The 126,785-nt window shown below is 35.8% G+C and overlaps 16 protein-coding genes and 1 long non-coding RNA gene across 31 annotated transcripts in view; 9 read left to right on the top strand and 8 right to left on the bottom strand.

Annotated features, from left to right (window-relative positions):
• The first annotated feature begins 7,976 nt into the window (after positions 1-7,976).
• Positions 7,977-9,245, top strand: LOC110688590. The gene is made up of 2 exons (XM_021865357.1): positions 7,977-8,940; positions 9,046-9,245. Exons 1-2 carry the CDS (start codon positions 7,977-7,979, stop codon positions 9,243-9,245), a joined length of 1,164 nt encoding a protein of 387 aa, XP_021721049.1.
• Positions 9,246-18,314: 9,069 nt separating this feature from the next.
• On the top strand, positions 18,315-26,270 carry LOC110688334 (neutral ceramidase 2-like). 2 transcript variants are annotated; one of them, XM_021865074.1, is made up of 10 exons: positions 18,315-18,712; positions 19,512-19,905; positions 20,230-20,438; positions 21,154-21,507; positions 22,104-22,368; positions 22,457-22,727; positions 22,830-22,955; positions 23,669-23,732; positions 24,426-24,595; positions 25,471-26,270. In XM_021865074.1, the coding sequence occupies exons 2-10, from the start codon at positions 19,562-19,564 to the stop codon at positions 26,017-26,019; spliced, it is 2,352 nt and encodes a 783-aa protein (XP_021720766.1). In that variant the 5' UTR covers positions 18,315-18,712; positions 19,512-19,561; the 3' UTR covers positions 26,020-26,270. The 2 variants fall into 2 exon arrangements, with proteins under 2 accessions (XP_021720766.1, XP_021720765.1); XM_021865073.1 differs by having other exon boundaries at positions 18,316-18,615.
• Positions 26,271-27,332: 1,062 nt separating this feature from the next.
• On the top strand, positions 27,333-34,709 carry LOC110688333 (cytosolic enolase 3-like). The gene is made up of 13 exons (XM_021865071.1): positions 27,333-27,632; positions 27,717-27,871; positions 30,439-30,613; positions 30,772-30,843; positions 30,934-31,050; positions 31,166-31,246; positions 31,930-32,006; positions 32,186-32,289; positions 32,533-32,631; positions 32,747-32,832; positions 33,120-33,206; positions 33,874-34,071; positions 34,339-34,709. Exons 1-13 carry the CDS (start codon positions 27,528-27,530, stop codon positions 34,405-34,407), a joined length of 1,425 nt encoding a protein of 474 aa, XP_021720763.1. The 5' UTR covers positions 27,333-27,527; the 3' UTR covers positions 34,408-34,709.
• A 1,462-nt stretch (positions 34,710-36,171) lies between these two features.
• Positions 36,172-40,116, top strand: LOC110688332 (probable sugar phosphate/phosphate translocator At3g11320). The gene is made up of 4 exons (XM_021865070.1): positions 36,172-37,016; positions 37,929-38,032; positions 38,134-38,362; positions 39,628-40,116. The coding sequence occupies exons 1-4, from the start codon at positions 36,576-36,578 to the stop codon at positions 39,772-39,774; spliced, it is 921 nt and encodes a 306-aa protein (XP_021720762.1). The 5' UTR covers positions 36,172-36,575; the 3' UTR covers positions 39,775-40,116.
• Positions 40,117-41,559: 1,443 nt separating this feature from the next.
• On the bottom strand, positions 41,560-43,989 carry LOC110688331 (proliferating cell nuclear antigen). The gene is made up of 4 exons (XM_021865069.1): positions 43,549-43,989; positions 42,384-42,536; positions 42,180-42,277; positions 41,560-42,074 (listed from the first exon to the last, which is right to left on the bottom strand). Exons 1-4 carry the CDS (start codon positions 43,865-43,867, stop codon positions 41,859-41,861), a joined length of 786 nt encoding a protein of 261 aa, XP_021720761.1. The 5' UTR covers positions 43,868-43,989; the 3' UTR covers positions 41,560-41,858.
• A 2,586-nt stretch (positions 43,990-46,575) lies between these two features.
• On the top strand, positions 46,576-51,637 carry LOC110688329 (mitochondrial uncoupling protein 2-like). 2 transcript variants are annotated; one of them, XM_021865067.1, is made up of 9 exons: positions 46,576-47,258; positions 48,322-48,540; positions 48,629-48,707; positions 48,843-48,976; positions 49,051-49,149; positions 49,248-49,352; positions 49,886-49,960; positions 50,175-50,261; positions 51,211-51,637. In XM_021865067.1, exons 1-9 carry the CDS (start codon positions 47,178-47,180, stop codon positions 51,232-51,234), a joined length of 903 nt encoding a protein of 300 aa, XP_021720759.1. In that variant the 5' UTR covers positions 46,576-47,177; the 3' UTR covers positions 51,235-51,637. The 2 variants fall into 2 exon arrangements, with proteins under 2 accessions (XP_021720759.1, XP_021720760.1); XM_021865068.1 differs by having other exon boundaries at positions 47,166-47,258; positions 48,341-48,540.
• A 200-nt stretch (positions 51,638-51,837) lies between these two features.
• On the bottom strand, positions 51,838-54,566 carry LOC110688328 (protein GRAVITROPIC IN THE LIGHT 1-like). The gene is made up of 2 exons (XM_021865066.1): positions 53,648-54,566; positions 51,838-52,770 (listed from the first exon to the last, which is right to left on the bottom strand). Exons 1-2 carry the CDS (start codon positions 54,411-54,413, stop codon positions 52,001-52,003), a joined length of 1,536 nt encoding a protein of 511 aa, XP_021720758.1. The 5' UTR covers positions 54,414-54,566; the 3' UTR covers positions 51,838-52,000.
• A 3,477-nt stretch (positions 54,567-58,043) lies between these two features.
• LOC110688327 lies at positions 58,044-59,403 on the top strand. The gene is made up of 4 exons (XM_021865065.1): positions 58,044-58,411; positions 58,515-58,610; positions 58,988-59,125; positions 59,215-59,403. Exons 1-4 carry the CDS (start codon positions 58,187-58,189, stop codon positions 59,254-59,256), a joined length of 501 nt encoding a protein of 166 aa, XP_021720757.1. The 5' UTR covers positions 58,044-58,186; the 3' UTR covers positions 59,257-59,403.
• Positions 59,404-59,421: 18 nt separating this feature from the next.
• LOC110688325 (DExH-box ATP-dependent RNA helicase DExH11-like) lies at positions 59,422-76,312 on the bottom strand. The gene is made up of 23 exons (XM_021865063.1): positions 75,588-76,312; positions 74,524-74,778; positions 74,077-74,337; positions 73,812-73,880; positions 73,518-73,596; positions 71,722-71,900; positions 71,511-71,618; positions 70,679-70,780; positions 70,304-70,504; positions 69,818-69,928; positions 67,748-67,815; positions 67,213-67,597; positions 66,874-67,029; positions 66,682-66,792; positions 66,133-66,186; positions 63,957-64,214; positions 63,298-63,407; positions 62,557-62,710; positions 61,556-62,021; positions 60,874-61,088; positions 60,556-60,794; positions 60,027-60,153; positions 59,422-59,902 (listed from the first exon to the last, which is right to left on the bottom strand). The coding sequence occupies exons 1-23, from the start codon at positions 75,720-75,722 to the stop codon at positions 59,690-59,692; spliced, it is 4,056 nt and encodes a 1,351-aa protein (XP_021720755.1). The 5' UTR covers positions 75,723-76,312; the 3' UTR covers positions 59,422-59,689.
• A 360-nt stretch (positions 76,313-76,672) lies between these two features.
• LOC110688326 (serine/threonine-protein kinase rio2-like) lies at positions 76,673-83,802 on the bottom strand. The gene is made up of 14 exons (XM_021865064.1): positions 83,629-83,802; positions 83,418-83,535; positions 83,285-83,331; positions 83,095-83,165; positions 82,887-83,000; positions 82,614-82,789; positions 82,440-82,528; positions 81,705-81,822; positions 81,280-81,353; positions 81,095-81,142; positions 80,069-80,240; positions 78,942-79,076; positions 77,982-78,074; positions 76,673-77,166 (listed from the first exon to the last, which is right to left on the bottom strand). The coding sequence occupies exons 2-14, from the start codon at positions 83,499-83,501 to the stop codon at positions 76,990-76,992; spliced, it is 1,398 nt and encodes a 465-aa protein (XP_021720756.1). The 5' UTR covers positions 83,502-83,535; positions 83,629-83,802; the 3' UTR covers positions 76,673-76,989.
• A 1,348-nt stretch (positions 83,803-85,150) lies between these two features.
• Positions 85,151-86,387, top strand: LOC110688324 (probable glutathione S-transferase). The gene is made up of 2 exons (XM_021865062.1): positions 85,151-85,530; positions 85,824-86,387. Exons 1-2 carry the CDS (start codon positions 85,210-85,212, stop codon positions 86,163-86,165), a joined length of 663 nt encoding a protein of 220 aa, XP_021720754.1. The 5' UTR covers positions 85,151-85,209; the 3' UTR covers positions 86,166-86,387.
• Positions 86,388-88,230: 1,843 nt separating this feature from the next.
• Positions 88,231-92,085, top strand: LOC110688322 (serine/arginine-rich splicing factor SR45a-like). Of its 5 annotated transcripts, none has more exons than XM_021865059.1 (7): positions 88,231-88,490; positions 89,796-89,905; positions 90,020-90,128; positions 90,328-90,477; positions 90,710-90,813; positions 91,002-91,065; positions 91,153-91,221. In XM_021865059.1, the coding sequence occupies exons 2-5, from the start codon at positions 89,796-89,798 to the stop codon at positions 90,740-90,742; spliced, it is 402 nt and encodes a 133-aa protein (XP_021720751.1). In that variant the 5' UTR covers positions 88,231-88,490; the 3' UTR covers positions 90,743-90,813; positions 91,002-91,065; positions 91,153-91,221. The 5 variants fall into 5 exon arrangements, with proteins under 5 accessions (XP_021720751.1, XP_021720749.1, XP_021720750.1 ...); XM_021865061.1 differs by having other exon boundaries at positions 88,234-88,490; positions 90,728-90,813; XM_021865057.1 differs by lacking the exon at positions 90,710-90,813 and having other exon boundaries at positions 91,153-92,085.
• A 796-nt stretch (positions 92,086-92,881) lies between these two features.
• Positions 92,882-100,913, bottom strand: LOC110688321 (alpha-glucan phosphorylase 2, cytosolic). The gene is made up of 17 exons (XM_021865056.1): positions 100,511-100,913; positions 99,464-99,693; positions 99,034-99,213; positions 98,524-98,700; positions 98,326-98,411; positions 97,896-98,085; positions 97,701-97,793; positions 96,848-97,032; positions 96,648-96,765; positions 96,241-96,369; positions 95,924-96,142; positions 95,637-95,840; positions 95,376-95,534; positions 94,414-94,677; positions 93,850-94,040; positions 93,302-93,433; positions 92,882-93,214 (listed from the first exon to the last, which is right to left on the bottom strand). Exons 2-16 carry the CDS (start codon positions 99,671-99,673, stop codon positions 93,307-93,309), a joined length of 2,532 nt encoding a protein of 843 aa, XP_021720748.1. The 5' UTR covers positions 99,674-99,693; positions 100,511-100,913; the 3' UTR covers positions 92,882-93,214; positions 93,302-93,306.
• A 584-nt stretch (positions 100,914-101,497) lies between these two features.
• LOC110688320 (calmodulin-binding receptor-like cytoplasmic kinase 2) lies at positions 101,498-104,902 on the bottom strand. The gene is made up of 6 exons (XM_021865055.1): positions 104,658-104,902; positions 104,106-104,341; positions 103,849-104,017; positions 103,451-103,540; positions 102,816-103,114; positions 101,498-102,067 (listed from the first exon to the last, which is right to left on the bottom strand). The coding sequence occupies exons 1-6, from the start codon at positions 104,878-104,880 to the stop codon at positions 101,750-101,752; spliced, it is 1,335 nt and encodes a 444-aa protein (XP_021720747.1). The 5' UTR covers positions 104,881-104,902; the 3' UTR covers positions 101,498-101,749.
• Positions 104,903-104,995: 93 nt separating this feature from the next.
• LOC110688319 (probable anion transporter 4, chloroplastic) lies at positions 104,996-109,635 on the bottom strand. Of its 2 annotated transcripts, XM_021865054.1 has the most exons (10): positions 109,000-109,071; positions 108,872-108,897; positions 107,667-107,893; positions 107,142-107,511; positions 106,975-107,019; positions 106,742-106,888; positions 106,278-106,415; positions 106,138-106,171; positions 105,824-106,003; positions 104,996-105,706 (listed from the first exon to the last, which is right to left on the bottom strand). In XM_021865054.1, the coding sequence occupies exons 3-10, from the start codon at positions 107,813-107,815 to the stop codon at positions 105,699-105,701; spliced, it is 1,071 nt and encodes a 356-aa protein (XP_021720746.1). In that variant the 5' UTR covers positions 107,816-107,893; positions 108,872-108,897; positions 109,000-109,071; the 3' UTR covers positions 104,996-105,698. The 2 variants fall into 2 exon arrangements, with proteins under 2 accessions (XP_021720746.1, XP_021720744.1); XM_021865052.1 differs by lacking the exon at positions 108,872-108,897 and having other exon boundaries at positions 109,000-109,635.
• Positions 109,636-111,759: 2,124 nt separating this feature from the next.
• Positions 111,760-113,486, bottom strand: LOC110688318 (putative esterase C31F10.02). Its single transcript, XM_021865051.1, has 3 exons — positions 113,245-113,486; positions 112,382-112,522; positions 111,760-112,065 (listed from the first exon to the last, which is right to left on the bottom strand). The coding sequence occupies exons 1-3, from the start codon at positions 113,434-113,436 to the stop codon at positions 111,922-111,924; spliced, it is 477 nt and encodes a 158-aa protein (XP_021720743.1). The 5' UTR covers positions 113,437-113,486; the 3' UTR covers positions 111,760-111,921.
• Positions 113,487-119,312: 5,826 nt separating this feature from the next.
• LOC110688316 overlaps positions 119,313-126,785 on the top strand; it is an 8,147-nt gene continuing 674 nt past the window's right edge. Inside the window, exons 1-9 of one of the 8 annotated variants that reach the window (XR_002504568.1) lie at positions 119,313-119,621; positions 120,598-120,655; positions 120,757-120,912; positions 121,166-121,283; positions 121,451-121,732; positions 121,913-122,043; positions 123,085-123,251; positions 125,750-125,974; positions 126,463-126,785. The exon at positions 126,463-126,785 is cut by the window's right edge and continues 674 nt beyond it. This is a non-coding gene — a long non-coding RNA (uncharacterized LOC110688316). The remainder of the gene's footprint in view (positions 119,622-120,597; positions 120,656-120,756; positions 120,913-121,165; positions 121,284-121,450; positions 121,733-121,912; positions 122,044-123,084; positions 123,252-125,749; positions 125,975-126,462) is intronic. The other 7 variants (XR_002504567.1, XR_002504566.1, XR_002504571.1 and 4 more) reach the window with 7 other exon arrangements.

The following is a 126,785-nucleotide window of genomic DNA, read 5'->3' as shown; positions in this document are numbered from 1 at the left end:
TTGATAAAAATCCTTATTAATTTTTATTTAATGGCATGTAATATAGTAATAGCTGGCTAAGATGTTAGACCTTTAAACTTTAGGTTGTGGGTCAAATCTTGTAAATAAACCATAATTTCAAACATAGAGTGAAAATCGAATTAAATAAGGGAGTGCCACGTGACTTAAACATGTGGAGTAAAAAACTCGATTAAATGAGGAGAGTGCCATGTGGCACCTAATCTTGTTTAGAAACGCCAATATAGTACTCCTTCCGTCCCATAATACATGAGACGTTGGACTTTTCTCACTTTTCATACATTAACTTTGACCATAATTTTTTACTAACATAATAAAACATATTTTTATCATAAGTTGTGTTGTTAGATAGGTATTAATATAAAGTTCATAATTTAAAATAATTTTCATTAACAATTAATTATATAAAAATAAAGTCAAACTAGTGCATTGACATGTGTGCAATGTTGTCTGTGTCATGTATTCTGGAACAGATGGGGTATAGATTTGTCCACTATTTTACAACCCACATACGGTAGTAATAAAATAAGGTGGATAGGCCCTAGAAGGTTTTGTTTGGGTCGATTGTGAACTTTCAATTTTATATTTCTCTACCTAATATGGAAAAATAACTAATCATGTTACCTAATATGGAAAAATAATTAATCATGTTAGAAATTAATGGTTATGAAAATGAATACAATTAGGGTTGCTATAATTTGATTAACGAGTATTAATTTCATGATTTGTCTAATAGATTTGATGAAGTTTCATGTGTAGTTTCAGAACAAGTAAACTGCTTGTAGCAAGTTGGGTCCTATTATGTTAGCATTTGGAAGGCGCTGTGTTGGTTATAGTGTTGATGGTGGTCTGGAATTGAGCTCGACAATCGTCAATCCCATGGCTATTTCGTGGAGTCAATAGAGCGCCTTTGGCCACATCATAGACTCAGCGTGCCTTGATTGCAAAAACGACAAGATTAATGATTGCATCAAAATTAATATCCAAGCATAATTGATCAGTAGCCTGGATGTGATTTTTCTATTTGTTGAATTAGTATTACTGATAGACTTTGCAATTAGTCATTTTTCATTGAATATTTGTTCGGTCTCTAACAATTTACATACTGTGATAGGAAAAAAAATAAGGTGTGTAAGATCAACAAACATTGGCGTAATAAAAACCCTAGCCATCTCCTGTCTACTTTTTACTCTCTAGGGTTCTTCAAAAAAAAGAGTTTCATAGGCCAAAAATAGTCAAATTTCTTCTGAAATTTGGCTATTTTCAACCATTTCCCTTTACTTTCTTTGTGTTTTTGTTATTGCATTCAATAAATCTACACTGTTTAAAGGTAGTAAGTACCCTTATAGTGGGTTTGAGTGTAGTAAGTGCCCCTATGGTGGGTTTTGTTCTAGTTTTGTTTTTGTTTTTTGAGTTTAGTATTGTACAAGTTGTTTCATGGGTAAAGATTTGTGCGGGATCGAGAAAGAGATTAATCCTTCGATTACAATCAGATGAATCAGACGAAAATTTTCTTCACAACTACAACAAATCGATAGACCATCTTGACGGATAAGGTTGTAACCACAGCGATATGAAAGAGGGTATGAAGAATGTACGATTTGCAACAACGATTGTAACTCTGCTGAAAGGATGTTCTTATTTGATTAATTGTCATGTATTTATTAATTTAAATCTCTTTGTAGATATCGTATGACTTTTTATTTATGAATCAGTCTTTATTCATAAAATAAATAAAAAAAAAACATTATAAGCGTATATTTTGTGTAGAAGTAAAAAATTATCTTATGCAATATAGAACGATCTTCATACTTTGGATCATATTACGTATTGTCAATTGTGTTTGTATAATTAATCAAGTATGGAATGTAGTGTAGAAATGAAGACAACTGAGTTCATCTTAATTAAATGTACTAGTACAAATTGTCTCCTAGTCTTATGAATGTTTACATCCAAATTCACTCTATATACATTGTATATTGCAAATTGCAATCCTCAAATGTTAGCATCTACTCCCTCTGTCCCCAATATTTTGCCCTAATTTCCCTTTTAGTATGTCCCTTTAATTTTGCTCCGTTCTATTTTGGACATATGAGTCCACATTTCTACTCTCACAACCACCCATTAACCCCACTATTTTTCTCTCTCATCACTTTTTTCCAACCAAAACTTAATAAAGTAACATTATACTATGGGGCAAAATATAAGAGATTTTAACATTATATATGACGATCATAATATCAAAGTGAATAAATCAACAAACTTTATACATGTACAGGCCTACAATAGTAGAGATGTACTTGATAAGTTGGAATCGGCCAATTGATCAGATTGGTAAATAAGAAAGATCCCTAGCGACAATTTAGTAAAAAAAAACTAACCTCAAGAGACAACTTAGTAAAAAAACCATCTCATGTGACTGTAGACACGGAAATTTTATGAGTGTTTTCATTTAAATTAAGTAATTAATTTAGGTTAAAATCATTTTAATAATCCATTTTAATTATTTTTAGCCCACCCAAATAAATAATCCGAATTAATCAAATACAATGCGGGTTATAAAACATATCAAACGGACCAGGTTAAAAGACTTCTAAGTCATAATATGGAATGATGTGAATCAAGATGATGCAAATCATGAGGAGTCTTTTAATCCAATCAATCTTAATCATAATCAGCCCTCAAGTCCAAGTTACGATTTGTCCAATGAGTTGGTTCTTGCGAAATCTTTTGAAGACCAAGCATTGGATGCCTTTGCTGCCCATGGTCCTTTTGTGTTGCTAATCACGACTTTACTTGTTAAAATGCTCATTACACGAATTAAAAGAAGCATGGGACAGCCTTGGGCCTTTTGGAATGACGTGAGGAAAGGAAGAGTTCAAGGGAGCTGCATTAAGAGAGTAACTGAAAGAAGCATGAATCAAGGGGGGGTTACAAATGCATTCCAACGGTTCTTGCTAAGTTGGTGGCTGTTTGCTTGGTTCATTTACTTATGATTAAAGGGAAGAGGAATCCAAGTTACAAGCAATAAACATGGCAGCAAGTTGAAGCATTCAAGAGGGCGTAAATCAAGGGGGAGTTACACGTTTTTGTGGCTGCTTATTTGATGGTTGTTTAGCTTCTTCTTAATCAGTTTTTTTTAGTGTTTTAATTACGTTAATAACAAGCTTTAAGCATCCTAATATAGCTTTTCAACTTAGGCGTCCTTTGGGGTAGTTAGAAAGCCTCAATGATTGTTGTAATAAACGCATCCTAGTCTTGTTGAATGCGTGTAGTGTAGCTGTTTTCTATTGCCTACTTAAGCCTATGTAAGTGTAGTAAGAAAACAGATTATGATGAATGAAAAAAAGAAGCTTTTGCTTGAACTTATAAACTGATTATTTTGGTTGTAAAATAACCGGTTTTGTTTCCAAGTTGGACTTGAAGAGATTGAGTGGTCAAGTGAGTAATCCTTCCACGCAATTTGGCAACACCTAGTTAAGTAGAGTATTCCTTAACTAAGTAAAGCACCTAGTAGGCTTAAGTGAGAATTCCTTGCCTTCATATCCTAGTTTGTTAAGTGAGTATTCCTTACAAACCCAAGCCAATTCCATTCCTATTTCCACTAAAATAGCCACGCCATTTTCCTAGCCAAAACCCACGATAAACCTGCACCAAAAACCCACCTAAAACCTACAAAAACCGTACCTAAACACAAGCCTTTCTCTAATCTTTGCTTAAGTTTGATCCATTAAGTTGTTTAAACTAATTCCTTCTATTAGTTTTTACATCATTTGGCGCGTCAGGTAGGGGGAATATTTCTGTCCAAATGGATCAATCAAATGAAACCCCTGATCAAAGGAGAATTAGAATGATGGAGGAGAATCAACAAAGGTTGTTAAAAATCAATGAGCAATTGCATAGCAATATGATGGCTCTTATGGCTCGTTTGTTGACTCAAGAGCAAAGAGAAGGACGTCCAAACCCTTCTAATCAAAATATTGTTGAAAATGACCCTTTAGAATCTTATGATTCTAATGAAGAAGAGGAACAATGTGATGACTGTTTTCCTGGAAAAAATAGTCTAGTTTTGAGAAGAGCTTTACAAATGCAAGTGGAGGTTGAAAGAAACCCTTTGCAAAGAGAAAATGTATTTTTAACCAAATGCAAGGTTAAGGGAAATGTGTGTGATTTGATTATTGATAGTGGTAGTGAAGCTAATATTGTATCAAGTGAGCTTGTTAAGAAACTTGATTTGAAAACTACTAGACATCCTACTCCTTACAAGTTGAATTGGCTTGATAAGAGTAAGAGTACGGGAGTTAGAAAGCAATGCCTAGTAAAATTCAATGTTGGCTCTTATGTGGATGAAATTTTGTGTGATGTTGTTTCCATGGATACTTGTCACATTTTGTTGGGAAGACCATGGCAAAGTGATAGAAAATCAGTCCATGATGGTCTATCCAATACCTACACCATTACCCATCAAGGTTGCAAGAAAGTTTTGCACCCTTTACCACCACAAAAGCTTTTTTCCCAAAAACAATCCCTACCGCAACCAAAAGAACCCAAAAGGAAGGAAATTTTGTTGCTTTCCTTCAAAGAATTCGAAAAACCCTTAGAAAGGGAAGATGAGGCGTTTTTGTTGTTGCCTAAGGAGGAGCATAAAGGGTTTGTGCAACAAAACCCTTGGTTGGCCGAATTGGTCAAAACGTGTGAGGATGTTTTTCCTAATGAATTGCCTTTAGGATTACCTCCCATTCGTGGGATAGGACACCAAATAGTCTATGGGGTGAATCCTTATGTGCCCATTGATTACATTGCCCTTCCTAAGGACAAATTTGTGCATGGGACAGCCAAGGACCAAATTGAGAATTGGTTGTTTCTACTTTATTGCCTTGCTCATGGTGATGTTGTTACATTGCTTACAATTGCTAGCATTGAGGTAGTTGTTCTTTTGGCTTGTATTCATAAGATTTGGATGGTTTCATGGAATTGTTCTATTTGTTTTGATGAAGTGAATTTGAGGGCAAATTCTTTTGAAGAAGGGGAGAATGATGTGAATCAAGATGATGCAAATCATGAGGAGTCTTTTAATCCAATAAATCTTAATCATAATCAGTCCTCAAGTCCAAGTTACGGTTTGTCCAATGAGTTGGTTCTTGCGAAATCTTTTGAAGACCAAGCATTGGATGCCTTTGCTGCCCATGGTCCTTTTGTGTTGCTAATCACGACTTTACTTGTTAAAATGCTCATTACACGAATTAAAAGAAGCATGGGACAGCCTTGGGCCTTTTGGAATGACGTGAGGAAAGGAAGAGTTCAAGGGAGCTGCATTAAGAGAGTAACTGAAAGAAGCATGAATCAAGGGGGGTTACAAATGCATTCCAACGGTTCTTGATAAGTTGGTGGCTGTTTGCTTGGTTCATTTACTTATGATTAAAGGGAAGAGGAATCCAAGTTACAAGCAATAAACATGGCAGCAAGTTGAAGCATTCAAGAGGGCGTAAATCAAGGGGGAGTTACACGTTTTTGTGGCTGCTTATTTGATGGCTGTCTAGCTTCTTCTTAATCAGTTTTTTTTAGTGTTTTAATTACGTTAATAACAAGCTTTAAGCATCCTAATATAGCTGTTCAACTTAGGCGTCCTTTGGGGTAGTTAGAAAGCCTCAATGATTGTTGTAATAAACGCATCCTAGTCTTGTTGAATGCGTGTAGTGTAGCTGTTTTCTATTGCCTACTTAAGCCTATGTAAGTGTAGTAAGAAAACAGATTATGATGAATGAAAAAAAGAAGCTTTTGCTTGAACTTATAAACTGATTATTTTGGTTGTAAAATAACCGGTTTTGTTTCCAAGTTGGACTTGAAGAGATTGAGTGGTCAAGTGAGTAATCCTTCCACGCAATTTGGCAACACCTAGTTAAGTAGAGTATTCCTTAACTAAGTAAAGCACCTAGTAGGCTTAAGTGAGAATTCCTTGCCTTCATATCCTAGTTTGTTAAGTGAGTATTCCTTACAAACCCAAGCCAATTCCATTCCTATTTCCACTAAAATAGCCACGCCATTTTCCTAGCCAAAACCCACGATAAACCTGCACCAAAAACCCACCTAAAACCTACAAAAACCGTACCTAAACACAAGCCTTTCTCTAATCTTTGCTTAAGTTTGATCCATTAAGTTGTTTAAACTAATTCCTTCTATTAGTTTTTACATCAATGGGTCAGGCCCAAACCTACTAATACCACTCAAGGGGTTCTCATCTCCTATAAATATGTCATTTCTCCATCAGTTGAAGGGATCCATAAATCATTATTCGAAGAGCTCATAAACTCAAACGGAATTCTCTTTGAAATAAGTCGACAAGCACATAAAATTCGTGCCGACTTGTTCAGATACATTCAAACATATCTGAACGGGATTACGTTTCATAACACTACTAGAATTAAGGAAATTTCCGGCGGAAAAAAAGTCCGTCGGAAAATTTCCGTCGCAAAATGGTGATTTTTCCGAGGGAAAAAGTTCCGTCGGAAAAATAATGACTTTCCGACGGAATCTCGATATTTCCGAGGGATAATTCCGCCGGAAAGTTTCCGACGGAAAATTTCAGTCGGAGACCAATATTTCCGACGGAAATTTTCCGTCGGAAAATGGTTGAACATGGGATACCATTTTCCGACGGAAACATCCGTTGGAATCCGTCGGAAAATGGTTTTGCGCATAGGATACCTTTTTTCGACGGAATTACCGAAAAAGCCGTCGCAAAATCCGTCGGAAACTTTTTTTGCCTTACTTCAGCGCGCCTTGGTTTCTCAGAAACATTTTTCCCCATTTCGTCTTCCTCATTTCATCTTCCTCCTTCACGCCCAACCTCCACTACCACAACCTCCAAGCCCGAAATCACCAACACACATTAGCAATCCGGTAAGTGTTTGTAATGTTTATGTTTATGTTAATTTATTTGTTTAATTTTTAATCTCAATAACCCCATACTTAATTAAATCATTTTCCATTGCTGTTCTTCAATTTTATGCTCAAAAACCCCCAATTAACGTCCTATTTAAGTGAAATTATGTTAGGATTATGTGAAAAACGACTCAAATTATGTTAATTATGTTTATATGTTAGTATAATGGTTTAGTTTATTAGTTTAGTTTATATGTTAATTATGTTTATATGTTAGTATAATGGTTTAGTTTATTAGTTTAGTTTATATGTTAGTTTATTAGTTTAATTTATCACCAATAACATATATTATGTGAAAAACCTAACAAATTATGTTAATTATGTTTATATGTTAGTTTAATTAGTTTAGTTTATTAGTATATATAATGTATATGTTAGTTTAGTTAGTTTAGTTTAGTTTAGTTTAATTTAGTATAATGTACACTAGTTAAGTATAATGTATGTTAGTGCAAGTTATATTAGTATAATGTATGTTATTAGTTTAGTTAATATTAGTATAATGTATATTATTAGTTTAGTTTATATTAGTATAATGTATATTATTAGTTTAATTTAGTTTATAATAGTATAATGTACGTTATTAGTTTAGTTTATATTAATTAGTATAATGTATGCTACTAGTTTAGTATAATGTACGTTAGTTTAGTTTCGTTTAGACAAGTATAATGTATGTTAGTTTAGTTTAGTTTCATTTAGTTTAGTATAAGGTATGTTAATTTAGTTTGGCATAATGTATGTATGTTAGTTTAGTTTAGTTTAGTTTAGTTTGGTATAGTATATGGTAGTTTAGTTTGGTATAATGTATGTATGTTAATTTAGTTTCGTTTGGTTTAGTATAATGTATGTTAGTTTAGTATAATGTTTGTTAGTTTAGTTTAGTATAATATATTTTACTTTAGTTAAGTATAATGTATATATGTATGTTAGTTTAGTTTAGTATAATGTATATATGTTAGTTTAGTATTTCAATCTTCTAAAGATGTTTGAAATGAATAATACCCGTTGAAGTTAGAATCATGAAACGAAGAGAGCGGAGCTGGATGTATGATAGTATGGATGGGCGTTCTATTAAGCTTGAGTTCTTGAAAGGGGTAGAGGAATTCGTGCGCTTTTCCGAAGATCATCGTGAGACTGCAAAGAATGAATATAGGTGTCCTTGTGTTAAATGCAATAACAGACGTTTTCAAGATCTGGACACAGTAAGAATTCATTTGTACAGCAAGGGATTCACTCCTCGTTATTGGGAGTGGATTTGTCAAGGGGAAAGGCTACCTGAATCCTCGGTAGAAGGCCAGTCAAACGAATATCGTGATATGGTTATGGATGCTGTTGGTCATAATTATGATCGATCGGGTACTGAAGCTGCAGAGGAGGAGCCTAACGCTGAAGCAAAGCGTTTTCTTGATTTGTTGAAGGCGTCTGAACATCCATTGTATGAAGGGAGTTCGATGTCAGTTTTGGAGGTGGCGGCAAGAATTACTAGCTTAAACTGTGAGTACAATTTGCCGCACAGGTGTGTCGATGGGTTCGTTTCATTGTTGACAGAAGTGATCCCTGGTAGCAGCCGTTTGGGTGACACATTCTACGATGTTAAGAAGGTTGTTAAGGGGTTGGAGCTGCCGCATGAAAAGATTCATGCATGCCCCAAGGGTTGTATGTTGTTTTGGAAAGAGGATTCTGAACTTCCTACGTGTAGAGTGTGTGGCAGTGATCGATATAACAAAACTTTTAAAGGCAGCTTGGTTCCGAAGAATGCGCTATTTTATTTCCCGATCACACCTAGGTTGCAAAGAATGTTTGCAACGAAGAACCTTTCAGAGGAAATGAGCTGGCATGCAAATAATCCTCGTGTCAAAGGCACGATGGCACACCCTAGTGTCACTGAAGCTTGGAGACAGCTTGATACCTGCTTCCCAGAGTTTGCCTCGGATCCACGGAATGTTCGACTAGGGTTGTGTACAGATGGTTTTGCTCCTCATGGTAAGTTCGGGGGTCAGTACTCTTGTTGGCCCGTGATTTTGACCCCATACAATTTTTCTCCCTCAATGTGTATGAAAAGACAGTTCATGTTCTAGTCACTGATAGTCCCTGGCCCCAAAAACCCGAAGGGGAATTTAGATGTGTACATGCAACCACTGATACTGGAGCCGAAACAGTTGTGGGAAGTTGGCGCAAGTACTTATGATATATCAATGAAACAAAACTTCAACCTTAGAGCAGCCATCCTATGGACCATTAGTGACTTCCCTGCATATGGTATGTTGTCTATGGTCTACGGCTGTTAAGAAGGCATGCCCGTACTGCATGGAAAAGAGAAAGGCATTTTGGTTGCAGCATGGGGGAAAAGTTTCGTGGTTTGATTGTCATCGTCAATTTCTTCCTGTGGATCATCCTTTCCGAAAAAGTAAAACAGCATTTTGCGAAAACAGAGTTGAAAAAGGCTCACCGCCGCACATCATGTCAGGGGTGGAACTTTGGGAATGTGTGAAAGACCTTCCGAGGGCCACCGATGGGCCTGAATCACTACAAGTGTTGAAAAAGGAAAATAAAGGGTGGTTCAAGCAAAGTTGCTTGTGGGAGCTTCCGTATTGGAAGCATTTGCTGATTCGTAACAACTTAGATATCATGTACATTGAAAAAAACTTCTTTGATCAAATATTTCACACTGTAATGGATGTGAGAAGACAAACTTGTGACACACCTTCGGCCAGAAAAGACATCGCCAAATATTGTTGGCGACCACAACTTCATCTACAGCCTGATGATAGAGGGAATGAGGTCATGCCAAAGGCCCCATTCTCCCTCGATAAGGGTCAGAGGAAGGTTTTGTGTGAGTGGGTTCGTGACCTGCGATTCCCTGACGGTTACGCCTCCAATTTGGGCAGATGTGTGGATCTGCAGGCGTGTAGAATACATGGAATGAAAAGTCATGATTGTCACGTGTTCATGGAGAGGTTATTACATGTCGCATTGAGAGAATTGCTCCCTGTTCATGTGTGGAATGCAGTAACATAGATCAGTCAATTCTTTAGAGACTTGTGTTGCTACACAGTCACAGTCGGTGACATGGAACGACTGGAAAAGAACATTGCCGAGATCCTTTGCAAACTTGAGAAGATTTTTCCCCATGCATTCTTCAACTCCATGGAGCATTTACCCATACACTTACCGTACGAGTCAAAGTTAGCTGGACCTGTGCAGTATTGGTGGATGTATCCGTTCGAGAGGTAGTGAACCCTTGATTTAGTTGTTGAGCAGCCACAAATTCAACGTTTAGTTTCATAACATACTTTAATTTCAGGTTCCTTAACCATATAAAACGGAAAATTGGCAACAAGGCTCGCGTTAAAGGTTCGATAGGCAGCGCTTACCTTACTGAGGAGATAGCAAACTTCTGCTCAAATTATTTCCAGCCGTCAGTTGACACAAAAACACGAGATCTGGGTCGGAATGTGAATGCTGATGTTGACACCTCCATCGACACCAATGACATCCCAGAAATGTTCACGGAGGACACCGGTCGGGTGTCAACCGAGGGAAAATTGAGGTGGTTAGATGAAAAGGAATTTCAACGTGGACACTTATTTGTTTTATCAAACAGTGGCATATTAGGTGAATATGAAAGGTAATCCACAGTAACTAAATTGTTTCCATCATATGATCAGGTGTACTGAGTTTCACGGTCATTAACATGTTCTTGCTGTCGTAGCAGGAGGTTTGAGGACCATATTCTTAGCGCCCGTCCTACTCTGCGTAGAGAAGCTGTATGGGAGACATTCGAAACACAGTTCCCTAATTGGTTTAGGGACAAGGTGGGACCTCTTTCAAATATAGGGATATTTATTGACTTCTGTATGTATAATCCAACTACGACGTCCTTTAATTTTATCTAACACTAACAGGTAACTGAAGAGAAACCAAGATCTGATGTGTTGCAAGCTTTGGCTAGGGGTCCTTTCAAGAAAGTTCGCACTTGGAGCCGAATATGTGTTAGTGGTTTCAATTTCCATACGCAAGACTACGACAGACATAAGGGCACGATCAATTACGGTGTGTGTGTCCAGTCAAGATGGAGGAGAGTATTTTGGCATGTTACAAGACATTATTGAAGTTGTCTACACTGGTGCGATCCGTGAATACAAGACCATCTTGTTTAAGTGTAGTTGGATGGATTGTGGTAGGGGTATGAACATACATGAACAATACAAGCTTGTTGACGTGAATCATACTAAGAAATACCCCAAATATGACCCATTCGTGCTGTCTTATCAAGCTGGTCAGGTGTATACGCACCATATCCGAGCCTCAGACGGGATCGATCTCAATGGTGGGTTGTGTTTAAAACGCAGTCAAGGTCCGTTGTGGATGCTCCTGTTGACCCGGAGTTCTTGCAAGGAACACAAACACGAGAATGCAGTACACTCTGCCCACCGACTGATATCCCGAACTACGATGGCGATGGAGATGGTGGCGATGGTCATGCATTTGTTGTCTCCGAGGGTGAGGACGACGATATTGTGTCTGCTTCTGAAGACGAATCAAGCGTCTCTTCAAGTGACAACGAAGAGGACAGTGACGAGGATGAGGACGACATTGTTGTTTTTAATGATAGTACTGATGATAACAATAGTGATCATTGTAGCAATAGTGATAGTAACGAGTAGCTTTAATGATTTATTTGAGGAATACAACTATTTATGCAATGTATGTTATGTATGTATGTTATGCATGTATGTATGTATGTATGTATGTATGTATGTATGTATGTATGTATGTATGTATGTATGTATGTATGTATGTATGTATGTATGTATGTATGTATGTATGTATGTATGTATGTATGTTATGCCCTTGAACTGTTTTGTAGGGAACCATGGCCGGCGGAAGAAAGGGAGGCAGCTCGGGGAAGAAGTCGCGAAGATCTGATCCTTACCCCCCGTACCATGTGTCAGACAGCCAGCAGGCCCCCGAGACTGCTGAGGATAACTCTGAGACTGTTCAGGGTCTGGGTGACACTCATGTACCAGATTCGCTTACTCAGCTTAAGGATCTGTCACAGCCCCGGAGTTCAGAGCAGTCGGTGGAGCGTTGTATGCCACGCCTAGACCCGACCACGCTGTGGTAAGAATATTAGATCATATGTTATGTGCATTTCGTGATTCATATTTCTAATTATCAAAAGCTACTGACGTTGTTTTTGTTGTTCTGAAACAGGTTTGATGACCAAATAGTGAAGAAAGCCATCTCCGGCTCGATCCAAGGGCACTATACGGCGCCTTGGAGGAACTATGGAGAGGTAGACGATGCCACGAAAACCCATTGGTGGAACTTGTTCAGCGTATGTACCAATACAATTGTGTATTATTTTATTGTACAAAATATTTTGTTGTTACGTTTTACGAGTTTTGATTTTACAGCAACATTTTACATGGTCACCGGAGCTGGACAGTCGTGTACGGGCGGCATTCAAATCTCGGGCTAGTACCCGCCTTCGTGACATGTTTTACACTGTCACGAAGAAGATGAAAGGTGAAAGACCGTATTGGGTGTCGGAGGAAGTGCACAAGAAGATGATGGAGATTCCGGATGCTGATGGCACGTACCAGAAGCGGTCCACCCAGAACAGGCTGAACCAAAGAGGCGGTTTCATGGAGAATGAGGTGGAGGCAACCCACTTCCAGGGTTCCATATCAGCGGCACAACATGCAAAACGGATGGTATGTATAGGAAATGTTGTTTTAGGTTTTGCATCATGTCAGTTTACATATTAAAGTGATTTATTTGTGTTTATGTGCAAAGGCGGCGGAAAACCAAGGGAAACTGCCATCCGCTGCTGATCTGTTCCTGAAAACGCACTTCAAGGAGGTGCCAGGTAAAGGAAAGGTGCCGGCAAACAAAAAGTCCCAGGAGATTGCGGTAATAAATTCAATAATTTAATTTCTTGTATCACGTAAATCGTCCCAAAACTTAGTGAAATGCATCTAGGGTTCGTTTTCAACGCATGAACACTTGTAACTAGGCTATATTGGTATGTTAGTGCAAGTTATAGGTTAGTTTGATAGTCAATGTGAAAAATAGGCAAGGTAGAACACTTCTAAGGTTCGTTTTTCTCGTCAATTTTTCTGTTGATAAAAACCCTTTATTGTTGACCTTTTTTCTCTTCAAACGTCATTATTTCTTAATATATCTCGTCAATGTTATGCAGGAAACATATCAGAAATTGGTTGAGGAAGCGAGCAGCCAGGAGTCTTCCAAAAGCCAAGATGAGCTATACTGGGATGCAGTGGGCGGACGTAACAAGAAAGGTCGAGTAAGGGGGCTTGGTCGAGGTGCTGAGTTGTACTATCAATCCCATTCTGGAGGATCTGGGTCCTCTCAGTAGTACCAGCCGCCGGCGTCGTCTGTTATGGCTGAGATCGAGGCTCGAGTGGAGGCCCAGGTACACGCTCGGTTGGAGGCACAGTTACAGGCTCGATTTGAGGCTCAGTTACAGGCTTGATCCGAGGCTCAGATGGTCGAACTGGAGCGGAGGAACAAAGAGATGATGGACGAGATGTTGAGTCGCATGACCGGACTCAACACTCCATTCACATGTTCCAAGATGCCGCCGCAGCCGCGAGACCCTTGGGACGACAACCCCGGTTCTGGGGGCTCAGATTCTTTTCCCGTCATGTAGCTTTCTGTTTCGTTTCCCGTACTGTACACAATTTGAGATACAATTTAGCTAGGTTACTAATCCAAACTGAATGTAGTAATTATAATTATTAATTTATGTTGATCGTTTGCTTTATTTTCAAATGTTTAAACAGGTTGCTATAGCGAACAACAATTCAAAACGGAGGAAAAAAAACAAACTAAATAGCGTTTCCGACGGAATAAGTCCGCCGGAAAAGGGGGAGATTTCCGACGGAAAAATTCCGCCGGAAATCTCCGACGGAAAAATTCCGTCGGAAAGTAAAGGAGTTTCCGATGGAAAAATTCCGTCGGAAAGTAAAGGAGTTTCCGGCGGAAATTTTCCGTCGGAAATCTCCCCCTTTTCTGGCGGATTTATTCCGTCGGAAATTCCTTATTTTCCGACGGATTAGGTGTTCCGTCGGTGCTTTCCGACGGACTTTTCCAGCCCCCAATCACCATGCTCCGACGCAATTTTTCCGTCGGAAAAAGCATCGGAAAATACATTTCCGTCGGAAATCCGTCGTAAATGACCTTATTTCCGACGAGGGTGTTTCCGACAGACGTTTTCCGACGGAATTGTCTATTTCCGACGGAAATCCTCTATTTTTCGACGGATTTTTTCCGTCGGAAATCAGATGAATTCTTGTAGTGATATAAGCCCTCGTTCAGGTGTATTCAAACAAAACCCTTGAATACATGTTGACGTCATCAACGTCACCCTACATTCAAACTCAAGTTGACGTCATCAAACGTCGCCTTACAGGTGTCACACACGTGTCAACGCCAAGCTGCGGAACAGAATTAGAGGACTTAGTTTATTTTATTATAAACTATTATACAAAGATTGTACCCAAAATTCAAATATTAATATAAATTAATTTGTTACTTTATTTCTCGTTTAGACTCGAAATTTGTGTAAACAAATTTTGACACGCTCGGTGAGACAGTTTTCGCTCTTCATCTCCGCTCTCCAAATTTCAAAACTCGTAGATTTAATGGGGGCATGCCAAATTTGCTTTCAAATTCTACAGGAAAGTTTCGAGACCAAGTTGCATCCGATGTCAAATCTCCACAACAGGTCTCGAGGGGGGGTTTGTTGACACCAAAATTTTGTTAATTATAAGGTGTCAGATATATGTAAATAAGGATATAATATCAAAAAATATAGGATATTTATCATCAAGATATCGTTGAATATTTGATAGCTATCTTGTTCATTACTATATGATATTATATATAAAGAGAGTTGTTTTTAGGGTTTAATTAGGCTCAAATGAAATAAGTCAAAATGACTCCATCTCCTCCCTACTACCAAACATTGTAGGTCCATAGTATGGAATAAGCCAACAAGGCCCTATACTACAAACAAATATCAAAATCCTAGCCTTTTGGAGACAGGAATCAAGAGATGTACGAGAGTTGTAACCCACAAATTATCAATGAAATTATTGTTTCCGTATATTTTTCTACCTCTTTATTTATATATTGCAGGTTTGAATTTTTCTGGTTTACAGCGACAATTAACCCAAAATATACAAAAGTTTCCGACAAACTACCCACAAATGCTTGATTTAGTTCGTTTTTAATGGTCTCTTACCTAATTTTCCAACCCTTTTTTTTTCAGAATTAACAATTTGAAGAAAAATTATTTTTCTCTCTCTTCAAACCTAGCCACCATAGTAAAACTTAGGGGCTGCCATCGATTTTTATCGATGGTAAACCCCAAGTTCTTCTTTAATTTAATGTTTTTAGCAACTAAAGATCACCAATAGTATGGTGAATATAGTCAGTTCCTCTATGTAGGGTTTAGTCGGTCCCTCCATGTAGGGTTTAGTATTGTTTGTTTGTTTTTAGTGTGTGCAGAGATACAAATTTAGAAGATTCGTCTTGCAAATTTGTGGAAATGCGGGACTGTTGGTACAAGGGTGCAGATTTAGAAGATTCGTCTTGCAAATTTGCAGATCTTGATGACCAATCAAGTTTTATCACTTTTGCGACTATACATCAATGGAGTTCCGTCAATAACGATGTAAAGGCATCTAAAATTATCCAGAAGCGATGTCATTAGTTTAGGGGTGTTTAATTCTTGTATTGAGAATTTAGATCTCTTAAATGATGACTGTAAATGCCGAATGACTATTATTATTTAATGAAATCACCCTTCCCTATTCCATTTAAAAAATAAATAAAAATTATTGTGTAAATATTATTTTTCACTTAATTTTCCTACCCCTTAACAATTTTTTTTTAAAAAAGGGGTTGGAAATAAATTTGAAATTGGGATTTATAAGCAAAATAAAAAGAGATGACATATTAATTGTAATTTTTAAATTGGAAAAATAAATTTAAAAAACACAATAACAAATTAAATTAGGAAATTTGAAGACTTTGTTGGAAAAATTTGATATTTTGGCCTAAATGTTGCCTGAGATTAATTTTTTTACCAAATTGTCACATGGAGTTTACATTTTTTACCATACTAGATTAGTGTCTGTGAGATGCACGATAGTAATAACATTTTTTTCCATAATTAATTTGTGATATAATATAAAAATGAGGCAACTTATGTGGAATAAACAAATGCAATGCATGTAAGAAAGATGAAATAATAAGGCAAGATTTATTAAAACCACAATTAAGGAAAAAAAATTATTTTTAATTAGTTGTGTTGAAAATATTTTAAAATAGTGTACATTATATTATATTAATGATGCATGTTATTCCCAATAAAACTATACAATGTAGATGCCTTATGGCATTTTATAAATGAATTAATTTAGTCCAAAAAAAAAAGCTAAGTAGAATAATTTTTTAAAAATAAAATTTAAAGCTGACATCATATATTTTATTGGCGGGAAATTTTTCAATGATTGCTTAACATATGTCCAAAATAATCGATGTAAACATGACCTGTTTTAGTACTAGTTAAAAGATTTTTTAAAGGGAAAAAAAATGTTATAAGTTGGTAAAATTATTACAGAAATATTTAGCAAAAAACATACTCAATTATTATCATTTCATAACATTTCAAATCAACAACATGAAAACAAATGTTTTTATTTTATTTTATTTTATTGAACCCCACTATTGTTCGACTATGAAAAAAATATTAATATTGTAGTTTTTGGCCCTCGTTTTTTATACTATCCATCATATTTCAACCTTCTAATTTATAGCTCATTCTCCCTTAATTAAAAGTCTCAAAATCTTGTGTAACTATTTTAAGTAAATAGAATACGAAATAAAAAGGAATAAAATTATTATAAAGATAATGTATAAAATTAGGAATAACATATTACTGTATTATAATTGTATGACCCAAATATTCCAAAAATAAAAGATTTTTGTTAAAAAGGGAGAAGGGAGTTTTGAAGGGAAAAAATAGCACCAGGAAGTGACACGTGTCATTCCTGGTGTCTGTTTTAGTATCATGTTATTATTGATTGATTGTCGCCGGAGTTATTTTTTTTACCGAATTATCGCTATAGGTCTTTATTTACAAATATGGTCAATTGGCCAATTGGAATCAAAAGTTATCCTTCACCTTAAGAATAAGTTGGAATCAAAACTTTGTACTATTATATGAATGCCCAATGTTCCTTTAGATTTAGTTTAATGTATTCAATGGGAAATACTATTGTTCTCAATAAATCTCAAAATGTCATACATTTCATTTAAGTCTATTTCAATTGTAGGCCTTCCACATCATCTCATCCATATTCTATGATGTGAGCTACACATCATCTATTAATTAATACAAAGTACGGGCGACTTATTACTCAATTTTTTTTTTATAGACGCAACGATTAAATTAGTGAATTGCTATTCGTCGCTCGCAAATTACCAGGCATCGCTCGCAAATTGAAGTGATTTTACCATTTTGCCCTTTGCTTGTTTTTTCTATATAAGGAAGGCCCGGGTTGTTGTAATAAAATACGAGCTTCCTCAAAACATTACCGAGCATCATATTTGTTAGTTTCTTTAAAAAAACCCGAGCCGCAAAATTCCCGAGCGAATTCACCTCAAATAATCTTAAAAAGAAACAACAACTAAATTATTTTTAATAAACAAATACAACAACACCAAATTTAAAAAACAACTACAACAACAAATTAAATTACGCAATAACATAAAAAAAATAAAAAATGACAGACCAAAACAAAAAACAGAAATAAAAAATAAAAAAAATATACAAAAGGGGACTTCCGCCTTAAATTTTCGGAAGTTCCACGGAAATTCCGGAAATTTCAGGCGAAAGTGTGAACATCCGCCTTAAATTTCCGGAAGTTCCGTGGAATTTCCGGAAATTTAAGGCGGAAGTCCCCTTTTTCCGGAAAAAAAAATTTAATTTAGATGGCAAATTATATTAAGATGAAGTTTAGGATATTGTATTTACATAACCGCGAATTAGGATATTTAAGGCGGAACTTTCGTAAATATTTATAAGCAAGGGGCAAATTAGGAAATTCATGTTCAAAATACGAGCGACTTTTAACAACTCCCTTAAATTAGAACAGAGAGAGTAGTATATTTGAATAAACCACCGTATGAAACAGGTAGGTCCTCCCTTGCTCAATTAATGGCACCACAAATGCAAAATTTAAGACATAACCTAACCTCGTCAGAGTCGTTACTTCCACACCTCGGACGCGATTATATTGCTTTATACTTGACTCTGGGTTAAGTAGAGTAAAGCAACAGCATAGTATAAACTGTAACGCCAAAACTGACGAAACTTCTCTCATTTCTATGGCGTGTGAAACACTGGGTCCCACACTTCCTCCATTAAAATAACCTTCCAAGTTACTTACCCTTTTCTAAGTCTGCTTCACACTCACATTTTCTCTCACCTCTTCTCATCAAAGCTCCGAAAATCCTCCCAATTCTGCTCATCTTTTTTCGGCATAATTTCTCATAATTTGCAATTTCTCTCTTTTTCTATTCATCGGTGCAATTGGCGCGAAATTTCAATTTTATTTGGTAATCATCTCATTGAATTTTTGTATTTTTGCTGTATATCATGAGTAATTTTGGATTATGGTGGTATAATCTGCGATCAAGCATAGAATTTGACTAGGTCAGCTTATAATTAACCGTCGCTTATTTTTTTTGAATTAAGTAATTGTTTGCGTAGGATTGTAATTGTTTTTGTTGGTGAGGAATATCTGGTTCATTTAATTTGAAGTATTGTTGTTCTACTTGTATTAAGTATTGCTATTTTAATTTTGGTTTAATTGGTTGTTTAAAATAGGATTAAATGGTATTATACCTGCAATTAATTCAAATGTTGCTGTAAAGTTCAATATTATGCTTGTTTTAGTTGAATCTTGCCACAAAAACTGGAGCATTACTTGCTAACTTACTTTGTAGGCCACGATTATGTGGGAGAAGGCATTATGTTGATTGTGGATTGCTTGTTTCGCCTTGATTTGAACTTGTTCGTTGTTGTCTTTTAATTAGGATGATTCTTAAGAAGCTATTAACCGAGTAAAAGATGGAGCGGAATTCTAGAGTGAGATGCCTATCTAATTGATTGTAGTGAGTAGGATTAAAAACAATCAAACTCCAATTAATGATAGTAATTTGCTTTATGATGTAGAAATAAGTCATTCTTCATAAGGAATTTTTGCTATGGAGGAGGTGTTTTTAAAGTGTGGAAGATAAGAAAGAAAGAAACTACTTTGCCTACATCATGTTAACAAATTACTGATTCACATTTATACTCTCGAAATCTATGTGTTAAACTAGTTGAATTTTATGTCAATAGTTACAAAGGATTGGCCGTGATGTCCAATTGTTCTGCTCATTGTGATCTATGATACTTGTGAATATTGTTGATGCTAACGCCACTTTGTCCTTTTTCTTTTGTTATGAAGGCATATGAAGAGGTTTGAATAGGTTCTATTATCCTATTTTTGGATCTGCAATGAAGCTGCTTTGTTCCTCATGTTTCCTAATACGGGGAAAATTTGGAGTCATGCGGCTTTCTCTTTTACTTATACTGCTATTATTGGCCGGAAAAGGAGCATTCTCAACTTCCAATTATCTAATTGGGCTTGGGAGCTATGACATCACAGGACCGGCAGCTGATGTTAATATGATGGGATATGCGGATACGGCACAAATTGCATCTGGGGTCCATTTTAGGTTGCGTGCTCGCACATTTATTGTGGCAGAACCTCCAGGAAATCGTGTAGCTTTTGTGAATCTCGATGCTTGTATGGCCTCACAACTTGTGACTATCAAAGTTCTTGAGAGGTTGAAAGCAAGGTAACATCTCTCTTTCTACTTGGATCATAATTATGTTGAATATACATATACTCTGACCCTATAAAGTGCATGTGTTCACGAAATGTGAAAAACTCGAACTGGGTTTATTTTAAGTATAGTGAGTTTTAGGAGGTAGGAGGCAGGAGCTGAGAGTTAATTGAACTTACAAATTACTGAACACCTCAGAAATGAGTGATATACCATATACCTTCAGTATACTTATTTAGGGTGATTTATTTTCCTTAGGTTTGCTACTGTGTATTGTCATGTATCATGTTTGGAGAATAATTTTTTATTATTATCATTAAAGAGCTTTGTTTGCAGGTATGGGAATCTGTACACTGAAAAGAATGTTGCTATCAGTGGAATTCATACACATGCTGGTCCCGGGGGTTATCTGCAGTATGTTGTATACATTGTCACTTCTCTTGGATTTGTGCGCCAGTCCTTTGATGCTCTTGTTGATGGCATTGAGCAAAGTTTTATACTAGCTCACGGAAATCTGAGACCTGGTTCGATCTTTGTGAACAAAGGTGCATTAAACTTTTCCTTTGCATTACTCTCCAACCCTTATTGTCATATAGGAACCAGATCTAGATATAGCATAATGCTTGGTGATCGAGTTTAGTCTATGCTCATCTTCGATATACATGATATCATTTTGCATCTATCTTTAACCAAAATTCTGTGTCTTTTGATTATTTATTATTTAGTTGAAGAAAGCTTTTTTCAGTGGGGAAAAAAAATTAAATATAGTTTGCATAAGCTATATGTTGCTCACTTGCTCCTTTTTGCCTTTCTTACTCATTGTTTACTTGACCTGGATGACGAGTGTTTTTTACTTGGTGAAAAGGCATAAGTTACTTTACTTCTTGACTATATAGGTTTCTGCGCTTTTCATCTATTTTGCATATTTCCTCCACTTCCATTGAACAGTCTAAAGCTACTTGATGAATCTGCAACTTGGATCAGGGATTGGCTAATTATTGAGCTTCAAACCTGGTGAAAGAACAACTTGTGTATATGTTGCTGAATATGCTGATTATGGTGTAGCAATTATGATATAATTCAAACCTCTTGATATAATGATGTTCCTGCCTGATCTTTTTATAATATACTCTTATGCCTAATAATCCTAATATATTACTTTTGTTTGCATTATTTTTTTGGTGAGAGGGGGGGGGGGGATTGAATGGTTATTTTGACTCTTTTTATGTTTATGTCTTCTCACCTCTGTCCCTTGCACAGGAGAGATTCTTGATGCTGGTGTCAATCGCAGTCCTAGTGCTTATTTAAATAATCCTTCTGAAGAGCGAAGCAAGTACAAGTTTGATGTTGATAAGGAGATGACCCTTCTGAAGTTTGTAGATGCTGAATGGGGTCCAGTGGGCAGTTTTAACTGGTTTGCGACTCATGGGACGTCCATGAGTCGTACAAATCCGTTGATAAGTGGGGATAACAAAGGTGCTGCTGCACGATTTATGGAAGACTGGCATGATGGGAAGGATAGCGGGAATATTTATTCTGACGAATCTCACACAGGATCTACAGAAAGAATTCCCAGGCGAATTTCCAATATTATTCCTGAATACAACGTTAAGCGTAAGCATCAAACATTAATCCAAGATCTAATTTGTTATAGTGTTCCAGTGGTCTTACTGCAGCTCCACTAGACCATTGGTGTGTTTAAATGTGAAGCCTTCATGCTAGGTTGTTGAAACTAGTAGACCTTTTGTTAGATTATATGATGAAATATATTCTAGTAGAGTCAAGTGATTAATGTGAGAAAGGCTGTCTGGCAAGTTGTTCAATGACTATATTAATTTTATTAAATTAAGATAGTTGTACATTTTTTGCTCCAATGCTGTATAGCTAGAGAAGAGCCTGGTTGGAGGTATTGAATTAATGGTTATGACTTATGATATGTTATGGATTTGAGTTTCGGCTAGATTTGGCATTACAGCTAGAAGCTGTACTGACACGGGAAAAAGACCCTATTAATCCTCTGGAAGTGTATGTAGTGGTCAATCTACTTATCTAAGATTCAAATGTACGTGTTTAGTGTATGTGTGTGTGTGTATACACTCACACCCACATTGTGATTGCTGATGATGAGTTTGTCCTGTGCTCCTGTACACATCCTAGTAACGGTCCCAGAGGCTTTAGTTTTGAGATCTCTTCAATATTTCTTTATGCAGATCGTGAACTATTGGATCTCGCCTCTTCTTTTCAGGCTTCTTCTAAAAGAGAAGTAACCAAATTTTTGAGCATTTCTAGCCGTGTGAGAAGTGCTCTCCGACAGAGTGATAAACCTAAATTTGTCGCTGCATTTTGTCAGTCAAACTGTGGTGATGTTAGTCCCAATGTTCTTGGTGCATATTGCATTGACACGGGCCTTCCCTGTGACTTCAATCATAGTACATGTGGTGGGAAGAATGAACTATGCTATGGTCGTGGACCAGGGTATGCAACTCTCTCAAATTATTTTCACTGATATGGCTAGAAAAATTTCAGTGGCCATGCAAAATTAACTGTTATCTTTTCCTCACAGTTACCCTGATGAATTTGAGAGCACGCGTATAATTGGGGAGAGGCAGTTTAAGAAAGCTGCTGATCTTTTCAAAACAGCATCTGAACAGATAAAAGGGAAAATTGATTTTCGACATACTTACCTGGACTTCTCTAAACTTGAGATTACGATCCCTAAAGAAGGAGGTGGCAGTGAGGTAGTCAAAACATGTCCGGCTGCAATGGGATTTGCCTTTGCTGCAGGTACTACAGATGGACCAGGAGCTTTTGATTTTAAGCAGGGAGATGACAAGGTAATTGAAACCACTAAATTATGTTCCCTTTTTGTAAATTTGTTCACATGGTTAGTGTTTGCATGATCAGTAAATCACTATTCTTGTGGTGCATAATGTCAGGGAAACCCCTTTTGGAGATTAGTGCGTAACTTACTGAAAACACCGGAAAAAGAGCAGGTTGACTGCCAACAACCAAAACCAATTCTACTTGATACTGGTGAAATGAAGCTTCCATATGATTGGGCGGTTAGTATCTTCATATAAGTAATATGGCTACACAAAGCTATAGTATATTGTTTGGATATATGAGTAAAGTGCTTGCACAGTTTGACAGGACCTGTTATTACAGTCAACTCTTGTTGGACAATACAGGCTAATACCTGCTAGTCTGCTACTTGATTGGATTGCTGATTTACTGGAATATTGCGTTGTAGTGCTGTTCTATGTAGGTATGGGGGATGATCTATTAAAAGATGGTGGAAGTAGGCCTTCTCTAAAGTATCAAAGCCAAAATGCTATAATTATGTGACATTATTAAGAGTTGGATTTTGCGCAAGAATTTGAAAAAAGAGATTAATAACAAGGTTAAGAATGCAACCAGCTTGTGTGAAAAATTAATATTGCCCAAGTGGCCAAGTCTGGCTTACTAATTTTAGAAACTTTCATAAGTGTAGAAACAGAACACAACCTCGGAACTGTGTTGTTCTCGATGGTTCCTTCATTCCTTGTGTGGTTCAGTAAGTTAATATTTATTGATGACCCTCTTGAACGCCTTAATCCCATAAGTAGGATCGGCTACATGAACCAACATGAGGACTTCCCAGGAGGTCACCCATCCTAGTACTAATCTCAATCATTGTGACTCATGTCAAGCGATGTGACAAAGTTTTACACTGGCTGTTACTGCCCTACCATTTATTTAAGTCTTTTTTATCTTACCCAAGGTGGTTCCTCTGCAGCCTGCAATACTTCCAATCCAGATCTTGCGAATTGGGCAATTCGTTATCCTTAGTGTACCTTCAGGTAGTCTTTCATCTACTTAATTAACATTTTATCAAGCTATTTGGTTTCTAATTTATTTGTTGGCAGTTTGTAATTTTGTGTGTATTTGACTATCTTCTAGTAATCTTGCATCTTGTTTGTTATATTTCGACCTTTAAGGTGTTGCCTCCCCAATTTGTTAGAATTCTAGTTCTTTGTTCCAAGTATTGATGCGGGATGCAGGATCATTATACTGCTGGTAATATAAAGAGTTTAGGCTCTAGTTTTCCTAATAGATCAGCTGATCGTTTTTATTTGTATCGCTAGGATTCACCTTTATAATGGTCTTAAAAATGCATGGTCTGCTTTGGCTTGTCAATCACCAATGTTTCAGGAGCAGGTTCCCTGCTAATTTAAGGAATGTTCTTTGAATAAGCCTTAGAAAATTAATTAGGTTTTGTCATATGTTCAGAAATTAGTTAAGTTAATCCTCTTAAGGTGTGGCAGAGGTTTGAGCTTTATTAATTTTACATTGTATTTTTAGGGGAGAATATGTGTTTAGAACTTGGGTTGTCATATTAGCATCATATTGTGCAAACCTGTAACTTCAAGATTTTGGTGTATTCTTTCCTGTGAATTTACAATTTCAGAAAGTTAAAAGTTTCATATGATGTATGACATAGAAGTACATTTTTCCTTTTATTTTGGCTGATTTTGCTTTTATTCTGCCATCAGAGTTCACAACAATGGCTGGTAGGCGTCTTCGTGATGCTGTGAAGACAGTTCTTACAAGTGCATCTAGTGGAGAATTCAATGGCGGCCTTCATGTTGTTATAGCAGGATTGACAAATACTTACTCACAGTATGTTACCACCTACGAGGAGTACCAGGTCCAAAGATATGAGGTCAGTTTTCCATTTCCAGATTATTAAGATATTGCTTTATTTTCCTATCGTAATCATTGCTTCCAGCGAGTCAGTTTTATTCAAGGTTAACTTTGTAGTAATATATTGTTAGCCGTCTATGGTATCTGGTGGCCCCATATTATTGTTGGTGTCCACTAAAACCAACTCCATTTCTATTTGCATTATGTGCATTTACACTATCTAGCTACTGAACTTATATGGTTTCTCACAAGCCATTGACTTGAAGAACTCTTGTACAGCATATATCAGGCTTTCAGCAGTTTATTCTCAGTTTGCAGCTATTATATAGTTTATGCATTTCTTCTCCCAATCCCGATTTTATTGTTGTAAGGCATTCGTTTAATGTTTTGAGATAGATTATAGCAATAAGAACCACAATTCTACTTCCTTGTAGGTGTCGTGCTATTATAAGTATAGCAGACTCACTTCTTACTACTAGTAGGCATGGCTAAGATAACCTGACCTGTACTTGAAATTGACCCGACCCAAGAAATTAAACCCAAAAATTACCCGACTAGACCCCTATTGAAAGACTGCACCAGAATTTGATCTGACTAAAATGTCCCAATTCCATCGTTCTGATTGTCAGCTCAATTAGCCAGTCAGACTATTAGAGAATCTATTTGTTGGAGATATTTTAGGATCCTGTGTTGGTAATTTTTGGTTCCTGCTGAGGAACTTTCTGTACCAAAAAGAAGTTGCCGCTGATATTGTTCATGAACTAAAAAACTTTGTATCTGGTTTAACCTATAGCCCTATAGGTCCTGGAACTCCGTAACACCACACCCCCCCCCCCCCAAATAGTTAAAAGATAATGCAGAAAGCTGACCATTGACTGACATTATGGTTAACAGGGTGCTTCTACGTTATATGGGCCCCACACACATAGTGCCTTCATTCAAGAATTCAAGAAACTTGCTACAGCCCTCGTCCATGGCCAAAGGGTTGAATCGGGCCCCCAGCCACCAGATCTCCTGGACAAGCAAGTGGGCTTTCTCACTCCGGTTGTTCTGGACACACCTCCCCTTGGTTCAAACTTTGGAGATTGCAGCACGGATGTTCCCCGAAATGCAACCTTTAAGAGAGGTGATATGGTGAGCATCGTCTTCTGGTCAGCCTGTCCAAGAAATGATCTCATGACCGAAGGAACATTTGCTTTGGTGGAGATGCTTCTTAAGAAGGACAGTTGGGAACCAGTTTACGATGATGATGATTTCTCTCTCCGCTTCAAGTGGTCAAGGCCTGCCAAACTCAGCACACATAGTCAGGCAACAATAGAATGGAGGATCCCACAGAAAGCACTGCCAGGTGTGTATAGAATACGGCATTTTGGCGCTTCAAAGGGACTTTTTGGGTCAGTCCACCACTTTGTAGGCGCATCCAGTGCATTTGTGGTAGTATGAGATACTAGGTTTTGTACATGGCATGTACGTTTCACGAAACCACAAGTATTATTTCAACATGACCCGTGCTTTGTAAAGTATTGATCTATTTAGTGCAGTGCTCTTGTCAAGAAAAAAATGCCTCCAGTTAATGTTGAGGGCGATTGTGAGCATGTAATTATAAACTTAAGTTTATTAAGACTGGACTTTCTGTATTATTCATCAAAATCGTTACTGATAATGAATATCAAAGGTCCTTAGCCCAAAGAGAATACCTACGTCTTGCTTAACCTTGTCAGTTTTCATATTTGGTTTTTGGTTGGTTGGTATTAGGCATTTATACCTCAACGCAAATCATTCGTTACTCTTTTGTCAATGAAATAGGTCTCCGAAAGGGACCCAAACAATACTGCCAGATAAAATCAGTAATTTTAACATCACGTTGATAGCTTTAATGCAATTTCAAATTTTGTTGGTCACAGATTTTTCAATTCCTCTATCCTTAATTCTTTGACCAAATTTTTTTAAATTGCACTAAAGAGTAGTATTGTGCAAAGTATGTTTGATTGAAAATTTAAATCTATTAGATTTATTTCATGAGTGGGCGAGACACTTTTGACTATTGATTTAATATTATCAATAAATTCCATGAAAGTCTTTGCTACTTAATTCAAGCATCTATAATGTCATTTACCTATTGTAATCTAGACTTGGATTAATTCATCAATATTCACTTTAACAAGAATAACAACTATTCTACAAGTATATACGGAGTAAACGATAGCTGACACACAAGCAAGACTAATCACTATACGGCCCCGTCCACTTCACGTTATTTTTACTTAATTGAAATTATTTTTACTCAACTTAAATTATTTTTGCTATTTTTTTTTATTACATATCTTCTTTAAAGTTACTGAATTTTACTAAACTGAACTTATTTTTATTGAATCGATATTATTTTAAATTAATATTAATTTTTTAAGGTGGAGTGAATAGGGCCGTATACAAGGCCAAAATTTAAAACCGATGACTATACCAAATTAAAAAAACGGATATATACAAGAAAGCCCATCAAGCAAAAAATCTGAGCCTATTTCAAATCAATCCACCCGTCCATTACTCCCCATCTCTCCCTTTATTTTTGCTCCATTTGACTTCGCGCGATCTCCTAGACATGTATTAAAACGGTCATATCTCCATTTTCTTACGTGTAAAAATTATAAAAAGTTGATATTAATTAAAATTTATAGTCAAAATTTGACCCACATTTTGACAATGGGGCAAAAAAAATTAGGGATGGAGGGATTAACTAACAATAATACGGAGTATAACATCAAAGAGCTCCAAAATGTAAAATTAGCAAAAAAAAAAAAAAAAAAAAAAAAAAGAAAAAGAAAAAAAACAGTCTCACTTCATTCCCAGAAATTCGAAGATTTTCGATAATTCTCTCTTCTTACTCGTGTTGAAGATCATCCATCTCCAAGTCGAAATTAAACATCAAAATCAGCTAGAAATTATAAGGAAAAATGTCAGTGCAAGAGTATTTGGACAAGCATTTGCTGTCTCGGAAGATTGAAGATGCCGTCAATGCCGCTGTTAGGGCTAAAACCAATGATCCAGTCCTCTTTATCGTAAGTTCTTCCGTTTGATTCTGCAGCAAATTATTGTTTTTCATGTTAATTTCTGCTTATTAATTTTGATTTTTGAATAATTAGGCAAATCATATGTTGAAATCGGTGCAATCAGTAATTACGAAGGTGAAGGCGAGGCAGATCCTTGATAGCAGAGGAATTCCTGCTGTTGAAGTTGAATTATCTACGAATAAAGGCACTTTTCGTGCTTCTTCTCCTAGCGGTCCTTCTTCTGGAATGTACGTCTCTTTCTCTTTCCTCTTTTTTCCATTTAGGTTTTTTTTGAGAATTCGGCGATCATATGTTACATAAAGTAGGTTTTAATGTTTTATGTTGTTGAGCTGGTGTACGTGTTTGCTAAAGGAATACAATGTAATTGCAAATGGCTTTAGGATCAATTTTTTTGATTCTTTCTAATTGATTTAGTTAGATTATGGATTTTCGTGGCTTGGTGTGGTTTACCCTGTAGGAAGGCAATGTAATTGCTAAGGACTGTAGGAAGTTCCTGATTCGTTCTCATTCGATTTCTTTGGATTATTATGACTACATCAGGAGAATCAGATGGAGAATTATGTTTAGTTATATATATGATATGCGGACTGTAGTTTATTCAGAGAATTGGCTCTATGTTGACTACCATCTTGATATTTGAGTGGATAGAGGAGATATCATAGTTGTTTGCTGTCCACATGAAGTCTCTTCTCTATCAGGTTGTATAGGAAGGTTTTTTATTTCTTTTTGTGTAATTATAAAACTTTTGTTAAGACCAAGAATGAAGTTACCATAATATTTAATTAAGGACCTTTGTTGGATAAGCAAACCGTATTTATCATGCTTTACATCATATACATTTAATTCTGGGATATATCCGTTGAAATGGCATTGTAGTATCTTACTATCTTAGGAAAGCAAGATAACCTACTTTGTCTTGCAAAGACTCATAATTTGAGGTCCTATCTCTAAAAATAGAATCTTTTCTTTCGAGTTACAAACTTCACAAAATTGCCGATCATGCAAGACTACAAAATGATTATTCTTCTTATTCTAGGGAGAATTTGCATATCAGGCTCCCAGCACGCTGGATCCCTATTTCTCCAACAATCTATTCCAAATGAAAGAACCATATTCACAGTGCTGAGATATATGATTTTGTGTCTCACTTAGGCACAAATTTACACGTTAATTGTTATGTTGAATATCATTAATTTTAGCCTATTCGAATCAGTTGTCTGCATGAAAGTCTTTAATCTTCTTCAAGACCTTACATTTATTAAAATAAATTAGATACAGGATAACGAATGTGGAGACCTTTGATAGTTGATTTAAAAAGAGCTGCTAGTGAAGATCCATGAAGTATTTCCTAATTGTGCTCTAGAAATTTGTCAAAATGAAGCCTTTCCTTTTGTGTTAGATTTCTTCTCAAATACAGTAGAATTTATATGAAAGTATATCACCCTCTCTAAGCATAACCTACAAGGCAAGGCATGAAAACATGCTGGCCGAATCAGGAATCAGGTTCGAGAAGGCATCTCCTCATCCATTTCTATAGTAACTAGATGTTATTTGCACTATATTCCTGTGCTCCTGGCCCTCATTTCATTTAATTTTGAAGCTAGATCCAACAAAGTTGATGGTTCTCCTCTCTTCTAACTTCTCTCACACTTAATTAGCAAATGATGAAAAAAGTATCTCTAAATTTTTACAATCCCAGCTGATTTTAGAAATAGATAGGTAATACAGCGGGATGTATTGAAGACTTGGGAAATAAATTTTTAAGAAAATGTGCTTTTTGGGTCCAAATTAAAGTGTAAAGTGTCCATACATGAGAGTTTTGAAGAGTATTCTTATACGTGTTGAGGTGAAATAAAAAGTCCAGATAACATAGGTTGGAAGCCCATGTAATGTAAGACTGTCATGTAATCAACTTCATTGTCCTACTCCAGTGACAATTACGTCTTTTTATGACATTTTAAGATGATTCATATCCTGAAATGCTTTGTTTGACCTTGGTGTTGGTCTTAGATTAAGAAACAGTCTTTATAGTTTTAGTGGTCATCACCATACACAGTAAATCCTGTAACAAATATACTATGTGGATTCTGCTTACTGCAGGAAGTTGGGAGGTTTGTATGTAGCTTCAATGTTCACCAGTTATGATTACTGAAGAGGCCAATGTATCTAAATTGCCTTGGCAAGATCTTGCTGGGTTTGTTGCTGCTTGCTGGTGTTTGTTGATGAAATGTCTTGCTAACATTGAAAGTTTACAAGTGTTGCTTATCATGCAGCATACTGCATACAACATACTTAATCATCAAGGTTCATATTATCTTGTGTGAGGCCCATTGTTCTTCATGGGACACGCCTTTATTTCCTGTCAGTTTATTTATTGCCAGTATTTTAAAGCTCATTTTATTGCCATTATCTTAAAGTCAGCAGTATAGATGACTTTGTTTAGGTAAACTTATTTTCTTTTCTTTTTTTTTTTTTTTTTCCGGGAGGAGGGGGGTGGGGGGGGGGTCAGTTTGTAGCCACTCTTATGGTTATTCAATTTAGGTAAGGTATAATGTAGGTACTTTGTTTGTTTTCTATGACCTTTATATAAATGACTGCTTGCAGCCTTGCATACCAGTTATGTCGTGTGCATACTATTTGTTACCAACTTGTTATCTCCTGTAATAAGTTAATTGTCAACAAACAAGCTTCTATTTATATGTGCAGTTTAATTTTTTCTCTCTTGCACTTGTACTGTGTTGATTATGTTTTCGTATACCACTTGCAAAGCTAATACAGTGTTGTTTTTGGGTAGGTATGAAGCCACTGAATTGCGTGATGGAGACAAAGGGATCTATTTGGGTAACGGTGTTACTAAAGCTGTGAGAAATATAAACGAGAAAATATCTGAAGCATTGATTGGCATGGACCCTACTCTTCAGTCCCAAATTGATCAAGTCATGCTTGACTTAGATAAGACAGAGAAGAAGGTAATCATCACATAATGTGAAAGCTTGTTCCCACTCCCACAGCCAGTCATATGTATGAAACAATTTTCACTTACTTGCTTGTGGAAGTTGGAGACTATTAGTTCTCTGGCTTCTAAATGGTTTGAGTCCTATGTTCCTTAATTCATCTGGTGTTGCAGGGAGAACTCGGTGCAAATGCTATATTAGCAGTTTCAATTGCTGCTTGCAAAGCTGGAGCTGCTGAAAAAGAGGTATGATTTACATTGGCATTGGAACGATAGTTATCCTATTGTATTAATATGTTATATTTCGCCATCTTTTGACTAGAATATTCGTTCCAGGTTCCTCTTTACAAACATATAGCTGATATTTCTGGTGGGACCAATACATTGCTTCCTGTTCCATCCTTCACAGTTCTCAGTGGTGGTAAACATGCTGGAAACAATTTGGCTATTCAGGTATTGTGATGATAATACCCCTTGCTTGCCATGAAATCGCAATTATTAACTCATAGAAAGCTCAAATTCCATTCTGATTTTCACTGAAATTTTATACTTAAATTTTGATTTTCAGGAAATTTTGGTTTTGCCTGTTGGTGCAAAGACATTTGAGGAGGCAGTGCAGATGGGGTCTGAAACGTATCATCACCTAAAGGTATTTTACTTCTTTATAGTAGTGGTCATAGTTTAAGCAGGAATATCTTCCTTCTGCACATAGAACACCATGTTCTTTGATATTCGTGACCATTCCACAATCTAATCTTATGTGCTTCACAAAAGTAAGAGCACATCACGAGTATTATTTATACTATGAAAAAGACTGTTCAATGACAAAATAAAACAATTTCCAGTACTAAATGAATATGTCTTCTTACTTGGAGTACTTAAAGAGAAAAGATGTTTTCCAAGAGCCCAATACTGTGAAAAGAAAGTAATGAGCTTTATTACTTGGACTCAACTAGAAGTACCTGACACAATGATGTGTCAAGTCTCAAACACTGCATTTCATGAAACTTTTGCATGATTTTAGTCCCAAATTAAGTGTGTAAGTGGCATACCCGCGTGCCTGTCGAGTACCCGACTCGGTCACACAGATACTTGAGGTAAAATGAAGAGTTGGAACGGCATGGATGATCTTCTCAACTGTTAGAATTAAAACCTAAATGACTCTACCTATCACGTTTTAATTACTTTGTATGTGATAGCTCATTGTCTTCCAGCCAATACTTTCAGCCTCATGTGATCCCCACTAGCAAACAAGTTTCGCTCAAATACTCTTATCTTAAAGTGTGTTTGCTTGCAATTTATTGATTTGATTTTTGTTAACGGAAAGGGCAGGCTGTTATTACAGAAAAGTTTGGTGTGCATGGATGCAATGTAGGAGAAGATGGTGGCTTGGCTCCTAACATTTCAAGGTAAGCATATTTTACTGGGGCAATTCTCTTATTCTATAATATTATCAATGAGTATATATAAATATTAAATCTAATACCATGAGTTAACAATCTTATTATGTGTGTCACTGTGTTTAGCTTGTGCATTTTGTTCTATGCAGCTCTGATTTGATTTCTTGTTTTCTATCTGTCTTATGCAGTGTAAAAGAAGCCCTGGATTTAGTCATGGAGGCTATTGGTAGAACTGGACATAATGATAAAATAAAGATTGCTATTGATGTAGCTGCAACTGAATTTTGCATAGGTAATGCTCTAAAGTGCAAAAATCAAGCTTATAAGAGGATCCTGCTCTAAAATCTTGATAATCCTTCGAGTAAACATGAAATGTGCTTTTACTGGAAGTTTCTCTTGTTTAGGGCCTCAGGGGTGGTTTTCAAGGTTTAGAATTCTTTACTTTGTTTAATTATCTACGCTCAAGGTTGGGTTTGAGAGGCTTGATTCTTGCTGGTATCTAACATTTAGCTTTCCTTATTCACTTGATTTACAGGAACTAAATATGATTTAGACTTCAAGACCCCAAATAAGTCAGGGCTAAATTTCAAGTCGGGAGAGGATATGATTGAATTGTATAAACAACTTTGTTCTGGTATAGTTGTGTTTTGTTCCTCTCTTGTTTCACTTTCATCCTTTTATCTCTCTACCATTTGAAATTCCTTGTGGAGTCTTCCTTTTCAGTGTTATTCTTCTTTTGCATCTTGCAGATTACCCAATTGTCTCAGTTGAGGATCCATTTGACAAAGAGGATTGGGAACTCACAAAGCATTTCTCTACTCTTCAAGCTTGCCAGGTTCGTTTTGTATTTCCTTTGTCAATAGGAATACCTTCATAAATACACATGATTGACAATTCAATGTTGCATTAGTGTAGAAGAAATAGAACTATAGTTGGCAACTTAAATTTTTTTCCTTACTGGGATGGACTATTGTCTGGAACACATTTGAAAGTTTTGGTCAAAATTATTCTTTATCTTCAATGGATAGTGAATAAGCAATGCCTGCTGCTGAGGGTTTGGGTTGTGTTACAAGGCTTTTTATCTAATTAAATGCCTGAAATCATTGGGTGTGATTTGTGCAGGTTGTCGGGGATGGTCTATTGATGTCAAATCCAAAACGTATTGAGAAAGCCATTCAGGAGTCCACATGCAATGCTCTTCTGCTTAAGGTAAAATTAAGCGATTAGCCACAAACTTTTTTATATGACTGATAGTTTTGTTAGTCAGGCTTCAAATATCCTCCATTAGGCTCCAATGGGAGAACCTTTTCTTCCCTTTTTGAATGGGACAGCTGTGATGTCCACCTTAGGTGTTCTCTTTTTTTTGGATCTATCTAGTTATCTTTCTGAAATACATAGTATGAAATATTTGTTGTCCCTAAGATGAATCCCTTTGCATTTGGTATGATTTGGCTCTTTATGGTGGCATTAGTGGATTTTCATTTTTCAAATTCTCTCTTGGTCTCACCATTGTTTTGATTTTGCTGCTGGAGTAAAACAAAAGGCAATTTTCTGACAGAATGATTTTATTGGATTTACTAAAATATTGCCCTTCTTACCTATAGCCTGACAGCCCTGATGTATGGCTCCAAAACATGTCTGCAATCTCTGCATATGAAGCTGTGGATGATTAATCATCCAGCTCAGCTTAGTTACTGCTGTATAAAAATAATCTAGTTTTGACAATTCAAAAGCAAGAGAAACCTGTGTTTAACATACTTGAAGTGGCAAAACTTATCTAGTTATCTGAAATATTAGTCCTTTGCTCCTTTATAGTCTAATACTATCTGTATTTATCTTGTAAATCATCAAACTTATAACAGAGTGGCATTTTCAGATAAATCAGATTGGGACCGTCACAGAAGCCATTGATGCTGTCAAGATGGCTAAAGATGCTCACTGGGGAGTTATAGTAGCTCATAGGAGTGGTGAAACTGAGGAAACTTTCATTGCCGATCTATCTGTTGGCCTTGCTACTGGTCAGATCAAAGCTGGGGCACCTTGCAGAGGGGAGCGCCTATGCAAGTATAATCAGGTTTGTCTTTTTTAGTTACCGTTACGTCTTAAACATAACTTCTAAGACCTGTATTTGAACGTTGTAGGCCTGTATATGAACGTTGTAGGCTTGTAGCTAATAGTAATATGATATTGGGAGGATTCATATTTGGTTAATTTCTCTATCTTTTCCCAGATAATTTGCGCGTAAATGGTGGGTTACATGTGTAGTAATACTGGGAAGCATTATGTTGAAATGCCAGATTGCATTTTTACTATTTATATAAAAGTTTAAATTTCCTTGCAGTTGCTCCGGATTGAAGAAGAACTTGGCGACCAAGCCAACTTTGCTGGTGAAGGATGGAGGGTTTCTTGACCATCTTAAACTCATACTTGATCCTTTGTTGTGTGTCCAAATACTGGTTTTGTAAGCATATAGTAGCCCTGCATTTTTTTTGTCAGAGTTTTTCCGCATATGTTTTTTTTTTTCCTCTTAAGCATATAGGGGGTAGCAAGATGATCAAATCGTTTTGAGTGCCAAATGAAATGATCTGTTAATGAGATGCATTTTTACCTTATGTCTTACAATTTTACGACATTGTAAATTACTTTTTCCATCATGCTGTTGATGTGAAAACATTTGCTACCCTTAATTTCAGAAAATCAGTCTTACCCTGACTTGTGTATGTTAATTAGCTGCCTTTTTATTTTTTTCTTTTCGGGTATTGTTTTCTCCTAAAGCTATAGCATCAAGTCATCGACATACCATAATTACACGACGAAGCACATCCTATAATATCAGTTTCATCAAAGTAAAGTCATCAGAGTTTAAGAGTATTTCTTAATGAACGTCTTTTGAAGTCTTGGCCACTTTGCAGAGTCTTTCAGCTTCATAGTGTTCTTTGTTTAGCAAGTATAGAAATAAATTATTATGGAATAATCAGTTTGACTCTTTGCTATGCAGCAAAGGTGTATATTTTTCTCCTCTTTATTATATTGCTAAATTAAAGTTTGCCCATTGTTTTATAAAGCTCAAACTTGGTAATTTATATATAAATGCCCATAAATTATACAGGTCAATTTTTTTAGATACGGAACATGAAATGATTAAGGTATAGGTTTTGGAAATATTTGGAGAATTTAACTCATACACGTTTTTATAAAAATTAAAAATTATAAAATTAACACGTGATTATGCTCTCTTCAACACATACATATATTTTGTAAAAAAAAAACAAAAACAAAAAAAACTCATACATATATGATATTTTGTATTATGTCTTTTTATACTCAAACACATATGTCTCATGCTTCCATATACCTCAATTCCAGAAATACAGAATTTTCTTTTTATTATTCATGTGATCAATTTAATTAAATAAATGGTGATTTACTTAACATTTTCTTTAAATACAGAGTATATAAGTTGTAAAAACATAATAATGAGGATTCTTATCAAATTTGTTTGAATGTTATTATACTAAAACAATACAACTATACAAGTATTAAAGAATTTTCCAAAGGTTAAATGTATGTAGACAAAAAATAATATCTCTATGCATGTCGTCACATCATCTTTAACCAAGCATAACTCAAATGATCAAGAATGTCTTAATCAAAACTCGAACATATAACCTCTCACTATAAAAGCAAAGGAATTAATTCTAGTGTATGCTAATGCTATATATTTTAAATGATTACATCTGTCACCATACTTCGTATGTACTATATTAAAATGAAATTTTTTAATGATAAAACATACGTAGTACATATCACTCATCAAATCATGATATCACCCGCACTAAAACTAATTAAAGCCTTAAAACAATTATGTTGGTATCTTGTGAAAATAAGTATATCGCAATATCGCCTATATCAACCATAATTTTTTTAGTTTTTTTTTGTAATGTAGTATCTGTCATTTATATACATAACAATCATGTCAAAAACTCACCCAATTAACCTGGTCCTACACTCTACCCGAAAAGCCGAAAGTTACCTAATTCATATTTCGACTTATATGTGTAAAATGAATTAACATGACACAACTCCGGACTTGACCCGACCCGACACTACCGAATCCTATCTAACCGTCGAATTTACACCTCTATAATGACATATACACGTATTAATAATAATAAAATAAATTTATTTTTAAAAAAAAAAAAAAAAATTCCTTGTACAGTATAAATATTTATTAGTCCGTAGTAGCGATATTTATATAGGAGGAGAAAATGAGAGGAAAGACTAGTCCTTCAACACACTGAAGCTGGCGCCTTATTTGTCCTCTTTTCTCTTCTCTTCTCTTCATCATCATCTTCTCCTGCTACTCCACCTCTTCCGCCATTAAAGCTCCCTTTTTCCCAACTTCTTTCTCTCTCCTCCAACCCTAATTTCTTCCTCTTTCTTCTCTCTTCTTCACATTTCTCATCTTCCCCTAATCAATGAAAAAACCCTAATTTTATTTCACCAAATCAAACACCCCCATACAAATTTCTCACCAGATTAAATCGAATCGATTCAATACATTCAAATCCGATTGAAATGAAACCCACCGGAAAACTCTTCACGATCGGATTAATTACCTTCTGGTACTCCTCAAACATCGGCGTAATCCTATTAAACAAGTATTTGTTGAGCAATTATGGATTCAAATACCCAATTTTCCTTACAATGTGTCATATGACAGCTTGTTCTCTCTTCAGTTACATCGCCATTGTTTGGTTGAAGGTTGTTCCGATGCAAACTGTTCGATCTCGTGTTCAATTTGCGAAGATCGCCGCTCTTTCCGCCATCTTCTGCGCCTCCGTCGTTAGCGGTAACATCTCTCTTCGCTATCTCCCTGTCTCCTTCAATCAGGCTGTCGGTGCTACCACGCCGTTTTTCACCGCCATTTTTGCTTATTTGATGACCTTCAAGAGGGAATCTTGGCTCACTTATGTCACTCTTATTCCTGTTGTTACTGGTGTCATCATTGCCAGTGGGGTATGTATCAATCTCTTTCTTAATTTTTTTTTTGGTATGAGTATTTGATTAATATATGAAGCTGTTGATTTAATTATTTTTTGAAGAAATTTTATAAAAATGGGTGATTAATTAATCAATTATCCAGGAATTTGGATGGTAAGATTAAGATTATTATATTATTATATTTGTTGCAATAAGTGATAGCTGATTTGATTCTTGGATTAGTGAGGAATATCCTTTAGATTTTGGATATAGTGATTGCTTGACCTTTTATAATTTTTTATATTTATAATGAATTGGATCCACTTGTATATATGATGAATCAGCTGGATTTTCGAATGTCGGTGATTAGGGATTAGTGATTAGTAGTAGACGAGAAACTTTTATGTGGTTGAAATGGGTTTTTAAAAAAATACATATAGTTGAAGATGGTGTTTCGATGATCTTTTCCCTCCCCTGAGAAATGTGGTTATGAAATTAGGAATGGCTCCTTATTTGTGTTCAATGCTTGTGCGGGGGTAAAACACTTAAACATCAGCTGCAACGACATTTTGATCCCATCTATATGGGGTTATTGTGACGAATCTATATACACGCGATGTTACATCTAAGTTGTTGGAAACTGTTAAGAGGCAGTTTTCGAAAATTTCCAAATATTTTGACTTGTGTTGTTACTTAGATATAATGGAAGGAGAAAAATTGATAGGTGGGTTTCTCTATAAATGAAGATGAAAGCAAATTTGATAGGAGTTTTAGCTTTCGAAATAATGGAAGTGCTGGCAACCCTCGTTTGTTTCTTATAGTGACTGTTATAAAGTGGTACCATGAGGCTGATATAAAGTGGGGACTTTTGAATCTTTTATGCAAGTTGCATTTCCTTGATGCTGATTTTTTGGTTGCTTATATTGGTAATTTGATGCTTGTCTGTAGGGAGAGCCATTGTTTAATTTGTTTGGATTTATAATGTGCATTGGAGCAACTGCTGCACGAGCACTTAAGACAGTGCTTCAAGGAATCTTATTGTCATCCGAAGGGTAAGGACAATTTTCCTGCGAATTCGCGGGTTATAGAGTTATGCTTTTCTCATATTAGTGTAGAGGAAGCTGTGATGATTGATTATCATTTCATTTAACAGGGAGAAGCTCAATTCTATGAATCTTCTCATGTACATGGCTCCTATAGCTGTTGTCTGCCTTATTCCAGCGGCATTGATAATGGAGGAAAATGTAGTTGGGATCACTGTAGCTCTTGCAAGAGAGGATCTCAGCATTGTTTGGTATCTGCTCTTCAATTCTGCACTTGCCTACTTTGTGAATTTGACCAACTTTCTGGTGACCAACCACACGAGTGCATTGACTCTCCAGGTATTCCGGAAACCTATTCTGTTCTACACCAGCAGTGGACTTTTTTCTACTTATCGCTTTTTGTCAAAATTTATGTTAATGTTGAGCTGTGACACATTACAGACCCTTCTTTTTTGTTGTACACTTTCACAGACCTTATTTTGTTGCACACATTCACAGCCCACCCCCCCACCCCCCTCCTTTTGTTGCACACATTCACAGACCCTTCTTTTTTTTTTTTTTTTGTTAAACATATTCATACTCCCTTCTCTATTAGGAAATATGTGTATATGATAATAATAAGGAATTATGCAAATTTTGTATTGACTTTTGGTTGGACCTTTTGGAATGGAGTTTGAGTCCGTTCTATCCATTTTATTGTTTGGTTAGACATTTTAGGAATGGAATCTTATACCAAAAGGGTTCTAATTCCATTCCATCCCCCTACAATCCCATACCAACCTCACCCCCTAAGATTCATAATCCATACCTTTAATGAAATGTAAAAAGCAATCCAAAAATTGAACCAAACAAGTTGAGGCTAGTATGGGGTTTAGAATCCTCTAGTTTGAGATTTCATACAAATCCATTCCAGTTAAATGAACCAAATGACCCCTTAATCTATAAGTTCATAGAATGTCTGAAATGGATTTCTGTATTAAGCCACTAGATCATATTATGATATTTTGCATATAATCTCTTATCACTGATTTAACCCCTTCGTATGAATGTGAGTGTTAATAGAAGCTATTAAAGAAACACTAATGATTCGCGGTGGAGAATCCATATGTGACATTCTTACACTAAATGGCGTACAAGTGTCATTACCATACTCTCAAATCATTACATTATACCAATGCAGACTATTATATTTGCACCAACATTTGTAATGCCAAAATGGAACTATGATCTCTGTACATGATTCAAGAGTTAAATTTTGATTTAAGACTGAAGAGTGATGACCGTTTATCTATTGTATATTTGTATGGTTTGGAATGAAGTTCTGCATATACATAATTATCAGCCTGGCTGTAGCATGTAGACTTGGGTTTATTATAGAATACTGATCCCTGAGAAGATACTGCAAAATGCAAATAGATATCAAAGAGAATTTTGTTTAGGTTTGTGTCACTAAATGTATTATCCGGTGTAATAGTTCGCATAATGAAGCTAAAGAACACAACTTATGAAATCACATATAATACCATAGAACTATCTCCCCTTAATTAGGGTTTACAACTTTTGTTTGATGTTTGTGGTCTAAATATACTTTCTTCTTCGTCCAGGTTTTGGGAAATGCCAAGGGAGCTGTTGCTGTTGTTATCTCAATTTTAATATTTAGGAACCCTGTATCAGTGACCGGAATGCTCGGTTACTGTCTTACTGTAATAGGGGTTGTTCTCTATAGCGAAGCCAAAAAGCGCAGCAAATAAGACTCTTCTCGCATACTCATCTGTAGTTCATTAGATTTAGCCCAGCCATGATGTAGTCTTCAATTTCAGATTTTGAGGTGAAAGTTCAGACCTTTGCAGGCAACTTCCTAGTCCACCAACCTGAAGGCCCAAGATGGAACTGTTTTGTTAAGCAGACCAGCATCAAGAGATCATGACTTCAATTAGAATTTGTTCCATTTTTAGTTACCGTCATTGTAATAATATTTAGTAATTTATTTAGGTCAAAATATTGGATATTCATAGTCACAGTGCTCTCGTAAGTTCAATTTGTTTGGAAATTCATAAACTTTTCAATTATTTATAGAGAAATTATTTTTGTCGTGTAAAGTTGAATTCAAGATATTGCTTGTTAAATTCAGTTTGCATATCAGTAACTATCCGACACTCTTCCATTTTGACTGCGATGTGCTAATTTCGTCTCCTGTTGTTCTCGCCAAAAACCAGTGTGATTTTGTAATGGTGATCCGGAATTTATTTTGTAATTTTTGGATGAAAATTTAATATCATTTGGAAGAAATGGAAAGTTCATCCACCTTGCCACCACCTTAAAGCACGCAGAAAGGTGATGAAAGACTTTCGGACATTCCCGTAAATTAAGGCATGGATTTCCATCAGCTAAAATGACATGCACTAGAATTTCCACAAGAAGTTGCATAAAATTAGGTAAGTGAAGCATGAACTTCACGTCATTGTAAAGGCAGAAGATCAGACGTTGGAATTTGGTGGGGTTTTGTTTTTTTTTTTTTTTTTTCCCCTTAATATGAATCTTAAGGAGCATGAATTCTACTGGACTGCCCTCTTTCAAGTTTCATGACAGCTTCAAGCAATCAAGCTTTCCCTTGACTGCCAACCTTCTCGGTAAGATATTTAGAATTGAACTCGAATCACACGAGTGGAAGATTGAAGAACATACTATCTTATCTAAGAGTCACTCGGATGCTAGGTTCAACTGACTGAATTGTGGCAAATATTGGAAGCTTAATTTGCCTCTTTTATCCATTTCTACCATCTGGCTCTATCATCCCGTAGAGTCGTAGTGTTCTACCATATACTTTGTACTAAAGAAACTCAATTACTTGAGCTAAATAGTTGGTTCATATCCAAATTGTACCAAACCATTATGTTTTATTTGACTTGAAATACTTCCGACCCTCCAAAAAAGTAAATAAAATTGATTAATTTTCCATGTTATATACAAGTAATATGACCCATCAACAGATATGGATCTCAAACCAATTGTATAATTTCATTATTTCAATGATCATCCAAACCAAATTAATCCATGCCAAATGACTATGTTGTCATCAATATACAAATATTGTTTTGGGTCACTTTACATTTACAATGATGAATTTTCAAAGGCAATCTTGTTGCCTATGGAAAAGCATTGACTAAAGAGTACATCATGAATTTTACGCGTTAAATCTATAGTCTCCTTCAATCCTTCCAGTTCTGACAACTTAGTACTCCTTAGTTATTACTTTTCTACTAGTAATTTGTTAGAAAATTCTCATTGTCAAAGTCTATGTTCACGGTACATTGGTACTAACCCACCATCAATAAATTTGTTTCCTTTCATTATCATTTTAGTTAAAGACTGATAATATGAATACCAGTGATAATATTGTGTAGAAAAACACACAAACAAGGGTTCATGGATTTTCACTCACCACTTTTTTTACATGTATATAATGGGTTGTAGTAAATAATGTAGTAATTATTTAATAGTATACTCGATAGTCTTATACGTAGTAGATAATTGAGTAGGAAAATAGGAATAGAGGGAGTATAACATTATAAAGCTTTGAAAAAAAAATCAATACATACACTACTAACGAAAAAGTAAATCTAGACCTCCTAAACAGAATTGAGCAACAAGCATTCTAACTGCCTAATTGGAGATAGTAATTAACAGCAATAAAGCTTACTAGTCTTCAGAGCTTTAACAAATTCAGGCAAGATAACGCATGAGAACATCCTGGTAAAAATCAAACATTAACCTAGATTAAAGGCAAGCCTTACAGCAAGAAGCAACAGGTAGAAGACTAGATATTCTAACTTCATTATTCATTCTCATCTTCTTCAATCTTGGGAGCCAAGTAGAACCGAATGTAACCCATCTCTGCAATCTTGTATTCAACCACGACAGGAAGCTCTGAAGACAAACTGAGTGTGACAGTGTTCGAGAGGGGTGTTGCCTTGGTAAAAGAGTTCATGTATCGCAGTGCAAAGGTCAAATTCACAGGCTCGTTCATCTCTATAACTGTGGCTTCTTCAGGCTGCAATCAAAACATTAAATGAGAAAACAGAAAGATCAACCAGAACACAAGTTATCATGTTTCACAGCTCCTAGATGCTGTTCCATCAATTTCATAGGATTATACCTTGTCAACTGTTGTGTTCTGTCTGCAGACGATGTTTGCAGCTCCAATGTCACCTCTCGTGGAAAACTTAACACCTTCTTTGGTAACAGAGATTACAACTGCAGCAATTCACAAATCAAGAGATTAATTATCGAGATGAAGAGAACAACATACAATCCCTGCAAAGTGCAGGAAAAGGACAAAACCATGGGAATGAAACACTACCTGTGTCACCAATACTGCTCAAATCTTTACAAATTCTGGCAAATTCAGCTGAAGGCATTCTCACAATGGCATGGTATTCAGCTTCAGGAATTCCAAGATGCTCGCTGTCAATGTCCATCAGCTTCATCTCAAAATCAGCAATTTTATCCTGGTCTGACATGATTACAGACAGTGAATAACAACCAATATCAGCATAATCAAACTTGTTAATGAACAAATTTGACAGATTGACAACTACATTTCTGCTATTGGACACCCGATGCATCACTATTTCATTTCTAGAGGAGACTTGAATACATGGTCACGCCCATACCTCAACATAGGTATATAAGCTACCTCACACCCGTGCAAGTTGTCCATCTCATAAACCACAAAATTTAGGACATGAACACGATTTCAAAAATCATGTTGGTTGGTTATTTGTACATCCTTAAAGGCTGCTTAAGGAGCATTCAATTTTCCAGCAAAAGTTGGTCAACTCAGAGTGTTCGCTGACCTCAATATCTAGTAAACAAGACAATATCTTACCAAATATCTAAATCCTCCCTCCATTAAGAGTGTTGTTCACGATGATAATGTAATTTAAACTAATAGTCTATCAACTAAATCCGGAAGACGCTAGTATTTGTGAGTCTCAAATGTTACCAAAGTTCACAATTCTTTTAGTCTATGATACTACAAGATTTCAAAAGTTGCTAATCGATCATCAATCATCATTCCTCCCAAGTTTTACCTCAATTCCATATTAATAACTAACATTTTCACCCCAATCTAAGAGGATTCAATAATTTCTACCAGGAACTACCTAAATTTACTAGTCAAAACAATGTAATACTACAAATCACAAGAATTACACGCATCAAGAACACCACAAAATGACACACATTATCCTCAACTAATCTCAACAATTAAACATGCTCAACATCTCCCAAATTTCAATTCAAACATAAACTATTATCTTAACCCATAAAAACACAAATCCTCATTAATTTAACAACAATTCCCAACAAATCTCTACACATTTTTATCAAATATCTCAAGAATCAAAAACCCAAATCCATTTTCAACATCAAGCCGCCAAATAAACCCTAACTAGCGAAATCAAACCCTAAATAGCGAAAACCAAAATTCCAAAACGAAAAAAGGGGAAGAGCGAGAAACTTACTGGGGCTTTCAAACATGAAAGTAACAGTATCACTTCCATCATCAGCTTTAATAGTGATAATATCATCATTTCCAGAACACTTAAGCATTTTAGACATGTTAGTAAGATTCATCCCCATTGAGATATTCCTGTCGCACCTGTAATGCTCGAAACCCTCAGCTCGTAGCAAAAGTGCGACGAGTGCGACATGGCTTGAATCCATAGCTTGGAGAGAGAAACCAGTCGCTGAACAATCAAAGTTGGCATCAGTCACCAAATCTTTGATCGATTCAATTACCTTCTTCAGAAGACTTCCTTGAACTAATCGTAATTCCAACATTTTTTTGGGATTTAGGGTTTGAGATGAAATTAGGGTTTGAAATGGGAGAAAAAGAGGGAAAGAGGGAAGAAGAGGAGGAAGAGTCGGGTGGATTCGGGTCGGGTTCAGTTCTGGACCCGTGAAACCGATAAAGGGATATTTATAGGGATGAGGAAAGAGAGGGTATAATTTGAATTTTGGAAAAAGAGAAAGGGTATTGGCGGGATTTTTGGAAATTTCGTGCTTTTGTTTCCCGCGCAATGAATTGTGTCTTGTGGACGCTAAATTGTCACAAATTTTGAATGGGGTTTAATGGTTTGGCTTATTTAACGAGGAAATCTCAAAATTTCACTGACTAATTTACCACGGGCCTTTATTGCATCAAAAAAGGTATCATGGTTTTTATGTGATCGACAAAGTGTTATAGTTTTGAAATACGATTCTTGCAATCTCATGACTCATGAGTTTACGACATCGAGTCCCGAAATCTTTGAAATTGGTTCGATTTCTTATAATATAACCGTTAAATTGGTCTTTCAGATAATAATTTTTGATTTGACAAGACTATGCATTGAAGACTCAAAGTGCTTCTAGGATTTCCAATCAAATAAACTCGAGAGGACTACTTAGTGCTTGTAATCGTCCAATTCATGCCTTGATCCACTATTCAGGCCTACTTGGTTCCCATAATCATCTCAAGCTTAAAGATTAATGTAATTTTTGACATTAAGGATATACCAATTATCTCAAAGAATCCCAAGGTTATAAGCTTACAATGTGCCTTGAGGCCTACTTGATGCGAGGTGGTGACATGAACAATCATCTATTGCAGCTCTTGGTAACCAGTGCAACATAATTCCAAAAATAGACCAAATTTATTTTTGGGACTTTGTAGAGCTATTAATAACCAATTTATGGTGGGTTTCAACTTTTAAACCAATTTATGACCTTGGGAGATTCCCCATACATTGACTTCAATTTTGGAAATTTTCTATAATCTAAATTGGCCTAATGCGTGGATAACCTGTAATTATGAACAAGTTTTTACTTTTTCAAGCCCAAAGAATAAAAAGGTCGGGTTGTTTCCATGGATTCCACGACACCAAAGTAAGAGTAAGATTAGCCCTAAGTCTTAAGACTTAGTATGACATCATCATTTTTAAAGTTTTTTGGTCTTAAGACGAGACTTTGTATTTTTTTATGCATTTAATAAGCTAAGTTTTAACAAGATCTGAAGTGGAGTCTTGAAAACTCAAGACTCAACTCTACACTCTATACACAGTGTTTTTCCTATATATACATCAAAACACTGTGTTTTGATATTAAAAGAAAAATGAAAAAAATATATTTTTTAAATACATTAAAATCTATTTACATTTCTTCCAAAAAAAATTGTATATATGTACGTTGTTTCAAAAAAAAATTATATGTATGTTGTTTTTTAATTTTTTTTTATACAAAAATTATTTTTAATATATATATAGGGAATTGTTAGAATGAGAATATGAGAAAACCACTTAAAAGTTGGCACATGTCCCACTTCCTAATATTTTAAAAAGCAAATATTCCTTTCTTATGTACTTTGCACTTTATAAGGGACACGTGGTAGTTTCTAACTGACTTTCTCATATTCTCATTTCTCAAATTGGATTAGAAATTTGTAACACCAGTGTGAATATTCATATTAAAAATATATATGTATTTCAAAAAAAAAAAATATTGAAATATATATGTTAAATGGAAAAAAAAAAAAATAAATATTTTAAAGAAATCTAAATTAAGTATGAGGAATGAAGAGATAAATCTAATTGAGTCTTAACATAATTAAAAATTTTAAAAAATAATTAATTTAATATAAAATATGATGTGGCAATGAATTAAAATCTTAAGACCAGATAGGGCTAATCTTGCTCTAATACGTTGCGTTTTGGTGGTTAATACAATCCACTTTTCCTTTTGATTGTTTGTCCGATCATTTACAAACTCGCCTCATTTCACTAACTATCAGTTGTCATGGGTCCTTATGTGACCAACTAATGGCTATATGTATGGGATTCCAAACAACACTTTATGATCGGGGGATGCATCTCCTACGGTACTATGAGACTTCGACATTGTGTCCCGACGAAGATATAAAATTAATCCGATTTCATGTATTATAGCCTTTGTCTTTGGGAGTTTGGACAATTTTTTTTTTTTTTTTTTTTTTACATGTCAAGTTTATGCATTGAGGTGCTTCTAGAGATTTTATGAGCCTACTTCATGCATGAAGCCATCTCATTCATATCTTGGTTCACCCTTCGGCCTTCACCATCATACCTGGAGATGCCTTGAGGCCTAAGTGGTGCTTTGAACCATCTCAAGCTTAGAAGGATTGTAATATTCTATTGAATTAAAGATATATCCAATATCTCAAGGCTAGAAGCTTAAAAATATGCATTGAAGACAACTTGATGTCAAGTTGGTGATACAAACTTCTCTTGTAGCACTAGATTACCAATACAACATAATTCTACAAATTGACCAAACTCATTACTGAGATTTTATATAGCTATTGGTAGTGTATATATATTATATTAGACATCCCACGTATGACTTTAATTATGGGAATTTAAATTGGCCTGAAAGTGTGTTTAACCTTCGATTTTTGGACAAGTTTCAACCTTGTTGGCCTGGAAAGGGAAAAGGTCAAGGTGCTAGACTGCTAGCCATGGACCCCATAATGCCCCAAAAGGCCATTTGGGTGGTGGAAACTATCGATTTTTCCCAAAGTCTTTAAAATTGATCCAATTTGTGAATTAGCGTTCAATTTTTGGATAATATCCAGCCATTTTGGACCCAATAATATAAAAAGTTGGGATATTTTCCATGAACCCCCACAAATTTAAGGTACAACTTTTTTTTTTCTTTTTTTTGAGGAAAATTTAAGGTGCAACTTTGTGAGATATTAATTCCAACTTAAGTTAGTTTTTTTTGGTTAACTAAAAAAATTGTTTAGAAGGGTAAAATGCTCTACTCAAATTTTTTTAACCGAAACACCTCTTCCCGATTAACAAAAATGAACCCAGATGCACTCAACTACAATCTGCCATTCTGCCCCCACATTAACAGCGAACAATTTCCTGTCATTTTCTCAATTTAGCAGTTACATGAAGAGAACCACTAAATATAAAAAAGCAAATTAAGTAGCAAAAAAAAGGGGCCAATTTCTCCGATTTCCACATCTCATTCCCAGTTTCCCACAAATCTCACTAATCACTATCTCCCAGTTATTAAATTTCAACAAAAAATTCTGGGTTTTGATTTTCAGACCATTTTCCTTTGATTTGCAATGCCGGGTCTCGGTTATCAAACCGAGATCTCTTTTGCCGGGACTTTTGTTAGCAGTGCTATTGCTGCTTGCTTTGCTGAGGTAATTCAGAAATTCACCATTTTTTATCCACTTTTTTTTTAATAAATTATATATTTTTGTTGTGGAAAAATGGTGTCTATTTTTAGTGTGGTGATTTGAGTAATATTCTTTGTTGTTTTCTTGCTTTATGGTTGATTTAGAAGGTTTTAAGTTGTATTAAATGCGACAATTTTCCATTGTTTTGTGTTTAATGAAGTGAATTAAGGGTGTATCATGGTTTGGGTTGCTGTGGATGTTAATAACTTAATAGTTTTCTGTTGCTGTGAAAATTAATGCGGAGAATTTCATTTGTGATCATCTGTGATCTATGTTACTCAAAGTTACCAGTGTCGGTTGAGGTTAATTTTTGGTTATTTTTGGTCTGGAATGCCTCAAGTCTCAATACCCATGTCACTATGTCTATTATTGAACACAATTACGGATATGAAATGAAGAGTTCGAGTAACACAGGATGTGATATTGAATATAGGTTTATTTAGCCAATTGGGTGATTGAGATTTGAGAAAATGAGATGCTTGAGACTGTTGATTTTATAGGAGCATCTCTTCGCTACTGCATTTTATCCTAGCTGTATGTTTTCTGTTATGATTTAGCTTGATGGCTTGAGCTACTTTAATCTGTCTGTGAGTGTCACTTATTCATTACTTAAAAATCAGAATGCTGAAATTTGGGTTGTAAGGGAGTAGTGTAACCAAAACATGTTGCATTCTTTGTGAAATGTGTCAGTCATGGCAAAACAAAAATCAACTGAATTAAATATGTTGAACATCACTGTAGAGGTGGCACGTGTGGGTCCTTCACCACTCACCACTGTAGGGATGGCACGTAGGGGTCCTTCATCACACACCACTGTAAGAATGCCTCTATCGAGACTTCTACCTAAGTGAGTATCTGGAATGAGGGGTGGGCTGATATTAAGATGTGTTACCCTTGCAATTGAAAGAAATTGTTTCCTTTAGACACTTCAACTGAATAACCCTAACCATATTCAAGGCATACTGAGATGGTATGCTGAGTTTTCTACTAATTTTGTATTTTTTGGTGTGATTGGACTAATCTGCAGTTTTGTACGTTGCCATTAGACACTGCTAAAGTGAGGCTTCAACTCCAAAGGAAAGCTTCTTCAGCTGATGGAGCTGTTTCAGCCAGATATAAAGGCATGTTGGGTACTATAGCGACTATTGCAGGGGAAGAGGGTTTGCCTGCTCTCTGGAAGGGTATTGTGCCAGGGTTGCATCGCCAATGTCTCTATGGAGGCTTGAGGATTGGCCTGTATGAACCTGTGAGTTTGAGATATATTTTCTTATATGTCATGTTCTTTACCTTTATCTATCATAAATTGATGCATCTTTCATCCTCCCATCCTGCAGTTCAAGATGTTTATTATTGGATCTTATCTCTTTGGAGATTTCCCTCTAATCCAAAATATACTAGCTGCTCTCTTAACTGGTCAGTTATTTATCAGTCATCCAAGCTTCTTAAACCACTTTTTAATTGTGTTCAAAAAATTATAAATGAATCTTTGCTAAACTAATGATATTTTCATTTTCTAACTATCTAGCTGGCAATTTATCTTTTGAACAGGTGCAATTGCAATAATTATTGCCAATCCAACTGATCTTGTTAAAATTCGACTTCAGGCTGAAGGAAAATTGCCACCTGGAGTGCCTAGGCGTTATTCAGGAGCCCTGGATGCTTATAGTTCCATAATAAGACAGGTAATTCCCTGAGAGAGATTACTTCTCATATTTATTTTGGACTCCGGCCTGATCAATGAATCTTATGCTACTAGGAAGGGCTTTCGGCGCTATGGACTGGGCTTGGACCCAACATTGCCAGAAATGCAATCATAAATGCTGCTGAACTAGCCAGTTATGATCAAGTGAAACTGGTAAGTTCACATTGTCATCTTAGGTTTAGCAACTTTAGGTTTAGCAACTTGAGATTTCTTCTTCTGCACTGTTCTCTTATAGTTTTATGCATATGCAGACTATATTGGCGATCCCAGGATTCACAGATAATGCACTTACTCACATCCTGGCTGGTTTAGGTGCAGGGTTTTTTGCAGTCTGCATTGGATCTCCCGTGGATGTGGTGAGCTTTCTTGGCGCCTGCACTAAGTAATTTTTTCTATTTGAAATGATACTGTTTTGAGATTATTAGTCGGGCTCTGATAATTTCATCTAATTGATGAACTAATTAGATGGTAAGTGTTACACACTTACACTATGAATTATGATAGTCTCGAACTTCCGACTGTAATTACAAATGTAAAACTAGCTCTACAAAATATGTGCCAAAGTGATTGTGGGAGTACACCGAAGTATAATAGGTTACAGAACAGTAGTAGTCGAATTACATAATTTGTGCAGCAAAGTAAATCCATTCACAAAATTATCCCTTTTTTTTTTTTTTAACATCATGGTGTAAATGATTTTCCTCATATGAATTTCACATCATTTGATAATATGCATATTTGATATACATAAAAACTTACTGCATTCTATAGTGAAGTTCTATTTAGATATTATGATGACTTAACATACCTGATGGCCTTATGGGCTAGTCACTCTATATCAGCATGGATTGTCTGCTTTTCTTATTAAAAGGTTGTTTGTTGTTTCCAGGTAAAATCTAGAATGATGGGAGATTCAACATATAGAAGCGCGGTTGATTGTTTTGTCAAGACGCTGAAAACTGAGGTACATAATACTCTTTGAATTTCCATATGGTACCATAGTATATACTTAAGAGGGAAAAAAAAATATTATGGTGACAAGTTTTTAGGTTTGATTTTCCTCTTCATTATTAGTTATGCTGTTTCTGCAATAAGGCGGTGACATATGGCTCTGTAGCAACTTCTTCATTTAGTTGTGACTCATCTGGTATTTACAGTCTTAATTTATTATTATGCAGGGACCAATTGCATTTTATAAAGGATTTCTCCCAAATTTTGGCAGATTAGGATCATGGAATGTGATCATGTTTTTGACATTGGAACAAGTAAGACTATCTTTTAGTGCCTGTTTTATGTATTTGCTTCATTTGTTCGAGTTATGATCGTTTGCACTTGCCTTTTCTTTTATTCAGTTCTGGTCTATTCTCTAGATTTCTCTCCCCCATTTCTTTCTTATGACAATGGGTTCTTCTCTTTTGAGCACTGGTCTGGTTACTTATTTGCTTTATGTTGTAGCTATTATTATGCAAAACTTTTGCAGATACCTCCCCTAAATTCTAAAAGCAAAATACTTTTAAAGCTATTTTTTGGTACTTTTTTGCAAGTATTATCCTAATCTATAAGCACTAAAAACTATGAAGTTAATGTGGAGTGTGCACTTGGTATGTTTTGGTAGTAATTTATCACTCTTTCTTATGTCTATCTTCCTCCATAGTCGTACCCTACAGCATCACACCTACTTCCCTACTGGAGTATTCTTATACTGTAGGAAATTCCATTTTGATGAAATTCCATTTTGATGAAATTACCATTTTTCCAGCTATTGATCTTTATTTGGATCTTAAATCCTTATCCTTGAAGCAATTTTGACAAAGTCACTATTAAACATACTGGGTCTGTTATGCACATCAGCACATGTGATTGTTTGTTTGTTTTTATTTTTTTTTATAAGTTGCTTACATGCATAGGTGATTAAAGGGGAAGTGGAAGTGACTCAGCATGTATCCATCCTGAAAGTTGCATATTTGAAATCTATGTGAATGAATTGCTTAAATTTGTTTTTCTACCATGAGTTAGTTGAAGAACGTAGAAAATAGGTTTGTAGTATGCTTTGTTGTCAAATAAGTTCAGACTTCCAGTCACACAAATATGCCTCAGCTTGGTATTGTCTGATTCATAAAAGAACTTAAAAATGTATCAGATTGAAACCTTTTGACCTTTGAAGTCGCCCAGAGGAGTTACTTTCTTATCATTTTGCATTTCTGCGTGATACAGGTCAAGAAGATATTGCGGGGGTAGGTGACTACGCGCAGTACTACCTCCATTTTTCTTCATCATCGACACAGCCATGCCAAGAAATGCAAAAATTACTTCAACGAGTTTTTCAGCTGCCCCCTTGATTTTCATGGGAGATTGTTAGCTATACAGCTGCTCGCGAGAAGTTAAGAAGGAACAAGTTAAATTCCCATTAGTATGCATTGTGGCATTGTGCTGACAGTAGTCCCATTAATGTAATGTGCTACTTGTAATTTTGCAGCTTATAGTTATAATGTACTCCAAATTCTTTTGTTATGCTCTATGTATTTGTATAACATACCTCACTTGCCATTTGTACTGCTATTGATTTTTCAAGGAATTGCTCATTATAACATCCTGTTCTTGATTCTTCAAAAGCACTTGATGTATAACAATTTATGTGCTCCGTATGTGGGCATTTCTGAAAACTAGTTTTGATATTAGAACATTGGAGCTATTGGTTTTGGATAAGACCCAGGTTAAACTTAGAAACGGATTACCTCTTAATAATATAACAAGTCGTCCTTTAATGAATAGAAAAGTCACCTATTAATACGACGACACTGGTTTCAGACAAGTTTTTTTGAATAGAGAAAAACCAAAATCTGGCAGAAAATCAACTCTTATTCTTCTGATAAAGTGATGAACCAAAATTCCACTCAGTTACAGCTGAAAAAAATAAACAGGATTCCTTCAGAATCAGTCCTACCATATTTTACAGGCTAACTAATCTATAGTTACAACACACATCCCAAATCCCATCAACTATTCACTTCTTGGGCACAAGATAAACCCGAGCTTTGACTACAGAACCATTGCCCAACTTAAATCCAGGGCTTACTGGGAACCCGACAACCTGACCTGGCGGGACTTTTCCTCCAGGATACCTCACTACGCTCTCCATGTAAGCCGGGTGAAATTCAGCCCCTCGACTTGCCTCAAAGTGGCTTGGAGGCGGGTCAAGTGAAAATGCAAGCAAATGGAGCAACCAAACTGCCTTGGCTAACCCAAGGAACTCAGTGTAAAACGGGGTTCTCGGATGGGTTCCATTCAGAAGTTGGTTCCTCAGGTCCAAATTGGCAAATAGGGATTCTTCCATCTTGGGATGAACTATATCTTGGTACTTCTTACTACAAAAAACCCCAAACGGAGAACTAGGCAAGATACCAAGCAGCTCCGAAGGGTCCATTGCTTTCATATCTCGAAACTTGGAGAAGCATTCAGTCCGGAACTGGGAAGGGTTTAGAAGAGAGAAAAGGGTGCCGTCCATGTAGAAAGTTTCATGATCAAAGCCTTGGAAGATCTTGCGGAGGACATAGGATTCAAGGGCATATTTAGTTTGATGTTGATGAGGGTTGGTACTTGTAATGGCGGTTGATCCAGTGGTGGAGATAGCGGCTTCAATGGATCGGACAGCAGCTGAGAGGTCCCAGTGAGCAGAGCGCATGAGAGACAGAAGGTAAGACGTGAAAGATTTTGAGGAATCTCTCACTTGCTTCAATGTTACTTCAAACATGTCTGGTGTAGGGGAAGTTGGAACTGCATATGCAACAAAAATGAAAGAACGTAAATAACTTTGAAAATCCCTTTCAGAAAAACACTTTTTTTGTTGGAGCTACATTATGCATTAAATTATGGAAATCAAAATTAAAAAAAGAAAAGAAAAAGTTGGTCTTATTGGACTTTCTTGCTTTCACTTTTGATCATTAAACCCTTTTGAAAGATCAGCAACTTTATACTCCATCATTGCTCTCAGATTCTTCTTTCTTACTCAACAGACTTGATTTATCCAGGATATTCTCCACTCTACAACTTTTGTCTATAGTAGATGATATGTTGAGTCGAATGTGACGAATCACTAATAGAGATAGGACCTTATCTACAATTTTCCTATCTCGGGTAATTTTAGAATACAAACATACTTCGTACCTCGTATGAGATTCGATCAAACAATCTAATCTCGGAGATTGTTCAATTGGTTCCTATGCCTTAAAATAGATCAATGTATGTGGAAAATTTACCTTGATTATAATTTGCCTCTATTGTTTGATCATTTAATTCATAAATATTGCATGCAATACAAAAGTATACTACATCAACTAATAACTTTTATCTTAGTGCAGTGACAATTACTTCTAATTTGGCCTAAATATTCATACAAATCTTTGCATCATGCTATACGTCAAGCACAGAATTAAGAATCCATTCATTACGCCTCTACCCCAAAGTACCTACCAAAGGTTGTCACTTTTTTTCAACAAGGTATAATAAAAAAGTGTGTACGCATTTTTCTCCAATTCACATTCCCTTAGCCGTTATAGTTCACATAAAATAATAATAAAAACGTTGCAAGTAAATAAAAACGAAGGAAGTAAATAAAAACGAAGGAAGTAAATGTTGTACTAGAATCATTTACCTTGATGTTGTAGAATGAAGTTACCACCACCTTTCTTTCTACTAGACAAATTAGACCTCCCATTTTTTTTACCATTACCACTTCCACTACTCACAACAACACTCAAACAACTCACCTTTTGTCTCAACTCCTCCAACTCCACCTCTTTTGCTTTCACCTCTTTGTTCAACTCCGCCATCGCCGCCTCATACGGCGCCACAACTTCACTCACCGTCTCCGCCGCTCTCGCAACCACATTCCTTTTATCTCCGCCTCTTTTAAACCTCTCTCTCAACACCCCCATTCGCCGGAGCTCCGCCACCACCTCCGCATCCGCCACCCTCATTTTCTCCGGGTCCCACGGACTATGCGCCTCTTGTAACTTGGCATACGCCTTTTTCATCGATGAAATTGAGTCAAACACTTGCCCCATTATCATCCAAACATCATTTTCTCTCTCCTCTCTTCCCCAAATTGCAGCATTATTGTACCTTTTACTCTGTAATTCTTCCTCTGTTTCTCTTGCATCTTCAAAGATTTCCCCGCTTTCTTCTTCTTCATCGGTAGAAGAGGAATTGTTGTTATTATTGTAGCATTGTTCATCTTCATCGTCGTAATTTTCTGGGTTTGAGAGCTTTGATTTTAATTGGTTTTTTGAGGGGTGTAAGAATCGATCTGGGGTCATATCAACTTGGTTATGAAATCTGTTGCTTCCTAAAGGGTGGAGTAAACAAGAAGCTGTTACTCTTTGGATCAGATCAGAGAAATTGGTCACCTTCTTTGCCATTTCTAGAAAGAGAAAGAGCAGGAGCAAGAGGAGAGAGAAAATGAAGGAGAGTTAATGGGTGTGCAGAGTAGAGGGTGGAGTGAACTAGTGAAGTGGGGAAGTTGTGGGTTTCGAGGAGTATAAAAAATGGATAGTTATATACTCTCTTCTTTCATAATATAGTTATATAGTTAAATGAAGAGTTATATACTGTTTTTTTACGGTATTTAAGAAATAGGAAGAAAAAGTGGATGAAGTATATTAATAAAAGTAAAACGTATAATTATAGACAAAAATTAGAGAGAGGAAGGAAAAAAGTATAAGGGATGTGCAAAATTAAGGGTAATTTAAGAAGTAAAATGAATAATGTTAAAAAAAGTGAGGGTATAATGGTATTTACATACAATCCAAAAATAGAAACAACAACAACATTTTGAATCTCCAAAATAGGAAAACATAAACTATATTATGGAACGGAAGGAATAGCTTATATTAGCTTACGTTTACTTTAATTCAAGCAAGTTCCAGTTTATCACATTCATGTATAATTCCCGTAAGCAAAAATTGTAAATTATGTACTATTTGTAGTATAATTTTGTAAATTAATCAATAAAATCACTCTATTAGTATAATATTTTTGTAGTAAAAACAATAATGAATTCCATACCTAATAAAAAGTTATTGACTTTAACTAAAGGTACAAATATGAATATGGGGTGATAAGGTGTGGGACAAAATTTTGGCAATATTATACGAAGTTGTTGATTACCCATATGCTTGTATTAATTGTTTATATATGTGTAGTACTTTTAGAGTATTGTGCCATTAAAGGTTGATGATTATTTAATTAATTAGTTTATAATTGACTAATAAATGGCCTTTAGTAAGATATAAGAATATCACTTAATGACTTTACTAGTCCCCTCTACTCGTGGAAATTTTTATGTAAGGTTCCTTGTTTTATTAGAGACTAGGAAATTTTGCACAATTTGATTGACACAAAATTAACTAATTATATTTTTATTGATTAGTAAATTTAAATTATAAAAAACCTATTTAAATTGTAAAAAAAAAAAAAAACTATATTTGAGATGATTCCAACAAGTACTTATATTACTCGTATTGTGTTTAATTTTATATATAAAGTGACTAACATTGACTTTGGTAAATTTAGATTTAAGAGATGGGATGAAACCACTCTAATAATTATAACCAAAGGACACCTTAAAGTTCTTAATAAGACCCCGAGATGACAAGTTGGTGATAAACACATATTGTTGCTCATAACTACCAAATACAACATAGTCAATAAAATAGAGTAAACTCATTCTTGGAACCTTATAGACCTATTGATAAGCCATTTATGGTTCTAAACCAACTAATAAGGCCTCGGGGGACACCCCATACATTTACTTTACTTTTGAATTTTTTTTAAATTTGGCCCGAAAGTGTGGGTTATAACCTTCAATTTTAGACAATTTTTAATGTTTTTGGCCCCGAAAAAGAAAAAGGCCAGAATGCTCTCCATGGACCCCATGACACCCCGGAAATCATTTAGGTGTTTGGAAAAGTCCATTTTTCTTTTAAACTGTCAATTTATCCGTTAACGTTCACGTCTCCTTTCATTAACTCAAGGTCACTACAAGACTTTATATGACCAACTATTGGTCAAATATGGTCCCAAACAAACATTATATGATCTCGGGTTGCATCCCCTACAATCCCGAGAGTTGTTGACGACGTGTCTCGAAATCTTCGAAAATGGTCTAATTTCGTGTATTATAGTCTTCAGTTTTTATTTTTTTTTTTACCTTTTTGGACCCGAGAAGATAAGAGGTTGGGTAGCTTTCCATAGACCCCACGACACCTCGGGTATCCATTTGGGTGGCTAGAACCTTTCACTTTTCCATTAAACTTTTAATTTTGCCATTTACAAATATGCCTCATTCCACTAAATCAAAGTCGTCAAGAGCCTTTACGTGACTAACTAATGGTCACATAAGATCCACTCAATATTATATGATTACAGGATGCGATTCATACGGTTTCGTGAGTTGTTGACATCGAGTCTCAAAATTTTTGAAATTAGTCAAATTTCGTGTATTATAGCCTTTAAATTAGGCTATCCGAGAACATTTTTTTATATGACAAGATTATGCATCGTGGTTCTTCACTTCTTCTAAAGGTTCCCAAAGAAACTCGGGAGACCTATTTGGTGCCCGAAAGCATAGATTTGAAGTTAAATATGTAATCTTATCATTTGTGTATTAGAAGCAATCAATTTAAACTTCCTTTATTCTTTTAGTATTGGAACATGAGGGGAGTTGTATAATGCTTCCCAAAACACATTTGTAACCCTCAACATCTTTATTTATAAAACTGTAAATACAAATTTAAAATCTGCAAAAATGTAGATTCAAAATAAATGAAACAAAATGTTAATTTTAGTAATTTGAATTTTAGGTACAATCTCTAATTTGTTCCAGTGATTCGATCTCCACTTTAACTTTGACTTGTTTCATGGTCTGACTTGATTCTTGATCGAGGGCCGTCGAGGATTGGTCACGATCGAAGACAGTTGATGCAGAACTTTGACTTATTGTTGATGTAGACCTTTGACTTGTTGATGTATATCTTTGACTTGAATTTTTGATTGAGGGTCGACGAGGGTTGATCTCGATCAATGACTATTTAATGTAGAGGTTGAACTAGTGATGTTCTTGATGATTTGAAGTTCTTCTTTCCTTCGTGTTGAGGGCCATCGAGGCTTGATCTCTTCCACGGGTGATCTTCTAGAGTAGAACGACACATCGAATGCTTGTTGTTGTTCTTCTAGGTTTTGAGATGTTTTCTCTGGAGAGGTTTAGAGTATTTGAGAGGCTTTCTCTGTATTTGATTCTCCTTGTTTCCTCCTCTCCCCAAATGAAATAGAGAGAGCTCTATTTATAGAGTGTGTGACTCCTAGGGTTAGGATTATATTTGTATTGGGCTTTTGACTTGGTAATCGTGACCCATCTATTATGGATCAACCCATTTATTAAGTTTTAACCCTCAAAATAAACCTATTAAACTAAATTAAATAAAATGGGCTAATTTAATACATTTCACCCAAATTAAATAATTTAAATTAACAGTCAAATAACCATTGAGTCAACAATTTAACTTTTGACTTATATATAATATCCGATGTGACAATTATATATATTTTTTGTGCCTACAACAACATATGTAAGTAAAAATTATAAAAAGTTTATAAAAAGTTGATATTTAAAAAGTACTTTAAGAAGTTACAAATTCCTATACAATTATATTTTTCCTTGTATATAAATCGTAATTAATAGGCAAAAAAAGGGTGTGTGAATAGTAATATGATACGAGTACAACTATATATATTAAAACGGAGGAGATATATAAGCTTACTCAAGGTATCCCATAAACGCCTTTAATAGCAAACACAAAATGACTAAAGTAGCCCCCATTTTGAGGTTCAAGTGTGCAACCATGCAAGTAAGAAACGAGTCCACAGGGTATGGGACCAATGATTGTGACGAATATGAAGAACAAATTCCCTATCCAACCTAACAAATAACAATGGACAAATTTAGCCACTCGTTAAAATATCTTACACTAGTACACCCTTCGAAATTATTACAATTAATGAATATCAAAACCCAACTAACTTAGAAAATATCTTCATTTCTAAGCGTACTAAAACCTTATCCAATAACAACTTTGCTCGATTCATATCATAAGATCAAAAAATCTTGAACGAAATAAGAAAAAAAGGAGGAGAAATGGAGTATTCGAGGATGCCAAATAGGAGTGACACACACTTGAGCAAAGAGGAACAAGCGAAAATAGAGGAAGAAACCAAGGAGTATTTTGATGGCTTAGCTCCTAAGCGTCACACTAAGCCTCAGCGTAGCGAGTATTCCACCAATTATGTCGATGTTAATAACAACGATTCCTCCGTGATCCCTGAATATGTGGAGTTTCAACGCCTCGAAAATGATCAAGAGGTGCTCATCAAACTTGATCTTATATCATGAAGTAGTAATCAACAAACATATACACAAAATATGTTAATCATTCTAACAATATTTTTTTTTCTATTTGTTGCAGAAAAAAGAGTACAATATTGAAAGCCAAGCAAGTGAGGAGTTTGTTGAGACAGAGTATTACAAGGATCTGAATTGTGTGGATAAGCAACATCACACGGTATGTAAGTGCGGAGTTCATTTGTTCATTGCTATTGAGAATTCATAAAATCGCGCAATGGTTTTCCATTATGTCATGTTCATTATGAGCTTGGACAAGAAACCTATGAAGCCTTGTTAACTTATTAGCTAAAAGTAGTTGTGAATTAGGAAAATAATATTCAGAACGTTTGTATGATAATACTAAAATTAAAATGTTTCTGAAATCCAAGTATGTAGTTTTTTCGAGGGGAAAAATTATGTTTAATAAACATAGATAATAGATGGATCTATATAAGGATGATATTAGATTGAATTTGGAATTGAAAAAATTTGTTAGTGTTGGATAAATCTTAAGAGTAGTATAATCAACTGATAAATATAGTGTATGTATTACAGACAGGAAAAGGATTCATCAAGATGGAGAATGCCAATGGGAAATCTTACTACATTGCTCCTGATCTTGACCTCACCCATCATGCTTCTTCCCAGGGAAATCCAGCAACTAATGACTGGATACCGTCTGCAGATGATCAGGTAACCGTGGAAACCTGGACCAAAACACTATCTTTGTTACGTTCAGTTATATATCCAGGTTTTAAATTGAAAAATTGCAACTGATACAGGTCACTCTCGCTTTTGATAAGCCAAAAAGGAGCGACAACTAAGCTGCTATCTCTTGCTGCTTGTGCGAGTTCTGAAGTAGAATTTAAGTATGATTCAATGTACCTATGTATCTCAATAATAAGATTATTTACCTGGACACTTATGTTATCTACCAGTTGCATATTAACAGTTTTCAGTTCAAGGCACTACAGGAAATTCTGTTGGTGTATTTCCTTTACTTATCTTGTTAAGATTCAATTTCACTACGCGCATAACAAACAGCAGTACCCCTGAGTCCCTGACTCTGCGTGATTCATTCGATCAACTATTCCCTTCGTCCAGACATTTCCAAGGGTTAAAACAACATGACAGCTAATTCCAGATGGAGGAGCATATAACACAGCTCTAACAATCCTTAATTTGCAGTAAAAAGATCCTGGATTTTTATTTTTATTTTTTATAGATCTCTAGTGATGATCATTCATTACATCACAGTCAGATTCCTGTGATGTACAAGCTAGCTGCAAAGACGATATCACGTTTGATGGCATTTGAAGCAGATTCCATTTTCTTGTACAGAGCTGAGTTCCCCATAATAGCTGCAGCATTTCTGAATTCTCGACATGTTTCATCAAGTCGAACAATTGTTCTCACTATCAAGCCTTCAGGAACATCTGTCAGCTCACAAATATCAGCAAATTCTGTGCCCTGCCACAAAAAAGATGCTTCAAAAGTTTAGCTTCCAAAGGATCCAAGAAATGAAGCATTAAGAAATCAGTTCTCATGTAAGGATTTCATGAGATACAAGTGTCATCCGCAAAAAATTAATTACCTTTGCCCATTCATAAACCACTTCAACAAGACCAAACTTAAGATTTTCTCGAGCATACTCCTCAGGGTCAACTGGGAGTTGAAAGCTTGCCTGTAACTGGCCCAGTCTGATGGCTGTATCATATAATCTGCAAGAAGATTTAATTTAGAAACAAACTAAAGACAAACTAGAATATAAGAAGATACAAGAAAATCAATAGGTTTCTTAGGGTAGAAAATTATTAATGAGTGTACCCCTAGGTGAGATCATGAAACGTCTAAAGACAGCTAAAAGGTCTAAAACCTAGTCTCTTGCAAGTCCCCCACCCTCAGCTAGCGATAACAGCTTGGGCAGCCTTTTCAGTTCCATGTCATGCTCTCTTACTCTACGGCACACACATTCTCTCTATCCTCCCTTTGACTAGCCTCAATTATGTCAAATCCTAGAAATCTTGCCATCTACCTGAGACCACCTTGACACACAGAAATCTAATAGATACAGCATGGAAGAATTCAAGAGTACAGATTAAATGAGCGAAGTAGGTGTTAACCTCTGTACTGCAGCAGATAGCTTGGGAGTAAGAGAAGGCTCAGAAGTATTCTTCTGCTGAAAAACAAATGCAGACATTACAGCAACTGCTTCTTCTGGTTCCAGGTTCTCTAACTGGTTCTCAAACAAACACTCAGTGCATATAAGCTCCTCTCCGGAGTTCATTTCACAAGCAACACGGCCTTTGATCTGAACTACAAGGTCATCATCTATACAGCCAATTTCCTTAAGAACATTTATCTGTACAAAAGAGAAGGATATAATGATCAGTTGACTCATTTGCAACAGAGCAAAACAGATCACAATTAACCAGCCATACCCGTCCATGAAAGTCAGGCATCTGTTGTAGTGCTTTGTCAGACATTTGAAAAGTCAACTCATTGACTTCATCTCTGTACTTGAAAATCACTTTAACTAATTTCATATGTTCATCCAACTTTATACATCCATGGCACTTGTTCTCAGTCATGTTCTGCAATAACTTGTCCCATTTGTGGTAAGCTTCAACAAGTTCCATATCTTTCAGCTTCAGATCTGAATCATAATCAGAGTAATAAACATGAGGTTCATGATTGCATTGCTCTTTGTTTCTTTATCTCCTCCAGTGTATAAAAAGGCTCAAGGCGCACCAAGGCGTTTCAGAGTTCCCTGCGCCCAAGGCGCGCCTCTTTGAAGTGAGGCGCATATGATAGATACAATAAAAATCAGGGGGTCGCATCAATGGACCTTAAAATGTGCCTTGGTGCGCCTCATCAAAATCGTCTTGCCTAGACCACAAAAGGCGCACGATCCTGAACGCCTTGTGCCTAGGCACACCTTTTCAAACACTCCACACCCCCCCCCCCCTCTCTTTGATTTATTTTTCTTACCAGAGGAGAGGTTATTGTAAAATCCAACATCCAAATTCTCCATGACAATGGGCAAACATATGGTTAGGAAAATGCATATCATCTTACATACTCATTTATCTGTACAGAAAGGAGGAAGACAGTCAGACATACCCTTCTTAGGATCCAATGCTGGAGGATATTTACTCCCACTGGGTTTCTTTTCAGAAAGCTGCTGAACAGTTTTTGAATAGGCAGCAGAGCTAACATCTTCAAGAAGCCGAACTTGGTCAATCTTTAATTTGCAATTGCAGATGCAAAGGAACTCTTTATTGTCCACTTCTCTGACCTCATAATTCACACCAGCAGCCACCCCCTGGTAAGGCAATTTTATGTTGATTACACCAGTACCCTTGCGAGCAGTGACAGAAGAACAGTATTCATCGTCTAAACCACGTTTTCCCTTGGGCAACACAAAGAAGCCTTCTCCAGATTTGTTACTCCCTATGTCAAGGACTGCACCACTGCCAGTGGGGGGTTGCATTGTTGGAGGTAAATCAGGTTTCAAAACTAAAACTATGTACTTCTTCAAGCTGGCTGACGGTGCTTTTACCACCACCCCAAGCAAATGGTCCTGAGACTGTGAATCATGGACAAGGAAGACAAAATCACTAACTATGCAATGACACAAGTAAAGGATGACAGATTTCAAGAAAATTGCATTGAACTTTAAACATTCAGCTGACAGAAACATCAAGGATATTGAGACGGGTCTGGTTGCTTAAATTTATGCTTGGAATGCAATCAGCATCCCCGGCTCAGTCACCAAACATCTTGGCAGGTAAATGTCAGAGCTTTAATAAGGCCACATTACCTGTATGACTTCACCCAAATGGGGAAACATTATGTAAGAGGAGGCCAAAGACGAGAGAATACTATAGCATCCAACTACTTTATCCACCGTACAATAAGCCTCTACTTGCTCAAAACTATAAAAGATACATGTTTCTAAGCTGTAGCGAAAGAAACAATTGTAGCCCACTAGACACTAATTTGAAGAGTACATAAAAAAAGATTACAAAGAGCTCACATATTCCAAAAGTATCAAATGAAGAAGATGAATGAGCAATTACATAGACATAATATCTGCACTGGTTTTCTCAATATTAACTCACCGTTTGAGACTTAACAACTACCACTCTTCCAGGCACAAGGAATTGCTGTGCAGTATGAGACTGCATGACGCCCTCTGTTATCTGGTTCAAATAACCCTCAGCCTCTGTATACATCTTATAATAATCCTCGATAGATGGTTCACCCTTTATGCATCTACAAAAAACCAACCATTAGTCGAAATCTCCTGCTTCAGGAAACTGCATGCCAAGAGAAAGTGGGCGCAGAAGGGAGAGAGAGGCAAAATGTTAATTAGTTTTTATTCCATATAAACTCATTAATTCAAGTTGATGCCTAAACCATACAAACTCATAGTAGCATGTGCTCTAAATAATTTAACTACTTACAACTTTACTTTTCTTTCCCCCAACTTGATTTCTCAATTTATGATATCTGGACAAGAAAACCAAAGCCTACTCCATGGCACTTAAGCGAGTAAAAGGTTCTTTAAGCCATTCGGAGCATAGGAACCTAGGACTACCTTGCAGTTTCCAAACACGAGTTGTTTCACATAACTATGATTATATGCATGGGAAATAGAAAGTGACAAAAACATTTGAAAAGATGGTCTACTGGTATAGCCATCAATATGAATATAATCTGCCGTATCCAACCAGAGGCCTTCAACCTTTGAGATTCAGTACCTCCAGACTGGGCAAAAATTTGACTATTTCAGACAATGCACACTTGTACAAATCCAATTTACAAGAATTGTAAGCTTCTTAGTCAGAGAAGGAACATACTCTATTGTTTTTGCGGGCTGTGAAAGCTTTAACATCAGAAGTTGTTGCTTTTCAGGAAGCTTCTTTTGAGTATGAAATTCAGCAAAGCTCCTCTTTAACATGTCTTCTATCTGCAATAATAAGTACAGATGATATGAACTCACAGCACCAAAAGAGGACACAATATGACAGTGAAAATTTCAAAATTTATTATGTTTAGTGCTAAGAGCTAACAAAACAAATCTTATTCAATTTATATCCCAAGAATAATCCTTCATCAGCCATATTTAAGATCAGTGAAAGTTTTATGCAAAGAATTGGAAGTATGGATCTTTCCTATAGAATTGTTTAACTGACAATGTTTACAATCAACACTAGTAAACTTCTATTGCACGTAGCAGCATACATGTGAATATGTGATACTGGATGCTTTAGATATTAGAGAAATCACCTAACAGATAAATTAGTTCATGAATAAATCAAAACAGACCTCCTAAAATCAAAATTTCAGACTCACCAACATGATTAAAGAAATGTGTAAGATAATACTTTCTCCTATTGGTAGATCGTAAAATATAATTTATTGTTAAATTTGTACTTTGCCAACTAAGAAAGTCAAATCCCACACAGATGATTTTAGATCTTTAATTGTCCCACAAATTAAATTTCATACAACTTACCTTCAATTCTTCAACACGAAGTAATTGCAAGATCATAATATAAGTAAGTCGGAATTGAGATTCGAGTTTGGTGGGATGTCCAACAATAATGTGTCTCAGATCTCGTTCTTCTAGAATCTCATCACGGCACATTATTATAACTGTTCCAAACTTATCAAGCCCTCTTCTGCCAGCACGACCAGCCATCTGTGTATATTCCCCAGGAATTATCTGCCTGTATTCCTTTCCATCAAACTTTCTTAAAGTATCAAAAACAACCTGCAATAAACAATGTGTCAAAGGACTCATAAATCTAATTCAAAGCAGAGAAATGTTAAAAGTTAGAAATTGTATATACCAACCGACAGACCGGTAAAACGATCTATTTTGATTTGGTGGATATGAAGGTGCACAAGAAACAAAAGCATGAGAAGGAGCATGGACTAAAAACTCATGCATAAAGTCACAAAATCGCACCCGCCTCCTCTTCACAGAGTATAAAAGTATAATCACCATAAGACATATAAGTAATGCAGCAATCCACTGTACAAGACTAAAAACTCGGCCAATAAATTAATCAAGTGAATGCATCCTTACCCTTGCTACCGTGAGGTAATACAAGAGGCTGTTTTTAGATAAGAGAAATCTGGGAAACAATTTGGATAGATGGCTCATTGGTTAGTTAGCAGCATTGTCAGCTCAAGGCTTTGCAGTTAAAAAATGGAAAAGGTCACAACTAGCAGGAATATCCACATACAGACCCTTCAAGTGACTAATGCAGTCAAAATTTGTAGTCAGACAATTTGTCTAAAAGGCTACCAACAAGAGAAGTAGACACGGCTGAATATAGCCTATTTAGATTCCACAAAGTGACCAAACACCAATATGCCAAAACTTCAACTCATCGACCTTTATATTTCACATTTATCATACATGTTGATTAAAGATCCTTTCACGTGCCCTAAGCGTCCGTTCCAAAATGAAATTTAGTTTTGAATACAAATAATAAAGAATAAGGCCTTTTTTAAAATCTTTAGCTATAGCTACACCATTGTCACACATCTTGTTAATTAGCTTTGGCAAGCAAATTTGCTTTGTGGAGGTATTAGCTAGGTAAATATTAATTAGATACAAATTAATTTCTTTTTACAAAATTAATTGACAACTGGCTTAACCATTGGAGAAAAAGGTAGCTAGAATTAGTGTAGATTGAAAAATAGATGTGACATGGCAAGCTATAAGATGAATTAGCCAACCATTGGAGTTGTTCTAAGGTAATTTATTATCCAAGCTGTCTGCTGCTAATTCATGGAACCAAGAAGATGATAATGTGGACTTCCTTCTGTATCTAAGAGATAAATTTGTAGACTAAATAGCACAAGCTAGTCAAAAGCTTCAGATAAGTTTCATAGAGTTGAATTAAACTGGGTAAAGATTAAGTAATGCCCAAACTTCCATAGGATATAAATTAAAAATTAGAATCATTAGACATGAAGAAGGAGCAGCCAAATATATCGGTGCAAGAAATACAGAAGACCAGGAAGCTATACAAAGATAGTCAATCCTCACTGCAGAAGCTGGAGCTATTAGAGAAGAAATCATTCAAGCTAAGAAATTAGGGTTTCTAGAAACTTTGATGTGATAACAAACGCCTCACAATTTTTTTCAAGCCCACCAAAAATGAGCTGCATTGCTCAAGTACATATGTCTCATTTGACAACCATCAGTAGAAACAGACAAGCACCAAAAAAATAAAATAAAAAAAATGCACTCCATTTTAATCCGAGAATTATTGGAACATGCTTTCATATTATACTTAAAACATACTTAGTACCTTTTATTTCAATAAATTAGAGGTTCTGAACATTTGTAGTGACTTGTGCCACCAAACATAACAGCTTTAAAAACAGTATCGAGCAAATGATACAGTAATTTAATGCAATCGATATTCAGTGTGATTTTAAAGCACATTACAACAAAGCTTATCACAGAACTTGAAATCATTAGCAAGATGGCCTTTACAATAGTGTAATTGGAAAATTATCTTGATTTAATTTTGGCAAAGGGGTCCTGTGGGAAAAGATAGAAACCAATAGATCATAATATACGACTGAAGAAGGAAACCAAAATTCTGAAGTAAAGAGAACATTCCATCATGTAGGTTAATAATGCCAGGCAATTCAGCAAAAACACATACCGTTCTGGCAGGAGCATTGACACCCATAGCAAATGTCTCCGTTGAAAATAAAACCTATAGTAAAGATGGACATAAATGTTTGTCAATGATCGGTCCCTGCTAATATCTTTGTCACCTTTAGCAACAATAGTACATGAAGAGAATTGTAAGGTTGAACAATTGGAATGAGAGTTCAGCTGTATCATTTATCATCTTTAAAAAAATTCATATTGGTGGCATGGAGCAATATATTGTGGACAAGAAAACACTTTCAGCACCAAAATTATAGAATACATCAGAAGGACAAAAGGCCCACAAAGGAAAGATCACCACAAAATGATTTTAACTTCAATTTACAAAGCCATTTTCCAGGCCATAAGTTTTTTAATTGACTCTCAGGCCCACACACTCCCTGTTCCAGTTATTTCAACAAAACTAAGTTCTGGAAACAGGAAAAATCAACTAGGCACTGCCACTTCTTTCCTATCAGCTTTTAAGAGATAGTATCAATACGAGGAATGCTTATAACCATCCAATTGAAAAAATACTAGCCACATCAAATCCAACTACCTTAATTACACCACGGCAGAATAGCATTTCGATAACTTCTTTCACGATAGGGAGAAGCCCAGCATGATGGACACCAATACCCCTACGAAGCAGACTTTGAACTCGGAGAATCTGTGAACATGTAAAACATATATAAATTCTTAGACTATATCTGACCCACAATGAGGATGATATGAGAAAAGCCTTAACAACCTGAGGTAAATTTCGGTCAGAACCCTTCAACCGCGAAAATGCTTTGTCACAGAAAACACGAATTTCACTCTTTTCCAAACTACTGGTAAGATCTATACTCATCATACTATCAGCTGATCGATCACAACGGTTCTTTGAAAAGCAAAAAATGATTACCTAAATACCAAAAAAATATTAGATCATGAAATTAACATCAGAGAAAATACAAATATAAATCTGACAAAATAAACTTGTCTTGGCAACACAGCAGACTGATTAATTCTCTGAACCCTAAAGGAGCGTGTTTGTACAGGACTCAAGTATCATTGGAATATTCTAATCAGTATAAATACCACTTACCGGTAAAAGTGATTTTTTTAAGAGCTTGTTCACAAGTTGTAACCACAAAGAAGCATCTGGTCTTCTCAAGCTCAAGTTGGGTTGGCTTCCACTTGTAAAGTTCCCTGAGCCCGTCCCATTGAAGTTACCAGAATTACGAGAGCCAGAATGCTTTTGTTTCCCACGATGGGAATTGTCACGATTCTGAGCATTAGCCGCACCAGAACCAGCTGCAGATCCTGAATGCATTGTAGGGCCACTTCTGGCTGCATTGGAATTCTTTTTCTTGTATGCATCTTTAGCAGCTTTCAGGCCCTGTTCTAAAATTTTTTCGTTCTCGCAAATTCTGTAGAGTTCTCCTGAGTAAAACAGGCAGTGCTCCAGTGGGACTGGTCTCTTAGTGGTCCTGATATCCAAAACTTATGTTAAGGAAACTAAAATTGGTATACAAGCAAAAGTAATATTTCAATTCTCTGAACCGCTATTAGGAACAAATACCTATGATATGATATTTTTTACACTAATGCACCACAATTATCATAAAGTAGCAACTCACCCAGTAACACGGATAATCTTCTGCTTTGTTCTGCCGATCCAATCGGCAAATTCAATAGTATTTGGAACCTACAAGATAAAGCTTGCAAAATACATCAAAATTCTAGAGGTGCTGGAGAAATAAGGGAAACAGTAACAAACAATTCACATTTGTATTCTCCACTACTCAGCTATGTTTAACTTCTACATATACAATAATATTAGAAAAGTATCAAATTAGATTCTGATAACTGGAAAAGCAAAAGTCAATGTAATTCATCCAATTATATCTTAACATTGAAAAAACCACCAACATGGATCAAATCACATAGTAGGGTCAAAGCTCTAAAAGTTCAAGGATTTTACCCAACCCTTAACCAATCTACTCTAGTAAAGAGCCTACTATGAAAGTGTTCAGCAGAGATAACAACTGTTTCAAAACTAAAAAAGCAGATGGCTCAAACGGCATAAAGCCACAAAGTAGTTGCCAGTTGCCATAGATAATTAAATATGTTCACTGCTTTAGGGCTTTAGAGTATTAGATGCAATGAACCCTCCTCCACCACCCATATGCTATACGTACAGCAGGAGGCAGAGGGGACAAGGTTAGAATCAGCAAGAGCAAGGGGACACCACCAACCCGCAACACTCACAAGCAACACCTTGAGCTGCAGTCTGCCGTTTTGGCTTATTAGCTTACCTTTGTTATTGCTTTAGTTGCTTTTAGGAAGAGGACAAGAAGTAGTTATGTTGTAATTAAGGCACTTGCCATGTCATGTGTGTGAGGAAGAGTAGTATAAATAGCAGTAGCTTTAGAGGGCAAAGGTATTCAGAAATTTGTATTGGAAACCTTGGAGAGTGATGGCCTCAAGTCATTAACCTATCTTGTAACCTTTTGGTTATCATCTATCAATCAACAACAACAATACTCTTCCATTTTCTTGTGTGCTTTTATTATCTTTAGTCTCGTAGATCGCTGTCCGTTGCATTAGACTACGGCTGTCATATGTCATATTGACATTACAAACAATAGATTAATATGGTAAATAGTGGGAAAAGAAAGAGAGGAAGAAATGACAACAATTTATTGTTCCTACCCCCATATCTCGTTCAATTTTCTTTCAATCTCTTTCTCAACAGTCCACCTCTCTGCAGAATTTATTGCCACCAACATCATTAAGCCCACAACTTCTAGATTTTTTGCAGTCGCAGCCAACAATGTTACAATTGCAGCTGATTTTTTCCAAAATCAAGATTCTAGAAGGGGGAAGCGAATCATTTTTGTAATATGGGCCTCTTCAGCTCCTACTTGGTCTAGAATTGATACTCTCAATGAAGACTCTAGAAGGGGGAAGCGAATCATTTTCGTAATATTGGCCTCTTCAGCTCCTACTTGGTCTAGAATTGATACTATCTTCTTTAGTCCACAAGTCTATCAATGTCATGGCTTGTATCATCAAAATATTTCCTAACATATGTTAAGTTAGCATAAGTTCTATATATTTCTTCATATTAAATTTGTCAATTGAAACAATGTAACCATGATTAAATAGTTCAAGGGCCATTACATAACAGAATTTACCAGGCTCTTCTAATTGAGGCCACCAAAAGATGTGGTTCTTAATGCAAAGAGTCACACGGCTTCGAAATCAAAGGCAGATATATAGCAATAACTATGTGCTCTATGTGGCGGTATCAACTATAACCAATCATCCACAACAATATACATTATTCTATTTGACATATACGGAGACTCCTGACTGGTTCCAACCTATGATACGTAGGAGCCTACCTATTCCAGAAGATCCTACAGCAGGGTATAGCTATTACTCTCCAACTTATAGCAAGCAAGCTAGAAAAGCCAAACGAAAGTTTGCAATAACTTCTCTATCATTACAAAAATCATATACACTAAACATTAATACAGCAGAAGAAAAGCAACTCCATAATCAAGTTGCAAGCCACAAGTAGCACATTCAAGACTGTAATTAATAAAGATCCTTTTAAAACTATGTTTATGTCTTTTTAACCAGTCCTCGACTCATAATAACTGCTGCTACAAGGATCTTGTAATATACGGAGTAATACTTACTGTGGCAGAGAGGAGAACGAAATTAATGTGACGAGGAAGCATTATTATAACTTCTTCCCAGACAACACCTCTTTCAGCATCATTGACATAATGCACTTCATCAAATATAACCTATGCATTCACCATCAATGTGAAGGAACATAAGAACATAGTGCAAGTAAAATATATATACTTCTTCCATTTCACTAAAATGGCAGCACTTGCACATGGCACACTATTTTAGGCAAAAGAAGAGAGGCGAAACAACCAATGTGATTATACAAAGAGTATATGAAGTACAAAAATATTTGTTTTAAGGAAGATAAGAGAGGAGAGGTAAGAAAAATAGGGTCAAATATGAACAAAGTAAAACACAAACTTGTAAAAGTTACCAAATAAAGGAAGTGTTGCAAATTTATTGAAACATCCTAAAGTAGTGAGTGTTGCCATTTTAGTAAAACTGAGGAAGGCCATCATGCACAATGCTACAAGAAGCTACTCTCTTACCCATTCAATGTCACGGATGATATCAGCACCTCTATACAACATTGACCTCAATATTTCAGTAGTCATGATGAGGCAGGACGCCTCTGGCCTCAAGCTGATATCGCCAGTGAGAAGGCCAACATCAAATTTTCCAGTGAAATCTCTGTATTTCTGATTGCTGATTGTCTTGATTGGAGCTGTGTACACTGCTCTAGTGCAATGCTGCACACATAACTTAATCAGTGTAGAAACATGAAATGTGAAATAAAGGGCATTCAGACAGAAGGCATATCAGAATTAGACATCATACAGAGGGCACATCAGAAAAGGGGTTTTATTTATCCGATACATAGAACAGGAGTACAAGTCATTTAGGTAGGAAACACTAATCCATACCTTTGATGCCAATGCAAATGCATATTCAGCAACAACTGTCTTTCCAGCAGATGTATGAGCTGCCACAAAAACAGATTCCCCTCGTTCAAGATAGTAGATAGCCTGTAATAAAGTAGGGAAGAGATCAAAGACAAGTGATTTTGGGGATATCATCCATGTGGACAGATTATATAGAAGAAATAGGTAACCCCCAACATCACATGTAATCAAAAGCATGCATTAGATGGACAGCCCCTCCACCAGATTGATGATTTGATGTTGCGGTGAAAGGAACTCCAGGATTGGCAGGGGGAGTTGGATATTGTCATGAAACTTTTAAATCAGCTTTTTGGCTGTCACTAGAGGATTGGAGTTAGCTAGGGAGCTTGGGACAACAAAGTAAATAGTGCAAAGGGATAACCAAGTGTGTATCCAAAATTCCAAATCTAGCAGAACAATACTCACTATGTATTTGAATGGTTAAATTGTGGGCTTAGGTTGCATATATTGATAGGAAGGTTGTTCTTGGACACAGTATCCAGGGTGTGGAACAGACAACTTGAAGAAGACATTACAACTGGGTTTGCCACAACTTATTGATTTTAAGCAATTTATATTTTTGGGTGGCTTGCAAAATAAAAGAAAATCATTGATCCAAAGCATATTAAAAGCTAAAGATGTACAATGTTTCCTGCAACCCCATTAGGTATGCTATTAGCAGAGAAACAGACTTCCTAAACACCAGTCTCAAAAGTAGGCCTTGTTCAACTCACCTTATTCTAGTAAAATAAGTTCAGGAAAAATAAGTTAAGTTATGGAAAAAATAAGGGCTACCCAAGTTTAGATGCAATACCTCCTTCTGGAATCTATCTAATTCGAACGGAAACTCAAGAGCCATATCAGGAACAAGTTCATGAAAACGATCCGCGATACCATTGTTGCTTTCACGGATAGCCCAAGACTGCAGATAGCAAGCTCATTAAAGCAGCATAAATACATAAAGCTCTGCAATGTGGGTACAACTTCTAAAATAACAGGTTGGTGAAGGATGGGCAAAAGTTTACCTCTTTACCCTGATTGTCACCTTCTTCATTTTTCACATCTGCCTTCGTATCCAACACAGCAGAGTCCACAGACAAAATCTGATCTAATTCCGATAATTTAACATCTGGAACATCATCTTCATGTTCAGTTTTATCGACTTGTATCTCTGATTCATTAGACTCTGCTTCTGATTCAATACCTTACAAAAAAGTAATGATGTTAATACAAGTATAGTAAAAACACCAGACTGAATAGAAATGTGGACAGAAAAAAAAAAAAAAAAATAAGAAGATAATAATAGACAGGTGCAACAACACTAAACAGCTGTATTTTAAAGCATTTTCACTAATATTGAAGCTCTACCATACAATACCGTTACACCAGTTCCTCTATAAAAGCTAAAGCCTGCAGTTAGTAAAAAATTTGGCAAGTGCACGCAAAGAGGGCCTAAGAGGTTATTCTCTTTAAACCCTTGTATGAAAGTCAAAAAATTTACCTGCTTCACACATTTATATTTTAAGCATAGTTCATTGTGGTCCAAGAATTACCGAATAGTGACTCTCAACTTTGTTGAATTCAAGTCTCTTTATTATCTACAATCTAAAGATGGGTAATGGAAGTAAAAGTATCATCGTTCAACGGTTCTTTATTAGTAGTGGAATGTAGTAAGATAAACATAAAAGATTATGCAACTGATATTATCTTTCAAACCCCACCCTTTCTTGACACAGATAAGTACAAAATAAAAATAAAAGACAGGCTTCAAAGGTAAAACTTATATATACACAGTCACAAAAAAGATTAGGAAGATCAATACAATTCTTAATAAATCTAATGTTCAGTATAATACTCCTCTAAAGGCTCTAATAAGCACTACAGCATGATATGCTTACTAAGTACTAACTATACTTGTTTAGTAAATTAGAGAGTAAATTTAGCATGATCGTGAAGCCTAGTGGCAGAAAGTTTAATAAAAACAAAAAAAAGAAAAAAAAAAAAAAGTAGATGATTTAAAGTTTCAATACAGTCACCTAATATTTTGTTAAAAAAAAAAACAAATAAAATAAAAGAGCCCCTCTCTACTTCTACAGTTCTACTAATATTTCCTTGATTAACAAGCCAAAGATTTTGGGCCATGCATGAGTAAAGCATCAAACAATCGAAGACAAAGACTAAAAGGTTGCCAATGCTGTTAGATACCACCTCCGTTCTTTTATGTTTTACTCACTTACTATGAATACGCAATTTAAGAAATTGTTGAAGAATGTGAGTGGCTAAAAGAGAAAGTAAGAGAGAGAAAGTATATAGGTGGGTTCGTGTAAGAAAAAGGTGAATAAAGTAAGAGAGAGTGTATGGAAAGGTGTAATTTTTGTGGGATTGAAAGGTTAAGATGGTAAGAGGGGTATGCCATAAATAGAATAAAGCAAAGTGAGTAGAACATAAAAGAACGACCAACAATGACAAGTGAGTAGAACAAAAAAGAACGGAGGGAGTACACAAAAAAGATACTTGAAGTGAAGTGTATGACATTTTAATTATATATGCTTCTTCATCTCCCAATGTACAAGCAATGGTACTCACAACTGATACGCCATTACTTGAAATTTCTGTATGCAAAATGAGTTATGCTTTTCATAGGTTACTTTTATTTGTTGTTCACATAATTTACTTTTGCTGTTCACCACAATATATCTTTGTCTAAGATGAGAAGATTAGAATATCAGCAACCTTAATTGAGGACAGACACTTGAATTTAGCCATATCAAGAACCCTACTTGAAGTGGAGTGAAAAGGGGTGGAAAGAGCATATATATACCATCAGACTCTTCCTTTTCAGCAAAATCGTCTTCCCACGCTCTCTTGAACATATCATCAAATTGCAGTGACAGTTTACTCTACAAATAGAAAGAGCAATGAGGATTTAGCCACTGTAACTGGCAAGCTTGCAAAGACCTATATCTCAATTGCAGGGAAAAAAATAGTTAAAAAGAAAGCCAACTAAACAAACAAATCATCAGAACTTGAAAACTCACAATCCAAATATTCATAAATAAAGTGATGCAATCCAGCTACTATCAAATTCAGGACAGCATGTTGAACATCAACTAACCTGCTTCTCATCTGATACAACCTTTGGAGAAGCGTGGCACTCATTCACACTCCATGAAGAAGGATATGCCTAAAGTTAATAAATCAAAACAGGTCTTAGAATCAGTAAGATATAGTTGTCTCCACATCATAAATACTTTTCACACACACACACCCAAAAAAAAAAAAAAAACACTGGATTACCCTCAAATACAATAGCATAATTCTTACTATCAACCCATATATAAGTATACTTTATTTTTCAAACACAGTGCAATTCAACTTACCTTAAGATCACCGGAATCCAATCCTTGCTTAAAGCTTGGAGGAATTTTTTCCGCAGGACCACCCTCAAGAACCTCGCGAATCCAGTCACCATTCAGTGAACCCTCAGGAACAACCCTGGGCAGAGACTGAGATCCATCTAACCCACCTGGATGAAAAGGGCGACTGTGAAGGCTCCCCCTCACAAAGTCCTTTGCTGGCCCTGTAATTCGTGGCAAAGCACTAGAGTCCTCAACCCCTGCATTTAATTCTGAAATCTCCACCTAGAGTAAATTGGACCAAACTTAAAGATTATGTCACAAACAACACAGTTGTAACAACATCATAGTGATGTGGTTCACATCCTTAGCATAATACTTAGCCTCTACTATATCTAGCTAAATTCACATCCTGTAAAGGAATGCGTTATTGACACCAAAGATACTAGATACGCAAGTTAGAGGACACACCTGTACGGACTGAGGCTCCCAAATTCCTTTTTCTTGTCCTTTTTGGCGCCTAAATGGCAGCTCCCATTCGGGAATCACAGCTGTCCGAGGTAATGATGGTTCCACAGGTATTTTGGCCTTGCTGAACCAGTCAAAATCCCAGTCCCTTCCAGCTTTTTCAGGGGAGAACTCATCGGGGTCCAATCTTGGTGTTAAATACTTTTCCTCTATATATTCCTTAATAGATTCTGTTGTTTCCTCAGGAAATGCAGGCGGCTGAAATTGATAGAGTTATAATTAAATACCAAGATGAATGTTTTGATTTTGGCAGCGTATGTCAGCCTACAGCACCCTGAGAAATGGACTGTTGGTGTTGGAGCATGAAAAAAAAATATAAACTATCACAAAACAATTTCCCCGATTTGTCAAATTAGAAGAACTAATGGCTTTAAAATTTCAATGGATGAGAAAGGACATCAATTATGTTCGATTCTACTAAGTCATTGATTGGATTTCTTTTAGATCACTGACATAAAGAAATTGAAGCAAAACTTGCCCAACCCACGAAAACATAATACAGTATATTACTTATGAGTTATGACCCCGCAATATATAGTTCTAGTGTTCAATTATTTACATCACGAGTAAATTGTCGACAAACTTTTCCTCTTGTTGTACGTCTCGTTCAATATGGTAACTACAAAATTCACACTGATCAAGTTCAGATACTTATAATTACATCTCAGTTTAGGGCACAATGAACAAAGCTATATCACACAATGAGAAAGCAATTAGCATCACACTATCACATTTACCAAAAACTTCAATTGCCCGCTAAAACCCTAATAACACTATAACAAAATCACTAAAATACCAAAAAAAAAAAAAAAAAAAAAAAAAAAAAACTTTTGCATAGCATAATCAATTTTAAACCCTAAACCCTCAACAACTGAATCAAAATTACAGTATTTCTAGAATTGCAAAGATCAGCAAACAAATTCATGACCTTGATTGCTTCAATTAAAACGAAATTCCAAAACAAAAATTTAAAAAATCAACAAAATAATCAGAAAGAGAATACCGACAAGAATGAATTGAGGAAGGTCGTGAAGAGGATTGTGGGATTGAACCGGAGGAAGAGGTTCGATGGAAAGATGGGCACTGTGACCCGTGAGCCCGACCCGAAATGACAAATCGTTTGCTACTGCTACTCTATCCATGCATCACTCTTTCTTCTACTTCTTTTATTTTCTGGGTTTTTTTTCTCTCTGTTTTGCTGTTGCTCTAGTGAGTTTATTTGGTTTATGGGGTTTGGCGGGCTCTCTAAATACTACGTAGTATGTATGGTCGTATGGGGTACTCGTACAGTAGGAGAAAATATGAGTCGATCTTTGTGAAGAATGTTAAATTAGAAAAATCACAAGTAACAATGGAGAACGTTAATGAAGAAAATCAAGGTTAATGACAGCTTCAATGGAATACATGGTCACCTCTATCCTTTGGACATAAGTAGTAGTTAAGTGATTGACCATGTCCTTAATTTCACCCTTTTTTTTTTTTTTTTTTTTCTTACGAGGGCCTTTGTTAACTTAGACTATGACTCAATCCCGAATTTTCTATTGTTTATTTGGTTCAATATTTACAAATAGAACAGATTAAGTATTTGGGAAGTTGAAAACAATGGGTGAAATAAGGGAATTCCGAGGTGTAATGGTGAAGTAAGGGGATTCCGAGCTCTAAATGCGCTTACTCAATACAATACGGACCCTAGATAAAATGAGTCAGGTCTCCTAGTTCTTTCTCTAGAACTTTAAGGCTTTCTATAAACTCTTTTATAGATGCCTCTCTTTCTATGCCTTCGTTTGTTGTCCATAACTTGTAACTTGTCAAATAAATCTGTTTAACATAAGGATATAAACAATTTTGGTCTAATCTAATCTAATCTAATGCATTTTAATATTTTGACTGACTGCAGTTTCATGCACATTAAACTGTTAATTCATTTTACTCCTAAGTCCTAGCAAAACAAAGTAGTATCAGATGTTCTTCAACTTAGTTCTCATTGCCAAAAGGAACAAAACAGCAGTTGATTACGGGGTAATATATATTTGCAGGAGCCTATATGCATGTTTGCCCTGGTTTAGTGCATTCAAACTAAAAACAAACAGTAGAGAGAAGAAAAGAATGAAAAACTTCTAATTAAAAAGACCCTCTGCTGTTTTTGTAAAAATAAAGATGTTACAACAATGGGCATTAGACTGTTAGCCCGTAAGATATACTATTCTTCAACACTTACAAGGATCCAATTGCAAAAGCTTTCTATTTGAGGCCAAGACAACTAATCCAAGACTAAGAAGTCTTGATATCATCACTAATTTATCTATTTTCGTACATCACAAGCTGCAACTGTGAAGGTTGTATAACTGATTCATGTCTGGCTGATTACGTAGTAGCATGGAGTTTTAACACTTTGTACTATTTAGCTTCCTACCAAGCACCTAACTGTTTCTGAATCTTGGAATTCTGTGACGATTTGCCACCTTTATCTTTGTAGGAATTTCTGGAGGTCAGGTGCTGCCTCCTATGTGCAGATGCTATGGCCCTACGCCTTTGCTTTCCGAGGCGCTTTGCTAGTTCAGGATCGCTTTCTTCATCACTTTTCTCCTGCAGAAAGTATATTGTATTAGAACAATGCATAATCCAAAGCATCAACATGGAAGTTAGCTGAGATTAACTTGGACTTGGCAAATTTAGAGGATGCACATTATACACCCAATGATATCTTTTCTGTTCAATTACAACAGTAAATAATGAACATATATCCAACTGATGGGTGTGGTTGCACAGTTTCACTGTGTTCATGGTACACCCGGGCATATAGTGGACATCCTACTATACAAGGGTCTCCACAAATTGGAAAAATCAAGCACCTCATATTCTTACCCAGTTTCCCAAGGTTCCCAAAGGACTAAAGGACCATCATTTTAGTCATATATGCCAGTATTTAGTGGTTCTTTTTCATCTTACAGAAATGGTATCACCAGTAAACACTTTTACCACTCTCTTAGAGGGATTAAGGAGGTGGCACTGGGCACGTGGGATATATTCTAATTCATCTAGTGTAGATAAATAGAGAGAGAAGAATTAAAAAAAATTAATTTCCAGAAGGCAGCCAGAGAGCATTCGCTTAGCAGTTTATACATAACTTAAACCATTCTCAAGATAGCCAAGCCTTCTTGAATGAGTTCTACAATAGAAACTTATAGCATAGACCCATAAGCATAAACATCACTTAAAAAAGTGGCAACACAAGTTTAAAACAAACTTCAATTATTCAGTCAATTGAGTGAGGTGAACTTCACAATTAAATTGCAGCTCGTTGTGCATAATGAGGTTAACTGCATTTGTGAAGTGATTGCCATTCTTCTTATTATAGCTTCACCTCATAGTGAAAACACAAAGATGACATAATTACAAACCTCATCACTTGCACTCTGCACCTCAGAACTCCTAGAAGCTATAGAAGAAATTTGTTCAGTGTCAACTGTATCACATTCCTCCTCTCTTGAGTCCTATCACAAAAAAGAGTCAAAGACATAAAAGCAAAATCATAGTCAGCAGATTGAAGATGCCATTCATCCAAAGAAGAGAGGGTAAATAAATAAAGACAGATTAAGAAAAATACAGATGGCAGAAAGTTTCAAAAGTGTATAGCAGATTAAAAAGCTGGTGAATCATGAGAGACATTTCAGGTGCAATAAAGTTTCCCAGACTCAATGACATATGAAGTACAGCGAAACAAAAAACATATCTATTTCATCTTTTTAAGGCAACTGTCATAAATTCCTATTCCAATACCATATACAATCTTCCACAATTAAACCCAAAAAAAAAAAAAAAAAAAAAAAAAAAAGAGAGAGATTCAAGAAAAGGTGACAAGATGAGCTGATTTGTGGGTTATAACCGCCAAAAGTCACAATTAAACAAACATTGTTTATGATTAGATAATTAGTACTTTTAGTAGTATGATAATATCAGCACGGAATAGATGGTTTAGAGCTTACCATGACCTAGATATTAAACCGCAACAGCCACAAACCATCTGCATGACCTGCAAAAGTGGTTCTGTGGCCGATGCAAGATATAAAGCCATGATTAGCTAAATGCTTCAGGAGCACTTCATCACAGCCTTATTGGGCCATAGGCACAACTCATACATGCATACACTTCTGCTCAATCAAAGATGTACATAATTAACCCTTTCATGGACAGTTTTCTATCAGATTTACTTCTGACAAAACACAAATCATTAAGTTGCCATATAGCACAAGAAAAATCCCTATCAAAGTAGAGACCAATGGATAAATGACATGCAGCAGTAGTAGCACCAGACCCTTAAGCTGGTGACTGATGATTAGTAGAGTAGACACAAACCGTACCTGCTTTTTTAAGCTCAATGATTCAAATTTCTTGATGTCTGCGTCATTTGGCTCATCATCTTCATCAACACCTGAATCATCATCTGTGTTTGCCTCATAACTAGAATCTGAGTCCTTAGAAGTCCCTTCAATAAACTGTGAGTGGAAAAAAAAAGAAAAAAGAATTTCAAAAAGCAATAGATACAGGTGACACAACAGTAAGTTTTCAAAAAAAACAGGTGACACAACAGTACAGCAAATGATAGCTTTCCATATTAATCAATCAAAGCCTTAGTCCCACAAGTGAAGCCGGCTACATGAACCAAAAATTATAGCTGTCCATTGAAAAAAAATACTTAAAAGAAAGAGATGCCCTAAACAAAGTCAAACAAGACAGCAACTCTAGTTTAGTATTCCACCAAAATGAGACCTAGCACTACAAAGTTTGCAACATAATCTAGAGATTTATTAGAAAAATAGAGAACTGTAGAGCAAATTCATAAATTTTTCTCTCCCCAACCCAAGCTCATAAACTTTTTTCCATTCCCCCGGTCCCCCCCCCCCCCCCTCTCTCTAATCCCCCAACCCAACCTCACTGACGGCCAGTTGTACATCCTCTCACATGCTGCAAACATTACCAATCATCACCATAATCCCTGTTTTTGGAACAAACACCGGTAGAATATCATAAAGAGGAGGCTTTTATTGGGACAAACTTCTCATTTCTTCAGGGACTGCTTCTTTTAGGACTAAGTTCTAGGATTCAGTAACTTTTGGGAGATATTTGATTGGTTCTGGATTGTTTTGGATATTGAAGAGATTTAAGAGTAGGGTTATGAGTTCTTAAAAAAACCATCTTGAAAAACCTATGATCTCCAATTACCTAACCTTCCTCTTCCTCTACTTGATTGATATGTATGGATACAAATAGGATGTTTTAGCAACAAATTGGATGTTTTAGCAGCAAGGCGATTTTTATGGGGCAACTTCTTAACATAAGTTAAAGAAAACTGCCACAAATATAGAGCCTCATCTTGTAACATGGAAAACAAAACTAACAAATTTCTTCTTTCTTACAATTTTGTAATCAGACCAAATCCACTTGCACAAAATTCATCAAAAGAACACAAACACAGAAGATGGAATACCTTTTCAAGGTTTTCCTGATCCTTTTTTGAAAATCCGCTAGCAGCAAGTTCCTTGTCTAAAGATCCAGAAATAGGTAATATAGAGGAGAAGCTTGGCCTGCTTTCATTCTCATCCATATTTACATCTTTACCATCAGCCTCATCCGACTGCAGTTCAAAAGTCACCTTAAATCTGTATAGAGAATTGTGCTGGATCAGAGAAAGTTCAGCATAACAAGTAAATTCTGGCATTATTTTTAAGGTCCCAGTTTCATAAATAATCGAGACTAAGTCAAAAGGAACTGCTAAAGACATCAAGCCATCACGGAAACAAATAATCTGATAAAAATTTTAAAAACTGGAGTTGATGGCAAAATAGAGTTTATACAGCCAAGAAACATGCAGCACATTCCAAAAAAAAATTGATACCAACTCAGAACAAGAAATACAGAACATCTTGATAAGAACTCAAAAATCAAAACTCTAGTCTTGCTTAAAGGCCTCCAAGCTCCAACTACCAAAAGAAAACTTCAGAAGTTCAAATCCCTTCACAGGATCCCGAACAGAGTACCTTCAACACTTGCAGCACTTTACATAAATACAACGCACAATGGAAAGTTCCAACTACCACATACCACAAGGTGTACAACCAACTATTATGAACACAAAAAAAAAAAAAAAATCGCACATTCAGCTAATGTATTGTATATATTGTACAGACTCCAGACTAAGACTTATACCTAATGCTACACAAAGAACATCTATTTGCATTTATCCTCCATGCATATAATCCACATGCCCATGACCAGCAGCCTTGATACATGCACTATGCCTACAACTTAAAATGGCATAGCACACTAATTTAGTCCAAGGAATAATTTCCTTTGTACTCTAGGGGCATGGAGAACAAATTTAAAACAAGTAACAAAAAAGTAAAGAGGAGGTCTGGCATAAAAAGATATCATTTCAACCATGCAACCTTGAAAAGCCATATTAACATATGAAGGCCAAAAATTTATTCCTAGGCAATTGAAAGATCCTCACTACCTTTTCCTGAAAAATTTGAAAATGCATTCAACATCACGGTCAAAATACCTGCAAGGCAAAGTGATAATTATTAATTTCTGTGGTTGTCAAGAGTATAAGCATAAGAGACATAAGCTCTATATCTTCACTTTGCACACATGTATTCTAATAGTGAAGACTTTAAGATTCTGGAAAGAAATACGCACATTTGTGCATTCCGATGAGATATAGATACCATCTGTGGGAAATCAATCATAGTAACCTTCTCATCATCATCAATCTACAAGTAAAAAGGACAATTTATTTACTGTCAGTGGAATTGGCAGTTGCAAGTCTTGCAACAAATGATAAGGTGTAAACAATTGCGTTATAAGCATGCAATCTTCATAATTTCATATAATATGTTGTAAAACTAGAAAACTGAACTGCAAACAGAGAAAACAGAAAGCTTGAATGGGTAGGCCCGGTAGGAAACCCAACAATTCCAACTCCCAAATACTCAACAGCAAAGATGGCAAGACTTAAAAATCTCTCAACAGTGATTTTTTGATTTTTTTTATTTATTTTTTATTTTTTTTGATTTTTTTTTTTTGACGGGAGGGATGGGGAGGGAAGAAACAAAGTTGAGTACCATGATATTGAATTCATTAAAGTCACAATGAATAAGTCCATGCTCAGCCAGCCGAACAATTAAACTTATCACAGTATCAAAAATTATATCTGGATTTTGCATTTCCTTCACCTGCACACTAGATTAAGAAGAGAATATGGTTAGTATACATCCTTGGCCACAAACATAAATATCAAAACTTTGAAGATAAGATCAAACAAGAAAGGGAAAAAGAACTGAAGGGCGAGTGGGAAAGTGAGCAAAGAAAGATAACAAAGCATAACAACAAGAACTGGTCACTTAAACAAAATTAGCAGTTTAGCACAGATATTGAGAACTATTAAAATTCCAAACTTCCAGTTCTAGAATGCAAATAATCAATATTCACAATTTTTAGCATGAACCAAGCATACAATTTGAAATGAAAAAGGTTGCCATATGAAAGCCATATTGAAAGGATCACCTATAATTCTAGTAGACCTCAATTCCTCATTACTGTTGTTTAGATTTCACCTCGAATACTACCTTTATTCCAAAATGATGATCCTCATTCTACTTTGACAACGGCAAATAAATCATAGTGTTATGATGGGAAACAAACAGAAATGGTAGGTTCCAGGTGAATTCATAACTAAAAAGGACAGTGGAGTGGAACATATTAGAATAAAAGATATTCATTATAGCTACCAAATAATTGTTACAGGCTTATCTAGCATTTTTGTTACGAGACATGTAGAGCAAAGGAGGAATCCTTACAGTGGATAGCCTTGTACAAGGGACATAATCACACAATGTCGGTTGCAATCCAAAGCCTTTGGTACAGGAAAGTCATGATCTTCCAATGCCTATCAAAGTAAGATAACATTAAGCTCGAAACAATGAACCATCAAAACATAGTCAATGAGAGGCAAACAAGTAGAAATGTGGAACCTTCATAAAAGAAAACTCCTTCAGTGCCGCAAGTCGAGACAAGTACAGCCAGTTAGAACAACTCCTGTTTTGCAAATAGTCACGCTTAGACTTCACGGCCCTAAAAGAAACTCTACCCAATCTGTGTAGCTTCATGGCCATAATTGTACCATCTTCATTGGAAACTTCAAAAATATCTTGAACCCACAAAAAAACACAAATTTGCTCAATTTTTATCACATATTAACAAAACAAAACATAGGGCACTATACATAGTATATCAACAGGCATTACCAGATTCCTTTCCAACTCCTATCTGACGGCCAACTGCACTGAAGACACCGCGATTGACCAAAGTTTTGATGGCAAGGAAATCATACCCAAGATATGTTAACCTAAAACCATCATCTAAACAATATACCCACAAATTATATTGAAGAATACAAAAGATTACACTACATGAAAATATTTTAATGAGCAAATAAAAGAGTTGGTGACTAACATTTAGAAGCATCATGATGCAGCAGCTTATGCTTAAGCAAATTCTTCAACACTTTATAAGTACCACCATGTCTATAAAAATTCCCAAACAAAAACAAATAAAATCAACCATTAAAATTGAGAACTACCAATGAATTAAATTCACAAATTACAAATCACCCATCAAAATTGAGAATTGAAACAATCATTACTTGAGTGAAGCAATACGAGCAATGAGCTCGGAAGGGACAATTTCGTGCTGCAACAAAAACCCATATTTAAAAAAATAATAATTAAATTTGGAAGTGATTTTGACAATTAAAAGAAAGAAAGGTGATTCATTACATTACGCATGCCCATCTCAACGGCAGTGAGAACCCGGAAATCATCTTTAGAGAGGTATTTTAGAGCATTAACATCCAACTTCATCTTTGTTCTACTCAAAAATTCTGCTCAAAAAATACTGCAACAAATCGAGAAGAAATAACAGTAAAGCTGAATTAAATTAACAGTAAAACCCTAGATCGATAAATGATTAAAAGTAAAACCATCTTACCTTAGAAGCTCGCTTCAATGGAGTAGTCAGAGTACGTTTCAATGGAGGAGAGAAGAGAAGAGAAGAGGGGGCTTAGGAAAGATGATTTCTTTTTTCCTTTTGTTTTTAATAGGTTAGAATTTAGATTAAACTGAAATACTGAATAGTGTGAATAGTACAATAAGACCCAGCCCACTATATGTAATTAGGCCCAAATTGCTAAATCATAGCCCATCTCCTTGAAAATTTAACAATATATCTATTATCAATCAATCAATAATCATTAATCAATCATCAATCAATAACTTAATATTCATCAATCAATAACTTAATATTAAAACAGACACTAGGAGTAACGATTCCAACAAATACTCACAAGACTATAATTTTTATTAGGTATCTCAAACATTATTAGTCAAAATAAGTTAAATGAATAGTTTAAAAAATGCAAATGGAGCAAGTAATAAAATATGAAGAGAGTAAATAGTTACAGTGGCGGATCCAGAAAAAATATTTAACGGGATCAAATTACATTTGGTTATTTCTAATGGGGTCATTTGATATAAAAAAAACAAGTAATTTTATTGAAAAAAAAAATTATGAGGAAAAAATCTCTTTTTATGCTCAAGTGGGGTCAAGGGACCCCGCTTGCATCCGCCATTGAATAGTTGGTTAAAATTGAGATATGTTATTCAGACTTAGAAATCAATCCCTCCGATTTTTTAAAAGTGTCCTACTTTTCATAAACGGCCGTTTTTTTTAAAGTGTCCTATTACCAAAAGTGGAAACTCAACTCACATTATATATTATTTCTCTTTTTTCCTTTTAACCCCACTATCAACTTATAATATTTTTTCTCTCTCACATTATTGGTCCCCATTCATATTTCTCATTCTTAATTTTGTAAATTTTTTTTTCAACCATACCCACTTATATACTCCCTCTGTCCCTTATTTACATGCCTATTCTCCATTTTACACGAAAATTAAGGAACTTAAAAGCCATGATTGGGAAGTACAAATATGCATGTAGGGTTAGAGAGAGATATAGAGAAAGAAAAGGTAGTTGGTAATTATTGAAGAGATGAAGATAGAAAGTGTTAGAAAATAATGTCAAAAGTATAAAAAAAATATAAAATAATGACAACTCATAAAAAAGAGGGAATATAGTCAAAAAATACATTGTTTAAATAGAAATAAGCAAGTAATTTTGAAATTCCAAAAAGAAAAATAGACATGTAAATAAGAAAAGGAGTTAGTACTATTTTATTCTTTTATCTAAAATTATGTGTCCAAGGATACGAACCATTTAAAAAAAAGCGAAGGGAGTATCTCTCTACACTAAATAATTTTTTTTTAAAAAAAAGGTGAAAGTAGTCCAAATAAATCACTTTAGTACCCTTACATCAAGAACATTCTGCTAACGTAAGCCATGACACATCCAAAAGAAAATCCTAGACTCCACGTCTCTACTAGAACTATCAACCCAGGAATCTCCACAATTTTCCTTCACTCTCCAAAACCCTTTATAAATACCCTTCAAACCCACTTTATTAAAAACACAACTCCCTTTCTTTTACTCCACAAAAAAAAAAAAAAAAAAATGGCAACAAATAATGTAGTACAATTGTTGGATTTTTGGGCAAGTCCATTTGGGATGAGAGTGAGGATAGCATTAGCTGAAAAAGGAGTGGAATATGAATATAGTGAACAAGATTTGAAGAATAAGAGTGAATTACTACTTAAGATGAACCCGGTTCATAAAAAGATACCGGTTCTTGTTCATAATAATAAACCGGTTTGTGAGTCTCTTATAATTGTTGAATACATTGATGAAGTTTGGTCTGATAAAGCTACTTTGTTGCCTTCTGATCCTTATCATAGGGCTCAAGCTCGTTTTTGGGCTGATTTTGTTGAGAAGAAGGTAACTCTTAAGAATTTTAACTTTTTCTTTCCTTTTAAATTTCATGATTTATTTTTATTAGCCCGTCTCTTGTCAAGCGGTCTGATCGGAGACTATTAATGTGTTTAAAATCAATAATTGAAGGATTTCGATTAAAAGTAGTTATGGTAATTTATAAGTGAGTATTTAATTTGATTAGTCCTTGTTAGTCTTTATTAATTGGAATGGAAAAAACAAGTTAAGTTGGATCAAGATGTATGTCCAACATTGTCATTCCTTTGATCAAACGACTAACATTTGTGAGACTCGTACAGATATACGATACTGGGAGGAGAGTTTGGAGCACTAAAGGCGAAGATCAAGAGGCGGCGAAGAAGGAATTCATTGAGCATTTGAAGGTGTTGGAGCAAGAGTTAGGGAGCAAACCTTACTTTGGAGGAGATGAATTTGGGTTTGTTGATGTTGTTTTCATCCCATTCTATAGTTGGTTTCACGCCTATGAAACATTGGCCAACTTCAAGATTCAAGAATCTTGCCCAAAGATCATTGAATGGGCTAAGAGGTGCATGCAAAGGGAAAGTGTGGCTAAAGCTCTTCCTGACCAAATCAAGGTTTATGAGTTTATTTTGGAGTTAAAGAAGAGGTTGGGCATTTAGAGAAGTTGCTTTTTTTATGCTACATTGTATGGCTTGGTGACTGTATTAATGTAAGCCGTATATTAGAGAAGTTGGGTTTTTATCCTATATTATTGTATGGTTTAGAGAAACTTAAAGCGTATATTATCGTATGAATAATAATGTTACTCGACTGTTTCTAGTCTAGTGTCTCTTGTTAGACAATCTAATCAATATATTTGGTCAGTGTTAAATACTATAGTATATTACTAGTCATTATATTTATTACTTATTTTAATTTATATGATGAGCTAGTTTCTTTATTACTAGTGTATGTTTTTATATTATTGTATTCACTAAAAAATATGGAGTAAAATATTCCGTATAATACAATTTGACTCTTTGTAACTATTCTCGCTATACTTACCCACGTGATTTTATACTTTTCTCCACTTTTCTTAATTTTTGTGAAATATTAAAGACGGACACTTAATTATGGGATGAAGGAGTATAAAATTGCGTCGAACTTTTTGAAAGAAAGTGTTATTTCGATGCCAAGCTACTAGGTTACTATAAGAGGGGGGTGAATTGTAGTTGTACGGAATTAGTGAACTTTTTGCGGAATTTAAATATAAGTGAAGTAGGGACACACTATGTAGGCTTATAGAATTATTTCAATATGTAAAACTCAATTACAAAGAAGATAAATCTGCCCATACCCAAGTTCCTCTAGGAACTCAAGTATCCCAAACTACGATCCCTCAATCGCAGTTTCTCTAACTCATTGTGATTCGACTCTGAATCACTTACAATGAGATCTATTCACTCTAATCTCACTATTACAACTCTCACAAACCCAATCCCAAATTACAAAGTAACTACAAGGATACTCTAGTACACTTAGAAAGATAAGCTAGATAGGAACTCAGTTTTTCAAAGTAAGTATGCTAAACTCTTATGCTCTTAAAAAGCTTACAACGACCTCTGAATTAATTGTGAAAAACCAATCAGTTTTTAAGAGCCGGATTAATTCAGAGGTCGTTGTAAGCTTTTTAAGAGCATAAGAGTTTAGCATACTTACTTTGAAAAACTGAGTTCCTATCTTGCTTATCTTTCTAAGTGTACTAGAGTATCCTTGTAATTGGGATTGGGTTTGTGAGAGTTGTAATAGTGAGATTAGAGTGAATAGATCACATTGTAAGTGATTCAGAGTCGAATCACAGTGAGTTAGAGAAACTGCGATTGAGGGATCGTAGTTTGGGATACTTGAGTTCCTAGAGGAACTTGGGTCTGGGCAGATTTATCTTCTTTGTAATTGAGTTTTACATATTGAAATAATTCTATAAGCCTACATAGTGTGTCCCTACTTCACTTATATTTAAATTCCGCAAAAAGTTCACTAATTCCGTACAACTACAATTCACCCCCCTCTTGTAGTAACCTAGTAGCTTGGCATCGAAATAACAGAAAGGGTTCCTAGGTAGGAGTGAGCAAATCAGGTACACGATCAAAATTTTAGGACCCGGACCCGGAATTGGTTGGGACCGGGTCCTAAAATCCGGAATTGGAATTGGTTCAATCAGGTCCTAAAATTTAGAACTAAGAATTGGAACCACCGGGTTCCGGTTCGGTTTCGGGTACCCACTTATGTATTTAATTGTTAAAATAGTTTAAATTATAATACTTATTTTAGTCTATTTTCATTTTTAGCATTTAACACTTGTATTTATATATATATTAAGCTATTTTATTTATGTTAGGTATTAATAGTTTTTTTTTATTATTAACTGATACATTTAACATAATTTTATTTTTAAAAATTTATTTAGTGTAATATATGTTGGGAAACTGGGTACTCAATCGGTTCCGAGTCCAAAAAATCGAGAATTGGAATTAAAATATTACTCGAAATTGAACTACGGCAACTACCGAATCTAATTCCGATTCCGGACCCACCGATTCCGATTTTAATTCCGGATATCCAGAATTTTAGCTCACCCCTGTTTGTAGGTACAAATTAAAAATCCATGATCAAAGTATTTCAAGGACTAAAGACCGAACCACAATTCATGGTACCAAAATTCGGACACCTGGTCGAAGGGAATCCAATATTGTAGTGGTAAGTTGAAAATATATCCACCGTCAACGTGGCGAGTATTCCATTTGATAAAAATTAATGAAGCGGAATAAAAAAAATAAAAATAACGTCCGAATCAGCATTCTCCAGAACCTTCCTGCGCCTTATAAGGCTATCCCCCACCACAATTTCAAGTTTTCCACAAACTTCCCCGTTTTAGAGAGAGATAATCTTCTTCATTCTCATCAAATCACACAACCTCACGAATTTCGATCAATCAGTTTTTCACGGTTAGTACTATTTAATTTTTGATTTTGATTTGATTGTTTCAATGTACAATTGTTGTGTTCTGGATTTTCCTGGTGAATTTTATTATTAAGAATTTGCGACTTGTTTAGGGTTTGTATTTTGTGATATTTTAATGTTAATGACTTGTTATTAGATTTGATTTTGACTGATTGTTTCAATTTAAAATCAATGTTGTTTTTACAAATTTGCGACTCTTTTTGGGTTTGTATTTTGTGATTTTTTTTTTGTTTGATGTTGATGATTGATCGTTAGGTTTTATGTATACCATTCGCCCAATTTAATTCGAAATCAATTGTTTTCTATACTAGGGTTTTGCGTTCATAAGATAGAAATTGTCATTTCATCTTTGGCGTTAATTTTTTGGGGAAGTTCGAGAAACGTAGAATTGGTTTAAAGTAGTTACCTGAGCTATAAAGGAGTGAGATTTGCGAAGTACTTTAGATGTTGAAATCGATTCTTAATCAACCCGGAAGAAAAATATGCTGTCCCTTTGGTTCGTTAATTTGTAGGAAAACTGTGAATTTTGATAAGGGAATCAGATTCTGGCTTTCCTATTATAGACTACTAGATAACCTGCCTGAGAGTTCTGCTATCCTCGGCTTTGGTCAAGGAATGATAGATTAATTTTCGGGAGTGGATAAGCAATTTGATAAATGCGTAATGTTAATTGTTAACAGCTAGAAAAATATACCTATAAGATATATTTCTGTCTCTAGCATGAATTGGCAAGCAGAGTATTATGTTGATATATGTTTTTTACCCAGCGTTGCCATTTGATGTTGGTAGAACGTAGATTATGTGCATTTGAAATGTCATACTCCGTATGTCTTTTATAACGTAGAAGATTTATAATTTCCCTGAGAATATGGTATTGTTTAGTGGTAGATTGTACTGTACAAAATGAGTTTCAGCATAATTTTTTATCTGATCCAACAAAATTTTATCCCTATGATGTCTATCTTTAAGTGTTATTTGTTGTTGAAACTTGATTAAATTATTTATGATCCATCAAAATGACATGTTAAAAACATTTAATTGCCTTAAGGTTGTTGGGCATGGTATCTTTTCTCTCTCTGAAATTCTCGGTTATGCAGATGATATTTAAACCTTTTGGAACTATATAAGTAATATGTAACTTTGTGAGCTCTCTGCTGATATTCTATATGGATGCTTGGTTGTATTACCGGTGGATTTATTGACTTGCTGGGAATAATCTGCTTGTGGAGTTGCTGTAGTTGAACCTTTTATTTTACTTTCTAGAATCTTAATTTGCTTACCTGTAACAGATGTCGTACTCCCGACGGGATGTTCATTCACCATCGCCGTACAAGCGGTACGGTCGCTCTGTTTCAAGGTCCTTGTCAAGATCAAGATCATTGTCGAGAAGTCGATCAAGGTATTCACCTGTCTTTGAAATGTAGTTTGGGCTTTGCATCTTTCTTTTTCACTTGAAGTATAAACAGAGAGTAACAGCAACAATAGTGATGATGTTTATGCATTTTTGTACCAGGAGCCGTGAAAGCAGTGTGGAGAATCCTGGCAATAATCTGTATGTGACTGGATTGTCAACTCGTGTCACCAGAAGAGAACTTGAGAAGCATTTCTCGAGTGAGGGAAAGGTGATTTTACATTTGCAGATTTTGTGAGCTGTTTAGAAATGGGGCTTTATACGGTTGAATAAATAGAATTGAAAATCAATTGTGTTTCTCTTTATGAACTGGAATGCTAGCAGATTCTGTATGGGTCTATGGGACCTTAGGCTATTTGTTACTGTTACTGTTTCTACTTGCCCTGTTCCCTAATGAATGACATTTGCAGGTTGAGGATGTCCACCTTGTGACAGACCCATGGACCAAAGAGTCACGTGGTTTTGGTTTTGTGACTATGTCCTCTCTTGAGGAGGCAGATCGTTGCATTAAGTATCTGAACCGCTCTGTACTTGAAGGGCGTGTCATCACGGTTGAGAAGGTACAGATTTGTTTTTTCTATTTACGCTTAAGTTCCCTCCCCCTCAGCAGATTACCCTCGTATCAGCAGAGCTCAGCATTTCCCAAGGATTGGTATTCTTTCAAGCGCTAGTATTATTTAGAGCTTTTATGATTGCAATGTTTATGTTTAGAGCTTATGATGTATCAAGATTGGTATTTGTTTCTTGTTAGCACGTTAAGATTGAAATCTGTTTGCTTCTTGTCACCTGAAGTTTTTGTGGCAGCAACAGGTTAGCTGTGTGTAGCAGCTCTTCTCCAAACTACACAACTATCAAATCAATCCAAGCAAATCAAATTTCAGACTTTATATCAGAGGGTTGTATGCCCTGCATTTCTCTCTTTGCTCTTGAATTTTGCTGTGTGCTATTATTGCTTATTTTTTTAGTTCCTTGGCTAAGAAGTCTTTTTTTCCCAAAACCAATATCTGCTGCGTAGTGTACATACATAGAGTCCCGGTTCTATCCAACTGTTAACTAACACTCAGTCCACAAATGCCTATTTCAGGCCCGAAGAAGGAGAGGTCGCACACCAACACCAGGAAGATACTTGGGGTTGAGGACATCTCGCAGTAAGAGTCCTTCCCTTTGTCTTGAGTATTTGTTACCTTATTCTGTACCAACTGGTTTGCCAACTGTTTCCTTTATCCTCTATTCAGGTCGTGGCCGTTCTACGTATTCACCTTACAGCAGGCACTCGTCTCGTTCGTCTGATCGTGAGAGATCCTATTCACCGTACCCCAGGCGAGATAGATCATATTCTCCCTATTATAGCCGTCGGAGCCGCCGATCATGCTCGAGGTCTCTCTCTCCATACTACAGGAGATCATCAGTTGGTAGGCGACGCTATGATTATTCTCCTGATGAAAGGTACTACAGAAGAAGGCGCCGGAGTTACTCCCGTAGCTACTCACCCAGGGGAAGGAGCTACTCACGCAGTTACTCTCCTATACCAAGGAGAAGTTCAAGGAGGAGCTACTCTCGGAGTTACTCACCTAGACCAAGGAGAAGTTCACGGAGGAGTTACTCTCCAAAGCCTAGGAGAGGCTCAAGGCAGAGCTACTCCCGTAGCTATTCACCAAGGCCAAGGAAGAGTACCAGGAGAAGCTGTTCTCGCAGTTTATCAAGAAGCCCCAGTAGGAGCGTCTCCTATTCCCCTAAGAAGTGCGATCGGTCCCCTGATCGTCACTCATCCAGAAGCTACTCGGGTCACAGTGCTCCCTCCAGATCTAAGTCTCTTTCAAAATCTGCTAGTCCAAGGTCTCCTTCACTGTCTACCTGAACAGACTAGTTTCATTATGTAGAATAAACGCTAATCTGATGTTGTCTTAATTTAGATACATGTCCAAGGCTGAAGTTGAATACCTATTTAGGCTTTTGATACTCTCTCTTTCCGTTGTATTATATGAGTATGTGAATTTGTTGGGTTTTCTAAACCAGTGAAGTTGTATTTTGAAGCAGCTTGCAGTTAACCTTCTGCTGGGTTTTAAGTTGTAGCAGACTGAAATTTAAATCTGGGTTTCTTATTTGTGGAGCTACTGCTATAGTAAAGATTATTGAAAATAGTAGAATTAGAAGTAAAATGTTTGGAATTGTTCTTATACCCACTGAATTCTATTGTTTTTACAAGTCACTATTATACCAGGGCTATTATACGCGCTGTGCTACAAATAAACAATCTCCATTATGGGCCTGGGTTTTAAAAAGTAGAGGACTAAAGGTGATCATTAGGCGGGTTTGGGTTGGGCTGAAGCTAAAAAATTATGCCCCCTTCTTGGATTGGGCTGGGTTGGGTCAAGCTTTGGGCTGGATTTTTATGCCTAAACCCGCCCAAAATGGTCGGGTTGTGCGCGAATTTCGGGGCGGGTCTAAAAAAATCAACTAAATATGCATAAAAAACACATTCTCAAACCCGCCAAAAAAAAAATCGGGCCGAGCCGGGCCCGGGTCAAAAAGTTCTGGCCAAAATCGGGCCGGGCTAACTTTGATCCCCTCCAAAAAAAGTAACAGATTTGCATAGAATGCATCATGCATTAGAGTTTCAATCTGATTCTTGAAATTTTGATTAGTAAAGTTCATATATAACATCAGCTTTGTTGGTTGGGGTAAATCTTATTAAAAGAATCCTTTATCTGTCATTCAATTGATAATTTAGACTTTAGGGTAAAGGATATAAAAGCCTCATTAAAAATGCATATTATTTTTCATAAATAACGTGCTCACTAGCTTCAAGCCGAATGCCATAGTGTTTGAATTTGGCTCGTCTGATACTAGCACTATAATTTTAAAGCTCGAACCAAACTTTGATGAAACTGACTTCAAACCATTGACGACAACTATGTGTCAAAAACTACTTAAGAGTAACTACGGTGACATTCATACTAAAAATTATGTAAATATACATTGTGAGCTTCTTTTGTTGAACAAATATAGCTTATACAATTGGAAGACTATTTCTGTGTTTGATTAAATTTAAATATTGAAAGGTAGGGCATCTTGAATCAATAATCTTATATAGTAGAACAACCGCATGAAAAGACGGTACACAAAATAGATGAACATGATTTAGGCCTAGCTTTATTTTGATGAAGTAACTACTTGTTCATGGCACTTCTGGTGCTACTGTTTCAGTACATTAAACAGTTCCAAGGTTGCCACTAAATTACACTTGTAGCATTACACAAATGAATAGACGACTAGACGTCTTCAGATCATTCATCCCTGCAGAGAATAGAAATAAATTAAGTGAACATCGCAGAAGTAGATAAGAAAACATAAAATTGAATTCACAAAATAAGAAACAAGTACCCTCTTTAATTTACAGGGCATTCTTCTATGTTCCATATCTCCTTGGCATATTGTGCAATTGTCCGGTCACTGCTAAATTTGCCACTCCCAGCAGTGCTCAGTATAGACATCTTCAGCCATTTCTTTTGGTCCCTGCAGATGACACAAAGAAATCGGCAAAGCTAAGTAGCAGATCAATTATGGGAAGAAGTGAATGGAACATGATACTAAGTTAGTATAGTAGGGTGGCTCTTTGAAGTCTACAAGGGTAACGCTTTGCCAGGCGGTGAAAAATCTGAAAAAATTGACGTATTTATTAACAAGGCTGAGAAGTCTCAAGGCTCATAGTAATAGTATATATGAAGACCTAGGAAGCAAGGAGAAATTACAGGAAGAAATGACATCACATTTGGGACTTTAAGCAATCAGTGTGGTGTTGGCGCAACTCTTTTACAAGTTACAACCAGGAAGTTTATATTTTCTTCAGTCTTCACAAATTACGACAAAAGATCAATATATCAAATAAATATGTGCAATGAAAAACTAACAAAAAAACCAAGGAACTTTACTTGTATGCTTCATCAACTTTAGCCTGAGCATCCATGTAACTAGGAAAATCATGACCAACAAGGAAATAGTCTCCACGGCCATAGCCAGTATTGCCTTCAAGAGAATCGAGGAGAGGATTATAGTCATAGCTTCCAAAAGCTCCTGATTTTATAAACTCTTTAGCCTCTTCAAAGCGAGGATCTGGTTTGAACTGCACCATCAAATACCATAGTTTCAGGTCAAAAGCAAGGCATGAAACATGATACTAAGCTATATGCATCATCTCTACATAAATTCAAAAAGAGCTAATTTCTTGGGAAGTTATGTTTGGATAGATATGCAACATGTTCCAAATTCTATAGATCTATCTATGATCTCCCTCCACCCCCCCCCCACCCCCCCATATTTGATTGAGTGTATAGTATGGTCATGCATCTGGGTACAACAAAAGCTAAATGCTAAACCTAATTGGTCTGGTAAAGAGGCCAGTCATCAGCTATCCATGCTTGCAATCCAGAAAGATTGCACACCGCTACAGAGTACAGACAGTTTCAGGGAAATTATCAATAAGTAAGAGTAGATACCAATCCATTCTCCCTATCCTTACGGAGCTTTGGCACTTCATCTGCCGTTGCTCCAAAGAGAAAGAAATTATCTTCTCCTATTTCTTCTCTGATTTCAACGTTGGCACCATCCAGTGTTCCTATGATGAGGCATCCATTGAGGGCAAACTTCATGTTACTTGTTCCACTGGCTTCCATGCCAGCAGTGCTGATATGCTGTGATAGCTCACTTCCAGGAATGAGCATTTCTGCCACAGATACGTTGTAGTTCGGAACAAAAACGATCTGAATTATACAAAAATAGATAAAGTAAAAACCTTGAGAAGATAATTGCTATAAGGAGCTCACACAAAATATATAATCAAGGAAAATTCTCATTGGTAGCCCCTAATAATTGTACATTAGTTTTGGTAATCCCAAAAAGAACAAAGTGGCTGACATGTTATGAGTTAGGAGATTATCTCCTTTTCCCTACTTATTTTTCTTTATTTTATTTTTAAATCATCACATTATTTAATCTATCCTCTCTTTTATTCTACAAAATTTCACTCCAATGTAGAATGTATGAAATGTTCTTTCAAGGCCACACCATATTTAAAAAAATGACAAATAACATTTACTATTTTGTAACAAGCATGACTAATTAGTTCCGCATTAACATCAAATGAGTTGTGCAGTTCACTAAAAAAGTGGAGCGTGCAACAAGGTGTTGAATTCTTCTGTTCTCATATAGCTACAGCTACATAAAATTTCCATAAAGACAAGTTTGGAATTCCAAAATTAGTAAGTCGCTTAAACGAACATGGATTTTAGTTATTTGGACATTCCCTAGAAGTATTGCAGGTTGTTTATATCCAACAAATAATAGAAATACGAGAATATGTTTAAACAAAACAAGTAAAAGAACTATATAAAACGAAAGGATTTCAGTAGCATTCCAAGTGTGATTTCAAAAAGAGGTGATATATCTTGCTGTTCATTACCTTGAGATAATTGTTGACTTCTGGATCAGTGTTGACAACAGAGCCCACATCATTTACCAATTTCACTATTCTTTTAGCATTTATATATGTTGCAAAGGCCTTTCCACCAATCATGATGGTCCTAGGTGTAGCATTACTACGCTCTTCCGGACTCATCTCCTATCAGGGACAACTTAAATAAGAATAGTTGCATCGGAGTATTTGCGACAATCTAAAAACAATGTATCGACTAGTGCATATTCATGCATTTCTTGTACATACCTTTAACTTCTTGTACATGTAAATTGCACCCAAGATGTTTAGTAGTTGTCTTTTATACTCATGAATTCGCTTGACTTGTATGTCAAAAAGGCTATTTGGGTCTATGCTTACACCTGTAATTTCAAGAATATATTGTGCCAAGCGCTTTTTGTTTGCCATTTTGGCAGAAGCCCACTCAGCTTGGAGGTCCTCATTGTCAGCAAACTGTAAACCACATATATGATTCAGCATCAATCATCATAATTCAAGAGGTGGTATAAGCAAAACAAATTTTCAATAGTACTTACTTTGCGCAGATTAACAAGGAGATCAAGATTTGTAACCCATTCATCAGTTTTCAACCATTTTGTGATGATATTACTGAGCTCTGGATTGCAAAATCTAAGCCACCGTCGAGGAGTAATACCATTTGTCTTATTTTGGAATTTGGTAGGCCATATTGAGACATAGTCTGCAAATAATTCTGATGTTAAGATGTCACTGTGCAACTGTGCCACACCATTCACCTGCGTAGGATCAGACAGAACCAAGACTAAATCAATTTATTTGCATTTGATTTTCATAATTTTAGTCAAATGAATATATACATATATAGCTAGCTCACCGTATGAGAAGTCACCACACACAGATTTGCCATGCGCACCACTGGTTTTTGTGGATTGTTGTCCAAAATGCACATAGAGTTAACCTTGTCCTCAAGATCAGGCCTTGTGGAATGTATCAACTCCACAAACTGCAAAAAACCATTTCAATGGTTTCGGTGAATATAAGAAACCAGAAGTAGCATCTTGTAATTCAACTCCAAATTAATGTCACTTTCTGTCAAGGACACATGCTCAACTTATAACTTGCATTCACCATTAATTTGATTTTCCATACCAAACCTTCATTATTAAGTCATCTTCTAAATAAGTATTGATAAATGATAACAATGTAGCACCATTAAAAAAAAAAAAAAGCGGACTAGTGATGTTGCACTTAGTGATGGTGCTAGAAAACAGACAGACCTACCCGCTTGTCAATTTCTGTTATGATCTCCATATGACGAGGGAGAAGCTTCCACATTACAGATTGTGACCACTTCTCCAGAGCTTCAGGAAGAACTGTGTGGTTTGTGTAAGCAATGGCCCTGTTTTAGTCGGTTTCACTGTCATTATGGAACAGTGCACTTGATATGTGAACAATAGGAATCATATTAAATTGAAAATCACCTGGTTGTCACATCCCAAGCTTCATCCCAACCAAGCCCTTCATCATCCATCAGCAAACGCATAAGCTCTGGAATTGCAAGTGTGGGATGTGTATCATTAAGCTGAACAGCAACTTTGCTTGGAAATTCAGACCACTGCAGGGGGGTCTTTCCCTCCTTCCTCTCTTTAAATCTGAAAATGATATCCTGTAATAGTAGATAAGACGTCAAAGCAATATACAGACCAAAGGGTCCATATTAGGATCTACTAGTGTAAATCATTAACCATTGCTCCAGCTCATTACTCTTTTTATTAACTTCTAGTCACCAGGATTCCAGCACAAAACTACCCAGATGCCTACATGGAGAGTTCATGAGTGCTAAGAATATATATAGTTGAGCAACAACAAAGTTGCTCTATCCTGATGTACAGGCAGTAGTCTTGTGCTATTGACTTCACAGATATTATAAGAGTATCAAAAAATATACTACAGGGTACAGACTGTACAATAGCTATTGCTATGAAGATTGAGTAGCATGTTTTGAAGTGAAACATAACCAGAAAAACTTTGGTTAATGAACCTATTTCTTATGTCAAATCTTTCAGAGTTATTCCCCATCTCACAGGATTATTTAAAGTTTGCATCAGAGAATGCAGTGGCAACCTAACAGCATGTTTCATGTCAGCTGTGACAGTCAATAGAAACACAGCAGTGGTATCGCAAGCTTTTATTGCTCAGTTATGCTCATCAAGTCACCAGTGTTACTAACAATAGCCACAATCTCTAACTGCAAAGTGGAACATCATGTTTTAAAGCCAACAGGTCCAGAATCAAAAGATGCACATCGATTGATAAAAAAACTTGAGATTTAACCTGAAGTGAAGCACTGCACAGGAAGAATTGTTGCTTCAGACGCAACAGCTTTCCGCCTTCAGTAGTATCTCCTGGATAGAGAACAGCACAGATCTGCAAATGTAAAAAACCCATTAAACCTCAAATCATGCAGTATATTACGACTTTACGAGTAGTACAACTATAAAATCTTGTGTAGGCTTTCATTAGACTCGCCTGTTGAGCTCTGGAATGAATTTGTAGAGAAGATTCATACTGTCCATCATTAAATTGAAACAGATCAAAATCCGTAGCACAAGCTTTTGCTTCCCAAAGACGAAGACTAATGGTGTTTTTGGTCTTGTAACCTGGGATAGGAACATCATATGCCAGAGCCTGAATAATCTCACCATCAACCCATTTTCGTCTGAAATGCACAAGAGGTTTACACATGGGGTCAGGGGGTTTGAAGAGGGTGTCAGGGTGATGTACATAACAACTAAGTTGCACAATGGGTGATGTAGAATAGCATAAAATTAGGGCAGTTGATATGCATGGACTTTTACTAAGTCTCGAGTTAATAACTTGTACTTATTTAAACTCCACAAGCTAGACTCGTGAAATGCTTATAATTAACAAGAGAAGTACATCTTGGAGAGACACTTACGATCCATCGGGATTGACCTGAACTTGACCAAAAAATCTGACAGGAAATACCACATCATGCCTGACGATTTCCCAAGGACTGAACTTCTGCAAAATTTCAGAAGTTTAAAAGTAAGATATAGGACATTTGAATTGGGTTTCATGATATCTTTCAAGGAAAAAAGAAAATGTTTAATGATGTTATAGATTTAGCAGGAACCTCGAGCCAGTCTTCAGGAACCTCTGCTTGGCCCTCCTTAGTAATTAGCTGCTTGAAAAGACCATGCCTATATCTTAAACCATATCCCCATGCAGGAAGATTCAACGTAGCCATGGAATCCAAAAAGCAGGAAGCAAGCCTCCCTAAGCCACCATTTCCAAGTGCTGCATCTTTTTCCTAAAAGACAATTGGTATCATCTCAGCAAAGCGTTAGGATTTGTATTGAAGCTTACACAAATCTCATAGATGGTTAAAAATCAGTTATGCAACTGAGAAATGATGTTATTAGCATACAGCTATTGAGAGGGCAAAAAAAAAAGATATTAGATATTCAAATTATGGTTAGTATCAAAACTTGGATGACACATGTTTCTAGTCACTAAATATATTAAAAACATGCGATGACAGCAGAATAAGAAATGCAAAACTAATTTGGCACATTTAGGAATTACGATGTCAAGGTTCCTTGCAAAACTGATGATATTAATATCTGGCCATCTAATATTATACCTGCTCAACAACTTCCTCAAGCTGATGTCCAAGTTTATTTAGAGCATCTGCATAAGCATCTTGGATGTTCAAGTTTCCAACAGCATTCGTTAAGGCTCGTCCTTGCAGATATTCCATGGACAAATAGTACGTCTGCTTTGGATTACCCTCATGAAAGTGCGAATAGGTTTCATTCCATTGCTGCAGATATCGATTCAAGAAAACAAAGCTACATCAGTCAAATAATTACATGTCTGCAAGCAATGCTAATCCAAATGACTAAAGATACTTCAATATTTTGCTTCACATCTAAGATCAGCTGAACATATCCATATTTTTTAGAGTATTCATCAATTCATATTCATTGCAGAGTGTACCCTAATCATTTCCAAAATGTCACTAAATGATCTTTCTACCCATGACATGAAAGCATGGGTGTTAAGATTGGAACCTGAATAAGACGATCCCGAACACTCTCTGCAGTGGCATAAAAAGCCTGCTCTGGCTCAAACTTTAGAGGGGAGAAATGAGGGCTGAACTGAGCATGGTAGTTAATGTTTGATGCAATTTCAGTTGGTTCTTCAGATAATGGATGTGCTTCAGCTGGAATTTTCGAAGCAATTCCATGCTTTGACACACCATTGGCTTTCTCTGTCCCCATTTGCAGCAGTTAATCCACTCCTACATAAATATGATTCTTAATTAACTCTCAAACAACCTAAATATTTTACAAAAAGAAAAAAAAAAAACCAACAATTCTTTGATAAATCATATATGAAGCATTCCTCAACAAATAACATGAAAAGTCTTAAATAAACTTACCAGCTTGAATTTAACAATATTGGCACAACACTAATTAATCAAATAACACTAAAAAAAAATCAACAAGAACTTTCGATTCGGAATCTGTAAAATTAATCTGAAATTGCATCATACATTCCAAGGATTTTACAAAGAAATGCTCGTTTCATATCCGAGATTAACATTCAAAACAAATCAAGATTTTATGACTGTATATCAGCATATACAGTAACAAAATTGTATATATGTATGATATTATATCAACTGTATATCTTTTAGTACAATATAGAAATTAATCCTGTGTTATCCTGTTATGCAAGGGAGCATCAATTATAAGCACTTGCAGCATTTGGAAAATCAACAGTAAATGTGATGTACAAACTTCAAGATATGAATAAAATCAATCATGTCTGAATATGGTTATCGCATTACTAGTTCAAATCACATTATAGACATGTAAAGTACATTAAATCGTTAGATCATCACATTGAACTTCATCAGACAAATTCATTAAAATACATTAAATCATTAAAATAGCGAAAATTCAATTTCATCAGACAAATTTAGCTAGCAGGAAAAATAAATATGATTGTTAATTCCGAACGAAGAAAGTACATTAAATCATGAATGAAATGAAACAATGAAAATGAGATAAAAGGAATCAAATTCACAAAATTAACGGAGAAAAGCAAATTACCAGAAATTCCACAGAATTTCAAGCACCAGCTGAAACAATAATGATTATTAAAAAAAGTTGAGAAATAATATCTAAAAGCAAATAAAATGAAGCGTTATATATGTAGAAATAGTGAAAATAAATTGCAAATTGCAGAGATATTTTCTGAAAAATTGGAGAACGATAGAAAAAGAATATGCGAAAGAAATTTGACGAAAATGACTGCAGAAAATGCAGACAAACTGATATCTTTGGCAGTTTATGATTGAATTTCTGAAAAATAAAAATGAAAAATTAAGATTTGGCAAACTTTTGGAATTTGATTGATTCAAAGCAGTTCGATTCACGAGGAATGATTGAGGAGAGAGAGAGGAGTAAATTGAGTGATGAAAAAATATTGAGATTGGAAAAGTTTTTGGGAAGGGACACGTGGAGGGTTTAAAAAGAGCGCGCTTAACGATAATTTTTTTATTTTTTGCTTTAAAAGTGCAAGCAAAAATAAAAAGGTGTATGTAATTCAAGTATGGAAAAAATTGATTTGTATTCGTCTTCTTCCTCCAACTTGGGAGATGGGTGGAATCTGGAATCTGAGATATTATTTTCAATGGTATAATATCAACAGCCTCTCGTTTTTCTATGATAATAATAGGCACAATTCTATTTTTTCACCTTTCAAGTGTTAAATTATTACAATTATTATTGTATTAAACTATTTTTTACTTTGTTTAAAAGTGAAAATTATACTCCTTACAAGTTACAACCATCCTTTCTATAGATATTGAAAGAAAGTGGGACGCATTACCTTTTCAAATATCAATCCACGATTAAGGATATTAACCCTTAATAGGCAATAATCCATATTGACAATACACATTGGTACTAGTTTTCATAATCGTATTAATTAGTAGTTACTGTAAACAGTCACTATTGATGCTTTTATTAGGATAATTACTTTACACTATTTAGGGTTAAACACATCAAAATCAAAGGTTGTTATGACAGTCGAGCTATCAGAGTAAAAATATATGATCCTTCAAGCCAAATGAGGCTGTAAGTGATTAACCAATTAAAATAGAACTACAGGAAGCCAGCAATCATTGTAACAAAAATCACAAATTACATTTCCAATCAATCATCTATACAACAAAATTTTCTAAATTAACATTTGACCTTCTGCATGCTGCAAATAATGGTAAAGGATAGGACTATACTAGATATAGAGAGAACTCAAGAATTTACATAACACCCTTTACAATTTGACTATGCAGACATAAAAGAGTAGCTCTCTCCTACAATCCCCAATGATTCTTGGCGTATCTTTCTTGCATCCTTTTCAAGTATATCGACGGATCTATGAGAAGCAGAGTAGTTCAACTGATTTCGCTCTTTAAATTCTTTTCTAATAGCCCATAACGCCTCAACGCAATCCTTCATGGATGGTCTAGACTGCCTAATTGGCCCAGTGCATTTCTTGGCAACTTCTAGAATGTTTTCGATTACCTTGATGGATGTCGGACTTCTGTTCAGCTTAGGATCCATTGCCAGCACTGGCATACCATCTCTTAGCTTGCTCATTGCCTGTATAAAGAGATTAGCTTAGCTAACTTAGCAAACCAAAGGGTCATAACATGAGGCTTAAGATGCAGGACATTTATCTTATGATTCTTAAAATATTTTGTTTTTGTGATCTTTAAATCTGTTGTTTTTAATCATGAAGCCATCACGAAGATCGATTTCATGTGAAACTAAAGTGACATACAACATATTAGAAGATTGCTCATGAAGACGAATACAGAAACAAATGGCTAATCAAAGGAATCGAGTTATAATGTCAGGTAATGTCTGATGTAGTGTTGTTCTAAACAGATGTCGCTCATGACAGGTTACTTTTTATCTAAGCTGAATAAACAGAGAAATACAATATTGGAAGTCACCCCAATCGGAATTAAGATAATGAAAGAGGTAACTCAGGAAAGTTCAGAAATTCCTAAACTGAACATGGCACTAAACTGGTTACTGGATAAGAGTCTGAACCTGAAGATAATCTCGTATAGTCTTATTACTGGCCTACTAGGTCAAGGTGCTTATTGTTGATTCTAAATGACCAAAATTGGACAAAAAAAATAAAAAAAATGATCAGGGTAAAGAAAATTGTATTATGATGTCAAAAGTTTACTAAGTTGGACTGTTTTTTCATGTTAGTTACTAAAGCTGAAACAGCATAAGTTGCACAAAGTAAGGAAGTCAAGATATAAATACAAGGTAGACCATTAATCTTTTTTCTTGACTAAGAAATTAGTCAAAGATAGTTAACTAGGATGCTCACCCATCTTGTGGTAGATCTCTCTTTGACCCCTTTCAATGGTTCAATTGGGTGTCTTCCTGTCGCGAGTTCAACAAGCAATACACCAAAAGAGTAGACATCACTTTTTTCAGTCAACTGATAAGACTTCATATATTCAGGATCCAAGTATCCAGCAGTCCCTTTGATCTGAGTAGATATGTGGGTTACATCTGCACCCTCTGGGACAAATCGAGCAAGCCCAAAATCTGCTACTTTAGCTCGAAATTTCTCCGTGATGAGAATGTTAGATGCTTTTATATCTCTGTGGATAATTGGAGGATCTGTCAATTGCAGAAGCAACAAAAGAGGGATTCATTTAATCAATGTACTAATTCTATAAACGAATTTAAGTAATTCAGTAAGCATTCAGGAATCAGACAGTAGTACCAACTAAAATTGCTTCTGTAATTTCTGGAAATGAATTTTTGTTTTCAAACTAATAATGTACAAAGTATATATATATATAACAGCAGCATTGAATTATCCATTCACAATCAGAGTTCTTAAAATGTTTGACGATTTGGTTTCATATCAAAATCCATAAAAAGAACATGTATGATATAATTGCAATCCAGACTAAGGCCAAAAAGGTTCTCTGGAGCTTGAAATGCACCTACCGTTATAACTGTGTAAATATGTGATTGCATGAGCTACATCAATAGCAATATCCAGTCTTTCAGGAAGCTCAAGCACTAGTCCCCGATTACCTGCATTGCAATTCAAACAAAGTCAACTTCCTCAGACAAGATTTAAAATAGATGAAGGTGTTATATGCAATACATGCTCACTGAGGACACAGCATACTGCAATGGTTAAATTTTCATTTTCGAAAATCTAAATGTGCTAGGACAATGTACCAGCATTCGCTGACATTCAGTATCAGATTATAACAACATTATTCACCGATATAATAGCCATCATTACGAACTATTAAATTATATTTTTTTTATTTGATGAATACTGGATAGAATTTCATCATTAATATACACTGGAGAACTTATGGCTAATGACTTACCATGTAAAAGGTCGAAGAGAGTTCCATTACCGACATACTCAACCACAATTAATTTTTCATCCGGGTGCTCTAGATATCCAAAGAACTTCACCAAATTTAGGTGTTCTATCTTCGAGTAGGCTAGGACTTCACTCTTGAATTCTTGTGCTGTGCGCATATTATACACATCCTGCCACATATCAAGCAAGTCAATGAGCATATCTCCGGTATAACAATCTTTGAGTTAGTTGTTGATCATAAGATGTTAAGCCTGTTACCTTTTTGGCACGTTTTATGGCAACAACAGTTCCATCTTTCAGCTGTCCCTTGTACACTGTCCCAAAACCGCCATCTCCGATAACATTATTCTGAGAGAAATTCTTTGTAGCTTTCTTGATATCATGAAGAGTAAAATTCAATGAGCCATAGACCTCTCCGCTTACTGATCCCGACGAATTAAATGAATCTGGCTGCCCTGAAGATCCTTTATTTTTGCTTCCTAAGGAAAACCCAGCTGAAATAGAACATACAAAGTATATATTACTTAAAATCCTGTAAAATGAGAGCACAATCCAACTCTATCTCATTTTCACAAATATAACAACTTAGCATTGACCACAAAAATTCACACCATCAAGATAATCAAATGAATTTGATTATTGCATCTAATTTCACAATCAATAAACCAGAAGGTCCCCTCTACGAACAGAAAGGCGCTCCTAACCGTTATGAACTGGGCATCCCTTCATGAATAATGAGAAATCGACAGTAACCCAAAGAAAGAAAGAAAAAAAGAATAGAGAAAATGTAAAGGGTGATTAAGGACTAACATGAGTTGCTATGAATCTGATTCGAGTTCTTGTTTCCATAAGATTGCTCCAGATTCGAGTTCTTGTTTCCATAAGATTGCTCTGGTTCTGGGGCATCCCTTTCTGGTTCGGACCCAAAAGCTGTGCAACTTATGGCGAGTTTCCTTATAAATTGGTATAAACGAGACTTCTTTTCCTGGTTTCCATGCTGGGAATTGGGTGAAGAGAGAGGCGATTTCTTCATTCGCGACTAAAATAAAATTCTCCAGGCAAAATTATACTAGAAACAATTTGGATCTAAAAGATGAAGATATATTATAATGATTTGCTGGTGCATAAATTCCACAATTTGGTAGAGATATTCTTTTAATGATAGTATAATAATATGGTGAAAGAATGACTAGATCAATCCTGAGTTACAAGGCAACTAGCATCAAGTTGTTGAATAAATACAGCTAGTCAAAGACGTTGAAAGGTCTACTTAATTTTATGTACAACCGTATTTCGAGTATTCTATTAACTCTCAAACACGAGTTAAAGAAAACAAGTTGTCAAGGGGCCCAAATAACTGCAACAGTGAAAGGCCCCTCGTCTTGAATAGAACATGTTTCCTGCTTAACAGTCTCTCTTTCATTGACCAGTAAGTAGTAGTAGTGCCTAGTGGTATTTTCATTCAACATCTAGCCATTGGTAGAGTAACTCAGAAAGTCTTTATGTTGTCCGCTCCTAGAGTCCGATCATCATTCCTAGTTGTCCACTCCCAGAGTCCGATCATCATTCCTCGACTGGTGGAGGGAGCTGGGAAGTTTATACAAGACACCAAGGGTCACTGCTGCTGATAGCCTCGTTAGTGTATCTACGTGGCAATAAGTTAATTATACAGTTGCTCACATATGCATGAATGATGAATTCGATATTTGCAGCAGGAGTGATTCAGACATTTCAGTGCTTTGGGATTAATAAAGAGATGTCGCAGAACCTCTGTCTTCTGGTCATATGCCTTTTCAACTGTATGTTTATTCCATGATATTTACAGATAAGTATCACCTTACAGAATCAGATTCAAGAATCTGCAATTCAAAGAATAGATGGAGTTTGTCAAAAAAATGTTATCAGTCGTGAGGAAGCTACTGAAAAGTGGAAACCTGGAAATGTGCTTAATAAATCATTAAAGGCACAACACTTACTGGATGCATCGAAATTTACAAGCTCTCCAGTTGAAAATAGATTCCAGAATAAAGCAGCGAGAAAATATAAAAGTGATGTCAGCCATAAAAATCCTCTGAATGATCCAAACAGCTCAACAAAATAACCAGCCCCAACAGTTCCCAGAATTGCAGCGAAAGTTCCAGCTGTATTTGCCAACCCTGTAGATATAAATTGCATCAAGTAAAGAATCCAGAAATCCACTGATTAAAAAAATAAAGTCATTTTCCATCTTTCCCATCTTAATCTTGAAATCCCTGAATAACACATTAAATAAATAATAAAAATAAATTACCATGTAATATGCCAGTATATTGTGGAGCAATTTCCTGGAATCAGAAGAGAGCAAACATACTATGTCATTAGATATTGCATGAGCACATAAACTGAATGGCACTGTGATACTAAAAAATTTAAGTTTCAGAAGCAACAAACCTGAATATTGACAAGGAAACCAGAATGACTGAATGACTTTAGTCCAACAGCTAATGTGAGCCAAGCAGAAGCTATAGATGGGCTAGTTGCGGTAGTCAGACCAATAAGAGCAATGCCAGGGCCAATAAATCCTATTGACTGCATAACAAACAATTTCAATTTAGACAGTTTTAGAGAGGCCATTTAAAATAAAATGAAAAGTATAAGATGAAGCAAACAGATAAATACATAAGAGTACTTGAAACCTAACAGGTATTCAATTGACAACTAGTCGACTACAAAACAAGTATGAAATTGCTTTGATAAACACGGCTATTATACAAAGTTAAAAAAAATGGTTTCAAAGGACTAAATCAACTAGAGAAGAAGAGAATATAGGCACTCAATTCTAAATATCTGTACAGCAAGAAAAAGGAGGCCTATAACACAAAATGATTGAAATGCAGATATATATAAGCACCAACCTGCATGATTTTTCTGGTCAAAGTGATACTGAAACCACGCTGGATCAACGTATCTGACCAAGCACCTCCAAAATATCCCACAAGCGCCATCATACTCCATGGAACAGCACTAAACCATGCTGCTTGTCTAAGATCAACATGATATACCTGCAACCACATTCAAATAACCATTCGAAGAAAAATCACATCACATATGTGACTTCACACACAGAAACCCAAACTTTAATACTCACACTGTTAAAATACAACGGCATCCAGGAAAGAATAACAAAGAAGCCCTGCACAAGAAAAAAAAAATACTTGCCTTAGCAAGAAGAGAAAGACATAATTTTGTTGTATTAGGCAGAGCAGTCAATGACATATATAATGCCAAGATAGAGGATCAGATCAAGATCATTACCCAACTATGCATAGCATTGGCAACCATAAGTGACCAAGTAGGAAGCTTAGACAGCAGCCGCTTGAAAGGTGGGATCACTCTAGCTTTGTGTGCCTTCCCAGCATTGGATGGAGCAGATTGTTGCCTCTTTGTTAGTATGTATTTTAGTTCATACACAGAGATTTGAGGGCTTCTCTCTGGAATACTAGAAGTAGCAGACAACCATACAACAACCCAGAGAAATCCAAATAATCCGAATATCACAAATGGTCCAAACACACCGGCATTAGACATTAGGATTGGAGAAAGTATTAGTCCAATAGCACTACCAAGCTGAAACCCAGCCATTGCTATTCCAACAGCTCTTGCTCGTTCTGCTTTAGGAAACCATCTGAAAAGAAAAGGGTTCAAACAGAGAAGCTCATTACACAATTGCAGTATTGAGTGCACAAAACGACAAACAAGAAATATAAATCAAAAAGTTAGAAGCTGGATCAAAATGACCAGTCAACATTAAATTCCAAATAATAGACATGGTGTACATACTTGGATATCATGTTGTTCATCGAAGGAAGAGCTACACCTTCTGCAATGCCAAGCATAGCTCGCATGGCAAGCAGAGCCCAGAGAGACTTTTCAGCTGCCCAGGGAGTAAGAAAAGTAGCAAAGGACCACAAAGCAACACCCCATCCCATGACAGCTTTACCACCATAGTAATCCACTAGAGCTCCACCTGCTATTGGTGATACAAGGTATCCCCACAAAAAAGATGACTGCAAGCAGCAACAGTAACTTGGATTAGCAGCAGCAGCGGAAACAAGAAACACGTATTCTTAATTTTACTTAAGATTAAATCCTAAACTAGTGATATCAAGTTACTGTACTAGTCGTACATTAAATTAGTCAATAAATTTTCATTATATCGTCACAAACTACTATTGCCTTGCTCTAGGTAAGTTTTAGCTAGTCATAACAAAGTTAATCATTCATACTGATTGGCAAACAGAATTAAATCTTTAGGCACTTCAGCAATTTCCCTAAATTTTAGGTGCACAAAAAATGTTGAGATGCATAGACCAAAAAGAAACTAGTAGATGTAGGGGACAAGAGGAATTCCACCATGCATCCCACTCTTCTATCCATCGACTAACTCAATTTTACATTATATAGATCAATCTACAAGTATTTGAAATGTTTTGCATTTAAATTTTGATGTTCTCATTCCTTAATCAACCTTTAACATTCCCTCCAGGTAAGTGATACCATTAAGGAGCCAAATAATACGTGTTTTGGAACAAAAAGAGCAATTAAACTTCCAATACAACGATAATTGCATTTAAATTGAGATAATAACTTTCCTAAAGCACAAATTCAAAGGTATCAAAAGCAGGTGATTATCAAGTTATCAATATAAAAAATAGCAACAGCGATTAGTAAAGTAACAAAAAAAATAGTAAAAAATATAAATAGACATCGTCGCAACTCACAAGCTAGCTACCTACTAATAGAGCAACAAATAAAGTAAAAAATGATGCCGAAATATATATATATATATACACAAATCCAGAAAAATGACATTAAATAAGAATTGAACAAGGAATTTAAACCTGCAAAACTGTTAAACAAGCAAGCAACTCAAGGCAGTTTCACGTATCCATGAAAATTGTCCAAATAACTCAATATTATCACGAGTGAAAGCAATGACAACAAATTATCCATCATACATATGCAAAAATGGAAACAAGACTTACACAAAAATTAATCAAGTAATTGAAACCTGCAGAATTGTTAAAATTGTAAGAAAATCAAGATAATTATGAGAAGAAAAAAGAAATTCGAAATACAGAAAATTAATTCGGAGTTATCAAAGATGAATGACCTGAACAACGCCAGCAAATGATCGGCTCCAACCATAAGAAAGAGAAAGAGGAACAATGGCAACCGACATAACAACACGATCAGCATTACAAAGAGCGAGAGCCAAAGCCAGCATCATCACAACCTTGACTCGCTCAGACGTCAAAAATTCCAAAAAACTCGGCGCTTCCATTCTCTCTCCTCCGCCATTATCGGCGAGGAAGGGAGAATCTCCGGGAGTAACCCTAGTTTTTCCGGCGAGTAACAATGGAAAACCATGACGGAGCTTGATTGCCGGTGATACCGGAGACGGAGCGCCGGCGAGGAAGGGAGGAAGAATCGAGCGTCTGGTGATGGAAGGAGGAGCTAATTGTGCGGATGAGAGAGAAAGATTGGAGAAGAAGAGGAATTTAGGGTTTGCAGAAGGTGAAATTGGGGGAATTTGGAGTTTGTTGCTCAAGGTTGGAGGAGAGGCAAAGGTGTTCATGGTTTGTTGTTAAAGAGGACTGAGGTTGGTAGAGGAGAGAGAATATGTGAGTTTTATAGTATAGGGATAGTCTCAAACTTCAGTTATCCTAAATTGGGATAGTAAACTGGATTAAAGTAGCCTAATCCCGTGTTCTCTTTGCCTTGATTTTTTTTATTAATTATTCAAACTTAGTTATTAATTTATTATCAAATTCAATTTATGTAAAAAATAGATTCATACATTATATTCATACAGGGCGTTTGGTAACAGGAATAGGGATGATGAGGATAAGAAGGTAGGATAAAGATAGAGAATTAATAAGTGGGATAAGGATAAAAATTATGTTATCCATTATTTGGTATGATTTGGGAATTAAATTAAGATAAGTAGTAAAATTACTTGACTATCCTTACTAGCATTTCTCCTCTCTCCTATTCCTTCCCTTTTAAGGGAAAATTGTCTTTTATTTTTCAATTTTAATCCCAAACCTTATACGTGTCCCCTTTGTTATAAGAATAGAGGGATAACTGCCCCCTTGTTATAAAAAATAGAGGGATAACTCTATTTTTTATCCCTATCCCTTTTATATGAGATAGAACAATTCCCATTAAACAAACAAGGGATTATGAAATACAAGGGATTATTAATCCCTATCCCACCACAAACAAACAGCCTCAGTTTATTTGAGTCATTGTTGCTAACTTTGCTATAGTAGAGACTTTTACACTAGAGAAAGACTCATCTAATGATCTATTAATCATGTTCAAAATATAGACTTTGCTAGCACAAGGCAAATGAGTAAATGACCATAAGCAGATTAATTCGATGGTATTAACTTGACTACACTGCCAGTAATTTTACGATATTAACATAGTAACTAAAATAAGAGATTACGTTCAAAGTTTTAAGAAGGCAATGCATCCATCATCTTCATGAGCAATCTTAATATGCTTCATCAACAATTCATAATATTTTATACAACTCTTCTCTACTTAGTAAATTTTTTATTTTTATACATTATACAGTCTTTCCATATTGCTAAAGTATAAATCTTGTCTTCAGCAATTATTTCTCCAGATGCTTTTCTCTTGATAACAACAGAAATTCCAGAAATAGTTCTTTTTTTTACAAGAAATCATATTCGACTCATTATGCCCTTATTTCAACCAAATATGTACAAATACACAAGTTGAAAAGAACAAGGTAAGCAATCCTTAACTTACTAATCAACAAACCTATTTCCAGTAACAGGATTCAGGCAGTTGACATGGATGCGTAACGATTAGATAGGAATATGATCACCTCAACTTGAATCTTTCATGATGATTTTATCATTTGCACTTATCTTTAAGTACAGGTTTCTTTTTCCTTTCCCTTTCTCCATTAATTTTAGAACTGACTTTCCATTGAGATATGCGAAAATTCAGAGTCTCTGAAACAGATTGATAGGTAACAACCCATTGACACATCCATCATACAGTCATAATTAGAGAATTCATAGCTCAGGACACAAAACAGAGCATAAAAAAATGGAGCAAGAAGGGTGTGTTATGGCTCAGCTAGAGCTCACCTTGAATTCCCGGGTTCCCAGGCTGCCCCAGGGCTGTTCACTCTCTCAGTTCTCCTGAGAGAACCAACACTCTCAAGATATAACGAAGTTATTAAAAACTCCAATGCAGATGTATCATGTATATGTCTAATTATTAGGACTCAATAGTGGAGGTCTTCTCACTAGATAATACAGTATGAATTTATGATCCTGCACAATATATGAAATATGCTTCCAAACTCCAAAGACCCAAGGTAATCAACGACTTTTTCAAAACTTCCAATCTACCAAGAATGATTTCAAGCTAAGAATCAGCTATCTTAGCTCAAATATTCTCCGAGCTATAATGTTTAAACAAGTGTTCCCTAATTAATGGTTCATTTCTAATACACAACACAAATCACTACCTAATCATGTTAAATTAGTCCAAAAGTGTTCCACCACACCACAGTACCACACCACTACACGTTCCCAATACGCAGTTGAGAACCTGAATTCCATATATATGCAAGCTGCATTCATAAACTTCTGTATCTACTTGCATTCCCAGGCCCCAGCAAGAGAGGAGGGGGGATCTGAGAGAAATTAATTAGTCATTTAGTTGTGTTCATTAACACCAAACTCAAACCCTACTTAAATTACCTACATTGCATTAGAATTTTGCAAATGTTTAAAAAATCCAACAGAATTCAAGTTGTTTGTACAAACTAAAGAGCACTTGAAATAAAAGCATGCAATAAATTAATACTCTTTTAATTCCTTTATTTTTTTTAATCTGCGACTCCTTATTTATACACATCACAATATCCACAACATCACTAACATCAGTGAACTGGTGAGATCCAATACAATAGTTAAGCATCTAGAATTAGTATCAGAACAATAGTTGCTCAAGTACAAGAACAATAAAAGTCATGGTATTAGTATCAGATTTTACTTTTCAGTCTGCTAAACAACGAATGTCGTCCTTCAGCAATAATTTCTCCAGACGCCTTCTTCTTAATGATTACAGAAGTTCCAGAAACAGATCCAATTTTACCTAGCAGTTTTGATGTAATCTCCAGCTCATCCTGCCAATATTTAGACGAAAATGATAAACAATACATGCCTATAAAGGAGAATATTAAAGATAAGGCAACAAATCATTTGAGAAATAAGAACTCGAGAAACAAACTCCACATCCCAACTTCAGAAACAAGCTTCAGCAGCTTCAGTTAATTTATACGGATAGGAAGTCAGAAACTCAATTTTCAGAGTCTTAAATAATTCACTCTATCCTTTTCAGATCCATAGGTTCATTCCTAAATTCATCATGAAGTCATCACCAAAAGAAGAAAAAGAAAAAAAAAACATACTCCATATTATTGCAAAACAATGCTTACTTACATCAAGCTTTGCATTTGACAGATATGAGATGGACATATCAACCGATACATTCATAGGCTGGCCAAGTCGATAGATTAATGAATTACCAACTATGTCAATGAGATTGGCTATTGCACCACCAGCCAGGTTCCCTGTTCGGTCCTGCAATAAGTTGTTCATAAGAACTGAATAAGAGTTGACACCTACGGAAACTCATTCATCCAATGAAAGGGTATCTAAACATGGAGCATGAAGGAATTCTGAATCCAATGAATAAAGAGCATAACTCGAGTCCTTTTAGGCTTTAATCAAATTCTTCAAGTTACACATGACAAAATAACAGAAAAATCTAAGGTAGCAAACCGGCAAGAACCTGACATGACAAGCAAGGCAACACTTGTAAGAAATTAAACACAGTAATCAGTGAGAAAAGGTTTATGTTTCGTAGTTGTACCAAATGTTTATTCAAGTCCATACCCTACAATCATCATCTTTCTACAATTTTTATCCATAGCAAGTTAACAACCTTAGACATCATATTCTGAAACAAGACAAACAATACCTAGCCACAAAATCAAACATATTCCAAATTTCTAATCATAAATTACCAATCTATCCACTACAAAATCATACACCATTTTTTCAAACCCCAAATTGTGAAAAATTACAACCATAAAGTGAAGCTTCAGGATTAAATACTTGAAACCAATAGATTAAGAGATCAATACCCATCTGATTCTAAATTTTCTAGGTTAATTGAAGCACAAATTAGCACATTTTGTTAGATTATAATACCCTTCAAAAATCCCAATAATTAAATACCGGTTTCGTATAATCAATTAATTAAATTAAATTCATAGTAGTAATTTGATGGGGAAGCTTACAATTAGGCGAGGAGGGACCTTGAAGGTGCAGAAGATGAACCCGGGTTGAACTCGGTGGACTCTGATGCCTCTAAGGGCAAAATCTTCATAGAAACTGGGTCCGACTTGGGGCTCGTGTGGGTTAACCACGATTTCTGAAACCATCTCCGACTCGTTCGACCTCAAATGTAGAACCTCATTTGCTCTCTCCATATTTTATGTTTCTATCATTCTACTTCGTATGTTACATTATAAATTAGCCAGTTTATTTGTCGAATACCATTTAGGTCTTTCGGTTTTTCCATATCCAATTAATTACAAATGACAATCGGTTGGGCAGTGTACTAATTTGCTAATCAAGTCTTAAAGATAACTAGATTAGGTCTTTTCATTAACTAATTAGCTTTTTTTAGAAGACTTAGGAAACATTAGGCCGGCATTTATTAAATTAAATCATTTTCCGCCAAAGCAATAATACTTTGTGGAAAAACATCCATACAAACTAAGACTTCATTACTTAATTAGTTACCAAATAGGTCTTTCCATATTTATTTCCATCTTTGAGTTAAAAACACTAGCTTAATGGAGGGTGTGCACACTTAAAGATTAAGACCTATTTTGGGTGGTAGACTCGAATCTACAATTTTGTGGTGGCATTATAATATTGTATCCTCTTTCCTCAAAGAAATTAATTATTTGAATCTGTAAATTTTGAAAAATGTGTTTAAGTTGTTTGTGTATAAGTTATTAAAACAAAATATATTTTTCCATGGTAAAGAAATATTTCAAAAACTGTGTTACGGGGTGAAATAGTACTTATTCAGTTTTTATTGACTTTGCTATTTCCTTCTTGCATATGTTTCTTTAATTTCAAGTTTATGTGACTCAATTTGAGAGTGCGGTCCCTAAAGTTAACTAAGTTTTATTAGTAATAATGTAGTGGAATTTGAGACACTTATCTAAAGCTTAGTTGAACTAATGTCGCAGTTTTGTAAAGATTGTGACTTAATTATGTTAGGTTTTTGGTTTCAGGATAAATTTGGTTACGTAGTGATATAAGTAGCCTTATCATCACTTAAAGGCTTATGGTCTAAGTGAGGCGATAACATCCCTAATTTTCTACTCCCTCTGTTTTTTTTAGTACAGTTGACACCTTTCTACTATCACGCTTGTCAACGCATGTTTTTAATAATTAATATCTCTAATTATCAACATTGTAAAATTATATAAAGTGGATAATACTAAAATATACATTGAGATGATTCAAACAAGATCTTATGTGACTATGTTTTATCGAATCTATAAATCACAAAAGCGAGTCAAAGTGCAATGTGTGAATATTGTAAAATTCAAACAGCGTCAACTAAAAAAAACGGATAAAGTATTTTATAATTTTTCATCAATACTTTTTATGGAGTTCAGAAATTAGGGGTGTTACATTTTCCAATGTATTATGTAAGGATGAGAAGTATGGAGGTGGTCAAAGGAGTGAAAGGATTTGAAGATTGATCTTTGGAGGATTTGGGGTGTCGAGGGAGCATTTTTACCTGGCAAAGGGGGGGCGATTTAGAATGTATTGTGAGAGAAAGTGTTATAATGGATTGATACAATGGAACGATTTGGGAACTCACCCTCAAACTCAATATAGAATAAATAGCAAAACACGATAATAAAAGAGACAATGTTTATGTGGAAATTTAGATTTCCTCCCCTCAAACAAAATATTGTTTTATTAAGTTCCTACAAAATAAAACAATAACCCTCTTAGATGATTTTCTTCCTCAATAAACCATCATTTTAATCCATCATAATTTTCTAATAAGCCTAAACCCTTTTACATAGAATAACCTGGAAACCAACATCAATTAGGATATTTAACTTGTTCCCAAAGCCTAAATATCCTAAATTGATTATATATCCTAAAATCTATCTAGTTAATCCTCATCTAACTAGGAAAGCATAAAAAATAGAAATACATAAAGGATACATCGTATATTTTCCCAAAACAAATCTTGTTGGTATTCGGTAAGTTTAGTTTATTTCCTAACAAACCTTCCCTTAAACTCAACTTACCAAACATCCACATGTACCAACGATCTTTTTCCTCCCGTTGGGCTTGTAATCTTAACAGAAAGGTTGGATAGGTTCCTTGCCTGTGGGAATTAGAGTAGTAATTTCCCTCGAGCATCGCTCGGTTCGTCACTACCCGATCAACTATACTGACCACGCCCCCTATTGTCTTTAGTGGCAAATCTTAGACTATTTAAGTTCATTAACTCTTTCGTTAAAAAAATATACTAAGGGTCAGGCCTCAATTGGCCCTTGTGGAAGGTTCTCCTTGGTTGTGCTATCTGCTAATGAGGTCGTCGGGGTGGCAGGAAGTTTTTCTTCAAGGCTATGTAGCCGGCCAACGATGAATGTCAAGGTGTGATCAAGGAGGCATAGGAGCATGCGACCAAGGGTGCAACGCAACCCATTAGTGCGAGAGTTGGCTTATGTGTTGCGATATTGCAAGAGTGGGCAAAGGAGACTTTTGGTGATGTGAAAAGAAAGATTAATATAATTTTGTTGGGTAAAAAATCGTTGTAAATGAATAGCTAAGGTGGTAAACTTGTAACTTGACTACTTCTTGGTCTCAAGTTCAAGTCTACATTGTCAAATCTAATACATATTGTGGAGGTGACATGACACTCTTATAGAGTTCAAAGATGTGACACGTGACACGTGACACATATTACTGACATAGCATGTTTGTAGTGTTTAAAAAAGGCGATACGTGGCACATATTCTGTATTAGGAACGCTTTTTAATATATAAAGTATAGATTGATTGATTGATGACAGCACATATTCTGTATTAGGAACACTTTTTAATATATAAAGTATAGATTGATTGATTTACGACAAAAAAGGATCACGTGAGTAGCCAAGCATTTAAAAAAAAAAAAACCTTGCATTGCTTTCCTATCTTCACGTGACATCAATAATCAATCAAAAGCTTAATACTAAAATCGAAACCAATGATAACCTATAATATTCACCTTCCACTTTGGCGATTATATTTTTTGCATACACACTCAAACGAAATATTTTTATATGTAGGAAAAAACTGCAAATAATAATACAACCTTTGACCCGTTCGTTTTTAATTATACAACATTTCGATTATACATTAATATTACAACCTTTAGGGGGTGTTCAATTTAAACAGGCACAAAAACTTGTAACATGTTGAACAAGTTACCATGACACGTGTCATCATGTAATTGGTTTAAAATTTTTAAAAAATAAAATATAGATTTTTAAATTTTAATTAAAATTGTTTAACATTTAATTAACTTTTAATTTTTTAATAAAATAATTTTAATTAAAAAAAAAAATCCACCCACCTGCCACCACCACCTCTCCCCCTCCCTTGTTTTCTTCACATTCCCTTGTTTTTCCCCTGCCATCACCGCCCAACCAACAACAGCAACACCGAACCACCACCGCATCTCCCTCACTCACAACCTTGCTTCCTCACAGCCACTACAACAGCCACAATCAGCACCACCTTAAGCCACCCAACAAACAATCGCAGCAGCTCCCTTCGATGATCCCACAAGCACCACCAGGCGGTAATTAAAGCCACCAATACACTAGTGAGCAGCCTCCCCCAGCGCCGGCTAACCCCAAAAATTACACCCATCCCCACCACAAAAAACGAATCACCCAGAAAACCCATTTTCTAAGGTTTCGGGTTTTCTGGGTTAAACGGTTTTTTGGTGGTTTTGGGTGGGGATATAGGGTTTATGGGGGTCAGAAAACAGGAGAGGGTTGGTTTTGGGGAGGGGGGGGTCAGTTTTTGGGGTGGTTTGGGGCGGGGATCGGTGTCGGGTTGGGGATTTGGGCTGAGTTGGCGGCCGTTTAGGGAGGGGTGGTGGCTGAAACGTGCAAGGGCTGCACGATTCAGTTGCTACCCAAGATGGTTGACGCGGCTGCGCACTTCGCCTGGCTGCGGCTGGGCTTCGGTTTGACTGCGGCTGGGCTTCAGCTTGGTTGTGGAAGGATCTGCAGTGTGTTTAGTGTTTAGGGGAGGGGCGATAGATAGCAGAATGTGCAAATGTTGTTATCGGGGATGTCGAGAAAGGGGTCGGTCAGCGTTGGGGGATACTGAATTACTGATCGCCGGCAGCCGGCAGCCGGCCGCCGGGGTGGGGGAAGGGGGCTGATGGTTACCAACCGGTGGGGGAGGTGGTTGGGTGGTTTTATTTTAAATTAATAATAATAATAATAATAATAATAATAATATAATAATTATTTTATATATTTTAAAAATTAAAAATATTAAATAATTTTTAAAAAAATCAAATCAAATTTACAAAACCAATAAAAAACAACACGTGTCATGGTAACTTGTATTTTATAGGTTACCAACCGACTTTTGCCTGTAAAAAATGAACACCCCCTAAAGATTGTAATATTAATGTATAATCGAAAGGTTGTATCCTTAATAATCGCCGAATAATAGGTCGAGGTCTACTATCCTAGATCAAATCAACAATTTATATTCCTAATCTTACTCTACCAAGTTTGCACAAGATAGTGGCAAGGTAGGGTCGAACCACAAGGACTAAGTGTATTAATTTGAGCTAATTAAACTAGTAGGAAGGTTGTGAGATAGAGAGAGAAACAACTAAAACACAACTAAAACACCACTTAAAGCAATTAACATAAACTAGGGGAAGTGGAATCCAATTACATTAACGAATTCAACAACAAATTGCAATTAAAAGATCATGATCTCAATTAGGAACGATCAACACACTCAACTCACACCGCGCAATTAAGCATGTTAATTATCCTACTAAGCTAATTCACTCCCGCGCAACTAGCCCTGCAAAGGTATGGAAGAATCTCGACTCTTAATCAACTCACTTCCGCACAATTGATTGAAAGCACAATTAAGAACCTAGAATCAATTAGCTAAAAAGATTCCAATCAATGTAAGCATCATCCAAACACAATAATCAAGAATCAATTGCATACTAATCACAATCAATCACTCAATTCATCAACATAACCTTCATCCATTTTCCTAGAACAAAATCTAAGCAAACATAATGAAGAAAAACATGGAAAACAAGGTAAAATAAGAATTAAAGCAAGAATCAAACAAGTAAACTAATTATCTACTCTAATCAACAAAGAATTAAGTAAAAACAAGAATTAAAGAAAAGCTCATTGAATAATTGAGAAGAGAATCCACATAAAAGCTTCTTCAAGCTCTCAAATCTCCATTGAAATCCCAAGCTTTCTCTCTCTAAAACTACTCCTAAACTAGAGAGAGAAACTCCTAATCTAAGCCTAATCCTAATTAGAGGAGAGAGAAAATGTAAAAACTTGCTTTCGGAAGTCTAAGAAATCGTTCTATTTATATATATTACAAGAAGAAATAGATGGAAATCCGAAAATTAAGATCGAAAAACACCCAGAAACCCGCGTCCGCGGCAGCAGCTTCTCCGAGGCATCTCCAAGAAGTTGCAAAGGCTGGGAAAAACAAAGAGTCGCGCCCACGGCAGCATCAGCCGTGCCCCCAGTGGCCTGGGCCGCTCTTTGCTGCTACTTGGCTGTCACTTTCAGCTGCTTGAGGTGATGCTCGGGGTGCTCGGATGGTTTTTGCCTTAAGTGCTACAATTGCTCAACTTCTTAGCTTCTTTCTTAGTTTCAAGCTTCTTCTATTGAACTTTTTTGCCTTCTCTCGGGTCATAAGCATCGAAGAAAGCGCCAAGCACCTACACAAATTGACCAAGAGAGAAAAGAGTGAAAGAACACATAGGAAAACACGCAAATCAAGCTAGAAACCGAGCAAAATGCATATTATTCACAATTAAGGCCTAAAACCATAAACTAAGACAAGACTAAACATACTAGAAATAACAAAGAAACACCAAAATAAACCTTAAACTAAGGAAAAAAACCACCCTAAAATGTGTCATGAATGACACTCATCACTTACCCTCTAAAAGCCCCAACTTACAAATAAGGAGTGCTATAAAAGGACAATGCTTATCTACATTTTTGCTATCACAAATACTCTAGACTTTGCTTATCTACAGTGTTTGGACGTTTTTGCCCTCAAAAAAGTCCAACTAAAGTGCTTTTGTTTACTGTCCAATTGTCATCCAGTGGTTATTCATCTGTTCTCTGTCTCGGTCTCTCCTCCATCACACACGCATACTTCTCTCTCCTCTTCTCATGCTCTTCCTTCTTCCTCTTCTCACCGAAGACACTCACGAAGAGCACAGCGGCAGCCGCCTAGAATTGCTGAGATAATTTGACCAAGCAAAAGACAAGTTTGAGTAATAGAGAATATGAAGCTGCGTCCTTGTTGATATTCTTGAAAAACCTATGATTCAGGTACTTTTGCTTGGTTTTAATTTGCCCCCATTTGGAATTAATTTTAGTTTTTGATTGATAATTGGATCTGGGTTGTGATTTTTGTTCATGTTACTGCTGTTTTTAGTTGTGTATTTTGATTATTGTTTGATAATCCTGTTATTTTGGATGATAGAAATTGAAAAGCATTAGGATTATTATCTCATTGCTTAGTCTATGCTTCGTATGCTCTTTTTGTTTTTGTATGTTACAAACGAGAACTCATGAATGCTTTCTTAGCTGAGCTTACCTTAGCTGAGGTAGCTGAGGTAAGCTCTTTTTGTTTTTGTATGTTACAAATGAGAACTCATGAATGCTTTCTTAGCTGAGGTAAGCAGGATTACAGAGTTGTTATTTTAAAGTGACTTCTCAATTTCTATGCATAATATTGTGGGCACTGTATGACCTTTACTGTAGCTCTCTGAAATTCGTGCTGTCACTGTTGTTTATGTCGACTATAAGAACATAGATCATAGATTAGCTATGAGTAAGTTTTTTAATTATAACCTAAAAAAAAAAGTTTTGTCAATCTATTGTTTAACTGGTGAGTATTCATGTTAAACAAGAAACTGTAAGCTGTCAAATTTCCTTCATGTTGCCATTTAGTTATGTGATAATTAGAGTAATGGTAACTACTTCACCTTGACTATTAAGAGTAGTGGAGAGGCACTATCTTTTCACAGACAGCTCAAGGATGATTAGCATTATCTCAGACTGATTCGAACTTCTCGATTTAAAATACTTGCTGAAACCATATTTTTAATTCAGAAATTTCTTCATCTGTACAGTAATGTGGCTTACTAGCCACATTTGTATTTTTTTCATAATAGCAAGTTTAAAATGCTTGCCACTTTTTGTGGTTATTAGTTAAAACTCTTTATTAGAGTCAATTTCCAATTCTTAGATCTAGGGTTTTGACCTCTTAACCTAATCCAACTAAATCAAAATTCAATTGCAGTAGACGCCTCTTCACTCAAAGTTCAGAGCTTTGATTTCATCGATTAGCACCTCGCGTGGTGAGTTGGGCGTGATTTTTTTTTTTTTTTTGCATGTGTTTTTGGTTTTTTAGCCTTACTGTGGAATTTGTATATTGTTTGAATTGATTTATTTTTTTCAGGGTTTGAAGTGAATTTGATATCTCTGAATTGTTGGTTTTGAAGTTCAACAAAGAAAATAATGGAGTCATTCTTCCAATCACAATCAGGTTATGGAAGCTCTTGACCATTCGAATCTTCATGAGATTTCTTACACCGTTCAATCTCACCTCGAATAGGTACCATCTCTCTCCATTTCTTTTTCGGCTCAATTATAATGAATTAATTTGGATTGGACTCTGTGGCCCATTTGGATTGAAATTCGCTTCAATGGTGGTCACAATACACCTTTGTCGTTTGATTCCTCTTTGACAGGGTATGTAGATTGAAAGAGTCTTCTGCATCTTCCTGCTTGTCTTTTATAGTGTAAATAATGTTCATTATTAATGGCTTTGTATTTTTCTCACAACTCCTTTCTTTGTCTATTTTCAGGGTTTTACTCTATTTCCATGGTCAAATGGTGAATCTTGGTGCTAAGGGTTAGATGTTTTGGCTTCAATAAAGTACTATTCAAATCAACAGGGTGCCCAAATGCCCATTATGCAAAATGGTAAGCCAATCTCAACCATGTGCTCTACTTATATTTTATTCTTCTATATTGATGTCTATGTTTAAGATTGATATTAAGAAGCATTTGTTTGATTCATTGATTGCATCATGGGGTGCTAATTATATAGTGTGATGTAGTTTAGTATGATTTTTTATTTACTTTTTCAGTGATTAGTGGCTCGTGCTATGTTAAAGCCTTGATAATCTAGGATGCCCTTATTGTGTCTAATGTTGATGATGATGATGATGATTGTGGTGTTGTTCTACCAGCGATGGCATCGGCTCCTACCATCCCTTTGTAATGCACTTGTACCTGCTCTCGAAGTTCTCCTCGAAAATTTCGAACTCCTTGCCATTGATCGTTGCCAAGGTGCTAGATATTTGACATTTCTTCACCCTTATGTCATGTTTTTAGCCTTTACAGTGCGGTTGCATCAGAAAAAGGAGAATGTAATGTTATTTACTTTTAACTTTTTGCTCATAGTCACCAGTGTATTGGTATATGCCGTGTATTTAAATTATTGATGCATTCATTGAGTAGATAAAATCATCTTAAACAAGAAAAAGTTTATAATTCTTGAATAGAAATATTATCTCTAGGTATTCTCATTAGGTTTTCTTGCTCTGCAGCATGTTGAGGTTGTTGTTCCTGACCCAAAGGCTGATGAGGTATTGGTTAAGATTTGAGGCAGCAACTCGGAATGTGATTGAGGGGAAGATACGGAATTGTATTCTTCCCCGCAAGTTCCTAACAATTCCTGGTATGTCATACGCTCATATTGGCAATTCTGTTGTAGTGTTTTACACTCTTCACACGAGCAGCTTAATCGTCATCTTTTGTGCTCTGTCAGGTTTGGGAACGTGTGAATTTAGATTCCATTTTAGCTTTTTTTGTTGAGCTTGAACTTTAGGGGTGGGTGGATGGCACTGCACCTATGAATCCCAAGATTTTGGGTCCATTCAGCACTCATCTACTGCGAGGATTTATACCACTCTCGCCTCCTGATCGATAAACTTCAAAGAAATTTGACTTCACTTGACATATACGAGTAGTTAATTTATTTATCCATCCCTCTGCTCCCCCCCCCCCCCACCTCCTTTCTCGTGAGAAAGCTGTTTTTAACTGATTTCAGGGTCTATGTCAAGTTTAGAATTTGCTAGATCATTATTATTCTTTTGAAAGTGTCGTGGTTGCAACCATTTTCCTTAAATTGTTCTCAATGTGTAGAGTAAAAGCGTAAGAAGACATATTAATGGGTGCTTGTAAATTACTGATTTTTATTCTAACAGATAGTTTTTTACATAGAGGATGACTATATTTTTCATGATCCTTCTTTATCTTAAGACCATATTTCAGTCCGGATTTGCTGTAAAAGGGTTAAAAAATGGAGACAAGGTCGTGGCTTTTCTTAGCTATGCTGTTACTCTGTAAGTTCTCATAAGACAAATAAGTGAGCTTTCTGTGGATAAATTCAAAAGTGTGACTGATATATATTGCAACTAAAAGCCTGGGGTATATTGCAACTAAAAGCCTGGGGTGCACTACCTAAATACGCTGTGGCAAAGGAGTATCTGACCATTATCAGGCCACCGAAAATTTAAGCACCCACATGTACAGTAGATGTTAATACTTAGTGTCTTGCTTAGCAAGCTGTTCTCATGAAGCAGTCTGAAACTATTAGCAAAGTGTGTGCTTTGATGTTTCTTTTTTATTTGATTGTCTTTGGCAATTTGGCCAGCATAGTCTGAATTATTTTTGGAATGAGAACACACAAATGTTGAGATGTGTGAGTTGTGTGCAGGTCAAGGCACTTATGAAGGATCATTTAAATGGAAAAGCAGGAGGATCAAGCGAAAAGTCGTCTGAGCCCAGTGCATCAGTTGAACTGAACTCACGTAACCTTGATGATTTAGTGCTGAAATGCCTGAAAAGCAAAGATGTTTGGGCTGTAGAGTTCTTTGCACCCTGGTATGTTTTTGTACGGCATTTTTTGTTTGAATTGTTAGTTTGTATTCTGATCCTCAAGTTTTTTATGCTATAATGCATCGATTGTCAGAGGGGGGGGGTGGGGAATCATCATAGTGAACTGCTTCATATCTATTATATTATCTTTGTATTAATAAATACTGTGCATGAAAATATTTGTAGAATAGATTTCACTATTCTTGTCAACCATATGTCTATTATTAGTGGCTGTAGGACATGATAGCTTTGAGGATGAAATTCTTAAAATATAATGTTGTTATTTCTGATTTAAATCATTGCTGTTGCTAATATACTCAAGCAATTGAAGCGAATATTTTTTTTTAAAAAAACATCATTAAACAACAATCAGCAATTGCACAACAAACCAGCAGTAATATATTGATTACTTCGCATTAGATTAGCTGGCCAAAAGAATGCAACTATGCAAGAGACTATTTGAACTACATGTGACATCCCTCTAGCTACAGAGACAGATACAAAATCACACACATACATTAATACAATCACACCTAGACTACAAGTCAAAGAAAGTACACAAACGATTTTTTTTATTTTATTTAAAAGAATGGTTTTTTGCCTTGTCTTTCTCAATTTAAGCATGTTAAAAAAGAAGTGAATATATTAGAGTTTTTAAAATCATTCTGAAAATATAATGTTGTTATTTCTGATTAAAATCATTGCTGTTGTTAAAAGCATTCATTTATTTGTGTATTTTTATATTTATTTATTTAATTTTTTTGTTGAGTTGTAGCGAATTTACTTGAGTGGATTCTCCAATTATCTAATTAAGGAAATGGAAATGTGGTGGGAGAGGGAAAAAATATGAAAGTAAAGATGAAAAGGATAGAGAGGGTGAAGCAAGTAAGACTAAAGTAATAAGAAGGGAATAAGGAAATGCAATGGAAGGGGGAGAGGGAGAGGGAATTTGAAAGTGAAGATAAGAGAGAGAGAGAGAGAGAGAGAGAGAGAGAGAGAGAGAGAGAGAGAGAGAGAGAGAGAGAGAGAGAGAGAGAGAGAGAGAGAGAGAGAGAGAGAGAGATGGGGGTATGTAGGACTAAGCTGACTAAAAATATTAAATCATAACAGAAAAGAGATATGGAGAGAAGAATAGGGAGTAAGGGAGTGGGGAAAGGAAGAGAACGGGGGAATGAAAAGGAGATGAGGAAGAGGGATTTAAAATGGTGACTAGGTGAATGTAAAGATGATAAAAAAAGACCAAGGATAGAGAGACATGAAGATTGAAGCTCTTTGAGGAGACCATTATAGAATTAACTATTAAAAAGAGAAATTCTCTACTACACATGACTGTAAGATAAATGAGAGGAGGAAAAAAAAAACTTGGAGGGAGAGAGCAGTAGGATAAGCTAAATTTCAAGACCATAATTGGAGAGTGAAAGGGTTAGTATGAATAGTAAAATTGGTGTTTCTTTCCTTGGCTGTTTAGAGGAACAAATCTTACTCTTAGTACCTTTTGTCATAGATTTGATCTTATGCTTATCAGGGGAAATTGGACATATGGTGCTCGAGGGATGGGGTCAAAATAATCTAATTGGTCTTCTGGTCCACCTCAACACTTAAGCAAGTGGATGATTCTCCCTCCATTGTTTGCCACATGATTAGCCTTTTTGCCTTCTCCTCCCATCCTTTCACTTTGCTTTTCAGATTTTCATGCTCTCCCATAGCTACATCTTCTTCCTTCTCTCCTTCATTCTTCAGAAATAACAGTAAGTGTGCTTTGTAGTATGTATTGTGCTGGAGGGGGTGCTTTGTGGTGGTGAAATCGCAAGTTTGCATTCGGTTTGATCACAAGCAACAAGATTGATTGGGTAGATGACCATTACTCTTGCGATCCCTTTACCTCTTCTTTGCTCATCGACGTCAATTTTTAGCTACTTTTCACTTTAATTCCCCAAATTCCACTCTTAATTACTTTGATATTTTTTTTCCCCCTTTAGAGAATTTCTATTAAAATGATAATCCAAGTAACACCCGTGTTAGAGAACATGCGGTAATTGCATAAACAAATACTGCAAAAGGCATTTTAATTTTATTTTTTTCATGCTTTGAGCTTTGAGTGAGCTAAGAAGGAAAGAAAGAAAGATCTGTGAATAGAGACTGATTGGATTCACCATAATAATATCATTTTATTTTTATTTCTGTTTTGTCTATTTTTATTTTTGGGCCAGTGAAAATTGGTGACCTTGTATTATAAATCTGTGCCTTATTCTATGCCTCTATGGGTAATAAGTCAAAGTACTGATATAATTGTGTTATTTCTACTTTTGAGCATTTGTTATTTATTATTATTTTCACATGGACTCTTTCTATGTATATCTGAAAAAATTAAATAATAATTTCTGGGTTTTGTGTTTGTTGATGTGATTTTATTGAAAAATGGAACCAGAACAAATAAAAGACAGTCCTTGAGGCGCTCTCTCTTCTGTAGCTTTAGTTGCTAAACGTATACTTTTCTGTATCAGGAAAACCAGAGTTTCATGGCCATCCAAGCTTTTTATTTGGACAGTCAATGGGTAGGGCTGTGGCTCTAAAGGTGCACCTTAAGCAACCTAATGCTTGAAATGGCGTTGTTCTATTGGCACCCATGTGCAAAGTACTCTTCTTAGTTGCTTACAAGGATAAACCGTGTTCGAAGACTATTATTGACCTGCTTCACACAACAGATAGTAGCTCGTCGACGGGAAGAAGTATGTGATATGTTGCCTTGGAAATTTTTTCACAGCACACTACTAAATACTAGGATCTATTGAACTTCTCATATTTGGCTGGAATATAAACACCTTGAATTGTTGTTGTAATTCTTGTTGTCGATACATAAACCTCAGTATAATATTGCTTGGAATTTAGGAATGACCCAGGAGGCTTATAAATGCATCTACTATCTGATTTACTCTCCTAATTACTAACTAATCCTTTTATTCTAAACATAGTCACTTCACTGGAAGGTAGCGTTCTGGTTATTTGGTTAAGAAAAAAATTCTGCTATATATAGGTTGGGTTGGTCGATCTTATTTTTTAGATGAATTTCATTCTCGATCTGACATTTAGTGTCCGTTTAAATTCAAATCAGTTTATGTTGGGTTTGGTTCGGGTCAGGTGAGTTATTGTCAGGTTTATTTGTCTGTCTGCTATGGTTGACTGTGAACTGTATGAAGCTTCCTTCTTCTGTGGGCAGGTCTATTTCTTTGAGGCTTTGAGGTGCAGACTTGTAGATACTTCCACTCTCTCAGTTCATAGTGCAGCGAAATGCTTGACTTTTCATGCTTTGCCAGTGATATGCGGTGTTCTAGCTAAACACCCATATGCAGGCTGCTGAGCTACGTGACCAAGAACTAGAGCTGAAGGTACAAATATCTGCACTCTTAAGCCAAGACAAGGAACAGAAAGAGGCTAATATGGACTACGCTGGAGCAGTTGTGACAGATGCAGAGATTAGGGTAATAGTTTTCTCTTGGACAGATATACAAGTTCAGAAAGTTTCATCTGACGAATCAATCT

This window comes from Chenopodium quinoa, unplaced genomic scaffold, assembly GCF_001683475.1.
Source record: "Chenopodium quinoa cultivar QQ74 unplaced genomic scaffold, ASM168347v1, whole genome shotgun sequence".
Taxonomy (NCBI): Eukaryota; Viridiplantae; Streptophyta; class Magnoliopsida; order Caryophyllales; family Amaranthaceae; genus Chenopodium; species Chenopodium quinoa.
Note: the sequence above shows the minus strand (reverse complement) of the source record. Positions and strands in the feature narration are given on the sequence as shown.

Excerpts from the sequence above, each read along its gene's own strand:
- LOC110688590 (XM_021865357.1), top strand. The coding sequence starts at position 7,977 with ATGAAACGAAGAGAGCGGAGCTGGATGTATGATAGTATGGATGGGCGT. Across the intron at positions 8,941-9,045 it reads AGATGGTTTTGCTCCTCATG|TCCCTGGCCCCAAAAACCCG; the intron begins GTAAGTTCGGGG and ends AGTCACTGATAG.
- LOC110688334 (XM_021865074.1), top strand. The coding sequence starts at position 19,562 with ATGAAGCTGCTTTGTTCCTCATGTTTCCTAATACGGGGAAAATTTGGA. Across the intron at positions 23,733-24,425 it reads TATCCTTAGTGTACCTTCAG|AGTTCACAACAATGGCTGGT; the intron begins GTAGTCTTTCAT and ends TTCTGCCATCAG. Across the intron at positions 24,596-25,470 it reads ACCAGGTCCAAAGATATGAG|GGTGCTTCTACGTTATATGG; the intron begins GTCAGTTTTCCA and ends TATGGTTAACAG.
- LOC110688333 (XM_021865071.1), top strand. The coding sequence starts at position 27,528 with ATGTCAGTGCAAGAGTATTTGGACAAGCATTTGCTGTCTCGGAAGATT. Across the intron at positions 30,844-30,933 it reads CTGGAGCTGCTGAAAAAGAG|GTTCCTCTTTACAAACATAT; the intron begins GTATGATTTACA and ends TATTCGTTCCAG. Across the intron at positions 31,247-31,929 it reads AAACGTATCATCACCTAAAG|GCTGTTATTACAGAAAAGTT; the intron begins GTATTTTACTTC and ends CGGAAAGGGCAG.
- LOC110688332 (XM_021865070.1), top strand. The coding sequence starts at position 36,576 with ATGAAACCCACCGGAAAACTCTTCACGATCGGATTAATTACCTTCTGG. Across the intron at positions 37,017-37,928 it reads GTGTCATCATTGCCAGTGGG|GGAGAGCCATTGTTTAATTT; the intron begins GTATGTATCAAT and ends GCTTGTCTGTAG. Across the intron at positions 38,033-38,133 it reads ATCTTATTGTCATCCGAAGG|GGAGAAGCTCAATTCTATGA; the intron begins GTAAGGACAATT and ends TTCATTTAACAG.
- LOC110688331 (XM_021865069.1), bottom strand. The coding sequence starts at position 43,867 with ATGTTGGAATTACGATTAGTTCAAGGAAGTCTTCTGAAGAAGGTAATT. Across the intron at positions 42,278-42,383 it reads GAGCAGTATTGGTGACACAG|TTGTAATCTCTGTTACCAAA; the intron begins GTAGTGTTTCAT and ends GAATTGCTGCAG. Across the intron at positions 42,075-42,179 it reads AGAACACAACAGTTGACAAG|CCTGAAGAAGCCACAGTTAT; the intron begins GTATAATCCTAT and ends TTTTGATTGCAG.
- LOC110688329 (XM_021865067.1), top strand. The coding sequence starts at position 47,178 with ATGCCGGGTCTCGGTTATCAAACCGAGATCTCTTTTGCCGGGACTTTT. Across the intron at positions 48,541-48,628 it reads GGATTGGCCTGTATGAACCT|TTCAAGATGTTTATTATTGG; the intron begins GTGAGTTTGAGA and ends CCCATCCTGCAG. Across the intron at positions 48,708-48,842 it reads ACTAGCTGCTCTCTTAACTG|GTGCAATTGCAATAATTATT; the intron begins GTCAGTTATTTA and ends TCTTTTGAACAG.
- LOC110688328 (XM_021865066.1), bottom strand. The coding sequence starts at position 54,413 with ATGGCAAAGAAGGTGACCAATTTCTCTGATCTGATCCAAAGAGTAACA. Across the intron at positions 52,771-53,647 it reads CTTCATTCTACAACATCAAG|TTCCAACTTCCCCTACACCA; the intron begins GTAAATGATTCT and ends TTGCATATGCAG.
- LOC110688327 (XM_021865065.1), top strand. The coding sequence starts at position 58,187 with ATGGAGTATTCGAGGATGCCAAATAGGAGTGACACACACTTGAGCAAA. Across the intron at positions 58,611-58,987 it reads TGGATAAGCAACATCACACG|ACAGGAAAAGGATTCATCAA; the intron begins GTATGTAAGTGC and ends TATGTATTACAG. Across the intron at positions 59,126-59,214 it reads TACCGTCTGCAGATGATCAG|GTCACTCTCGCTTTTGATAA; the intron begins GTAACCGTGGAA and ends CAACTGATACAG.
- LOC110688325 (XM_021865063.1), bottom strand. The coding sequence starts at position 75,722 with ATGGATAGAGTAGCAGTAGCAAACGATTTGTCATTTCGGGTCGGGCTC. Across the intron at positions 67,030-67,212 it reads TAAAAAAATCACTTTTACCG|GTAATCATTTTTTGCTTTTC; the intron begins GTAAGTGGTATT and ends TTTGGTATTTAG. Across the intron at positions 66,793-66,873 it reads CTGACCGAAATTTACCTCAG|ATTCTCCGAGTTCAAAGTCT; the intron begins GTTGTTAAGGCT and ends ACATGTTCACAG.
- LOC110688326 (XM_021865064.1), bottom strand. The coding sequence starts at position 83,501 with ATGAAGTTGGATGTTAATGCTCTAAAATACCTCTCTAAAGATGATTTC. Across the intron at positions 80,241-81,094 it reads TTCAAATTTTTCAGGAAAAG|ATTTAAGGTGACTTTTGAAC; the intron begins GTAGTGAGGATC and ends TTCTCTATACAG. Across the intron at positions 79,077-80,068 it reads ATCAGGAAAACCTTGAAAAG|TTTATTGAAGGGACTTCTAA; the intron begins GTATTCCATCTT and ends TTCCACTCACAG.
- LOC110688324 (XM_021865062.1), top strand. The coding sequence starts at position 85,210 with ATGGCAACAAATAATGTAGTACAATTGTTGGATTTTTGGGCAAGTCCA. Across the intron at positions 85,531-85,823 it reads CTGATTTTGTTGAGAAGAAG|ATATACGATACTGGGAGGAG; the intron begins GTAACTCTTAAG and ends AGACTCGTACAG.
- LOC110688322 (XM_021865057.1), top strand. The coding sequence starts at position 89,796 with ATGTCGTACTCCCGACGGGATGTTCATTCACCATCGCCGTACAAGCGG. Across the intron at positions 90,129-90,327 it reads ATTTCTCGAGTGAGGGAAAG|GTTGAGGATGTCCACCTTGT; the intron begins GTGATTTTACAT and ends TGACATTTGCAG. Across the intron at positions 91,066-91,152 it reads GGGGTTGAGGACATCTCGCA|GTCGTGGCCGTTCTACGTAT; the intron begins GTAAGAGTCCTT and ends TCCTCTATTCAG.
- LOC110688321 (XM_021865056.1), bottom strand. The coding sequence starts at position 99,673 with ATGGGGACAGAGAAAGCCAATGGTGTGTCAAAGCATGGAATTGCTTCG. Across the intron at positions 99,214-99,463 it reads TTCGGGATCGTCTTATTCAG|CAATGGAATGAAACCTATTC; the intron begins GTTCCAATCTTA and ends CGATATCTGCAG. Across the intron at positions 93,434-93,849 it reads AAAGTTGATGAAGCATACAA|GGACCAAAAGAAATGGCTGA; the intron begins GTAAAGTTCCTT and ends TGTCATCTGCAG.
- LOC110688320 (XM_021865055.1), bottom strand. The coding sequence starts at position 104,880 with ATGAAGAAATCGCCTCTCTCTTCACCCAATTCCCAGCATGGAAACCAG. Across the intron at positions 104,342-104,657 it reads TCAGATTCATAGCAACTCAT|CTGGGTTTTCCTTAGGAAGC; the intron begins GTTAGTCCTTAA and ends GTTCTATTTCAG. Across the intron at positions 103,541-103,848 it reads TCTCTTCGACCTTTTACATG|GTAATCGGGGACTAGTGCTT; the intron begins GTAAGTCATTAG and ends ATTGCAATGCAG.
- LOC110688319 (XM_021865052.1), bottom strand. The coding sequence starts at position 109,464 with ATGAACACCTTTGCCTCTCCTCCAACCTTGAGCAACAAACTCCAAATT. Across the intron at positions 107,020-107,141 it reads CCAATGCTATGCATAGTTGG|GGCTTCTTTGTTATTCTTTC; the intron begins GTAATGATCTTG and ends TTTCTTGTGCAG. Across the intron at positions 106,416-106,741 it reads TGACCAGAAAAATCATGCAG|TCAATAGGATTTATTGGCCC; the intron begins GTTGGTGCTTAT and ends TTTGTTATGCAG.
- LOC110688318 (XM_021865051.1), bottom strand. The coding sequence starts at position 113,436 with ATGGAGAGAGCAAATGAGGTTCTACATTTGAGGTCGAACGAGTCGGAG. Across the intron at positions 112,523-113,244 it reads AGGTCCCTCCTCGCCTAATT|GACCGAACAGGGAACCTGGC; the intron begins GTAAGCTTCCCC and ends AACTTATTGCAG. Across the intron at positions 112,066-112,381 it reads TGTCAAATGCAAAGCTTGAT|GATGAGCTGGAGATTACATC; the intron begins GTAAGTAAGCAT and ends AAATATTGGCAG.